A 144,179-nucleotide genomic window follows, 5' to 3' on the forward strand; every position below is an offset into this window, starting at 1 on the left:
AGGCAATTGTCTGAAGGTTTAGATTCATTAAATCATGGCCTGACTCTTACATTTAACCCTGACACGGGGCAGGGTTGGGGTCAACTCGATTTCATTAATTGACAAATTCTGCACATTCCTTGTAATATTTGCATAGGATGTATGAGTGAATTTGAAATATGACCTCAATTTCAGCTTGTTCTCCGAACTGGATGAGCTGAAACAGAACTGACGGACCAGAGCATTAAAAGAAAAGGGTCAAGGCTTGTACTTCAGTAACTCTGGGAACAATGTATATAGGATTAAACTGGTTTCTGACTATTGTCTCTGTGAAAGCAAAGATGATTCAGAAAAAAATACCACTACTCAGAGATGCTAAATAGAGTATGACCCAATGTTAAAAACATACAATAAGACACTCAGTCATGCAATACATAAGGTAGCAAACACACTTTTATGATGGGGCCACCAGTTTTCATCTTTGGTCCAGCTTATAGCCCTCCTGCAGCATATATCCCCCCTTTGTTGTGCCCAGTAAAAACAGCAATCCCTGGGCCACTACTGAGTAGTAGTAAAAAATTACAGATCAGACAGTACAGCCCTCAAACTGCTGGATTTTTTTAAGTTATTAAAATTAAGAATCATTTTTCAGAAACTGTTACAAGCCATTCAGTAAGTACAATTAATTATTCAGTAACTACTATGAGTTATTCAGTAACTGCTATGAGTTATTTCATAACTATTATGAAACTGCTGCAAATTATTTAGTAACGCCTAATAATCATTTGGTTACTACTACATTCAGTAAATATGATGAATTGAAGTGTGGGCCCTCATGTGGACCTTTGCAGTCTCTTCAAGTATTAACCGAACGCATTGTTTATACATATCCACGGTGTAATGCGAGTTATGTATGTTCTCAAATAGTGGTAGATATTCAAATGAAAAGTAGACAGCACAACTATAAATACACAGAACCAGAATTTCTCTCCAAACATGTTAACATGATCTGAAAGCATGGCATTCCACTCATTGTGTGGCACAAGCTCAGCTACCAATAGCTGCCAATTTTCATCTCAGTTTAGTTTAGATGACATGAAAGACCTCCAAAGGCCTTGCGCTTCCCAAATAAGCACAGAAGCATGTCATAACCCTCCACAAGGCCACAGGCCACCAGTAAAACTACTCGCAATGCACATAGAAGGCAGATGATTCCTGTGTTGTCCTAATAAGGCCGCAGACAACTGTTGATGTGTTCTGCATACCAGCATGGAATTCCTCCTGCAGCAGGTAAAGAGTCTTTTATTAGCTCACACCTGTTTTGTGAAAAAGCTGGCCATGGGCAGATGTGCTGTTTGTGTTCTTGGTGTTTAAGTGCTTGTTTGGATCAGGCTCCTCCAGGCCGAGTGCTGATGTTACAGCATCAAGGAGCTGTGTTCCGCCGCGGCGCATTAAACTTCGGTCCAAAAAAAGGCCCCGTCTCTCAATCTCCTCCCCTCTGCAGCTCTGGCCAAACTTGTCGTCCACCATAAATCTTTTTACAACAAGCTCCATAAACCTCTTTTGGTGCCTAAATATTTATAGATGCCTGTGGTTCCCTTGAGAGGCTGGTTTGTGTCAGAGGCTCGGCCTGGCGCTAATTCATCCAGAGCTGCTCCAGGCCCTCTTATCTGACGCTCATGGTGAAGAGCTCCACTGAGGGTGTTGGTGGTCCGCCCTAGCGCAACTTCCAGCCCCTTCGCCAGCACCTCCCTTAGAAAGAGTGAGGGAACACACACGAGGAAGGCCAGTGATAAATACAGAAGTGTGAGTCTGAGCTGTTCCCTGACCCTTCAGGTCGTCCCGCGTCGCTCCACTGACCCAGCAAACACACCCTTCGCTGAGCAAGCGTCGCTGACCAAACAAACAGGCCTCTCCTTGCAAAAAAAAAGGCCACTGCCAAGGAAAGCAGGGTAACCTAGGGATCAGTGTTTTCAGCAACACAACTCGTCCAGGGCCATGGTGAAGACTGCACGATTTCACGCTAGGATTTCACTCGCATTGGGCCAGCTGCTGTCTGAGCTGTAAAAAAGGTGCCCTCCAGGAAGTAGATCTCAAAGCCAGTGCTGAGAAAGATGTATCTTTGTCCTAATACGGTCTAATGACATTTCCACTGTTAACACTGCAACTAATAACTTCTCTGTCTAAATTCATTTGCAGTTTTTAACCTTTAAACGGTTTACAAAGCTCTATTACGTTATTACTGTTATTCTGCTGTAATTTCTAAAAGTAATGTAGTTATTACATAGTTAATTACATAGTTTGTTACATAATGAATTACATTTACCTCTGATTTACATACTGTACTGTAATTTTTCAACAACTTTCTCTCTGCTTGTTTTTTCAATAAGCTCATCATAGCATGTTTTTGTTATTCTCTGAAATATCTGCAAAAGGTTAAGCACTGAAGATCAGGGCTGCCCAAATGTTTGGTCATAGGGGACATGAGTGTTTATGGTGGGCCAAGGGACACAAAGACAGAAATATACATTATATGTACTGTAAACTATGCTGGCAGTTATTACACAGACAAAGCATGTACTTATATTGAATGTAGTCAAGTCTACTGGAAGAAACTACGCTGTAACTACAATGTGGTGACTTTATTACTGAGCATTTACGTTTGTGTTAGGCAAACCCATGCAATTTGGATCACTCAGTGGTTTTAGCAGGAACAATCTTGACTAGATAAGTGGTAAAGTATATCTCCTCCCCGCAGTATTCTGGTGTGTGTGCGTGTGAGAAATGGATAGAGCCTCATTTATACTCTGCACAGCTCTCCATGCACGTTCAGTGGGCCTGATGACTCCTCCAGCCTCCTCCCAGTGCTGTGATTACTGCCGTTTACCCTCTTTAATATGTGTAATTCTCCTTTTCTCTGACTGGTGAGTAAGACGCCTCGGGGGGAGAGGCGCTGCGTGGCAGGCTGCCAAAAGCCCTCCTCTAGAAACAGCTCCCAGTCATTTTCTTCCACACAACCCACATGTCAGCAAGCCACTGTCTGGATATGTTATTATGATAATTGCGCATTTTTTTTATTATTTGCTGGGCGTCGCTGATAACTTGATTACACGACGGCCATTGTTATAGCATTCACACATCCCATCAATGTGACATTTGCTAAAGGTTAAGGCCCTGACAGAGACAAAATGGCTGTGGCTCGGTGCAAAAACAGAGACTAAAGGTCACGATGGGCATAAAATACTGAATAGTTACGCAGTTTACATTGCATAACAATAAACCAGCAGGGGAAGATGTCAAAAAATGACTTCTGACAGCTAGCCAGCATAAACAGAACGGACATCTGAGTTTAATATGGATTGAGTACTTCTCGCTGTCTCATCAAGAGAGAGGTAGAATAAACTCGTAGGCGTTCCCTTCATATGACACACATTTTCCACATTTCGCCCATGATTGGAAGCATGTGGTTCAGAAATGGACTCTGCGGAATGCTGTGAAATGGTCAGACTGACCAAAAAAAAAAAAAAGACTGACCAAGCATTTAGCGGTAGACTTTTCACACCATAAGAATCAACGGCTTGGATAAATTTGGATAAAAAGGGTCGATTGATTCGGGCTAACCAGACACAAAAAGCCCTCCATAATAGGGCTCCACAGTGGCTCATTTACACAGTGTCTTTACCCACTGTGAGCTTCAGACAAAGCAAGAAACTTCTGAACAACACAAGGTCCCCTAACGTGGAGTCAAATTGCTGGACGAGACAGATTTCATCCACGCCTGCAGTAAAGGATTTCATGCAAAGACAGCTGCACGTGTGATAAAAATACCAGAAAAGGCCTCGCGTTAGAGGTGGTGCTTCAACTCCTTCACTTCACAGCCTCTGAGTTTCAGCCGAGGTTTACATTTCAGCCTATACACAGCCCAGAAAGTCCACCAGCAGAGTACGGCAGCACGATGACAGAGCCGCCAAGAATGTTGACCCCGTCGCCGTCGGTAATGTTTCACTGGAGTTCCCTTAATAAGGGAGTGAAATAATTTCCACCAAAGCGGTTGGAGGTGATGACAGCTCAGATGAATGCTTCCTGTAAAACAGCCAGAATAACAACTGCTCCTGCATGCATCATGAAAAAAGAGAAGGAAAGATAAAAGAAAAAAAACACTAGGCGAGTTTGGCAGGAGCTGAGAACTGCCAGGTCCACAAACTCATGCATATTTGGGTCTGTGAACATCTGCCAGCACAAATAATTTACGCCACACACACACCCCTCCACCGCCGCCCCCCTTCCCGCCCCTCTTCTTTCTTGCTAAAGGGCTGCTGCACCCCCCCTCCCCCCCCCCCCCCAACTAGCCTGTTCTAACTTCTGAGGGAAAGGCCTGTCACACATGCACTCCCCAATACAATACACACATAGTTACACATATAGCCATACAAATATGTCCAAATGTACAATTAACCTATGAATAAACATGCCTACATATTTACATCGGTTTAAAGGCACAAAATGCTATACAACTTGGGGAAAATGAAGATAAGACATCAGTAAACATGTCTTGAGGTTTGCTTGTATGTATGTCAAGATGTAAGGTCATACATTATTAAATAGTGGACATATGCAAGTACCTGTAATAGCAACATGTCCATGTGTAACGTACATGTGTAAGTACTTACAGTACTGTGCAAGAGTCACCCTTTCATTTATTTACTTCCCAGTCAAAACAACCATTCACTACAAGTTATTCATTTTCAGCATCATGAAAAAGCAGAAAACATCTGTTTAGCAGAAAATTACACAGAAGTCTCAACATCTAAATATAGTAATAGTTTTTCAGTATTTAACATGTCTACTCTTTGCCTTTAACACAGCTTCCATTCTTTTCGAGGGACTTGTTTTCAGGGGTTTTTTTTATTTTATCTGCAGGGATATTTTGCCACACCTCCAAAGTTGTCTTGATTTAATTTAAGACTCACCAGTTCATAAACATGTCAGAAGTCAGGTTTTAGTGTTTAATGCAAATCTTAATTGGTTTTATTTCATTTTTTCAGTATCAGGATCATTTTGACATTGTAGGTTAGCCCCTTGCTTCTCTCATTTTTATGCAAAGTCTGGATAAAACAAAGACAGACAGACAAACAGAAACACACACACGCACACACACTACACACAGGTGTTGACACATGCTCTTACAGCAGATCTGCTTTTGTTGATGGGCGTTTGTCTGGGAACACCCCCTCTCCTCCTCTGCCCTCCACAGGCCTGCTGTTTCCTGCTCTCTGGGTGTGCGGGGGGTTAGCATATCTGCAATGGGTCATGTACATAGAGCAGTACTAATGGATCCGGAACCGCAGAATGCGCACCGCAGGTTAGGTGGTCCGCAGAGACCCATATTGGAGGCCCATCCATCCCCTAACCCTGCACGCTTCACTAGGAAAAAGGGGAAAGAGATAAAACACACCCTCGCTAAGCAGCAGGAGGCCCATTTCCTGCACAGAGCTTGCTGTTCCAATCCAAAGGTATCCGCTGATTAAACATCTTGTGGGCATATATTATTATTCCAAACGTCTCTCACAGCTAACAGGCGGTGTATAAATCATTAATGCCCTCCACCTAAATACCCGCTGTTGCATTCAGATCACATGCGCAGGGACATCCGTGGGTGCATGCAGGAACATACCAGACAAAGGCTAAGCATCTTAAGCCCAACCACAAAAGAGCACTTTTTAATATAAGGGGACTTCCACTGCTCCTGTCCAGCCAGACAGGGCAGGGCAGAGCAAGGTGAGAGCTGTGGGCTAAAGAGAACGGGACAGGCCCCTACAAGCCCAAGGGCACCTCCACTGCTCCAGCACGGCTGAAGCTACAAGGCCTTATTGGGAACATCTGGACACTCCAATCCCTAGCTTAGCGGTGTGGGGGGATTTTAAAACAATAAATATAGCAGATGTTGCAGGGCAAAAGTAAATATTTGTAAAGACATCAGTGATTTTCCAACAAGCTCCTCTGGTGATCCGCAGGGGAGGGCACATACCGGATTACTGCTCTCCCGCTAACAAACCTGCTGTCCGGGGCTAAACTGTTCAATAAATCACAGCCACCACCACAAACCCTCCAACAACAGCTTGTAAATGCGTATCAGCAGAACTTAGATCGACTGCCGAGGTACAAAAGGTTGACGACGGGAAAAATAAGAGCGTAAAAACGTGTTTAATTTAATACCCTTTTATTAGAAGCGTGCTTGAATGTCCCACAGATGTTTGCCCTGCCTCCCCAGCCACACGCTTATTAATTTGTTCTTATGCTCTCAACATATTCATTAGATCCCAGCTGTAACCTTTAACGGGCTTGCTGCAAATCTGTGGGAGGGAAAGCTCAGCTTGCCTCCACCTAGCACTGAGGCTAACTCACTCTGCACCTAGCAGCTAGCTCTGTTAACTCCAGTTAGATTTGCTCAGTTACATGTAAATGTTTATGTCATTTTGATTTATTTTATTTGGACTCTCAAATAATAATTCTTGTAATGAAATATTATGTCTGTGAGGAAAGGAATGCACTATTTACTCGATATTTTAGCCATGCATATTTTAGCCAGCTAACGTGCTAATTCCTAATTTTTGCGTGCACTTGTTTTGAGCTTCAACACACTTCAGTTCTTGAGCCGATGGATGCTGGATTTATTACAGTCCTGTAAGGACCTCGCTCCTTGAATAGTAGTATGACCTGACTGTGCTTTACTGCTACTCTAACTGTTTTCAGGTGGACTAGCCTACTTTAACTCTACAAGTAATGTTGGAGTAAGAATACCTCCACTTAAGGGTGGTTTAGGCTACTCTACCCTCCTCTGAAGCTAACCCTCAGGATGTAGGGCAACTCTGGGTCACCTCTAGCTGAACCCAAGGGGAGGGGAGACTGCCAGTGTGGAGAGCAACAGCGCTGGGGCCTGTGGTCTCTAGCGAGGGCCTGCTGCTTATACACTTGGCTTCACTCCCCACTGCCGATCAGCCCTTTCACTCAATTTCACAAACTCAATTGCACATGAAGGGCAGTAAGATCAGAGCACAGTCATGCAGCGGGGCTGTTTTTACATTTTTAGCATCAAGCTGTACATCTGAGATGATTATTGCGTGTTTTTGACACTCAGTGGGAGAGTTGGAGTATTTCCATTATATTAAATCAGCTGCAGAGGTAAGCTCTGTTTGCATTCACTGTCGATAGCTTGAAGGTTTCGCTGAATACACGGAATGGTAAGTTTATAGGGAACATACTGTTTGAATTCATGCATCACTCAGAGCAACCGCACAACTCAACGCAGCCTTTGTTCAAAGCAAAACCAAAAGCTCTGCCGATCCCAACAACGCCATCTGTTGAGGTGAAAGATCCAGTAGAGACACAGCGGAGAGCTTTAAACATTTGACAGCAGTCCATGCCTGCACTCTGATGGACACCAGGGGTATTGCAGGCAATTCAAATAACACAATCTTTCCACAAGCAAAGGTTTTAGAGCAGGGGTGCTCCAACTTTTAGTCCTGGGGAGCCAAAGCACCACGCTGTGGTAGGCTGAGGACCAAAAAACACCAAAACGATATACAAATAAAGTTGGTAGGCTTCAACACTGTGTAAAAGGAAAATCAGAATTTTAAACATATGTAGTTTGTTTGTTCACTTATTGGATGAAGATGTGGGGGCATTTGCTTTGCCCTCACGGGACAACTTTGGACCAGGGTCCACACTTTGGGCAGGACTGTTTTTCAGTACATATAGAGAGTAAAAGTAAACAGAAGATTTAATACTGACAGCAGGCACGCCCCCTGTGCATCGATCTGGTCTGTTGTAACATTGTTTTCAGTACAGATTTATTGTCAGCATGTTCTACACTTGAAAATAATCAAGTATTCACATTAACTGCGCAATTAAAGGTTTCTAGAAGATGGGAAAAATATTTTATATCTCATTTAATATTTAATACGTTCCTGTCTCTCATACGTTTCCTCTCAATACAGTAGGCCTATAATGATACGGACCTACCGACCGGCTGAATATTATGTCTTGTGAAAAGGTGAATACTCATCAAATAGTGAGCTGAAATTAAACGACTCAACAGTCCTTGTACCAATGCAGCTCCGCACACAGCTGAGAGTTTTCCTGCACATCAGTTCCTCTACAAAAGCTCTTCAGCACCTGACTGATGAGTAACTACGCAGATGCACAGGTGACGTCTTTAAGCCCAGGTGTGTGTGTGAAGCTACTATGAGTAATCCACAGTGACCACAGCACACAGGGTTCTGCACCACATCTGACCTTATTTAAAGACTATAAAGAATACAGAAGGAATAATAAACACGCACACACACACACACACACACACACACACACACACACACACACACACGCTTTAGGCCTCCACACATGTAAAATCATTCTTGACTACTCACAGGTAGGTAATCGCCTTGCCAAATGATTGTTTTTTTTTCCTTTTTTCTTTAGGAAGTTACTAACCAGCCCATTTGCATTTCAATGCACTGACAAATCTGAAGCACAAAGGTGCAATCAAAGGCACCGGGATCAGAGTGGTGATCAAAGCAGAGAAAATCTGTGGAGGAGCTGAGATAAAAGAGGGCAGAGGACAGACGCTTCTGAAGACGACATTAGAAGGTGTTTTACCTCTGTATTCAGCTTAATGAAGAGAGAGAGAGAGAGAGAGAGACAGGCAAAGAGAGATGGAAAGTGAGAAGGCAGAGAGAGAAAGTGAGACAAGAGAAAGAAGGAAGGAGAGTGAAAGAGAGAGAGATAGAGCAGGGAGGGAGAGGAAGAGAGAGAGTATGAAGGGCAGGACAGAGACAGAAAGAAAGAGAGAATGAAAGAGACAGACAGAGAGATATAGAGGGAGAATGAAAGTCACACAGAAGGAGAGTGAAAGACACACAGAAAGAGAGAGAGAGAGAGAGAACAAAAGAGAGAGAGTGAGAGAGAGAAAGATACAGAGAGTGAGTGAGAAGGCAGAGAAAGCGAGACAAGAGAAAGAAGGAAGGAGAGAGTGAAAGAGAAAAAATGTGTGTGAGAGAAGGAGAAAGTGAGAAGGTAGAGAGAGAGAGAGGGAGGGAGAGAGAGAGCTGAGCAGGTTTTCTACTTCACATATTCACAGCCACCTTTCACAGCCTTTTTCACCTCTCTCACACATCAAAAAGCACAACCCCTCGTTCTGATAAAGAGGTGGGCTTGTTTTATTTTTAGCTTGAGCCTCAGCGGATTCAATTAATACACCCCAACGCCTGGCCCAGCCTCGCTCTCAGTTCCTCTCTAATGTCCCTCGCCCCTCCCCTACTGATCAGCAGTAGGCGGTGATGTGTGTCTGTGCTTTGATTGTGTGTCAGTTGTGCGCCTCCTCGGCACACATCAGCTAACAAGTCTGGCTGCGTGTTAAACTGTGTGTGGGGTGCGTACTGACAAACTCACTCCGAATGTCTCTGCATCATCCCACAACTCCAACAACAGCCAAATCCTCCTTGGACACAAATGCCCCCCGGAGCCAAAATATGCCTCTAAATCATTTGCTGCATTCAGTCCTTCACGTCCATACGAAGCTAACTGGAGGGGACAGAGTGCTGCAGCAACAGAAACTGTTCTCAATCAACACACAGCATGGCTTTCATTAAACCTTCATGTCTTTCAGAACATCTCCATAAACATTACAGGAACACTCAGTGTTTTGTAAGCAAATCTCTGTCTGATGCATCTGGAATACACAGTCAGTTACCGAATACTCCCGTGCTTAGAAAACAACAGAAAACCCGTTGACACAAAATATATTTACAATGGAAGCGAATGACAAATACTCACCTGCATTTCAACACACAGCTGTTTTTTTCCTCATATATATGAGTAAAAGAACATTGGATGACTTTAATCTACATAACCCTGGGTGGTTCCAGTATGTCTGCTAAATAGCTGATTCATCATTCATCAGTTCAAAGCTATATCATAATACAGGCTTGAAAAGATCACTAAAATCAGGACAGACGGATGGACGGACCGACTGACCAACCTATCTATCTATTGGTGTAACGACCAAGGAGGTGGGTAAGTGCACAGGGCCCGTGGTGCAGGGAGGTCCTGTTATCGGGCCCTGCACATAGAGACTGAGACAACTGCACAGGTGCAACTCATAGAAACCTCTATTTTCTTAAAGGGTCCATTACACACTCCACTTACATCAACATTTGTGTAGTTTTGTAGACCAAAAACATATTTCATCCCCACATGACCATTTTCTGCTCAGTTTGGATCCCTCACAAACTGCAACATGATATATTCATTATTTATAACTCTAAAATCTTAAATAGGTAGTCCAATGTAAACATTTGGGTTAACTTCAGATGATAGTGGGTGGTGTGGCATGCCTTGAGGTCATCCATTTGAGACTCAGCCATAACAAGTAAATGAGCAAATTACACTTTTTTTATTTTATTTAAAGTCATTTTCATCAGGGGTGTTGCATCTCTATGCACTGGGGGCCATACGATCTATCTATCTTCCACACTATTTATATGGTACAGATGCAGCAGATCCACATTAGGCTGAAAAAACACTGGAGTATTCCTTTAAGCAGAGGAGGAAGTGTTACTATCCTCGTGAGAGCTAACCATATATGATGTGTGAAGGGCCCTCTGAGCATCCACATCTCATCACTCTCTCACTGACACATCCCTCATCCCTTTAAACTGCCACTGATGCTCCACTGGAAACAGATGAGCAGAGGCCTGTCTGACTGCGCGAATGCCTGACCCCAGCGATTGGAAGGAATTTTCAGTAAGGGTTACCAAATGTGGCCATCTCTCTCAGAAACAAATGAACGCAGATGTAGTTTTCCATTTTACAGGCTGTTTATGTCTGCTGGATTCCTCTCTCCGGAGAAGAGGGAGTTTGTTCTTTCATGTTTTTAATGGATGGGAGAGACCGCAGCCCCTTTTTGTGGCCGGGGCATTTTCCAATACTAACGATTAACAGTCACACACAAACACACACACACACACTCAAGCAGAGAGCTGGTTACTCCTCGGCTGCAGAATTTGGGCTCTGTGCCGACTGTGTAATTACGCTACCGCTAACTTCTGCTCTGGGGAAACATTCACAGCCACATTAAAAGCCCCCCAACACTTCTTCAAGCCCCGTGTGGCCCAGCAGCTGGCACAGCTCTTGAGAAAGCAGTTAAAGGAAGTGTACGAAGCAGGACAATCAGAGAGCGATGCAGGCTCAAACTGTTGGGGCCCCACGGTTAATCTTTCCTGTGAGGGTATGTGTGTGTTGTGTTGTGAGGTCATTTCTGACAAGATGCTTGACTGAGGTTTGGCTTGCGGTCTTGTGTTTCAGCTTGCTGGTCACAACTGTCACACAGCATGTATAAAAGGCCCCTTCACATTAAACAATCTACAAAATACACAACTTCCCACAATGAGCGCAGTGGAAACTGGGATTCGACCGCGATTAGGAGAGCATATCATTACTCTCCAGTGACGCTCTGATCTGACACATAGGAGTGGAATCGGAACCGAGTCTTATTAAAAGGAGGGCATATCAGACAGACGTGACTCATCCTCATTTCATACTGTTTTAAAGTCATTGTTGTTATAAAATCGCAAACAGAACAATAAAACTGCTACTCTGTACCTGCACTGTACACTTTATATACAGATCACTGTTTACATCTCTTTTTTTACCACTAGTACTTCTGCATTTACTGGACTGCAGTTCACCAGCACATTTCTGTCTATATACCTGATACACTTGAATATCTGACTATGCACTGACTGTCTATACGTCCAGTACACCTATAACACCTGCCTACGCACATCTTGTCTATGTTCGACACCTGAACCTACTGACCACGCAAATTCTGTCTGTCTTTTACTGTCTTTTGTCTTTGCGCTGTTTACTATGCATCTTTTTTTATTGCACTGGAAAAGCAGCCTGATAGTGTTTCGTTATACTGTCCTACCCTGTATTGTATAATGACAATAAAGTTGAATTGAATTGAAAAAAAAAAGCACCATCCTTAGACAAATGTTGGCATATAACTAACTGCAGTGGTCAACAATGCTCTTCTTGAAGATCTGCTTACTAGGAGAGTTCAGTTCCAACCTGCCTCTAACAAGCTGCCCACTCCTCTGCCTTTACCTCACACTAATGTATCTGATCCAGCCAATCAAGGACTTCTGATCAAGGTAAAGGAATAATTTAGTGAAAAATCTATTTGACGCAATTTTCCACTCCAGATGTCCATCAGCCAAGACTTGTTGGCACACCAAATGTTGTTTCTTAGCATTGTATTGGAGCTAAAAGGCTAACATTGCTAACAAAAGTCAAGTCACCCAAATCATTTTGTAAATGCATCTCAATGTCTGCCTTCTTTTTTTACAAATGCGTATTTGTTTTGACTTTTCAAACTGAAGATATATGTTTAAAACCTAATTAACAGAAATGATGCCTCCAATCTAGTATCCATATGCCTTCATGACAGGTGTGCGCATACAGAGAAGACGGATTTCAGCAAAACATGTCTAAAATAGCTGTCCGTGATGTGACATGAGAGAAATTTTGTAGATTTTTATAGCTGCTAGTATATAGTGCAGTGCTCTAAACCACATCAACAAGTTTGCATCACCTTAATGAAGACTTGGATGTTTGAGTGGGCTGAGAGAACTTCAGTGCTGTATTTATGGAAAAGATTTGGGTGACTATTGACATCTGTTTGTTAGCAGTCTTAACCTTTATGTTAGATTTTTGGAAACGAGTGATTCAACAAAGGACAGGATAGAATATCTAGGAGGGCAGAAATTGAAAGAACTGGCTTGTTGCAAAAGTGGCATCCTATGACAATGACACGTTTAAAGTCATGGAGCATTTTGATACAGCACATTCTACTGCCAGTGTTTGTCTATGGGCACTGCATGGCTATGTGCTTGATTTTGTACACCTGTTAACAAAGTGTGTAGCTGAAACACATGAACTCAGTAATAAGGAAGTGTGTCCGCATACTTTTGGCCACATAGTGTATCTGCACAAGGTTGAGGTTATGGTGTAACTGAACATCTGCAACTATGACAGGGTGTCACATCAAAAATATATTTCTGCCAAGCTTGTACAGAAAATGTTTGCCAAGATTTGTGATCATTTTCGAAGATAAGTATTTATATTTTCTCACATATGTGAAAAACTTTTATTCCTATAAAGTTTTGTTCAAGCGACTCAGGGCACTGCAATAAAAGACAAAACTTATGAGGTTTATGATGTTACTTTTCTATTACAAAACACAAATACTTTAATAAAGCTTAATAGACTACTCTGCATCACCAAATGCAAGTTCAGAAGTCAGATTCAGTTTCGGGAAGTTGAATCGGTGCATCCCCTTTTCTGCATGGCATAGTAGTCATCACTGCTGAGTTTACAGCATAAGCATTCATGGATATCAATCCCTTCTTAATTCAGTAGCTGATGTCACTTCTCTTCATAACAAAAATCTGGCCAGAAAAACTCATAACATTTGAATGTTTTAATCAAATACCACATGTAAAGAAAAAAACAATAAAAAGGGTCTCGGATCTTGGCCAAAAAATTTTTAAATTATTATTTTGACAATTCAAACACCCAGAGTGCCACAATCCCAGCTGAACAAAGACATCTTGGTGTCAACCGTTTGCAATAAGGCAAGCCCCAGGGACATCCTCACTGCACAGCTTATGCAATAAAAAGGATGTGGAGAAGACTAAAGACAAAGACATCCTGCTGTTAATGTATTACAGCAGAATCAGCTTCGAACTGCTGACAGCCTGATGGGACCACAGCGCACAGCTGGAGTGAACAATGCTGTTTAAACCTCACACGCATCTTGCTTCTTATAAAGCACACTGTACTAGACTACAGATAGGTTTACTGTGGTCTCTACACTCATAAAAATAAAGGTCTCTAAATCTTTCTTGGCTCAGACATGCAGCTCTAGAAACAATCTTTAGTTCATACAGAACATTTAAATTATGTTGAGGCTCTTGGGCACATCTCATTTTTCTTGAAGAAAAGTGGTTCTTCTAAGACATTCTTTTCGGCAGCTTTAGTTATAGGTGTGTACAAGCTGGATGCCTTATGTGTGGCATTTTGATTAAAAGTTGCTCCTTATGAAATACAGAACTGCACCGCAGTTAGACTAACTGTAATATCTATGGGCTGAATGCTGTATGAAACGTGGCAGTGGCTCTGAATCATGAGACAACCACTGGCTGTCAGTGTGGCCCAACGTGCAATGAGCTCTGGCAGAATCCCACATTTAAAGCCCAGTGACTTTCTGCTGATTTAGATTCCTTACTGATGTCTTCTGTTACACACTGTGGCTCAAAGAGTGCTTTCTGAGACGTGAAGTTAAGGGCTGCAGTCATGGTTAATGTGGGCTGTAGATGGACAGGCACGGACAATCCGTGACCAAGGATAAGACTCACAAGTGGTTAACCATCTCCTAACGAGGGGTGGAAAAAAACACAACTGTCTACTCGAATGTCACAAAAGTACCAAGATGGCCCACAGTGGGTTGAGGAGGACTGAATTTAATACGGCTTCCACGATCAGGAACAGCCTCTCCACCAGCACAGCAGAGGAGCTTGTTTTGGAGTTGTCAGACCCGTGTCAAGTGCTTGAGCGGAGATGATGAAAGAGTGGTGCCCACACAGATGATTTTGTTGAGTGTTTTGGTTGTTCCAGAGACAAGAGGAGAAGCAAATGGCTTTTCCAACTGTTGCAGTGCTGGACATGGACTGACCTCTGGTGTAATGTCTCATGTGAAAACAAGTCAGAAACATTACTGCAAACGTACAATGTATGAGTTGTTTCTGCAAATGGATCCAATTCAGGCCTCATTTTTAAAAAGATGGCTCTTTAACGGTTCAGTTTATAACCATAGACACTCAAAGAATCCTCTGCATGATTAAAGGCTTCTTTTCAACATGAAAGGGTTCTTCAGAATGTGCTGTAAATGGTTGTATGCAGAATCTTTTTAAAAGGGTTCTACATAGCACCCAAAAGGGCTCATCTATTGCTATGATGTCAAGCTTGTAAGAATAGAAGAACTCATTTGGGTGCTATAAAGAACCCTTTTTCAATCTACAGCACATTCATAATGCAAAGAACCCTTTAATCATGCAAAGGGCCCTCTGAGTGTTCATGGTTCCATATAGAACCCTTTTCTTTACTAAAGAACCCTTAAAGAATCTTTAGTAAGAGTGTATGCTATGTAGTACTGTCCATTTCTAAAGATAACAGTATGTCATACAGACCCACAAATCACCTAATCAGGTGTGTATAGATAGATAGATAGATAGATAGATAGATAGATAGATAGATAGATAGATAGATAGATAGATAGATATTATTTTTCATGCCACAACAACATGTAGAATTATTGTTTGGGCCCAGACACTCCAAATATTTTGTGAAGTAAAATAAGACAAACTCCAGCTTCCCGGCCTGTTCAACTCTATACACTGTTCTTTTTGCCAACAAGCACAACAGCATAGCCTAATAAAACAATGAAACAACGAAACACATACAAGCCTAAACTTGTATGTCAAGATTGTGGAAAAATGATCAAATAATCACAAAACTACTTCTGTTCTATATTTAGACATAATTTCATTCATCTCTTACTTTCTACATGAACACATTGATGCATTTTATTATTATTTTCATTAATAATTATCTTGTTATTGTCTTGTTTCATTATGATCCATGTAGTCAGTAACCTTAGTAGGTTAGCAGCTGTGGAGAAATGAGTGAAACGGGCTGTACGTAAGCAGGAGCTGTGTCATAACTCACTAAAAACACTGACTTTTCCACGGTGATGGCTCTTATTCACTTTATGACAAACAGAGGAATGAACGCTCTTGTGAGCTGTTGTGCTTACTAGGTTGGTTCTTGTTAGCTTTCTCGCAGAAAGAGACCATAAGTAAGTGATACTTTTTTGATCCCACAAACAGGGAAATTCCACCTCCGCATTTAACCCATCAGTGAAGTGAAACACCACACACACACACACACACACACACACACACACACACACACACACACACACACACACACACTAGGGGGCAGTGAACACACTTGCCTGGAGCGGTGGGCAGCCCTATCCACGGCGCCCGGGGAGCAGTTGGGGGTTAGGTGTCTTGCAGTCTCGGCACTGGGGATTGAACCGGCAACCTTCCGGTCACAGGGCCAGGTCCCTAACCTCCAGCCCACGACTGCCCCCTTAGTCTTATTACAGCTGTCTGGGTGCAACTCATCTGGTGAGGATACTACATCTGTGGCCTTGAGTCAAGATTAGGACTGTAGTTTACATTGAGAGAGGAGAATTTAGGCAAAATACATGAGCTATTCACAGCACATACTTTGTACATAGGCACTGTGTCCCCACCACAGCAAGATTAACCTACTTAGAAAGGAAACATGTTTAGGTTCACTGCGGCTTTAAGCATTAAAAATGAACAGGCCTATATCTTCGTATTAGGCCAATGTCGTTTAACTCTTGTTAGCATTTTGCACGCTGTATGCTTTAAACATAAAATATTTACAGGGCAAATTAGGCTAATGTGAGCTTGTTTCTGTACCAGAGCCATTGCAGCACAGCAGTGAATCGATCCATTTCTGCTTTACTTTTAATCTGGTCTTGAGGGAAAATGCAGTGAGAGCATTTTCTACATTTTTATGTGCATATGTCTGCTCCTGCTGTTAACTGCTAATTAGTGAGCATAATCTTCCCTTACGTCTTAGGTTCATTAGCCCCACAGCTCCAGTGCAAAACTAAACAAGCAAACTTCGGACATCAGACACGTTTTGCCGATTGACTCCTTTTGATTCAAGGGGAAAATAATGTAAATATGATTTTTTCAGCAAACTATTCCTTGAACTTTAACTTAAAAAAACATTACATGTGGGAAACACTAATCACAGTGATTCAACAATTGTACCTGGGAAAAAAACCAACATTTTCCACAACTATTTCAAAGTTAAAGAAGAAGAGCCGGGAACAGTGTATGCATGCTGCCTCTTATGTTTTGGATTCAGTACTTTAACGTGATCTGAGTGGAGAAAGAGGGAGAGTTACAGCGCTGGGAGAAGCCCATGCCCTTCATAATATACAGAGAGAAAGGCGGAGCCACTTACAGCCAGCACTTGTTAGTGGGCCGTTAAGTGCCACGTTGTGATCTTTAAGCACAGCGAATAATACGAGCAAAACCAAAATAAAATCAGCCATGTGGTTCTGGTTACTGCACTGGAAATCTGATTAGAGGCAAATCTCCAGGCACATTGAAAAGGCGTTCACCATAATTACTGAGAACAGCTTAGACAGATCAGACCACAAAGAACTAAACTCGAAACCAATGTTGTGGTTCGCTCTGCTTTTAAATATGAACCAGGACTCACAATAATGGCCAGAGCATGGAAGTGGGTCTCAAGTGAACAAATTGAGGTGAAGGGCTGGAGGAGGGGAATGCGGCTGGCTTGGCTTCAAAGTTAAATGGTGTATTAAGTTTCTTTTTCCTGCAGAAAATCTCTGGCCTTCAGTGAAATAAAACATACTGTCTCACTGCCAAAAGGTTCTTCTAAATAATATCACATGCTTTCACAGACTGTAGCTACAGTGTAGCTGCCCGGGCCAAGAAAATGAATAAAACCACATTGGCCACAATACCTCCATTGAGCCATGGAATGGAAAACACACGCAGGTGTGAGAATAAGCGCAGGGCTTAGCGCTACCCCAGGCCGGTGTAGAAAATAAATCTTATTAACAGAAATAAAAGTGCAGATGAATGATTGCATTGAGGTGAGGGCAAGGCTACAAGCATCATTTCTCTGGTTACACTTTAAATGAACACCACATGGGGAGAGGTTCTGGAGAATGTCTATGAGGGTTAACTGCAAGAGGTCTAGCTCTAAAAAAATACCAGCAATTTTACCCCCTTTTTTTTTGTGGGGCTGGGTGAAGGGGTAGATTTCATCAATTGTACAAACACGGATATTCTTCTTACAGGAGCACCTTACTCTTGGAAAAGAACAAAGTACATATTATTACAAAATGTTCAGCAAGTCAGATAACACTGCCCATTAAGCTCCACTCATCAGGCTGCACTAATCCACGAAGGTGGGCTTCGTAAGAAAAGTGCACACACAACGCCAAGAAATCGCAAAAGCCTGGGTGAATTCTCACCAAATGGTACTTTAGTTTGCAGCACAAACCACAAGAGGGCAGTCCAGCTCCTCCTGTAGCTCCTCCAGCAGCAACATTAGGAAACACATGAAACAGCCCTCTGATTGAGACACCTGAATCAAAGACCACGGCCAGGTCAGAACGATCTCCCGAAGGTCTATAAAGGTGATGGAAATGACGTAAAGTGTTTTTAAATAAAAAAGGTTTGGACGTAGATTAGGTTTACAGTAGGTCATCAGAGCCAACCATACTGTTTTTTTATTGTTTGTTATATTATAAAGGTATAGAGTGATCACTCATTCATCACATCATCACACATATTACAAATTTATGATTAGTTTACACATTCATGTAATTTGACACAAGGCACATAAAAAAAGGATAAAGCACACAAATGTTTCTTAATTAAAAACTAGTGGCCAAATTCAACCGTGGCCTTGACCTGTGAGGCGTGCTGTGTGTTCAATACACGTGACAAGACACATAATCAGCACTCACGTGCATCATATACACACATGCATATGCACGCATGCACGGGCGATGATCAATACACACACTCCTGTCTCATCTGGGCAATCTGAAGCAGTGCCACACGGGCCTCCTCATCCATGTAGCCCTGAAAATAGAGCACGACTGTTCAAACAAAGGTCTGTAACTTCACCTGAAGCTGTTAAGCTGTTGGTCAAAGTTCATATCAAACATTTAATGAGTGGGGAATGTACACCAGGATGACTTTAAATCATACCTGTGCTGCGTTGAGGAGACGTGTGCGATATATAGCCAGAATTTGTCTGTATCGCCTTTCAGAGTCCTAACAGGAGAGACAAAAGGCCTAGTTAATTAAAGTCAGTAAAAATGTATTTAAAATAATATTTCATAATTCATTGCACAAGTTCCTGTGCCTGTCCTTACAAAATCATCTCATCTTGCTGATGAGAAAAATACGTCCCCATTGCTTAGTGTTCTTTGCCCAGCTGTGTTTATATTAAATGCACTAGTTTATATTTAAGCCAAACAGTTAAAATCCTACAGATTGCCAGATTGTCATTTAAAATCTCTTATGGTCTCCATGTATCATAACAAGGTTTCCAGGCTTTTGGAGGAAAAACAACTCCAAAACATCACAGCTCCTCCACCATACTGAACAGTAGTCATGTGTACATGCAGCCTGGTAATCCTGAATAATATGACGAATAGATCAGTCGGAATAGAATACGTCCGCGTAAACACCTCAATCGGAATAGACTAATCCGACCGAGGCCATTCGGAATACAACTTCTATCTGATGGAACGAGGTGGGAAATGCTGTAAATCTTCTTCTTCTTTCAGCTGCTCCCTTTAGGGGTCATCTGCTTCTATCTTGCCCTATCCACTGCCTCCTCTACTTTCACACCAACCATCTCCATGTCCACCTTCACTACATCCATAAACCTTCTCTGAGGTCCACCTCTTCTCCTTCTACCCGGCAGCTCCATCTCCAACATTCTTTGCCCAATATATCCACTATTCCTCCTCAACACATGTCCAAACCATCTCAACCTGGCCTCTCTGGCTTTATCTCCAAACTGCTCCACCTTCACTGTCCCTCTGATCTGCTCATTTCTAATCCTGTCCATCCTTGTCACTCCCAACGGAAATCTCAGCATCCGGGTAATGCTGTAAATAATCTGCTAAATAGAAGAATAATAGCAGTGTAAATGCTGGTGTCTAATTACATTCCCAATCAGAAAGTTCTGCGCATGTGTGTCGCATCATAGTGAAAGTTTATAACATTCAAGATAGCGGGAGCAAAAGCTGGTCTCTGCAGAGGAGACGAAGTTTATACCTTGAACTTTTAAAGACGGCGGTGGAACTGACATCCATCTTATCATCTCAGATCACGGCAGCTTCCTCTCAGCCTTCTTTAATAAGTGTATGTTAATACACTGACGTAATTTTAAAGTAATTTAATTTTAATTAAACTTCAGCATCTTAAAACTCGGGTAAACACAATGCTGCTTGTCTTATTCTGACTGGACTCATGCGATGCTCGTTGTCATGGTACCATCTACATTGTACTCTATGCATGCGTGTAATTTTGGCTCGGATTACTTGTAGTGTGCATGACAATGAAAATTTTCCATCAGATTGAGTAGAGTTCATATAAACACTTCAATCTTAATCTACAATCGGATTCGCAAACATCTTTCCATGTAAACCAAGCCAGTGGGACTGAGGTTCCTTTCTGTACAACCATCTTTCTTTTAAGTTAAGTGATACTTTTTTGATCCCACAACCGGGGAAATTCCACCTCCGCATTTAACCCATCCGTGCACTGAAACACCACATACACACTAGTGAACACACACACACTAGGGGGCAGTGAGCACACTTGCCCGGAGCGGTGGGCAGCCCTATCCACGGCGCCCAGGGAGCAGTTGGGGGTTAGGTGTCTTGCTCAAGGACACCTCAGTCATGGACTGTCGGCCCTGGGGATCGAACCGGCAACCTTCCGGTCACAGGGCCAGCTCCCTAACCTCCAGCCCACGACTGCCCCCAAAATTGAGTTAGTGGCCCGTACGGGGATCGAACCCGCGACCTTGGCGTTATTAGCACCACGCTCTAACCAACTGAGCTAACCGGCCTGGCTTTTTTTCCCATAAATTTCCCATAGCATCTAGCAAACTACAGGCACTTATGTTTGTGATTAGATGAAAGAAAAGACTTCTGGCATGGAATGGAGAGGGCATCTAATTGTTTTGGAGACTCTGGTGACCCCAACATGCAGCCGTCTACTGCAAATCTTCAACTGTGGTCTTTGGAGAAGTTTTTGTCTTTCTAATCACCTTCTTCACTGTGTGTGGAGGTAAAATACACTTGTGTCCTCTTCCAGGCAGATTCACTATAACTCTGGTTATTTACTGCCTTAAAAGTGGACGTGGGTATTTTCATGCATGCAGCTATTCCTTTGTATTCACTGTCTGATTTAAAACATCAACACACTTTCACGCTTGTCTAATTTGTGTCATCTCTAATCTCTCCTGTGTCCATGAAACAAAATTTGGCCTCTGTGTCACCTCATATTTATACCCCAGTGAAACAAGAAGTTAAAGAGTTACTGCTTAGGAGCTCCTTAACACTCACGTGGACTTTTTTATCTGAATTGTCTTTCAGTTTGTTCATAAGAAGGGGTGGTAATACATGTGATGTGTTGCGTTAAGAATAATTAGTTTTTTGATAAGGTTTTGTTTTCTTGGACTACATGTACTTAATGTAAAGGTTTCGTTTCTCTCGTCATTTTAGAGTAAGACTCAGCAAATTTAGCTGTTTTAATTGTCTTTAAAAATACCTGCTTGCACCTGAATATGCAATTGAATGGCTAGAACAATGTGAAACACAATTTCAGAGTATTTGTGAGCCAAGGCAGTGCATAAAACCACATACAAAACATAACAATCATGCATACAAGGAATGAAATTGAGTTGTCCCTCTCTTTGAGTCAGAATGGCCAACACAAATCAGGGCTATATTTCCTCTCAACCTCAAGCTGATGTAAGAAAATATCTGTGCGAAGTCATTTGGGTCGCTGAAGTTTTTGTCAGAGTAATTTCATTTCGATGGCCACTCGAAAAATGTAATTTAGTGCCAGACGTTTGGAGTCAACATGGGCCCCTCTCCACAATACAAGACAATTTCATGCTAGCCTCCAGAACATCATTGAAATGGCAGAGTGCTTGCCGTGAATTGTTAGTGTAAAATCAGCTAAGGTGAGGGTGTCTCTGGACAGCAGGTCAGAGTACGCAGGCAGGTGTGGAAGCCCCGGTGAGGTGGCTCCATCTCTGAAGATTCCCCTAGAGCTCTGCCGGCCCATTTCCAGCACTGTGGAGCAGAACGAAAGATGTCCCTGTGTGCACCAGCACAATACACTACCAACTAATTGCTTGACAGTGGGAATGCAGATTACTGCCAATTTCTCACAGATCTCTTCAAAAAACCCAAAAAAATAGCTCTCAGTCTATTCTATTAGTCGTGAGTGAGAGACGATGCAAGAATATGAAACAAAACCCATGAACGACAATATTACTCATGAATAAAAATAATGGTCTAGGTTCAGTCCAGCAGCTTGTGTTTGAAAAGTCAGACGTTTTTCAATCTCAAGCGGACACTTAATTAGAGAATGGTACAGACAGTTTACAGACGTTTCTGATGAAACTGCTAGCAACATCAGCCAAACTTTCGTACCTCTTTCGCGCCATTTGTACCTCTATGTCCTCAGAGCACAAAGAGGTGCAACATCAGCCCAACTTTTCTCAAGCACAATGTGTACCATATGTGCTCAGAGCACAGCATAGGCTTCTGGTTGTACTGGCAAGGCTTAAAGAGAGAAACTACAATGTTTCCACCTGACTGACCTCTAGCTGCCGCTCCAAGCTGTTAATGTGTGCTTGCAGGGTGGTGCTGTCTGATTGCGCGTGTCCACTGGGGCTACTTGGTGCTGATGAGACCCCCTTAGCTTCCCTCCGGTCCTCTGCCTCTACCACAGACTCTGCATCCTGGCACAGAAAACGCTCAGGGTAAACCACAATCCCTCAATCACATATAATATTCAATATAAACAACCTCCAAATGACAGTATAGGAGTTTTGTTACATTGTAGTTCTATGAAAATATTTAAAATACAAAATGAGTTTTTAACATTACCAGCCACACTCTATATTTTCACGCTCATAATATGAACAATGTCATTTGAAAAGTGAAAACAAAAGGAACATAAATGATTAATGCCTTCCTCAAACCTTGTCTTGACGCTCTAAAGGGTGTGTCGGTGTGCTCCCCACATTAATGGAGGACTCTGTGGTTACTCCAGCTGTTTTCCCCTTCTCTTCTGAAGTTCCACAAACTGGAGTCTCACTCTGAGATGGAGCTTTGCCTGGACTCTGGGCTTCCTCTTGCTGTCTCTGAGCTTTCCCAAGGTTCTGGTACCTATCCCGGCTTTCCTCCATCTCTTTCAGGGTCAGCCTGAGCTGAGCCACTTCTCTCTCCTTCTCCTCCAGCAGAGCAACAGGCACGAACCTGGCATTCAGGGCTTGATGTAGTGTGTCCAGCTCCATCTTCTGCTCCTGAAGCTCCGCAAGGAGGCTCTGGTTCTCCACTTCGGCCTGTTGCTGTCTCAGCAGAGCCTCCTGAGCACGACTCTCTGCTCCCTGGAGTGCAGCACTGAGGGAGCTCCTCATGGAATTGTGCTCTTCCATATTGATGTAGTCCTTCTTGTCCATCTCCTGCTGAAGAGTTTCACTAGTAAGGTCTGTCATGGTGGACTTTGGATATTTAGGCTGCCATTCTGAAGGGGTTTGGGTCACCCTGTCGTGCATTTCGGTTCTCCTGTCGTCTGCAGCAGCCAAACTAGCCTTCAGTGCCTTTGTGTGCTCATCTCTACTGATATAGTTCCTCTTATCCATCGCTTTTTGAAAAATCTCACTAGTGAGGTCTGTCATGGTGGTCTTTGGAAATATGGGCTGCCATTCTAAGGGGGTCTGTATGTCCTTGCAAGCCATCTGAGCTCTTCTAGCCTCCAAAGCTGCCAAGCTAACCTTGAGCGCTTTTGTGTGCTCATCCTTGCTCAGCAGCTCCTCAGTGAGTCTACGGACCTCCTGATGAAGTATCCCATGCCGCTCCCTCTGCTCCTCCACCTCCCTCCGGGTCCGTCCAAGGTCCTCCTGCGCTCGCTCCATCTCTGCTACCGCCACTTCCCTGTGTGCTCGGGCCTCATGCAGCTGCACCCTCAGCTCCTCGACCAGGTTCTCACGAACAGCGACCAGATGGGCCTGCATCTGCCGGACTCTGGCTTCTGAGCCAGCCATCCTGCGCTGCACCTCTCCAAGCGCCTCTTCAAGCTCCCAGGCCCGGCCGTGGGCCTTCTGTAGGGCGTGCTCGCTGCTCCTCCTCAGCTCCTCATACTCTCGTGCCCGCAGACCCAGTGCTGCGTCTAGCCTCAGCACCTCCCCTTCAGCTGCCTCCTGCCTCCGCCTTGCCTCCCACAGTTCCCTCCTCAGAACCTCCACCTCACCAGCCATCAACTCCACTGGCCTGGGTGGTAAACCGACTGAGGCAGGAGCTGCTGAGTGAGGGCCGAGGTGTCTAACCTGAAGCATGTTTGAACAGAGAGGCAGAAATCCTCAACTGATTATTTGTCTTACATTCATAAGAACATTTCAGTTGAATTGAGAGATACACAGCCAGATTGTGAATGAAAATACAGCATCAAATGTTCCTTTTTGTCATGACGATCTGATATTTGAGTTTCAGTATCCTATATTCTCCAAATGTAGCTGATCAGGCATCATGTTTGATGTATTTCAGTACCAAAAAACAGCAAGTATGGGTTATACATATACAAGGAACACAGAGTAGTGAGCAGTGAGAGGAAAGTTAGGTACCTGTGCAGATTCCAGATGACTCTGTGGGTCATCTTTTCCTTGAAGAAATGACATGGTCAAAAATGGCATGGTGAAAACAGCAGAACAACCATTACTTGCTTCTTGAATGCTATTGATTATAATCCCAAGGAGCAGCACTTACCATCTGCAGAGCGGCTGCCATGCTCCCTCTGTAATTCAAAGAACATTCATTACTGACGGCTTTCCGAGCGCAGCTGCACAAATAAAGCACAGCTACTCAACGAAGAGAAAAGAGCTGCCTTGTGGCTGAGTCTTCATCAGTACTACACACCACTTAATAAAGAACTCACAGAGGGCTGCTGTGACGGAACTTTCTCCAGCTTCACAACTCCGGTACTGGACCAGCTGATGACAGAGGGTGGCGCTTTAACTGGAGCCTTTTAAAAGAGTGTCAATGCAATAGTTATAAGCATTTTTAGTTCAAAGCAATTCCACATATAGAAGTGGTGCCAGCTTGAATGCGATAAAATATGATCTATTTGAAGATCTGGGTTTATATTTTGTGCATCATTCATGCATAAAAATGGTAAAATCAGTCAATAGGCATATATCTCAAAGGAAAAATAAATTTCCTAATATTTCCTTTCACATCTTTCACATAAATAGTCTTGAGATAGAACAATAAGGTCAGGGAAATAAATGTGCTTTGCCACACGTACGAGACACCTATGGAATAGTATTACAAGACCTCTGTTCCATTTATGCCCTGCCCAGTTCGGTCAAATCAATAACAAGTCTGAGCAACACAGATTATATGGAAATTCCCTAATGGCTGGTGTTAAGATGCTGAAGGGCAACATTCTACTCACATGTGCTGTCATCTTCCTCATATGAGCTTGAGCTTCAGCATTCATTGACCTCTGGAGATAAAAACACACGGCACATTCATTTTCATTATTGATTTAACACGACAGAGACAGAATACCACTCATTCTAAAGCAGCCAAACATTGTAGCGCAGCACCAGAGTACTTATAAAATGAACCTCTAGGTGGCGGTAAGATTAACAGACGCAAGCAGTTGGCATGTGAAGCAGGCTTGTGTTTAGATTCAGGATGTGAGCACAGAATTATTCAGTTTTGGGAGCTAAATATCCAGTTTGACTTTGTAAGATCATTAAATTCTTTAAAACTGCAAACACAAACCATATTTCACTGAGCGCAGCATAAGTCCATCCTCACCTGCTGCTGCATTCTCTGCGCTGCCTTAGCAGCATCTTGAGCTGTAGACAGAAAGAGACAGTAATGCATTTACCAATCAGCAAATGTTTGGAGCCGATTCTAAAGCAGATCTATTATATTTTCATTTTAATTTTTAATCTTTTATTTGCTATGTGTACACTCCCGCCACCCTGAGGGAGAAGCGGCTTGGAGAATGAATGAATGAATGAATGAATGAATGAATGAATGAATGAATGAATGAATGAATGTGTGCACTCATAGACTGTAGTCCCCCACATGGTTTCTGTGATGATCAATTCAAGAGTCAGCATCATACACAATTAATGTCATCTGTGGCTGCAGCTTTCACCCAGGCTTCTTTTTCATGGTGTGGTTTAAAATAACCAGCAAAGATCGAAAAATACATTGTAATTGTACCTGAGAAGAGATGCATGGATTGGATTCGCTTATAGTGTCATATGAGGTCATATGTAAGCCAGACAAATGAAGAGAAATCCTCACATTTCTCCTTTAATGAAGTCATTCTCAGGCGTGTGCTAACAACTTCTGACAGAACACAACACTTGCCATGCACACACCCAGAGTGTTCTGGAAAAAAAAAACAAACAGCAGAACTCCTCTAATGGTGGCAAACACCAGGTTGGGTCATCTGGGTGGACAGTCTTCATCTTCAAGAATGAATTTTTTTCCAGCATGAAGCGCTCACATACTTTCGCTTAATGAGAGAGCAAAGCTTAAAAGGCCATGGCTGCTACTGAAGCCCTCAGGCTATGCTGCAATGCATCTGTCTTGCCCACAGAGGCTGCTGCACACTGGTTTCTGACAATCTATATGCAGTACCTGACCACCTCTGCTCTAACATGGCTCTCCGACACTTGCAAGTAGTGAGAGAATGTAGTGAGACTTATGCACAGCCTGTGCAGTCAAGTCTTGGGAGAAGCAGTATGGTCAAGGTTAGAATAAAATGCTGTACTTTTCCCTCAAATCTCTCAGAGAGAAACCTTCTTCCCATTCCAAAGCTGCTGCTGGATTCAGAGGAGAAAATTACTCACCTTTGCTGGCCGCCTCCAAGGCTTGTTTTATCATTGTGATCAGGGCTTGGTCATTACTGAGCTGGGCATAGTGGTAAGGATCATAGCCGTAGAGGTCCACAGCAGTAACGTCTGCCTTATTCTTCAGCAAGACCTCCACCACTTCATGACAAGGATGCTCACAAGCCAAGATCAGCGCAGTCCTACAGACATCCATACAGACATTCTGAGAATAGTACACTACAGAGAAAGAGATTCTCCGCAGGCCTGTTGCTCATTTATTCAGGAGCACATCAAACAACGCTGCCCTGACCTTCCTACCCTTATTTCCTAAGAGCCCCATGAGTAATGATTTCATGTAAATAGACACACCACCAATAAAAGGCTGCAATGCAATTAAAATATTTTCTCTGCTGCTTTTCTTTTTCTCGGCAGCAATGCTCTAACAACAACACCAAGTGAATGTTTCAGCAGCTGTGCCTCACTTTGAATGCTTAGATGCACACGTCTCAAGCAGCTATTGCCCTTGACTGTCACTGTTTGTCTGTTGAATAGCAATTAATGGCTGTATATGTATAATAAGATTAATAGACCCTTATTAGTCCCACAACGGGGAAATTTCACCTCCACATTTAACCCATCCGTGACGTGAAACACCACATACACACTAGTGAGCGCACACACTGGGGGGCAGTGAGCACACTTGCCTGGAGCGGTGGGCAGCCCAATCCGCAGCGCCCGGGGAGCAGTTGGGGGTTAGGTGTCTTGCTCAAGGACACCTCAGTCATGTGCTGTCGGCTCTGGGGATCGAACCAGCGACCTTCCAGTCACGAGGCTGGTTCCCTGACCTCCAGCCCACGACTGCCCCCAATATCAGAAGAAGTATATCAGAAGAAATGACTTCCACATAACTGATTTTTGTGTTAATGGTCAAAAATACCTGTTCATGGCTCCCATGATATTAGATATTTAATGTTTTCTATTCATAATATCAGTGCTATTGTTTTTGCAAATATAGGCTCATAATCAAAGCTGGTAACATTCCCAAAAATTTGGGACAGGGTAACTTAAGACTTGGAAAGTTGTGAAAAAAAAAACTTAATCAGTAGTTATGCTTGGGTATACAAGGGGCATCCAGGAAAGGATGGGCCAAACGTGTCAGTGAATAACCCACAAGCATTTATTTGAGGTTTTTTTTACCCTGCACAGTGCATAATATCATCAAAAGATTCAGGAAATCTGCTGAAATATCTGTGTTTAACAGGCAAGGCTGAAAACAAGAACTGAATATCTGTGACCTTCGATCCCTCAGACGGCACTGCATTAACAACACTAAATGGCCAAAAACACTGCTTGCATCTCTTGGCTTGCTCTCATGAGAAATGGCTTGATAAACATGTTCTGTGGTATGAAGAGTCCATCTTTCAGATTGTTTATGAAAATAATGGCAGTTGTGCCCTCCAGGCAAAATAAGATATAACACTGAAAATATAAACACTAAGAAATGATTAACTTAAAAAAAGGAACCTGGTTGCCTTCGAATTTTGTGTTCATTGATCTTCAAACGATACATTAATGGAATGTACAACAGTTTTGTTCTGTCAATTCACTATCAGATGTTCAATTAAATCAAAACGTTAAAGCAACCAGGTTAATTACTTTTTACGTTAAAATATAGAATCAATTTTTACAACGTACACATTTTGCTGCCTTCTAAATGCCTTTTTTCATGGATGTCTGTGCTTATTTCAACATGATAATGGCAAGCCTTGCTACAACGGCATGGCTGTGTAATCAGTGCACGTGCTGTGCACGCAGACTAGCCTACTTGCATTATGAAGTACAAATTATAAAAAAGGCCTAGTACAGTTACACAGCTGAAGATCGGCACGGCAGGAAAACAGCAAAATATTCCGCTTTCAAAAAAATGGATCAATTCATGTCTTCAGTACTCAAATGATTATTAACTGTTATTAAAAGGAAAGGTGATGGTAAAACATCAAATGTCAAGTGTATTTTCAATCTAATAAAGGTAAAACATTAAACTTATCACTGTTTTCTGTTTTTATGACCATTTTTTCAAAAATTATTCCAACTTTTCTGGAATTGAGGTTTGTATGAAAAAAGTATAAATGCTGAGCCAGGTTTCACATAATGGCTCCGGTAGTTTTTGGCCCTTGTTTTAGCAGCACCACATGTCCTTTTACCGCCAGGTCAAAGTACATCTGAATTATTTTAAAATGAAAAATAAGAACAGATAGAAAATGACATACTTATTTTGTTTGTCTCTGAGGGTGGTGGACGCCCCATATAGCAACAATTGCTGACATGCTCGAGAATGAGACGTCTGTGCTGCTAGTAACAGTGGAGACTTGCCATCCTGAGAAGGACAGAAATATTATAAAAACATCAATTTATCAAGACGGTGGTTGGAAAATGGTACTACTGTTTAGCAAACATTCCCTAGTATATCTTTAGTGTTGCTGGAGCTAAGAGCCTCCACACCAATCCAGGCAGCTCCACAGCTTACCACGGAGGCATTGTGCATACTTAAAGAAGACAGGCTGGTTTGAAGATGGGCATGAAAAAACAACGCAAGCTAGTATGGTAGAGTGTGTCCATCAGGAGATTACGACCTGTCCTTCACTGCATCCAGTCCCATTCAGACTTCTGGAAAGCCTCTGGCGCCTGTTATTCCAGTCACAAAGCCTGGCCTTGAGCCCTTAACTAAAGGAGGCTAAGGTGGACTTTATAATATCACAGCTCAGTGGGAGAGCACAAGAGTGGGCTACCGCATAATTATTTGTAATCTAATACATTTTTATGAGACTTACGCCTTTAGCTTGACAGCCAAGCAACATTTGACCAACAGCACAGAGGAAAGTCAGCATGAAGTCCTCTGAGAAGAGATTATTTCAGTCCTGAGCAAGACTCCATGCGCCTGTAGCCTCCTAACTAAAACCCCAATTCCAATGAAGTTGGGACGTTGTGTAAAACATAAATAAAAACAGAATACGATGATTTGCAAATCCTTTTCAACCTATATTTAGTTGAATACTCGACAAAGACGAGATATTTAATGTTCAAACGGATAAACTTTATTGTTTTTTGCAAATATTCACTCATTTTGAATTTGATGCCTGCAACACGTTCCAAAGAAGTTGGGACAGGGGCAACAAAAGACTGGGAAAGCTGAGGAATGCTCAAAATACACCTGTTTGGAACATTCCACAGGTGAACAGGTTAATTGGAAACAGGTGAGTGTCATGATTGGGTATAAAGGGAGCATCCCTGAAAGGCTCAGTCGTTCACTAGCAAGGACGGGCGAGGTTCACCACTTTGTGAACAACTGTGTGAGCAAATAGTCCAGTTCTCAACATGCAATTGCCAGGAATTTAGGGATTTCATCCTCTACAGTCCATAATATCATCAAAAGATTCAGAGAATCTGGAGAAATCTCTGCAAGTAAGCGGCGAGGCAGAAAACCAACGCTGAATGCTCGTGACCTTCGACCCCTCAGGCGGCACTGCATTAAAAACTGACATCATTCTGTAACGGATATTCCCACATGGGCTCAGGAACACTTCGGAAAACCACTGTCAGTGAACTCAGTTCGTCGCTCCGTCTACAAGTGCAGGTTAAAACTCTGCCATGCAAAGCGAAGCCAGATATCAACACCACCCAGAAACGCTGCCGGCTTCTCTGGGCCGAGCTCATCTGAGATGGACTGACGCAGAGTGGAAAAGTGTCCTGTGGTCTGACGCGTCCACATTTCACACTGTTTCTGGAAATCATGGACGTCGTGTCCTCCGGGCCAAAGAGGAAAAGGACTGTCTGGATTGTTATCAGCACAAAGTTCAAAAGCCAGCATCTCTGATGGTGTGGGGGGGTGTTAGTGCCCATGGCAGGGGTAACCTGCACATCTATGAAGGCCCCATTAATGCTGAAAGGTACATACAGGTTTTGGAGCAACATCTGCTGCCATCCAAGCAGCGTCTTTTTCAGGGACGTCCTGCTTATTTCAGCGAGACGATGCCGAGCCACATTCTGCACGTGTTACAACAGCGTGGCTTCGTAGTAAAAGAGTGCGGGTACTAGACTGGCCTGCCTGCAGTCCAGACCGTCTCCCATTGAAAATGTGTGGCGCATTATGAAGCGCAAAATATGGCAACGGAGACCCCCGGACTGCTGAGCAACTGAAGCTGGACATCAAGCAGGAATGGGAAAGAATTCCACCTACAAAGCTTCAACAAACAGTGTCCTCAGTTCCCAAACGCTTATTGAGTGTTAAAAGGAAAGGGGATGTCACACAGTGGTAAACACACCCCTGTCCCAACTGCTTTGGAACGTGTTGCAGGCATCAAATTCAAAATGAGTGAATATTTGCCAAAAACAATAAAGTTTATCTGTTTGAACATTAAATATCTCGTCTTTGTAGTGTATTCAATTGAGTATAGGTTGAAAAGAATTAGCAAATCATCGTATCCTGTTTTTATTTATGTTTTACACAACCCTTCCTTGTGTAGGAATAAGACAGTCTGATCTAGGCGCTTTTTAAAATATAACGTCTGGGTGTAATTCCTTGCTCAGCTGAGTGAAGTTAAAGGGCATTCTGGCCTAAAATGAACATATAATGTATTATTTGTCATTTTATGTAAACCTCTTTAGCACAGCAATGCATCCCTCAGCCTTATCTGCTTGACAGAAACCATAGATTTGTATCCTTTATTTGTTTTTGTCCATCACTGTTGTCCCACTACAGTACCCATTATGCATTATGCCAATACAACGACTGGGATATTTCCTTACAGTGAAAAAACGAATCCATGTAGACGCACCACTCATGTAGAGGCTAACAAATAGAAATGTCATATTCAGATTACGAGCAGTGATATAGTTATAAGCTTCTGCATTTGTCAGCCAGAAAGGAAAAAAATAAAATCAGCCTGCCCTAAAATATCCTTCCCAAAGCGCTTGTAGCTTTTCCAAAGTTCTTCTCTGCCTTCCGGATACATCATGAGATCAGGGATTCACCTAGTCTTAAAAGCAGAACTCACTCTCAAGACTGTTCTGGCACTACTGTAAGAGACGAGTGTCATTCATTTTGGTGGTTATGCCTCCTTTCATAGCAAAGTGCTTGACCACATAAGCACAGACATAAAATCATTACATAAAAAACAATAAGCTCTGTACTTACCGTGTCAAGAGCACTGACAGATGCGCCACTGTCACACAGCATTTTGATTATGGTACTGTGACCTGTATATGCTGGGGAAAAAACAGAAAATAATCACGCTACTGTAACTCCACAGACACTCTGCCATACAGACTGTGTTTTGGTCTTAGAACACACAGCATAACTGCATCTCGTCATGGTCTCTAAACAGTCTCCTATGAGAAAGGAGCAGGCGTCTGAATTTGCTATTAGTGATGTACATTTGTGTGAATTCAGGTGTTAATTCAGGTTTAATGAGTTTGCAGGATCTCTAGAAGTCAATATGTTTTAACATGAGCGCTCAGGCAGAACAGCGAAGGGATGGAGCAGGTATTAATCACTTCTAAACTACCTGTCAGACTTGATTTTCTCACCACTGCACCCGTGAGAGATGAGAATTGGGAGGCACATCCATGAGACCACTGGACATCTGATCTTGCTGGTAATTACTACACTAGATTAAATCCATAAATCACACAAGGGCACATCATTGTGTTGCTCATACATCTGCTATTCATTGATTATTCACCGTTATCATTCAGGCAGCGCCGCAGACGTGCTTGTTTTTTTTTACTCTGATCTGTGTAGCCACCCACACTTTAGCAAATCACTGACAAAGCAGACCACTGTGAACAGGTTAAACAAACGGTTGACTGAAACATCAGGGTAACAGGGTTTCCCCCTTTCCTCATATGTAGTCAATCAGCTGCGATATGCTTGGTTTCTGAGCTTCGGGGCTAATGAAGCCAACAAGGAATGAAATACTGTATAAATATATTGGCTTCAAAGTTCCACTGCAAAACTAAAGAAGTGATCTGCAGACTCCAAACATGTCTTGGCTGATAGACTTTAAACCTTGGTGACCTTACTGTCTGAAGAAATCAACATGCTCTGCCTGTTCACTAAAAGAACAGAGCCACCCGGAAACAAACACATACACTAACTGGCCCCTTCATTAAGTACACCTCCTTGTTTCTACACACACTGTTTATTTGATCACCTCCCCTTTGGCCCCCTTTTACCTTGTTCTTCAATAGTCAGGGGACCACCTCAGAGCAGGTAGTATTTGGGTGGTGGATAATTCTCAGAACCGCACTGTTTGTGTGTGTTAGACTGACATGAGACGCTGGCTGCTTGATGTTTTTAGCTTTAGTTTAGCACACATTTGTAATGGAAGGTACCAACATAACCTGCTCATTTTGTCACAGAATTATAAGAGAGCTCTTTTTTTAGGTGCCAGTTACCTGTAGGACATGGCACGGTAAACACAGCACCCTAGATAGAATACACAATTTGCAATTTATAATAGGTCTGCTTGGGAATGGAGACATGAATAAAGATCAGGTTGGTGTGCAGGCCGTGCTGGAATAATGCAGAGATATCAGAGGTGTTGCTGTTCTTCTTGAGTCCTCCTCACCTGCATCATGCAGAGCTGTTCTCCCCTGTAGATCTGTGCTGTCAACAGGACTTTTACACTACAAAACAGTCAAAGTGTAAAACAGCGTTATTTTCAAAGAACTTGTGACGGAATGATGATAGTAGATAATAAAGATGATAGCAGGTGATAGTAGATGATAAAGCAGTCATTTGGCAAAAATATTTAAAATTACACAATTTTTCCAGTACCCCAAATGTGGTCATGAGATGTTTGGCAAGTAATTACATAAGTAAGCAAAGCTTATATCCCATCAATTAGCACTGTGAAAACTGCAGGCCTTAGGAGGAGTTCTCACAGTTCTTCTCAGGCCGTGGAACAAAACAGATGCACGTTGCTCTTTTTGGTCCTGGAACTTTTTTCTTTCCTTACAAAAATGTCGCATATATTTCGCAAGCGTTTGAAAACCATGTGATCACAAGAAAACACATGTAACCACAGATAAAAGTGTTCATGTGATGTTTCATGCCCTGACACGCACACCTGATCACAGATTTTTCACTTGTAGGTGATTTATATAAAACTGATTCATGTGTGAATCTCGTGCTTTTTTCCTGTAAAGGTTGTCATTACTGCGTATTTCCCTGTGCTGGCAACTGCAGCCTTGTAACTGTCAGCCATGCTAACAAGCTGTCGTTTCTACATATACCGTCAGAACGTTTAACTACTACTGATAACTAGAAAACATAGTGCAGCTTTTCAAAAAATAAGCTAAGATAAAAATAAGCTGCTTTTTGTTTGTCATGATTTGAATCAGTGAAACACTGCAACCTCTAACTTCACCTCTATTACAACGGTCACTGAATGGGCACCTGAGCTGAACTTGTGTGAACCCCCTAAATTAACCTAAATTATTAAAAACATCTTTAAACTGTGTCTAAAACAGACTTGTTTATATGGTTTCTGGTACAGTATTACACTGCTATCTATAGTAATGGACAAATGTATGGGCATGATCCAGGCTTCAATGTGAACTTGGGGGGCAGTCGTGGGCTGGAGGTTAGGGAACCAGCCTCGTGACCGGAAGGTCGCCGGTTCGATCCCCAGAGCTGACAGCACATGACTGAGGTGTCCTTGAGGAAGACACCTAACCCCCAACTGCTCCCCGGGTGCTGCGGATTGGGCTGCCCACCGCTCCGGGCAAGTGTGCTCACTGCCCCCTAGTGTGTGTGTGCTCACTAGAGTGTATGTGGTGTTTCACTTCACGGATGGGTTAAATGTGGAGGTGAAATTTCCCCGTTGTGGGATTAATAAGGGTCGATTAAGAACATATATATATATATCATATGCATATAAGAACATTTCATAACGTGAGTTGTGCTTCATCCTCACCCCTGCGAGTGGATGAATCTGATGACTGTCAGAGGGTTGAAGGAGTATTCAAAGAGAACCCAGTCAAAATTGGATTGTGAATTACCTGCATTTGAGACCTGAATATCAAGTTGGACGCTGCATGTATGACATTAATTCGTGAAGACGAACAACGTATGTGAAATCTGACACAATGCCTCTGACTTCAATTTTTACGCAGCAGTGCACACACGCCAATAATTTACCAATGTTTTTCCCCTCTTGACTCAGTAATTCTACTTCTCTCATTTTTAACTAAATGTAGCCTCAACCAAGACTAGAACTTTCCACCCAGTGAAGAAGCTTTGTTATTATTTCTCAATGTGTACTGTATCCTGAGGCCCTGTTGCTAAGGCACAAAAAAGGCTCTTCTAACCTTGCCTCACCCCAAGTGTTTTATGTAAAGGAACAAAAGGAGTGCGAAGCCGAGAAACGAACAAAGACGATATGAAGAGCATGCCGGAGCAGAGAACAGAGAACAAAACCGTTTGTGTCATTACGTCTTGTTCAACAGGCTTTGGAAAGGGCTGGGACTGTTTTCACAGCAAACACGGTGCATCAATAATTTGTAATTCCAGGGCGGCTGCCTCGCGGGCCTTTTCTTCCTGCGATTGTTAGCAAGCGAAAGTAAAGCCTGCAGTACCTGTAGTAGTCTCTGAACACAAGCAGAATGACCACCTCCTGCAGAAAGATGCAGCGCTGTTTTACCTACAGAGACAGAACAGAGAATGAGAGTGTAATGGCCAAGAATAAAAACACAGTGGGGACATGCAATGAAGCAGGACAACTTGGATTTAACTTCCAAAGGTGATAAAACTGCTCTAAAAATCAGATAACAGGTCTTACCGGAAGCATTTGTTGCATGCAGGTTGACACCATGGCCAAGAAAAATATTGAGACTATTTATTAATCCCTTGCTGGCTGCTAGATGAAACCTGCATTGAAAGAACGAGAATTCTTATGAGTTTATACCCCTCAATTAGTATAAATGACAAAAACAGATTTAATGTAGTGACCTGTGGCTCTTTTTATGTTTCATTTTTATGACCATGGAGCAATTTTATGACTCTGGTGTAATAACTGTTCTGTGTATTGTTTTTACCTGAACGTTTATGGTTTGGTGTATTTATTGTGCGTTCTAACACTTGTTTGTTTCACACTGTGGTGTAGCTGCACTTTATGTAGTGCTGCTGCTGTGTGTGGCACCATGGGGCCTAAAGAACGACGTTTCGTCAAGTCAAGACTACTTGACTTGAATAGAAAATTAGGAAACAAGCAATAATTTGATAGACGACTTCAGGAGACCTAGGAAAACACACTGATCACATACCCTCTCGCAAGTCATCACTGTGCTAACAGGAAGGCAAACAGAAAGCTCTTACACATCTCAGCTACAGCATCATTTTCAGATCATTTCAGCCAGTGTCATCCACACACAGTATCATTTTCATACTCTTTCCAAAAGGTAAACAATGATAAACGATACAAAGGTCTGAAACTAAGGCCATGTATTGTATTTTCACATGCTAAAAAATGAGGCCTGTATTTTTAATAAATGCTGTAACGACGTTTCCCAATCTCAGGCCTGGGTTACTAGCACTGCGTTGTTTACCTTCTCTAACCCACTGAATTTGGCTCTGAAGCAGAGAGGCTTAATACTGAACTGAATCAAGCTCTCTGTGGTAGTCGAGGGGCCATTCGGTCATTCGGTCAATCTGCATGAACAGCTTCTAAAATATGAAATAACTGTTGCTGGTGTTACAAATTTTTTACGAGGTTCTTTTTGATGAAATATTGTCTGCATTAAGAGTATCTTACCTGAAATGTTTGAATAATTCACGACATGATTTTTTATCTCCAAGTCCAATTTACATGTTTGCTGTATTACAATTTTGCCGCTTTAAAATGAAATTATATGGAGGTACGTTAAAACGTATAAAAGCACCTGGATACACATTGTGTGTCGTGAAAATGTCTTCTAGTATCGTCAGCGGGGCCTTTAAATCTTCTTAGCCTAACAACTTCTGGCAACTAAAAAAATGACATGTTTATCATTTTAATTCATTTTATGTCATATAATCATCAACTGTTTCCAACTCAACATATTTTGGTTGGAAACCAATCAATTGGGTTAAAATCTTTAAATGCCCAACAGAAAATGATGAAATCCAGATTTTTGTCTCTATAGTAATAATGTAATAAACACAATCGAGAGCTACACTTAAAAGGCCTTAAGCATCTTTCACACTGGACCTTTTGGAAGTTCTAGATACGTCATTGTGAATACAAGCGATAGCCTAATCATGGTCTCTGAAACACTGAAACTGGAAGACACAAGGTAAAAAAGACATGAAATATCTCTCTTTAATTTAGAATGGCCTAATAATGCACCAGTGCTGGCTTAGCGCTAACATAATACTAGAACTCCCATAGAGAACTCGCAGAAATCAGTATTAACATAGAGGTGTTTTCTCTCATTGTTTTCACTGTGTTTTGACACTTATGGCTTGAAGTGAAGGCCAGATTTTTGCCATATCACCCACCCTTGGTGGATGGTCGTGGCTTTGAAGGATGTACAATGTCAGAGTGAGAAAGAAAAGGAAAAAACAGATGAAAGGCGCCATCAGCTGGATGAAAAAGCAGCCAGCAGAAGCACAAATAGTGTGTCTCCTCGTTGAAAAGGACATGCAGTGGGAAGTAACGTTTTCTGCACACCTGCATCCATCTACCCATCCATTCTAGAGAATTAAGCAAGGGAAGACCAGAAACTAATAGCGTTACTTTTCTCTATTCTCATCTGAAGATCAAACAGCTACCTTCAGCATGTGCGTAAAAAAACCACTCAGCTCTCCTCTCCACCCACTTATCCTTCAACAGCAGATTTCTGTCGTGAGGAACAGGGCCATCGCACTGTGCTGGTGAGGTTTACTCAAAAAGATCAGAAACTGGAGTGCACAGAGATGAATCTTAAATCAAATCAACAGACTGAGAATGCTGATGGAGTTGCTGCTGGATTCTGCGTGTGGTATATATGAGTTTTAATTAATGCAGAAAATCATCACAAGAGAAAAAGGCTTCACAACACACAGACGCATTTTTACACCCCTAACTGACACAGATGGAAATCAACAGGCATTTAAAACTACATTCCTTCATTTGTTTATAATAATTAAATCTGACTACAGAAGGGCAGACCATTGTGAGTCAACCTCAATTATAATTCAACAACAAAATGTTCTCAAAAGACCACAAAGGTGGTTTTGTTTCCAAAGTGGAAGCTCCCCACAGAGTGATCTAGCGTCTAAAATCATTCATTCATTCATTTTCTAAGCCGCTTCTCCCTCAGGGTCGCGGGGGCGTCTAAAATCAGCATGTGTTTATCTTGTCTGTATGGGTGGAGGCGGGCTGAGACTAAGACTAGATCTGTGAAAATAACAGGAAAGTGTTTCTCACAAAATGTCCTGTGGTCACTTGTATAAAACATCTAAAGTGTATTTTGGCTTTTAGGTTTTCTGTTTTACCTTAAGTGAGCTGCATAAAAACATTTAGACAGAAACCACAATTGTAAATAAAATTTAAGTTTCTGTACTTATTCTGATTTTTACACTTTCTAAATGCAAGTCATGTGTAAACATTTGAAAACCCTCAGTCAAATTACACGTTTTTGTTGATTTTCTAAGATAAATCTAAAATCCAAACTTTAATATGGCATTATTCTGCATATTTTAATGCACAATATCTACGTGTTTGCTGGATTTAACATATAAGAATGAAAAATATAAAATGTGCCGAAACATTTGCACAGGCCACATTTTATGTTCGTTTTGTTTCCCAAAATGTTAAATTCAGCAAGCAAACAGTTTTTTTTAAACCTTTAAGATAAATACTCAAGGTTTTGGCCTTTTGATTACAATTCATACATACTAATTTTAAGTGGCAAAGAATTTAGAATTAATGGGTGCAGCTCCACCACCGAACAACAGGCTAAAGGATGGGAATACTCTTTGCTTCAGCCTGAAACATTGTCTGCACCATCTCAGCATTTTCAGCATGCAGAACAAAATTCATCTGAAAGCTCTGCAGCTATGACAGCTCCCCTACTTCATATTCAAAGGATGGATGCTACAGAGGAAGATGCTGCTGTGAACTTCAAAGGTATCAAGGCCCTTACCACAGCGTGGGGAGGGGGGTGAAGCCAAAACAAATCCTATCGCTATAAGCCCACTCAGGCCGTAGCTGGGTTTTTGCACTTTTATTAAAAAGCATATGTTGGTGGTGAGAGATGCATAAGAAATGGAGAGGGAGACCAAGCACTGAACTAGAGAGACGGATGCTGAGAATCCAAACTGCAAATTACAGTGACAAACCTATCCTCGCCCGAGGAGACTGAAATGTAGCCGTCCCACGGAGGACGGTAAATGTGATTCTGAGACTGTATTACCACTTGCCTTCTCCATTTTTACTCTTTACAATGAAGTGAGTGGTAAACATGTCCAGGCAATGTTTAATTCATCAGATTGGATGGAATGCGTCAGATAGACTGAATCACGGAGAGCGGGGTGAGGGAATAAACAGGCTTGTGTGTGCTTGTAGAGGTCACTTGAGGACAGCACTCACGCAGAGCAGCCTTCAGCATCTAGCCTAGTGGGGACGGCTCCCTTCTTGAGCGAGGCTGTAACTCTGTCCGTGTCGCCAATCTCCACCGCTCTCAGTAGGCGCTCATCATACTTGCTCCACTCTGTGCCCTGTGACATCAAATAAACAGTGACAACGGGACAAGAGAACGCACAACAGATACAAGGTCAAAGGCAACAATGAAAAGGTCCAGGTCTGCAGCTACATTTTGTGCTCCATTCTGACCACTACACGTGTCTAGAAGAGTCTACTTTGAGGATATGCGTTCAGATGGGCGATGTTTCTGAGTGGGTTCGTTATTCTTAAGCCTGCTGACTGATGTCCAGTAGACGGCACAGAAAGGACAGCCGTTACTATAAGGGGCAAAACAGCAAATCGCATCTAGAAATGACTGAGATCTGGACATTATGTACCAAAAGACCTTCATAACCTGAACAAAGGCCACTGTAAAACAAGCTCTTTCTATCTGCTTCTGGGACTTTCAATAGTGCGCAAACCAAACATGAGAAAATATGGTACATTGTAGAAAAGAAAACTACAGTATGATACACTGAACTACAGTAAACAGCATTGTTAAAATAGAAAACATACTAATGTGGTGTTTTTTCACATGGAATCTGCTGCAAAAACTAAAAGAAAAGGGTTCCTCACAGGTCTTTATGTAAAGGCAACAGTTGTATATAAAATAATTACAACCCAAGGAAAACAACTATATGTTTAAACGGATCTTTGCTGGTGAAATATTTTTTCTCTATGCTGGAGGCACTGCACCATACGGCTCTATCATCTGCTGAATTGCATGACCTTGTATGTGGGTCCACACTTCCTTACTCACAAAACTAAAGTACTCTGCAGAAGTCCGAGACCACCCTTCACTTATTTACCTTCGAATCCAAAAATCCATTAAGTTATTCGCTTTTCAGCAGAAAAAAATGGTTTACAGAAAACGACTCTATAACTACGTTTACACTTTTTTATTTAGTGTGCGCCCTGCGATGGACTGGAGACCTGTCCAGGGTGTATCCTGCCTTTCGTCCAGTGACAGATGGGATAGGCTCCAGCAACCTCTGCGACCCAGAAGGAGGAGTAGCTTGGAAAATGCATGTGTGTGTGTGTGTGTGTGTGTGTGTGTGTGTGTTTAGTGTGCACACTTTTTTGCCTCTTTTCAGCTTCCATTTTTTTGAGACTTGCTTGGAGGGATATTTTGCACACCTCCAAAGTTCAGTCCAAGTAATCCCAAAAATATTCCCATGTCTGGAAATGAAATAAATGAAGGATGGTTTCTGACTTTTGCACAAAGTGCAAAAGCATAACATACACATTAGTTCCATAGTAATGCCTAAATAATTCATAGTAGTTACTAATTAATAAATCTTAAGTATCTCAAGTTAACAGCCAGGGTGTTGCCAGGCCAGGGGGCTTAAGCCTAAAAAGGCATGCTGGGGACTGTAGCTTAAATAAAAATAAATATTATTTAGCTTCTTCAAAATGAAGGTACATTATTAATTCAAACCATCAACAATGTTTTGCTTTTATTCTTCATTTTTCAACACTGCCATCATGTCTCCAAATTCATGACAAACTGTGATAGCTGGGCATAAACTGGTGCTGCTGCTGCTCTAATCCCCCACCGCCTCCGTGGCGCTACCAGCGATTTAGATTTACTAACATAACAACAGGACACGGAAATCAGGGAAATTGTAGAGAGAATTACCTCTCTGTAATGTCTTATGGCTTTCTCTAGAGGGCGCTCCCAAGCGAGTCCAAAATGAACGGCTTAAGTTTGAGCATTTGAGCAAAATCAGTTTAGAAATGCTTAAACATTTTTAATGTAAAAGAATAAAATCACTGCCTGAACACTGAATAGAACGAAACATTTTAACACTGCTGTTATATTTTTAAGAGTTTTTTAAAGTCTCATAGGAGTTTAAAACAGCTCCTCACACGCACACGTGGTCAGTAAGTGTGAGCAGCCCACGAGCAGAGCAGCTCATCGACCAATCAGCACTTAGTAATAGTAATGCTAGCACTGTATCGTCCGAAACCAGTTTGCTGAACAAAAAAGAAAATATACAGGTATGTTTTCTTTGCTTTTTTAGGGAAACACATCCTTCTACTTTCCAAAAATGAAAGAACGTTCTGGGCATGTGATCAGAAAATATTTTAACTTTTTTTGTTTTTAGCTGTTTAGTTATATCTACTTCCATTCATTGAGGACTCGCTTGCAAACACAGGGGAAAGAACGAGGGACGTAGGAAGTGGCCAGGCTCCTCATAATCCAGCTCTGACGGAAATCCTCTGCTGTTTAGCATTGGGGAAAACTGTAACACCGGCTCAGCCAATCATATGAGACCTCGTAAACTGTAAGCCAATCAGGGCTGCGCTGCTGCTCACTCTGCGAAATAATGTCAATTGGCAACTGCCAATGTTGTGAGTATATATATATATATATACATACTGAACTGAATAGGAATATATATATATATATATATATATTCCTATATATATATTCCTATATATATATTCATTTACACTATATAACTGAATCAGTTAGTAATTACAGAGTGAAGATATCTATAATGTGGATTTGTGCTCTGCAGAGTTTTTCGCTGGTTTCTTGCTAGCTGCTTTACTTTAAGCTCATGTGAGGCAAGGAAAAGGAGATCAGCCGTGAAACACAAGCACTTTAACCATTTTAAGAACTTTTACAGGTTATTTTTTTTTATTTCTATTAAGTATTTCTAAATAACTGTCAGTGGTCTTCTTCTTCGTCTTTCGGCTGCTTTTCGGTGGCCACAGCGGATCATCTGCCTCCATCTACTTTTACACAAACCATCTCCATGTCCACCTTCACTACATCCATAAACCTTCTCTGAGGTCTACCTCTTCTCCTTCTACCCAGCAGCTCCATCTCCAACATTCTTTGCCCAATATCTCCACTATTCCTCCTCAACACATGTCCAAACCATCTCAACCTGGCCTCTCTGGCTTTATCTCCAAACTGCTAAATAACCGTCAGTGGTATTAGCTATAAATAGTTTTTGCCGGCCAGTCAGATGAGAAGACGTGCAGGTTTGATAAAGGACAGTGATCAAGAATAAAGCAAATGAGTGTTTATGCTTTCAGTTTAAATTAATACGGAATTTGTTGAAATGTTTGTTTTTCCACCTTAACACATCCTCATTCGTGGGATTACAATTCAAAAATGGAGAAAACAATTTTTGTGCTGTGAAATGTCACCATGAACGTGTCACCTAGACTACTAATCGTGCAGCTACAGAACAAAACTACACTGTCTGCACAAACTGAGACTGTAGCCGTCTACTCCTGTGTGTTCGATAAACATGTTCAGGACTGGGGTCTTATCTACGGGAGAGGAGCTGGCACTGACTTTAACACCTCTGTTTGTTGTGTGATCTGTGCAGGGGGACAGACAATATTTCATAAGTCATAAGAGATCTGTGCTTGATTCACTATGAAGAAACAGATTTTGTGTGCCAGCTTGACTAATCAGCCTTTTGGACACATTTTCTGTCTATTGCTACTCTAAAAGTTCATTATGAGCAGACATTGTGTGACCCTTAAAGACATTCTCCTGGGGGTCCATGCACGGCTTCTTTGACCTCCCTAGGTTAATGGTATTAAGAATAAGTATAATTATTTTATATTAATAACAATAATAATAATAATAATAATAATAGTGGCACCAGAAAGTGTTCCACTGCTGTTACAAGTCAAGAACCATTACTTTTTCTTTATACTTTTTTCTTTTCGCTGAGAGTGTGGGCGATACTTCAGCTTGTAAAGCTCAGGATAACGCCGTCCAGAGGTGGACGAAGTCCACAAATCATGTACCTGAGTTAAAGTAGAGACACCCAAGGAAAAATATTCCTCCAGTAAAAGTAGAAGTTCCTCCCTTTAGACCTCCACTGGAGTAAAAGTACTAAAAGAGTAATTCTGGCTCTGATGTCCTGTTATCATTTTTATAACCAGACTGGCTTCATGAACTCATTTCAGGTGAAAGTCCTCCAGCGTCTCTCTTGGTAAACCAGTCTTTTAATAGAACGTCATTAATTAGTGACGCTGACGTCTATTAAAATGATCAGAAGCACAAAACACTGAAGGTAAACAGTTTCCATCAGGGAGAACCGAGTGGCTCTGAAATCACTTTTTACACACAAGCAAAGTTTCAGACTGACGTTGAACCGCGTGCTGCACTGGGTCGGTCTGACCAACAGGTCAAAACCAGCTCTAAACAAAGTGACCGCTGGGCCCTGATTGGTGCTCTGGCTTTGCGCTTCTTTCATTTTGACATGTTACGTTTTTATACACACAGAAACCAAAAGGAACGACAGATTTCTCAAAATGTAGGAGGAGAAAGTCGGATATTAGACTCTGAAATGTGGTGGAGTGAAGTCGCCCAGAACGGAGAAACTTCAGTACAGATACACCAAAAATATTAAAGTACAGAAACTAATTACATTTACTCAGTTACTCAGTTACTGTCCACCACTGGTTTACTGTGGTTTTAAATCCGGCCTCAGCCTCTCGGACGAGACTGACGGGACTTTGACAGCCGGTCTGATGGCCGCCTCCCTCTCTGAACACTGCGAACAGCGCAGCTACAGGATTTTCACCTACAGTCGTTCGGTTCCCGGTTTAAATCTGTCTTTAGAGATGAACGCAGTCACACAGACGCAGGAAAAACAAGGCCGAGCGAGTTCAGAGGCGCCCACACCCTCGTTTCCCTCCGGAGCTCGACCGCAGCCCAGCAGCCCAGCAGCCCGAGCGATAGTCTGAACGTCACGGCCAGTGAGCAAGAAGTAAACGATGAGATTTGATCTCGGAGAGGTGGGAATTACTCACACTGGTCGATATTTCGTGTTTCTTCAGACGCTGTTTCAGGCTCTTCATTGTTGCGGAGCAGCGAAAAGCCCCGTCCGGTCCGCCGAGTCCCGCTTGCTCACAGCAAGAACCGAAGAACCGAGTTTCTGTCAAACTTTTCCTGTGAAAGCCAAACCCGCCATTCACTCCGCGAACCCAGCGCTGACGTCTCTCCGCAAACCAGCACCGAGGGAAGCGCGGTCATTTGCGGGGAACCGCAGCCAATTGCGCGCGGTGGGTGAAGCCTCAGCGCGAAGGTCGAGCTGAAGGAAAAACAGCCGATTCACATGATTTACTGAGCGGAGTCTGACCTGCAGACTCGCACACACACACACACACGCACACAATGAGCCGAGTGTTTGTTTCGGATACTTTGCGCCGCACTGCCCGTGTCTCCTATGACGGGGGCATTGCCTGGAGCCACGGTCCATTTAATGCCAGACTACTGCAGTGAGGAACCTACGAGACAAGCTGTGGCTGTTTACTCAAGTACAGTTCATTAGCGCGAGACACTAAAAAGTTTCCATAATTTCTGTGAACTTCAGTTTGACTCCACATGAACGTCATGCGTCACTCACAAGCATCACTCCTTTGGCCTGCACATGGAAGACCACCATCATGAGCTCGTTCATCAGCGGGAGTGTTTCAGGTGAACCACGGGCAGAAAGGGGTCCTGGAACCTCCAGATAAAGTAAATAACTTGAAAACCAATCAAAACCTTAAATCTCACTGTGACTGTTCCAGTAAGTGTAAGTGAGCAGTTTACTATACATACATACATACATACATACATACATACATACATACACAAACACTGTCCTGGATACAAATGTGCCACACTCAAGGTTTCATTTCATTTCGTATTAATATAATGAAACTACAAAGACATGATTCAGTTAAAAAGCCAGTGAAAAATCACAGCCTTGGGACATTGATTTTAAAGGAGTTGGGAAACCTGGGAAGTTTAATCCTGTTCAGTTTAACTCCTTAGGGATAAAAGCAGAGATTAACATTGCACAAGGCCTTTTATGAAGCACTTCCCTGTCCGCCCATACTTGACATGAAGTAGGTGCAGCCACGAAGACGAGGCTAATGTTTCCACAGATGCGCTGCCCTGATTTTCACTACATTCATGTAAGAATTCTTACAGAACACGAGTTTCTCAGAACTGCAAAGAGAACTAGATACTTTCTTCTTGTTTACACGTTAAACCACTCAAAGAGAAAAAGGGCTTCAGAACTCAATTTCTTATATTTAATGTGACATTTTGCTTGCAGTTGCTACTAAAACTCAGACTTGGAGCTAAAAGTATTTTAACTTTTAAGACGGTTCACCGTTATGTAGAACAAGAAAGCGCTCATTAAAAAAAACAGGTAGTGTATAGTTTATTCAAGAAGCAAAGGCCATTGGTTCATATTTGAAAAGGACAATTTATTAACAAACATACAAAACAAAAAAAATAAAATAAAACAAAAACAAAAAAAAGGTGGTTGACGGTTCACCTTTATCAAAGTTTGTTTTATTTGAAGCAAAATATACTCCAACCACATACGGACAGTTATGTGCGCTTTCCAATGGCACGCAGCACCTGTTCAGTACAGTGGACTATCAGCCAAATCTATACAGGGCCATCCTGAAGTTTTTGGGTCTCCCTTAACTGGGAGAAAAAAAGGAAATGAAAAATACTCAGCAATGAAAACCCAGCGACAGAGATCCTCCCCGGCTTTACGGTCACACGGCCTTGCGGTGGTACTCTGGTGGCGCTACCTCATAGTCACTGGCGTTGAATAGAGACGACGAATTCTTTGCCAAGTACCTGCATCAGACACACAACGAGTAAAGCTGCATTCTGTATGGCTTGATCAGAGGTGGTAATAGGAAGCAGATGGTCGAAGCAAAAAGTCCATGCAAATCATAACGCACTCTCCTTATTTCCAACAATTCAATTATGCAATTTTGCAGAATTGCTGGAATTTCCCTTGCAGACAAAGTACCCTGCTAAATGGAAAACAGCTGACCAGTTTGAACATTTGAGTGAGGAGACATTCTCCATCCTTGGAAATGCAATAATATTGGCACGGTGCTGGCGACATGACTATTCATGCATGAGAACAGAAGGTTACCTCAAGTAACTCTTCATCACCTTGACAACTCCAGGATAGAAAGTCACTACCTCAGCTGCTACTGTTAGTTAAGGGAAATTACCCCCCCCCCCTAACTAAAAATCAGACAAACCCAATATTTGAAGAGGCTTTTATAAAACTGAACTACATAGAAACTTCCGGGACCGCTGTGAGGTTTTTGCACTTGCTAAATTTCCTTCGGGATCAATAAAGTCTCTATCCATCAATCCATCTAGAGTCATGATATGTTTATGTAAATAATTCCTAGGAGTGAAACAATACAATATATTGTGTTGTAACATTCAATACAAGCCTCTTCAGATCAGAGCAAACACAGAACGCTGATTAAATTACATGAAGTATAATAAACATTTAAAAAGTCAGACGCCCACAGAGCCAGACCCTCCTTCTGAAAGTGTCGCTGCCTCTGAAAATGTTCTTAAAACTGAGACGGAACAACTAACAGTTAATGATGGTACCTAAAACAGAAATGGGCATCTCTATTCTCTATCCGATCCCACTGTGCTCTAAATATGGCCTTGACCCAATTAAAGCAACTGAATCCACACGTCTCGGATGGTCCTCTAATCCAATATTCAACTCCGTCTCACAGTCTCGCTCATTTCGGTATCTCTGGTTAATCGGATTTTCAGGCAAGGCTCCACTCTGCCAAGCATCACTTTTTGACAGTACTTCCTAAAGATCCAGAAGGTAAAGATCAACCCATACTTACTTCAAGAAATCTTGCAGGTAGCTAAGAAGAAGAGCAAGGCTCTTTTCATCCAGCGGCGTGTACGCCAGCATGGCTCCAATTCTCACTGTGAATACAATCATACAATCATACAACATGAAGCACACAGAGCACATCATTACGTCAGCAGTACAGGCTACACACAAGTGGCATCATTATTCGACCCATTTCTCCATGTCTGATGAAAAGCTCTGAAGTGTGAAAGTCTTGAGACGCGGTTCGTAACTGAAGTCTTTAAAGACTCTCAAAACCCATATAGCTGTGTGCTACTTTGTCATTACAAGAAGCACTTAAGGTCTCAATCTGAAAAGTATAGGGCAAGTGCAGTAATTTATAAAAGACCACTCAAGTCAGGAGCCAAACGGGCTGAGAGCGAGTGGTCCATTTTAAAAGGTGAACAACAGACTCAAGAGCAGGTTCACTCTTACAGACTCAATATGCAGAACATGCTGTGAAGATTAATGTTTCCATGCTAACTTTTCAATTCATGGGTCTCTACAAGAAAGAACTCACTCTTTTCTCACTTTTAAATCCAGATTTAAAAGGTTTTCATGAGGGCAGAATGTGGCAGTCTTGGGCTGGAGGTTAGGGAACCAGCCTCGTGACCGGAAGTTCGCCGGTTCGATCCCCAGAGCCGACAGCACATGACTGAGGTGTACTTGAGCAAGACACCTAACCCCCAACTGCTCCCCGGGCGCTGCGGATCGAGCTGCCCACTGCTCTGGGCAAGTGTGCTCACTGCCCCCTAGTGTGTGTGTGTGTGTGCTCACTAGAGTGTATGTGGTGTTTCACTTCACGGATGGGTTAAATGCGGAGGTGAGATTTTCCCCAATGTGGGAGTAATAAGGGTCTCTTAAATCTATAAACATAAAACTAGGTGAACAAAGTACCATTAATACCACCTCCCTCAGTTTTTAAGTTGCCCTCCAGGCAACCAAATGATTCTGTTTCCAGGACCGTAGCAATTCAAAGTTTGTTGGGTCTCATGTATTGACGGGTGGAGGCTAACGATGTCCATTTTAGTGCTTACGTGCCCTCACCACGACCACAGTGACCATAATCTACACCCTCAAGCTTAATTTATGTATATTTTTCCACAAAGTATGAACACAGTAAGAGCTTGGTTGAACAGTCATACCAAAAAGCCTCAGCAGGTGTGGTGCCCCATAAATCTGAGACATTGAGGTGTCTGGATGGTTTGCCAGGATCTCGGCATACTGTGGTCTCTCAAATTTGTAGAGGAGCTGTGTTCCCAGCATAACGTTGAAGTACTCGCGGATGCCAGCAACCACTTCATTCACAGCGTACTCCCTGTTTAAAAACATACACTGAACACTTCAACACAAAGGAGACTTGCCCAGCGTCACCATTAGAAATCATACAAAAGCTGCTCTAAAACAACATGACAATATACGGACACTGCTCTGACTTGACTATGGTTTCCTTTCATTTTCTGACCTCAGTATTTTTTATATAGAAATGTATGTACTTGTTATCAGAGGTCCCTCTTGATTTCTTGTAGTTTGCATAGTCCTCCAGGACAACATCGACATTCTTTTTGGCAGGCAGGTGGAAAAGCTGCAACATCAAAAAAAAAAAAAAAGCCTCATAAATATAGTCGTCTCAAAATTTAAATAAAAGGAACATTAAAGATGTTTTGACAAGAAAACCCCTCTGACTCAAGTAATCTGCACAAAAAGCAATGCAACTCTAGTGCGAGGTAAATTAGGCTTACATTCAGAGGCAGTTTTAAAAACACAGCTGTTTAAAGGGTCACCTGCTTCTGTCTGGTGATCAGGTCCCAGTCATCTACAAGCCATGGTTTTAACTCCTCAGGAATCTTCACCTTTACTTCCACCCGATTGATAAAGGTCTCTTCCTGCAAAACAAAACATTCCCAATAACGGCTTAACAGAATACAACCTGTTCGGGGAGAGGACCTTGGATGTTTAATTACATTTCAGCTAAAATGGCACAGATCAATTATGCAGTTTAATAATGTAGTACACACAAAATCACCACCAGGTTTGGGTATCCAAATTCACCACATCCATGTACTGACTGAATTCTTTTAATAGTACTGAGCATCAAAAAATTGTGTCCTTCAGAATTGAATACCCAAGCAGACAAACAGCCACGAACCAATATACTTGATAGTTTCTAACTTCCAGCACCTCATACTTATTTCTGATTTAAGCCACATAAACTTTCAGTTTGTATGTTAAAAGAAGAAAGAAATGGGGGAGAACAAAAAAAATTTATTTATTTATATATATATATATATATATATATATATATATATATATATATATATATATATATATATATATATATATATATATATATATATATATACACATCATGCAGAAAATGGTATCCAACACAGGTTCTCTGTACTGATAAAAATAAATAAATAACCAATATCCAGTCTTAAATGCCACTATGTAATTTCTTTACTGTGTTTAAGCATATACAGTATCTCACAAAAGTAAGTACACCCCTCATAGTTCTTCAAAAATATCATTATATCTTTTCATGGGACGACACTATAGAAATGAAACTTGGATATAACTTAAGGTGGTCAGCTTATATAGCAGTATAGATTTACTGTCCTCTGAAAAGAACTCACAGCCATTAACGTCTAAATAGCTGGCAACACTAGTCAGTACACCTCACAGTGAAGGGGTCCAAATTGTGCTCAAAGGGTCAATATTTTGTGTGACCACCATTATTATTTAGCACTGCCTGAACCCTCTTGGGCATGGAATTCACCAGAGCTGCACAGGCTGCTGCTGGAATCCTCTTCCACTCCTCCTTGGTGACATTACAGAGCTGGTGGATGTTAGACACCTTGCGCTCCTCCTCCTTTCGCTTAAGGATGCCCCACAGGTGCTCAGTTGGGTTTAGACCATTTAGATCGTGCTCTGCTTCAGAATGCCACAGTACATGTTGGAATTCTTGTGTCCCTCTGTGATCCGCAGCTCCCAGTGCCAGCAACACTCATGCAGCTCCAGACCATGGTGCTACCACCACCATGCTTGACTGTAGGCAAGAGACAGTTGTCTTGGTGCTCCTCACCAGGGCACCACCACACATGTTGGACACCATCTGAGCCAAACAAGTTTATCTTGGTCTCATTAAACCACAGGACATGGTTCCAGCAATCCATGTTCTTGGACTTCTTGTCTTCAGCAAACTTTCCGCGCTTTTTGTGCATCAGCATCAGAAGATTCTTCCTTCTGGGACGACGGCCATGCAGACTGAGTTGATGCATTGGGTGGCGTACGGTCTGAGCACTGACAGACTGACCTCCCTTTTCTTCAACCTCTGCAGCAATGCTGGCAGCACTCAGTCTATTTTTTGAAGCCAACCTTTGGATATGATGCTGAACATTCGGACTCAAACTCTTTGGTCGACCCTGGTGAGGCCTTTTCCGAGTGGAACTGGTTCTGGAAAACCACTTAATGACCATGGCCAGCATGCTATAGCTCGGTTTCAGGGTGTCAGCAATCTTCTTACAGCCTAGGAAATCTTTGTAGAGAGCAACAATTGTATTTCTCACATCCTCAGAGAGTTTTTTTGCCATGTTGAATATCCAGTGGCCAGCATGACGAATTGTACCCAAAAACCCCAAATTTAACAGCCCTGCTCCCCATTCACACCTGGAACCTTGTAACTAACAAGTCACATGACACCAGGGAGGGACGACGACACAATTGGGCACAATCTGAACAGGTTATATCCAAGTTATTTTCTATAGTGTTGTCCCATGAAAAGATATAATAAAATATTTGCAGAAATGTGAGGGGTGCACTCACTTTTGAGAGATACTGTATGCAAGTGTGTCATCAAAGAAGGAATTAACATACACTCTCAACAGTTGGGTCGACACGTGCCCTCTTCTTGCGTGGGGGATGAGGCATTTCTCCTGTACTGGTCCCCTCCCCAGCCCCTGGTGCTAGTAAAGAACCAGACAAATTCAGACACTCTTATCACAACCAACATTATAATCACTACTATGATTACTTCTACACACACACACACACACACACACACACACACACACACACACAATATGTCCAAAAGTTTGCAGACACTTATCCAATGTTTACACTGAAATCAAAAGGTATAACTAGCAACTTTGCCCCCTCGGCTGCACCAACAACCCTTTACTCTTCTAATAGGCTTTACACTAGATGCTGGAACATTGCTGCGAGGATCTGATTGCATTCCATATTAGGAACAGTCAATAGTACTCCATCATTCCAGAGAACACAGTACCACTGTTGCATAGTATTCTGTTCCACTGTCAGTCTTTTCTACTGGGAATCTGGGCCAATTAAAAGAAGTGTCTGGATAATTCTGGATATATTATCTCATCAACATTCAATTGAACATCAATGTTCAAATACATGTAAATCTATCATTTCAGTGACTCCATAAAAATATTAAAACTTACTCTTTTGTTTGTTCTTTTTTGTTTTCCTGTAAAGGAGATTGAACACACATGAACAAAAACACTGCTGAACACCGCTTATCTTGACTTGTGAGGAAGAAGATCGTCAAATTCACAGAAAATAACTCACACATCAACGTTTTTTTGCTGCACAGCAGCTATTTTCTTGCTTGGTGCGACTCCCCTCATCCTTCCCTCAACATAATGGTCTCTGTTAAGGGGAAAAAAAAAAAAAAAAGAAGTGTGGTTGAAATGGAAAGGCTTTACAGTAATATAGCACTCTTCATTCAAACTGGTCCATACAGTAAATATACAGTTACATGAAAAGAAATTGGTAAATTACAGCCGAACCATTAAAAGAATAAATACATACATACATAAATAAATAAACAAACACACACACAAGACAAATGACACATGTAAGGCTTTCTTCCGTGGCGTGGTTTAGCGGAGAACTTACTGATTTGCCTTCTGAAGCTCTTTCTGTTTCTGCAGATTACTGTCCACATATTTGAGTACACGGCTTTCAGGAACCCATTCGTCCCAGCTGAAAACAGAATGCGTTTTGAAGAACTTTCAAATGAATGGAATAAACCAATAACATAAACAGTGTAATGCAATCATTGTTTTAAATCATGAAAATCTTCTGACAGTGCTGTGGGGGGAAAAAACAATATTAATATTGGTGCAGAACCCACTCACTAACATTAAAACCACAGAGTGAATGAGGGAAAACTTACTTCTTGTTCCATCCACTATAATGAATGAAGTATTTCACCTGCTTGTCCTTGATATTGATTTTTACACACTGTAAAGAGAGATTTCAAATAAGTGAATGTACACATGAACTACGACCTCAAGCTGAAGCCAGAGATCAAACAGACTCAACAGACTGATCATTTTCACTGGCGTGTAGCAGCGTGAAAAGCCTTTCTTGCCCAAGAAGAAACCAGGCTGGCTTTTAGAGAAGGGGTTGTTTGTGTGTTAGTTACAGAAATGAAAATGTCAAGTTATATAATTCAAAACAGTATGGAGCAAAGGTTTTGTATATTTTGTACCTTATTACTGCTACTGTCTATCATCAGCGTGATAAATGATATACTGAGTCAATTACATCCACTTTCATAACAGTAAAACCACCCATTTGTATCTATACCCTGTGCATTTTTTTAGCTCCACTTACCATCTAGGTGCACTTTGCAGTTCCACAATTTCACACTGTAGTCCATCTGTTTCTCTGCTTAATTTCCACCCTGTTCTTCAGTGGCCAGGACCCTAACAGCACCACCACAGAGCAGGTATTATTTGAATGGTCGATCATTCTCAGCGCTGCAGTGACACCGACTTGGTGGTGGTGTGTTACTATACGATGCACTGATACGAGTGGATCAGATGCATGATCCACGCACCCTGTTCTTCAGTGGCCGGGACCACGCATGATCGTTCTCCGTGCTGCAGTGGATCGGACGGAGATTTTAAACACTGCGTCCACTCACGGTCACAGCATCGCTGAGGTGATGCACTGAGGCGCGGAGAACGATCACTCGTCCAAGCAATACTCGCCCTGTGGTGGTCCCGGCCATTGAAGAACAGGGTGAAGCCTGCAGAGAACATGAGAAGGACTACAGCCTGAAATTGCAGAACTACACAGAGCACACATGGGGCAAGCGGAGCTGAGAAGAATGTGCAATGACTGTAGATACAAGGAGGCGTTTTAACGTTGTGCCTTCATAACAATGGGATGAAAATCAGTTACCTTAGCTTCGTATAGCAATGGCCCATGAAAACACAGCACTCGTTCACCTAAAATAAAACACAATTTAAAAAGCCAGCTCAGCATTAGAGAATTCAAGCATCTGTTTTAAAGTGGACCCCCCCCCACCTTCCCCATCCCCATCCCGTTTATCCTGCACGGTAGTTATTTGTTATAAAGCTGATAAAAACACAGTAAAATGAGCGATAATAACCAGTGACACGAAGCTCGTTCATGGGACACATTTCTCAGAGGGACAATAACAACCTCGAGGCAGCCGTGCGGTATTAGAGCCACCGAGGAATTGGGCTAACTAGCCGTCTCGCACGTGAAGCAAACATCAGCAGAGGTGAGAGGGACCCTCGCTCGCCGTGTGTAGGCTTGCATAACCTCTCCAAAGGCTCGCCAGTCAGCCAACTACTCAGAAAGTAATCCAGACTGGAGCAGAGCAGCGGAGTAAACTCAACGCTGGACTAGCTTGCCGAGCGGCTACTGCTAGCGAGGATGCGTCGACGGCCAAACTCGACCGACTGCCTTCATTTCTCGGCGCTTTCCCTCCGACACGCAACGAAAACGGCAGTGCCGTCCCAGCAGTGCCGCACATGTGCTGCTCCCGTCTGCTCGTCTGCCTCAAAGAGCTCGTGGCCGAGGACCACACAACAGCTCCAGCTCCACCGCGCGCCATTGTGAGGTCCTCCAGCCCGAGCAGCCGCGCAGCCGCGCAGCCTGGAGCCATTTTCTGCTCCACGCACTGCGTTTCAGACGCAGCCTTACCTTCTTGAAATTTAGGTTTAGGGTCCTGTTTAGGCGCCATTCACAGATTAAACAATAAAAGTAGCTGGAAAATCAAATCCAGGCATCGCCAGCTCCGAGTTCGCTCAGACACAGTGAAGGCGCCGCGCTACGGCTCTGCGTTGACGCGTTATTTCAGCGCCCTGGACACGTGACCCTCCCCACACATAAACAGCGGCTCTGTCCGCGCAGAGGAGGAGGGAAACGAAACGACTGCAACTTTGACTTGAGAGGAAGCGACTCCAGAAAAGGTTCATTCATCCACTCATAAATAAATAAACAAATAAATAAATAAATAGCCCTGTAAACGGTTTTCACATGTTTACGTTTTGCTGTGAGGTCTTGAACGGGCTATTCAGAGAGTGTGCATTTATTTATGAAAGGCTTTAGTGTTGCGTCAGAAATCACCCACTAGCCGCGTTCACACGCAGCCTAATAATCCGTTAATAATCCGACTGACAGCGCAATCGGAATAGAATGCGTCCAGGTAAACACCTCAGTCGGAATAGACTAATCCGATCGACGCCAATCGGAATACAGTTTCTATCCGATTGAACGAGGCGGGTGAACCTGTAAATAACCCGTTAAATAGAAGAATAATAGCCGTGTGAACGCCTGAATCCGATTACGCTCCAATCGGAAGGGGGAAGGACGTTCTGCGCATGCGCGGCGCGTCATAGCGAATGTTTATAACGGGTCTGCGGGGGAGACGAGGTTTATACTCTGAGCTTTAAAAGACGGCGGCGGGGCGGACGGGCAGCTTGTGCGTCTCAGAGCACGACGTCTTCCTTTATAAGCGCATGTGAAGGGCGTTTCTCTGAGTCTGACGTCAGTTTAAAGCAGTTAAACACACAGACGCGGCTCACGTGATGCTCGCTGTCATGGTAACGTTCTCTCTCAGCGCTGCTCCACGCATGCGCGTCATTCTGCTTCGGGTTACTTGTAGTGGGCATGTAAACAAAGATTTGCGTCAGATTGTTGGGCAGAGTGAGCAAAGCAAGCAAAGTTTATTTATATAGCGCTTTTTACAACAGATGTCACAAAGCAACTTTACACAACTATCAGTATTACAGAAAGGAAAGAAAAGAAAATCCGGGGCCGAGCCTCCATGAGTGGAGCAAAACCTCCCTAAAAGAGGAAGAAACCTTGAGAGGAACCAAGACTCAGAAGGGGAGCCCATCCTCCTACGGTCCACACCGGATAGCAAACATTATTAGTATGAAGTTTTATAGTACAAAGTGGGAAAAAGAGAAGATCTGAGGGTGAGGACTGCACAGCGTTGTAAAGCAAGAAGCTCAGTGGTGGTCAAGCCGGTCCAGAAGGCTGGTGACCTGCGGCAGCCGATCAAGGCAGAAGAGGCAGCAGCATCAGACGCTCAGGATGGGCAGCTGATCAGCTCAGCAGAGAAAGATGCAGTCAGTTCTGTAAAGAGTGGCTGACCACAGATTACAGTATAACAGCAGCAGAGACTCCGGCAGGTCCAGATCTGACAGGGAGACTAATCACCAAAGGCTCGACTATACAAGCACGTTTTTAGCCTAGACTTAAAAACTGAGGCTGAGTCTGATTCCCAAATAACCTCAGTCTGGATCTGTAATCCGATTGTATTCAACCAGACTGGCAGAAATCTTTGCATGTAAACACAGCCAGTGCCACCTTGTATGCAAATGAGTAATATACCAGTGTGTTTAAGAAATGTTTGGCATGTTGGCTTTAGGTTATTTGTTCTTCAGCGTTTATTCACAGGGTTATTGAGCTGAGGACTTGTATTGTGGAGGCGGGACATTTGTGTGTGGTGAGCAGAAAGAGCTGAGAGTGAGACGTGAGCTGAGTAAAGAGTGAACTGTTCGTAAAAAGAAGCCTCTGCGCATGTACGCTGTAGCTGTGGCCGACAGCAGCTGGAGAATAAAATTACTTAAGCGAAAGCTGTGTGTCTTTTTTTTTTTTTTTTTTTTTTTTTTTTTAAACCTGTCATGTCTGGCCATTTTTGCAATCGGAATGGTAATCCGAATGTACTGATGTACCAAACATATTTGTTTTCACAAGAAAAAGCTCTATAGGTTACTAAAGCCTATTCTTGTTAAAGTTTTTATTTTATTTGTTTGGCCAGTCCTGACAGGCAATAAAAAAGAGGACAGGAAAGAAAGAGAAGAAGGGAGGAGAGAGAAAAAAAAAAATAAATAATAATAAATCATAATAATGATAATTAAGTAAATAAATAAATAGAAAAAAATAATAATAATAATAAAAAAAGAGAGAAAAAACAAATAAAATAAGTAAATAAACAGACAACTAAATAAAAATAAATAGATACAGTGCATCCGGAAAGTATTCACAGCGCTTCACTTTTTCCACATTTTGTTTTGTTACAGCCTTATTCCAAATTGAATTAAATTAATCTTTTTCCTCTAAATTCTACACAAAATACCCCATTGTGACCATGTGAAAAACGTTTTCTCGAGAGTTTTGAAAATTTATTAAAATTAAAAAACAAAGAAATCATATTTACATAAGTATTCACAGCCTTTGCTTAATACTTTGTAGAACCACCTTTGGCAGCAACTACAGCCTCAAGTCTTTTTGAATATGATGCCACAAGCTTGGCACACCTATCTTTAGGCAGTTTTGCCCATTCTTCTTTGCAGTACCTCTGAAGCTCCATCAGGTTGGATGGGAGACGTCTGTGCACAGCCATTTTCAGATCTCTCCAGAGATGTTCAATCGGATTCAAGTCTGGGCTCTGGCTGGGCCACTCCAGGACATTCACAGAGTGGTCCTGAAGCCACTGCTTTGAGATCTTGGCTGTGTGCTTCGGATCGTTGTCCTGCTGAAAAATGAACCGTCGCCACAGTCTGAGGTCAAGAGCGCTCTGGAGCAGGTTTTTATCCAGGATGTCTCTGTACATTGCGGCATTCATCTTTCCCTCTATCCTGACTAGTCTGCCAGTTCCTGCTGCTGAGAAACATCCCCATAGCATGATGCTGCCACCACCATGCTTGACTGTAGGGATGGTATTGGCCTCGTGATGAGCAGTGCCTGGTTTCCTCCAAACATGACGCCTGGCATTCACACCAAAGAGTTCAATCTTTGTCTCATCAGACCAGAGAATTTTGTTTCTCATGGTCTGAGAGTCCTTCAGGTGCCTTTTTGCAAATTCCAGACGGGCTGCCTTGTGCCTTTTACTAAGGAGTGGCTTTCGCCTGGCCACTCTGCCATACAGGCCTGATTGGTGGATTGCTGCAGAGATGGTTGTCCTTCTGCAAGGTTCTCCTCTCTCCACGGAGGAACGCTGGAGCTCTGACAGAGTGATCATTGGGTTCTTGGTCACCTCCCTGACCAAGGCCCTTCTCCCCCGATCGCTCAATTTAGACGGCCGGCCAGCTCTAGGAAGAGTCCTGGTGGTTCCGAACTTCTTCCATTTACGAATGATGGAGGCCACTGTGCTCATTGGGACCTTCAACGCAGCAGTAATTTTTCTGTATCCTTCCCCAGATTTGTGCCTCGAGACAATTTTGTCTCGGAGGTCTACAGACAATTCCTTTGACTTCATGCTTGGTGTTTGCGCTCTGACATGCAGTCAACTGTGGGACCTTATATAGACAGGTGTGTGCCTTTCCAAATCATGTCCAATCAACCACAGGTGGACTCCATTTAAGCTGTAGAAACATCTCAAGGATGATCAGTGGAAACAGGATGCACCTGAGCTCAATTTTGAGCTTCATGGCAAAGGCTGTGAATACTTATGTAAATATGATTTCTTTGTTTTTTAATTTTAATACATTTTCAAAACTCTCGAGAAAACTTTTTTCACATGGTCACAATGGGGTATTTTGTGTAGAATTTTGAGGAAAAAGATTAATATAATTAAATTTGGAATAAGGCTGTAACAAAACAAAATGTGGAAAAAGTGAAGCGCTGTGAATACTTTCCGGATGCACTGTAAATAAGTAAGTTAAAAAAAAAAAAAAAAAAAGGGAGGGGAAAAAAACAATTATACAGATATACATACATATACATATTCACATATACATATACATATATACACCCAGACATAATTCTACTATTTGCTGCTACATACATACACATGTTTACATATCTATACATATGCCTCTATACATATACACCCACCCACCACACACAATTCTACTGTTAACTGTTAGCTGTGTGTCTTTTAATAGCAGAGAACCCAACAATACATCCAATAGACGATAATAAAGGGTCTGGACCTTGATGGTAGGCATACCATAGCCAGCCTGGCTTAACTGCTATAGCATTCATGCTGAAAAGCTCCATTAGAATCATTAGGACTAAAATGTGAAGGTTTTGTTTTCTAATGGGATCTAAAGGTGTCTTACAGGAAACTTGTGCTCCCTAATTATGCTAAATCCATCCATCCATCCACTGTCTAAGCCACTTCTCCCTCAGGGTCATCCGGGTGCCGGAGCCCATCCCAGCGGTCATCGGGCGGATGACCGCATACACCCAGGACAGGTCGCCAGTCCATCGCAGGGCAGATAGACAGACACAAACAGTCACTCACACACTCAGGGGCAATGTAACATGTCCAATTGGCCTGACTTCATGTCTTTGGACGGTGGGAGGAAACCGGAGAACCTGGAGGAACCCCACACAGACACGTGGAGAACATGCAAACTCCACACAGAGAGGATGCTAAATCCCATTAGGAAACCATCTGACGTATCCATCTGGTATTATTAAAGATGAGCTGGTTGGACCTTTTCGGGTTGAAGATGGGCTCAAAATCAACTCCCAAGCCTACTGCCAGTTTTTAGAAGACACTTTCTTTAAGTAGTGGTCCAGGAAGAAGCTGCATCTTTCAAAAAGACGATGATTTTTATGCAGGACGATGCTCCATCACATGCATCCAAGGACTCCTCTGCATGGCTCGCCAGTAAAGGCATTAAAGATGAAAACCTCACTTCATTTTTCTTAAACATTCATGTTTGAGGTTTATTAACATTTTGGATTAACCGAGAGCGCTGCAGTTGGTCATTAATAAAAATAAGACTTGCCTAATAATTGTGCACACAATATATATATATATATGGAAGAAAACCTTGTATCTCCAAAATAATAACTTTACAGGAGAAGGAAATAATCTACTTTACTTTTAATGGAAGTCAATGGAACCAGACATGTTTCCAAGCACTTTTAGGTCATTTCTTTTGGTCCATTCATCATTAAATTTACACACAATGTAAAGACCAACAGGCATTTTCTAATTATATTAAAAACTGAAAAATGTCAAAAATGGAGATACAAGGTTTTCTTCTGACAGCAGTGAGATATATATATATATATATATATATATATATATATGTGTGTGTGTGTGTGTGTGTGTGTGTATGTGCGTATATATTAATATTATTTGTATATATTCCAGTATTATTGCTAATAAACCTTTCCTCCCCAGACAAACATCTTTTTAAGTGTATGCTCTTTTTTTTCAGGTGCCTAAACCTGGAAAATTATACTTAATATTTTTATTTGCACAGTAGTGTAGGTACAAATAGTTTATACTACATATTCTGTTGGTTCAGAAAGAAAAATAATGGTGAATGGAGACAGCAAAAGTTACTTGACCAGTTTATTTATTTACTTTTTAGAGTTCCACATGAAAATTTCCATTTCTTCAACAGACATGACCATCGCAGTGCAACAAGACAAAGGTCAGTGCACTTTGCTTGAATAGAGTTCAAATTCTGTCCTGTTACTGTAAAAAGTGAAGGAATCTGTGCTTTTACTTTTTAAAAGATTAACATTAGCATTCAAATGAGCAGAAAAAGACTTTGGTGGTGATTTTGGGCTGTTCCACCTCACAGTGAACGTCCATGAAAACATTCAGATCTTCCAGTAGCTCACTTCAGTGTTGCTTGGCTTAATTTCAAGCAAGTGAATGGTAAAATCATGATTTACCCCATTGATTCATTTAAAACATTATATATTAATTTAACAAAAAAGTCGTTTTAATTCGTTTTAAATTGAATAATTTAATTAAGCCGTCCCACATTTTACGAGCAACCCTGTTAGACAAACCTGCTCCCTCTTGTAAAACAGTGGAACATTCGATTTGTTATGATATATACAGGAATTTGCATCATCTGCAGATTGACCATCAGACAGGTCATCAGCCTATTCTCAACTTATTTTCTGAAAAATAGATTTGGCTGCATGTGTAAACCTCGGTCATTCAACCCTGATAGCAAAATTACTGTTAGAATAAAGAATTCTTTGAAATGTACGTAAAACTATATGGTTTTTTAACAGCAGGCAAAGCGTTTTTTCGTTGGGAGTGACCAGGCTGAACAAGATTAGAAATGAGCAGATCAGAGGGACAGTGAAGGTGGAGCAGTTTGGAGATAAAGCCAGAGAGGCCAGGTTGAGATGGTTTGGACATGTGTTGAGGAGGAATAGTGGATATATTGGGCAAAGAATGTTGGAGATGGAGCTGCCGGGTAGAAGGAGAAGAGGTGGACCTCAGAGAAGGTTTATGGATGTAATGAAGGTGGACATGGAGATGGTTGGTGTGAAAGTAGAGGAGGCAGTGGATAGGGCGAGATGGAGGCAGATGATCCGCTGTGGCGACCCCTAAAGAGGGAGCAGCCGAAAGAAGAAGAAGAACAGCAGGCAAAGCGTACACCCTGTCAAGCTGACCACTCCTGAAATGATTTTAGATGAAAATGAAATGGAAACGTCTTAAAACAAAGATTTGAACGTCTGTTTTTTAAATGAACTTGATCTCAGCTTAATGGTGGATATAATCTCTGTGTTCTACCGCGTTACTCTGTCCCTGAAGGTGAAAGTGGCTCGGATAGTGTTTGATTTGACAGCCTGACGAGGGAAAATAACATTTACAAGCACTTACTTTAATACTTTGCCAGAAAACACCAAAGAAAAAGGTTTATAAACACAGGTTTTGACCTAGACAGCGAAGTAAAAGACAGTCTCTCTCTTATCTGGCTGAGCTTGGTGACATGACGCCTCTCAGGGTTCCTGGCTGAGAGCTCTTCAGCTTCGCCCTGAACTCCCTCCTCATGAGGCAGTAAATGAAGGGGTTCAGGCAGCTGTTGGTGTGAGCTAAGCAGACGCTGGCGGGGAACACGTAAGTGTGGACGGTGTAAAACGCTTCGTCCCAGTAAATCACGTTGAACTTGACTAAAACGCCCCAGAAGGTGATGGCCTGGTTCGGCAGCCAGCACAGAAAGAAGGACAGCACCATGAGAGTGACCGTCTTAGTCACTCGGAGCTTCCTCCTGGACCTGCAGTTGTTCATGCTGCGCGTCTTCACGAACCTCAGGAGCAGCCCGTAAGACACGGACAGGACCAGCATGGGCAGCACGAAAGCGAGCAGGATCTTCTGGAGGTGATAAAAGGCGAGCCAGTACTGTCCGGCGGGGAACTTCAGCAGGCAAAGTTCCTCTCCGGCCACGTTGGTCACCGCTGAAAAGATGGCAGTGGGAGCCGTGGCCACTGTGGCCAGGAACCACAGTAGCGCGCACGCCCACCTGACCGAGCCCACAGACCGGAGCTGGGGGGTCTTGGTGGAGGAGACGATGGAGAAGTAGCGCGTGACGCTCATGGCGGTGAGGAAGAAGACGCTCGCGTACATGTTCATCACCGTCACCGACAGCACAGTCTTACACATGGCGTCTCCGAACGGCCAGCTGAAGTCCAGGGCAGTGTCCACCGCCCAGAAGGGCAAAGTCAGCACAAACTGGCAGTCGGTCAGAGCCAAGTTGAAGATGAAGACGTCAATGCTGGAGCGCCTTCTGCCGCGCTTCGTCCTCATCAGGAAGAACACCAGCAGGTTCCCGGCCAAACCGACGGCGCACACAAAAGAGTAAACGATGGAGATGGTTATCCTAAGGACAGGGCTTCTGTCAGCAGTCACGTCGATGTCCTCGAGGTTTCCAAACCTGCCAAGGTCCGGTGAAGTTCGGTTAAACTGCCCGCTGCTGTTCTGCTCAGCCATCATCTGTCCAGGATGGGAGAGTCGCCAGCAGCCTTGCCTCACCTGTGAGCTCTGCACTGAGGCGCCGAGGAGAACTAGTGCCAACACCAGCGCCTCACCACAGCCCGCCCACCCAAATCCAGGATTGGCCAGACCACTCTGACAGCCACTGCTGCTCTGCTGAAAAAAGCACCATTAGAACCATTAGCATTAGAACTTTGATGATTTTGCTTTCTAAAGAGAATTGGCTTGATGGTTACTATGAGAGAGCACCGTCAGATTCACCTGGATTCAGGTTCAGAACACCTTGTAAACCGTTAGAGTCCTTTACACTGTGGTATATTAGGAAAGCACTAACACTTGGACACCACAAGGAACCGTCAGAGACCTTTAATAGTTTCTATGATTTCTTTCAGCAGGTTGGGTAGATTACTTAATAAGTGTAACCAAGCACTGATTACAAAAACATGGCTAGAAACAATCCATGACTGAGGTGTCCTTGAGCAAGACACCTAACCCCCAACTGCTGGATTGGGCTGCCCACCGCTCCGGGCAAGTGTGCTCACTGCCCCCTAGTGTGTGTGTGCTCGCTAGTGTGTATGTGGTGTTTCACTTCACGGACGGGTTAAATGAGGAGGTGAAATTTCCCCGTTTGTGGGATTAATAAGGTTCTCTTAATCCATAAACATAAAACTAAGTGAACAAAGTACCATTAAGTTATGATATCTACTACTTTATATGTCAAAATACAGAAGTGATATTATTAACAGGATTTACAGTGTCATGTTTTCTGATACATATTCAGCATCAAGAGCAATTGCCTACTACCATCACAGTGCGATCTGCATCTTTCCATAAATATGTGAAGAATATATATTAAAATATCTCTAATGTTAGATGCGACGATAATTAAGCAGGAATAAGATGACACACGTATCCCCTCCCAGGGGCCAGCCTGTTTTAGCTCGCAGTGACAGGTCACTGTGGGAGATTTATGGAAAAGTCGTGTCTGCTTCCTATCACCACAATTCTGGCTTCATTTGAGCTGAAGATTCTCCAGAACGGAGCGTTTCACATCAATCCACTCTAATTGACAGCGTGCAAACAATTCCTCTTTAAAAGTAAAGCTGTTTCCAGACTTCCAAGTCAAATACTTACTGCTCTGTCTTGTCTGTTTGAAATTTAAAGCTCATTTTCCTCTTCATTCTTTCTAACTACATTATTGCGGTACCTTTTATGACTGAGTCATAATGACACACTTGTTATCCAGTATATGGACACATTCAATGTATTAGGAATTAATAGACTGAAATATCCATCCATTTTCCAAGCTGCTTCTCCGTCAGGGTCGCGGGGGGATGCTGGAGCCTATCCCAGCAGTCTTCGGGCGGAAGGCCGGACACACCCTGGACAGGTCGCCAGTCCATCGCAGGGCAGACAGACAGTCACTCACACCCAGGGGCAATTTAGCATGTCCAACTGGCCTGACTGCATGTCTTTGGACTGTGGGAGGAAACTGGAGAACCCGGAGGAAACCCACGCAGACATGGGGAGAACATGCAGACTCCACACAGGCAGGGAATCGAACCCAGGCCCTCATTGCTGTGAGGCGACAGCGCTACCCACCACACCACCGTGAAATAGTCTAATCAAAAACATAATCCTAAAAAAACATAATCTTGTAATGTACTAACACTTTATTATCCAACTCTAATTACAATGAATTCAGATTACATGGCAGTTACTATACTGGACTGTTCTCAGTCTAGCAGTAATACTGATGTTTTACTGGAATAAGCACTGCTTGGTCTGATCCACATGTACCAGCGCAACACACACTAACACACATGCACTAACACACCACCACCATGTCAGTGTAACCTGCAGTGCTGAGAACGTTGAACTAATGGTTGAAACTAGTGGTAAGTGGAACCGACAAAGTACAGTGAGTGTAGACACATGGAGGTGTACTTAATGAAGTGGCCGGTCTGTGTATAAAGAAGTATAGAAAAAAGTTCTCTTATAGTTCTAAATGATAAATAATGTTCATCCATTATTTGCCTACATTAGTAGTTATTAGTTACAGTTTAGCGATTTGTGGAAGTCACATTCAATAAGCTCCAGGCAGGTGAATAATCACTACCATTACTCTGTTCCACAGTGACACCCGCAATGCATGGAGAACGCGAAGGAACCCTTAAATCAGAAGAGACAGATAATCGTTACTGTACACAGGTAGGTAATAGGCTCAAAGAAAGCATGCAGTTCAACATATCATTAACCACAGTTAGGACAATAAATCCTCTAGAATCTGGAAGGTCTGCATCAGAGGCAGAGCTCTTTATTGGGCCACAGACGTAACCTACAGTAAATGAATAATAATAATACAATCTATTAATTTTAGTTTATTTTTAAAGAACTTGAAGATAAATAAAAAAACTGGCACATGTACATCTCTACATTGTTATTTCGAAGTTTTGTTAAAAGCTGTGAGATGTTTTTTTTTATACTGTGAGAAATAGGCGAGTTCGGCTGGACACCACAGCTTGAGGAGTTTAGTTTAGTGCAGAAACACATTCATTCTTCGTTCCTCAGCCTTGCCATCACGTCTCCCCAAGTTCACACTATACTGTGATAGCAGGGCGTCACCTGGACGAGGCGCTGCTGCTGCTCTAATGAGGTATCTCTGCTGTGCTACAAGTGAGTTACGAGCGTAAGGTGAAAGAAGTGGAGGCAGCAGCTCGACCAATCATATCAGAACTCTCAAGTTGTAAGCCAATCATATCAGACCATATCAAACCAGTTATTGGCATCTTTTTGTGTTCTTATATGTTTTTATATTTCTCTTTGGTATTTGGAAACAGTGACGCCAGTACTTGCCCTGGTTTTTACAGTAAGTTAATGACAGTGAAAACGTCTTTTGTTAGTGTTGATCGTAATGCAATTTTATATCCTTCAATTCCTCAGCCTGAAGAAGGAAATAGATGTAGAGGCAGCAGCTCTGTTGAAGGCCAGTCACATAAAACCACTTATCAACACAAACAAAAAATATTTAAATGGACTACTCGGGAATCTGAGTTCAACATGAAAAAGTTATTATATATTAGTAAATAAGTGATACTTTTTTGATCCCACAACCAGGGAAATTCCACATCCGCATTTAACCCACCCGTGAAGTGAAACACCACATACACACTAGTGAACACACACTAGGGGGCAGTGAGCACACTTGCCCAGAGCGGTGGGCAGCCCTATCCACAGCGCCCAGGGAGCAGTTGGGGGTTAGGTGTCTTGCTCAAGGACACCTCAGTCATGGACTGTCGGCCCTGGGGATCAAACTGGCGACCTTCTGGTCACAGGGCCAGATCCCTAACCTCCAGCCCACGACTGCCCCATAATACCTTGTAGTCGTGGGCTGGAGTCCATGACTGAGGTGTCCTTGAGCAAGACGCCTAACCCCCAACTGCTCCCCGGGCGCCGTGGATAGGGCTGCCCACCGCTCCGGACAAGTGTGCTCACTGCCCCCTAGTGTGTGTGTTCACTATAGTGTGTATGTGGTGTTTCACTTCATGGGTGGGTTAAATGCGGAGGTGGAATTTCCCCGTTTGTGGGATTAAAAAAGTATCACTTCTACTAAACACAGGAAGAGAGGGAGTGACATAAGCTAAAGCAGACCGACAGGGCTGAATGAGCAGATCTGGTGGAGGTTAGTAAGTAAGAAGAAAACGAGGGAGAATCGCTTCAGCTTTCATTTAAAATAATACTCAATTTCTTAAGCATAACTGTGAAAATATGTTTGTCATGATGGCCATGAAATTCTGTCACCTAGCTTATTAATCATGCATGCAGGGCAAAATCACACTCTTTCTGATTGCACCTACAGAGACTGAGCAGTTCTGTAATCTGTGTATTTGAATCATATACTGTATGTAGGACCATGACGTTCATCTAAGAGAGACGTTTTCACTGCTTCTTCACGTAGATTTGATTGATCTAGGTCTGTTGCATTTGGAGGGATTTGGTGTCATAGTAGTAGCAGCTCTTTGTTAAGTGTAAACCGCACAGACAGATGTACCGTATGCCAGATTTGACCAATTAGCCATTTTTGATCAATTTTCTTGCCGTATTCAAACATGACTGCAAGGACTGGATCAAAATACACATATGCCTATTTTCTGAAGATGCTTGGCTGGTGTGCAGAAAATCAGTGCAGGGATGACTGGTGCTGTACCTGTAGACTGACCCCAGTTTCTATAGCGTCATTCCTCATCCACACTTAAACATTTATGACAAGTGTGTGGGTTGAGCATCTCTAGATGCGCATTATTTTGATCCCCTTCGGCAGGAAGGTGGTCATGATGTTGCATGCCTGTCATGTTGCACGGCAGTTTGACACCAGCAGAAGTGGCCCAGATTAGAAATCATTCAGCTCGACTTACAGCTGGAATTTGAAACACTGGCTTGCTGGTTTTGTGGCTGATACGGGTAGATATCATGACTTTGGTTTTTCGTCAAGGGAGCACAAGGTTGATGGGTTTGTTCTGACTCACATACTGACTCTTAATCACCCACTTGGTAACCATGTGATATACTCATTATCAGAGCTGGAACGAAGTCCACAAACCATGTACTTGAGTTAAAGTCGAGACACCCAAGGTAAATATTCCTCCAGTAAAAGTAGAAGTTCCTCCCTTTAGACCTCCACTTGAGTAAAAGTACTAAAGTATTTCCCTTCAAATGTACTTAAGTATAAAGTAAAAGTACTAAAAGAGTAATTCTGGCTCTGATGTCCTGTTATCATTTTTATAACCAGACTGGCTTCATGAACTCATTTCAGGTGAAAGTCCTCCAGCGTCTCTCTTGGTAAACCAGTCTTTTAATAGAAGGTCATTAATTAGTGACGCTGACGTCTATTAAAATGATCAGAAGCACAAAACACTGAAGGTAAACAGTTTCCATCAGGGAGAACCGAGTGGCTCTGAAATCACTTTTTACACACAAGCAAAGTTTCAGTTTCAGATTTATTTACAACTTAGTTCCAAGTTTAAGTTGAATAAAAACTGCCTTTAAACTCAGGATCACAGATGAGCTCCTTTACTATGCTGATCTGTAGGCGTCTGTTCATAAACACAAACCAGCCCAAACTCATTTACTATAAAATGAAATGGTGTTTGTAGAAATTCAGAAAAAAGCCGCGTCAGTCTCGACTGCATATGTGTACATATTTCTATATTGTGCTCTATTTACACAAAGTTAGGTTAGTTCATCATTTATGTTGAACAGACTCTCCCAAAGTTTTACGCTGCTGCGCTGACGTTGAACCGCGTGCTGCACTGGGTCGGTATGACCAACAGGTCAAAACCAGCTCTAAACAAAGTGACCGCTGGGCCCTGATTGGTGCTCTGGCTTTGCGCTTCTTTCGTTTTGACATGTTACGTTTTAATACACACAGAAACCAAAAGGAACAACAGATTTCTCAAAATGTAGGAGGAAAAAGTCGGATATTAGACTCTGAAATGTAGTGGAGTGAAAGGAGAAAGTCGCCCAGTAACGGAGAAACTTCAGTACAGATACACGACAAAACTACTTAAGTACAGTAACGAATTACATTTACTCAGGACCTCAGTTACTGTCCACCACTGCTCATTATTAAGGTAGCAGCTCCCTCCAGTGTGTTGACTGCATTTGGAACTGGTCCAGATGATTTAGGACAAATACACCATTGCTTCCATGGAACTCTTTATCAGCACAGACTCTAATCACTGAGTGGCTCTTCCTGCTGGAACTGCTTAACTCCTGAGCTTTTTAATTCCTTCCCTTCCTTTCCGCTCATTCTGGAAACACTCATTCAGGATCTAGGATTGCAGTGGCTCTTTATTTGCAGTCTTTTGATAAACTTCCAGACCATGGGTCCTATGTCTCAGGGCTCACCACGCCAGGTTTCACTCACAGGGAACCTCATGACACTGTTTGAGTGTGGCATCTACATCCATCTGCCGTCATGACTTCAAGGGTGGGGTCAGAAGAACCACAGTTGAGCGACTATGAGCAGGCAGACCATTAGACAACTGTACATGCGGGAATATTGTTTTAACTTTTCTAGTTAAAGTCCAATTGGAAATGATTATAACAATGGAGGTCATTTCATAACTGAAGCTTGCAAAGAGCAATAACGAGAACTGAAATATGTTTGTTTGCTATTTTAAAGAAAGAGCCAATCATAGGATGGTTGTGTTGGTATTTTAGCAGGTCTTGAAATTTCCGGGGCTTTAGAGAAATGCATTTTAAAATGTGCAGTTTACTTTTGATATCATAAATAAGATTTTTACACTCTGCAAATTAAAGTTTTTCTACAGTCTCTTCTAAACCAGCATGTAAGTCTGAAACTCACTGCACCAGCAACCAAGTCAAGAAAAGTGAGACCAAAATATCGATAATAAAAGACAGAAAGGGTTAATAGTTGTATTTGTTTTATTACAGCTAAACCGCTCTCTACATAAACAAGTAACATTCATTAGGTAAACAATGTATTCCAAAGTAAATAATAAATAATTTATTTGATATTTTGTACAAACCAATAGTGGCTTGATATACATTATGATTTCTCTCGTAATGTACCATAAAATAATACAAGAATTTAAGGCAGAGAGAACTCATGCTTGCCAGTCGTACTGGTACGGCTAAAATGGGCCGACTCCCTTGTCTAGTGGTATGATTTTACTTCGAATTTGAAAATGGTGCAAGATGAGTGTTAACTGAGGGGCCATTTAACGTATACTGTAAAAGAAAGAGCTCGCAGTATGTGACTGTGTGCTTGGCCAAAATAAATAAACCCTAGGGCCCCAAGCTGAAGCAAATTCATCGTCATGGCTTAAATTCAGTGTAATCTCATCTTGGAGGTGGTTGAGATCAGTTCATGGTCCCTCAGTGCATGCGTGTGATGATTTCAGTCAGGCTCAGCGTGTATATATGCTCTGTATATGCCTTAGGAAGGGCCAGTGTCTGGACCACAGTGACAGTGAGTAATGGATCTGCAGTCTGTCTAACTATATGAAGGGTCTTTTACCAGGTATACGTCACAATAGAGCCAGAGTATATCCACACTCAGCTGGCATTCACTGTTTAAGTGTTTAATTGCAACAAAAAAAGTCAAATCTGACACAGCATGATAGATTCAGGAGATGGAATTAATGCCTCAACCATCTGGTACAGCACAAAGATCAATATGAGAGAACGAGAGACACGAGGACAAATAAAAAGATACTTGTTACAATGCAATGCAAGTGACAAGAGCTCTTTAAATAATTAATAAGGAAATAAATGTTCAATGACATGACAGTAAAGCATAATTGTCAAACAAATAGTAAAAATATATAGATTAAAATAAATAAATTCGGTTTTATACAAAAGGGGTGGGGGGGGCAGCAAAGATGAGGCAGCTGTGAGCTCACCTGCAAAAACAATTAATAGAACTTAAAAGGATAGTTAAACATTTTGGCAGTCGAGGTTTTCCTTCTACGTGCACAAATTCCACGGCTTTACTGTCTGTTATGCTGTAGGATGTAGGAATCTACAGGAACAGCTACACAACTCCCTTATAACAGCTTCAGTCCTGCCGGTGAAAATTCACGGAGGCGGTGGCAGGCCCGTCACAATTATTACATAATCGTAAGCTTTTACTGTCACATTTTAAGTGTAACATCAGAACGTAAATGACCTTTTCATCTACTTGGCTGTGGCAATAAAATAAAATTAAAAAATGCAAGAATAGACAGAATTTGTAAGTTCTGACTTATCGCTTTAGAGGGCAGCAGTGAGTCATATTTGGTTGAGCTTGAGTTATTATCAACAACTACCTGCCAATTAAGCCATTTTAGGCATGTACTTTAATAGTTGCATACAATTAAATTGTTTTTCAATTATTTATATTGCAGTTAATCGTCACTAATCATCGTAAAGCGTCATGATTCACAGGCCCTTAATATCTCAAATATCAATATTTCTCAAATAATTTACATATATCTGTTGAATATGTAAATGTTGCATCAGAACAGGGATCTCCTGTTTCAGTATTAAGATTCTGTAGATATTCCATCATGATAAACAGCCCATTCGGACTGTATGTAGAATGAGAGGGAGGAGGGAAAATAACAGTACTCCTCTTCATCAGTAAGAAAAAAAATACATCGTCAAAATGTTAAACTATCCCTTTAAAGAAACTCAGAGAGATGATCACCACAGCCCCGAGGACTATGAGAATATGCCAACTGTTAATCCAAACCATTGGAAGAGACATCAGGAGACCTATGCTGAATACAATGCCCGCTTTAACCACTTCCAGGCAGCCAAGACAAGGTTCGGATTTCTTTGTTTATGCATTTGTTTCCATTTCTGACCATGGGGGGTGTTCAAGTTGAATACACCCTGAACACGGTGACCACATAGACAGACAGAAATATATGATCACTGCAAATGAGCGCAGCTCAGGATAATGTGGTAACTGGGACAGTTGAATGGAAGTGGTTCTGATGTCTGAGAAGAAATGAAGGCTAATAATCAGCACAGGCAGCACGTTTAATACGAGAGAGCTTGAGCCAAAAGCAGATCCTCCTTCAACATAAAACTCAGTGCTTGGCTCCTGAAATAAAGCCAATGTGCCCTTAAGGAGGGCTCTAAATACAATCTAATTTCAGTGTCCCTTAAGGTCTGAAGGTGGATAGAATGGAACACCTCCATCATTCTTCTGTTATAAAACAAAATTCCTCAAGTCATTTACTTCATAAACACATCATACCCTACTCAACACTTCCAATTTTGTCTCTAATTTATTTATTTTTGCTCAACTGATGAATGACTCACAACAGATTAGATCATTTCAAAATGAGATTTCTGCATGATTTGCTCAAAACTCATTTTCTTTTAGAAATATTAGAAAGGAGAGCTGGGAGGAAGTAAATGCAAAGCTGGAATTAGAGGTGATTGCCGCTTCCGTTCCGAGCGTGCCTCATGGCTAGATCCTGTAATGGCATAAGGAAATGCTTTTTATACAGCATACAAACTACATAAGTTAAAAGCTTCATAAATTACCTGCACAAGAACGTTTAATTAAATAACATACTGACCCCTCAAAAGACCAAAACAATGTCTGAGGCCAGAGTCTTACGATAAGACGAGGAAAAACTGACCAAGATGAATCTGATTCCGTGATTAGGACTGAAAGTGTTTGTGGTGAAGCAAAATACCAAAAAAGAGTATAAAAGGTACAGAATAAGATAGTCAAGGGACGACACACAGAGCAGTGAAAAAACATCTTCAGTATCCACACAAAAAATCTCAACTGAAGTCACTCGCTGGGCAGGCAGCGTCCTGTTGGTTATGTACAAAAGTAAAACTGAAAATAGATATTTCTTCTCTGTACAGCATTTTTTCTTCTTCTTCTCTTCTTTGTACAAAAGTCTTTGTTCTCCCCCCCCCCAGCTGCTTTCCCTGCCCCATTCATATCTAAATCCTCTTGGAGCACACCAAATTTCTCTCGTCTCCCATGGATGGTGGTAAGGGCTAGTCTTTGGGTGGGGCGCCCTCGTGTGGTCAGTCCAGTGAGATGACATCGGGGATGGAGCCGTATATGACGGAGGCGGCAGCGTCTGAGCGTGAGCGGGACATGCTGCTGTGGGGGTGCGTGTCCCGCAGGCTGCTGGAGGACACCAGGCTGCTGCTGCTACCACTGCTGCTTCCCCCGCTGCCGTTCACTGGTGCCAGCGAACCGCTCACAGGTGTGCCCGCCTGCTCCAGGTACAGCTGCGAAGAGTTGTAGGGCATGAAGCGGTTCAGAAGGAGCTCGTGGTCTTCTGAAGCCGACGCTGAGGCCGACGCTGCGGCTGCAGCTGCCATCACCATGTTGTAATGCTGGAGGTGAAGGAACAGAAAGAGGGGAACTGATCACTAGTGGGAATGATCTGATCGTATATAGTAGAACATATAAGGAACAGCAGAAACGGAGTATGACGCGGATCCTTCACACACCCTACACTTTCCTTTTAATGCTTAGCTTTCCATGCGAAAGCAAGGAAAACGCAGTGTTCATCTATTTCAATTGTTAATCAAGCTAAACAATTTAAATGCCCTCAAAAGGCTCAAAAGCAATTATATTGGTCTTGCTATCTGTTTTCTGTTGGTGTTTTTTTTATTATTATTATTTATGTGTAACAGTCCATGTTCTGAATCAGCTCTGATATGGTGTCTGGCTTTTCTCCACCTGTTGTCACGCTTGTTACGCACAGAATGACTTTCTTCGCAAACATGAATACAGGCTTAAAAGATTATACTGTGACCACATCAGTTATTAAATCAAGAAAGACAACACAGCTATGGCAATGGCAGCCTTCATTACTACTTCACACAGTGAGCTTTAGCCATTTCATTATTTTAACAGAAAGCAATTTATAGTCTATAACAATTTATCAGACCTGTAGAAAACCAAACAGGGTTTTTTTTTTTTTTTAGTTTGGTTAGTGGCTTGTAGTTCAAACTTTTTGGTGTCTATTTATATTCTAATATATGCTGTATAAGTTAGTTAGTAGTCTAGGTTAAGTACAAGTTCTCCTTAATTTACACGCAGTGCTCCCTGCTTACTAAAACGATTAAGAGCTTACCGGATGATTTTCCCCTTGTAGAAATGAAAAGAAATTCAGATCTGTGGAACAAAAATAAAAGAACAGTAAGAGATCACAAAAATACAAAAAAAGATCACACTGCTTTTTTGATTTTTAAATCAAAATAGCAATGTCTGAAATCAGCAAGCAGCTATAGGTCTTGCAGAAAACATAACAGCCTCTGCCTTACAGGCAGTTTAGCACATACCTGACAGGTCGCTGGTTGTGTGGTAATAGTGGCGGTAGTCCTGAATGAGAGGAGGGGGAGGGGGGATGTAGTTTGTTTCCACCGCTGGCATGCTGGGAGCTCGCGTCACTGGGGATGCCTGATGATGAAGATTCAACACCCTGCAAGCAAACAAAATCTTAATGAAAAATAAACAACTGGAGCAGTTTTATGCAAGTTTGAATCTTTTAACTGGAGTGTAAAATCCTTAGTTAACACTAGTTAGTTTTAAATGGGCCTTGTACTACGTTTGGTTGCATCACAAATCCTTAAATCTTAGCTAGTAACAATTAACTAATGCATATGTTGCTTTACCATGACAACCCGTTCAGAACCGCAACCAGGGAAACATAAAAGAAGCTTGCGCTGATTTCGGCATTCCATTAAAAGAAAGTCCAGTGTAGGAGAGAACGATGTGTACAAGTTAAACTGAATAAAACTGAATATCTTCCTTGAACAACAGTCAGTTTAAAAAAAAAAATCAGTTTAGATGTTTCAGTCTCACTAAACTGATCTATAGCTATGTAGATATGAGCTAAAACCAGGGAACTGATTTAGCTTTAAGTACAATTAAAGCACAAAGCATTTAGTGTTTCTATCCTATCTGTTCCACTGATGTCTCTAACACGTCGATCTTATTCATGGGTAGGTGTAAATATTCAGCAACAACTTGGCTCAATATAAAAACTACTTTGTGTGGTGCAACCCATATTGGTTTAGCATAACTGGATAAATCTAATCTAAGGAAACACATTACAGCTAGCACAACGTTAGAAGTAATGTACAGCTTTTGCAACTGGCTCCGGCTCCAAATTGAAGTCATTCTCTTGTAGAAAAAGCGGAAAAATGAAAACTAAAACTGTAAAAATGTTTAAAAAATGTAAAAAAAAAAAAATACTAATAATTTCAGGCTTCTTGAAGACTTTGCCAGTCATCATTGCCAGTGAATCTGCACTGTTATTGACTGACCCTTTGCTGACAGGGGGTGAAGTTGGTGATAGAGATGGACAGGCTCGTTTAGGTGGAGGCTCTTCATCATTATCATCTTCTGAGGAGCTGTCCAGAGTCAGGTCAATCACTTCCACTTTTTTACTGTTACTACTGCTGCTATTGGACGAACTGTTTCTGTGGTCAGACACAACTGCTCGACACGAACCTGAAACCAAGCAAACAAAAAGAAATACTGGACTAGGAATGAGCCAAAGCATGCTATAGACCTATTGACCACCGGAGCTCAGATAAATTGTAATAGGTTTAGGATGCTTGTATGCACTACAACAACAACCCAACACAGCAGCTATCAGAGGGCAGGAAAATGAGCAGTTGTTGTGTTTACCCTCCAGGCCATTAGAGGAGGCAGACACCTCCTGCACCACCTTCTTGGATCTCATAGGAGCCCAGCTGCCATCCTCCTTAAACTGGATCTCATCACAGTCTACACAGCTGTTCAGTATCTCCATAAACAACCTGCACCCAAAAAAGAAACAGGATCTCCACATTGTTCTTCTTCACTTACTAACTCTGTTTGCAGACGTAAAAAGACAATTTGAAGACAAGACATTAACTAAGGCAACAAATGAAGTGAACACCAACTGTGTGTTTCTGTAATATTACACAAAAGCCAAATATTAAGACAGGTAAGGTTGTATTTCATGAAGTAAAGTTTTCTCAGCCAGGAAATTTAAGTCAAAAGCCAAGAATGTCCAATAATTACATGTGACTAGGCTTTGGCTTAGTTTCTACGTGAAAAGTCTTCCTCCAGATGATATGTAGTGACATGTTTAAACCAAGAACACTCAAGGGATCTAAAAAGGCTTGGCATCGGAAAGAGAACTGCTTCCCAGTAACAGGGGTGGGGGTGATGTGGCACTGACCCGTCGATGATGAGGTGCTCGTATGGGGCCTTCTTGTCACAGACTGGACACACCCAGGTGGGTTTCTTCTCGTTCATTTGGATGTAGAGCGTAGCATCGAAGCACTGCAGGTGCGAGCAGGTCAGCGCTCGGCAGGGAATCATCAACCGCATCTTCCCCAGCTGCCAATTACATCAACACAGTCATACACAAGAGAATCACAGTGTGCCAGCATCATCATCATCATTTCCATTTAGCCATGTTTAACACATGGTCTATACTGTAAGAGAGGCTACACAACTAGATAAATATGAGCCATTTAAACACTGTGCTGGACTGTTTCAGCCTGAGGCACTGAGAGGGGCAGAGAGCGTATGAGGAGGAAATGAGGTTATGGTAGCTCAGGAGGCACAGGAAAACTCATGATCTCAGCCAACAGTGAACACAATCCTAAACAGGTGATTAGATTATATTTTGTTATGTGTTCAAAAGCACTTGTATTACATTATATATTATTATTAGGACTGACATGAGCCCACTTGACAGAATCGTGTGTGTGTGTGTATCTTATATATAACTAGACAGACAGACAGACAGACAGACAGACAGACAGACAGACAGACAGACAGACAGACAGACAGACAGACAGACAGACAGACAGACAGACAGACAGACAGACAGACAGACAGACAGACAGACAGACAGACAGACAGACAGAGCAAAAACTGCATACCGGACAGAGCAGGGAGACTCTCAGGCTAGTGGTAGCGATTTCGCTGTCTGGGTCAGCCGCCAACTTCTCTTTAACTGTTAAAATAAAAATCAAGTTAAATAAGTACAGCCAAACAGCAATTAAAGGGCTCCACAAACCCGGCTTCATCAAGGAGGCACTCACTAAAACTCGAGAGGGCTCACATATGTGAGCCTGCACTGAACTGATATCTGCACTGAACACAAACACTGGACTTTTACAGAGAATTTTCTGTTTACGTACGCTGAGGCAGAGCATGAACGAGTGAATAGAGTGCACATCTTATGATATAATGAGAAACAAGACTGTGTGATGCATGCATACCAGATCTGGGGCCTGTCCCCCGAAGCACAATCAACTTACACTGGATTCCTGACTTAAGTTTCAGCTTTTCAAAATCTTAAGCCAGGCACTGACTATGCAATTTCAGAAATATTGTTCTTTCAAATATTATGTTTGAATTGGCCTTTGTGTATGAACAAAGCTTATGATTTATATGTTTACTCTGTATAAAACGCTTAACCTGATACAGTGATGTAGGTGGAACCTTACAGACAGCTGTCTATAGACAATTTCCAAGATATTTCATTCAATACATGCTGCACGCCAGAGTACCATGTGTAAAAAAAAAAAAAAAACGGAGATATCACTATTACCCGAATTCCAGTCAGTGAAATGGAGCAGAGTTAACAGATTTTGTTACCGCAAACGACAACATTTTTGCCTCCGTTTTGTTAGCCTTCATGTGTTGACCTGTGTAGGGCCAGTCAGTGTGACCGTGTGTGTGCTTTGCATGCAACTTTGAGAAACTGGTTTGCGATACTGCTAAAACTGTAAGACAAGCAACCAACACTTCGGAAATATCAGAAATCCATTCACTTCCAAATGACAAATTTGTTTGGCCTGTTAATCGGGCATCACTAATCCCCTCTAATTGCACTGCGTTGGACGGGCAATGAAGTTCAAATTTGGCCAGATCCTTAAGTTTAGTCGTGGAGTCGTAGAGCAAATAAAGCTTAAAATTCACAGTTTACGCCTGGCTTACAAATTCAACTGTGATTCGCTCCTTTTACATAGGTAGTTAACAACTTTCTCTGTTAAGCCAGGTTTAGACACTATGATTAATCCATGTGCAGGTGCATGCGAAAGCATGTTTATGGCAAAAGAAGCCATGTTAAAAGCCAAACTGAGCATTTTATTTTTCAAAGGACAAAAATCAATATATGTAAACATTTTTAAATGGTAAAAACAACACCACCGTGGTCACCATGTTAATGCAAGGTGGAGTAATAAATGTTTTGTGGACAGCTATGTAGTATGATTAGCTTCCTCGTCAAAAGAAAGAACAATATTTTCCATGTGACTGACGGCACGCAAAAAAGTAACCCAAAACAGATGAGAGGGATCCACCACTGTTGGAAGGGTGACTGGCTAGAAAACGCTGTCCTGCGTTTTATCGTAGGTGTGTGCAATATGGCAAAAGTATTATATGACAATACTTTACATATTTGGCCAACAGGTGGCACTGTAAGTGTGTTGCTTTGCTCCAGTGTAAAAGCAGCATGACAGTTTAGGTGTTTGAGATGTTGTGAAAAGGTAATAGACAGGCCACACTGCCCCAAGTTGACAGGTGTCAATTCAAATTTGGAGAGGATCAGACCAACATGAGTGCAGTTATTTGTCTAGTAAGAAGTCTGTCTCTGCACGTTAGGCTTGGTAGGGATTGGGCAAAGCACTGAGGATTTAGTTGCATTTGATGCTTGGCAACAAGCACTAAAAGTGTATTAGGTGTATCAGCCCCTCCCTGCTGTAAAAAAAGCTAGATATTTGGTGATAGTAACTCCAGAATGAGGACACATCAAATTACCACACGCCAATATGATACGTTTGACTGTCTGTATTCAAAAGATAGAAGACTGAACTCACTGAGTGCTCTGGAGTGGTCTGGGTTCCTGATTCCTTTTGACCGAAGTCTCTGTAGCAATACTGAAGAAGACTGCTGTCGGACAAGGTACACAGCCATGGAATAACTCTAAACAAAGGATAAAACACAAGGCTCATTGATATCAGTTCAGCGCAACAAGCCAAGCTACTGAAATTCCTCTGCTGGAAAATGTGCCAGGGAAATGTGCCATTGTCCAGCTCTTATACCAGCGGTGTCTCATTCCTTACCCTTCCGATTTCTGATGTCCAAGATACCACAATAGTGTTGGGGACTGTTGTGGACAACCGAACTAGGGAGGTAATGTTGATGGGTCTGCTTGGTCGCTTTGGCTCCACTCCATTTTTAGTCGGAGGAAGATAGCCCTGAGGACAGCGGATCACCAAAGAAATGAAGTTATACACTGACCAGCTGCTTCATTAACTGACCACCTCCTTATATCTATTCTCATTGGTCGTTTTATCGTCTCCACTCATCATATATGAGCAGCTTGTAGTTCCATAATTACACACTGCAGTTCGTCTATTTCACCTCATACTTTGTTAGCTCCCTTTCACCCTGTCCTACAATGGTCAGGAGCTCCACAGGACCATCACAGAGCAGATATTACTTAGGTAGTGGATCATTCTCAGCACTGCAGTGACACTTACCTGGTGGTGGTGTGTTACTATGTGTTGTGCTGCTGTGAGTGGATCAGAAACGGCAGTAGTGCTGGAATTTGCTGGAACCTCCCTTGTTGGTAAACCTTGTAGATGTAAAGTCAGAAACAGTAGCTCATCTGTTGCTGTACACTTTGTATCGGTCCTCCTCTGGTACTTCATGAGTGGACACAGAATGCTGACCACAGGATGCCACTGGCTGAATATTTTTGATTGGTGGACTATTTTCAGTCCAGCAGTGAACCTGAGGTATGTAGAAACCCTAGCAGCACTGCTGTGTCTGATCCACTCATAGCAGTGCAACACAAAAACACACCACCACCATGCCAGTGTCACGGCAGTGCTGAGAATCCACCTCCCAAATAAAGCGTGCTCTGTGGATGGTCCTGTGGGGGTCCTGACCACTGAAGAACAGGGTAAAAGGGGGCTAACTATATGGTAAATGAATGAGTATAGATACAAGGTGTACTTATTGAAGTGGCCTGTGGTTGTATAAATGCTATATACATGCACACACTGTATGGGACTTCTTCTCAATTAAACTCACAAGTGGCATGTTTTAAACTGACCACTGCTTCAAGAACATATTTTGTATTTATTATATCTAGCAGAGTATGAAATTGACTTAATGGTTTAGATCAATATAAAAGCTTTCTTCTATTTTGGTGAGGAGCCTTTGATTAAACATACAACTTAAAATGTAGTAAAGAGATCTAAATGGAATATAAAGTTTGTTTTTTTCCTTCAGATTCACAATTTTTACAAGTTTAAACTCACGGGGAGGTTACAGGGCTTCCCATTCACTTTCACACAGAGGTTGGGTGGGAAATGGTCTTCCTGAGGACAACTCGTCTCTGATAGGCAAAACCTTAACGAAAAAGAGGCAGGTAGAACCTGTGGGTGACGTGAGACCACCAAAGGAATGTGTGGGAAACATTCTTTCTGGCCCACAGAAACCCAAACAGAAAAGGCACTGGAATGCTAAAAGAACCTAAACATTTAAGAACTGTTATGATGTGCAAATCCTCATGTCCGCATAGACTTTACACAAGTAATGTTTTAAAAAAGAAGGTTTTTCCAAACTCAGATTATTCTTCTACATGAATTATGATACACTTTTCATAACCTTAATTCAGTCTTTCTGACTGTCATCAATAAACGCTGCTATCTGAGGCTCTATTCTGTTGCTCCACTGTGGATGAACAGTTCCTTCTTCATACCTTAGCTGAACTTGTACTGAGAAGTCACATTTGGTCCCAGAGATGTCCCTGTGAAAACAGACAGGGGGGGAGGGGAAAAGAGATGAGAGTGACAAGAAGCATACCAAGCATTCTGAAGGACAGCTTGGGCATGTTTGGGACACCACCTCCAACAGTAACAACTACTACCAAGCAGGTTGAAGCCAACAACGCCAGACTGTCAGCACTTGGTTTAAATGAAGGAGTTTTCTAGTTGATATGATGCAGCTATTTGAAACAGGTTATCCCTGCATATCTGTTCTTTATCAATAACTTTGATCGTGGTAATAAATTATGCTAACCAACGATTCCTCCTTTGCACTTACATGGAGCTGCTGATCTGCTGGACTTGCTGAGGTGTCAATGCAAATGCAAAGCATGTTTCCTGAAACCTCTGATTGTTGTCTGAGGCTGAAAAACAATAGAGCAGGGGACACAGGAAGATAAACCATGAGAACTGAACTGTTGGTTGGCAACCAGAGATAAAAGAGGACAGAGATAAATCTAAGCAGTTGTGGACGTGTAAGAGGGCACTGCATGCTGTAAATGTTGCCAGAATGCTGCACAGTCCATGTGGGGAAGTAATTTTGTCAGGCACAACTTCTTCAAACATCTTGTTTCAAACCATTTAAAACCACAAACAATGAAACAAAACAACATGGACTGTGACTGTAATCAGTAAATGTGGCTACTGGTTTATGCTGGGGAAGCAGAATATTTAAAGCATCATGGATTTAATACAGAACAGAACTTTAATTGACAAATGTTGCTGAACACTGAACACTAATCCCATCAGAACGATCAACAAATGCTTCTAAATCAACAGACTTTTCCCTCTACGATCAGAAGAACAAGCACCGATTTGCTGCTCTTCCTCTCTAGAATACCACTGTGAATGTTTATGCACTCATGTTCATAGTTGAACCTTACAACAGGTCCAAAAATAACCCTGGGTTACGCAATCCAATCTCCTTAAAGTAAGGAAGGGCTTCAGGAGTGAGGGAGAGATAAGAGCTGCTCTAGCTGCTATCGTAACGAAAGGCTCATCACCTCACAGCTTATCACTCAGGATGTGCCATGCAGCCCAGGAAAGACTATCACACCCTAGAGAGAAGAGTGTTCACGCTACTGTTGACCCAAAAGACAGAGATGACGACTTCCAATGAATCTTTTTTCTTTTTTAAATCTAAAACAGGACGAATTTAATGTTCACTCACGAGAGCTTAATATACCTCTTTGCATATTAAGAGCCTTCTCGCTCTATACGGTTACAAATGCCCTAAGAGGTTACACCACTTTTTGAGAGTTCCTTAACAGATGGTTGATAGAAGCAGGACTGACCATCTGCCGAGAAGATATGTGGGCTTTATGAGCAAAAAATGCCTAACTATCTCCGTATTGGTGAAGCTTTTCAGAAACATAGCATGATCAGACACAGTTTCTTACGCAGAGAAAAACTGAAGATCTGACAGCTGAACATTCGTAAGTGATTATAACACAAGTACATTTTGGGTTTTAAAATCTTGCTTTAAATGATCTTTGAGGATTGATGAGGATTTGAGCATGCGATGCTTGCGTTCAGTTCCAGTATTAGAAGGCTTGTGGCGCTTACAGTCACGTCAGGTAGAGGTGGGCGATACGGAAAAACTAATATTACAATTCTTCAAGACGTTTTATGAGGCACAATGTCACAATATATATTTTTCCTTCGGATAAATTGGAAAAGCAGTAGTGCTACATTTGAAAAACACCAAAATCACCAGCCGCCTTTCAGCACGATCGGCCTACAGCCAACCGATCGAGGGTAGGGATGTGTCGTCGCTTGACACTTGTTCGACTACTAAGCCTAGGTATCATCTATGGTTGGTAAAATAAGACCAATTTAACGGTTTGTTAAAGGAAAATAAAAGAATCAGACGAACTAAAAAATGCGAGAAGACTCTCCGGATTTCAGAAGTGTAGGTCATTTATTGTTCTTGAGCGTGGAGAATGCTTCCCAAAGGCTTTCGGACAACTCGCACAGATACAGGGCTTGTACACATAATTTATACCCTCAGTAAAGATGCGGTGGTGTCACCCCACCCCTTTTTGTTATCTCCTAATCTCATTACATCACCATTATGTCCAAATTGATGATTTTCTTCCACCCATTCGTCTAACTTATGGAATCATTATATCCAATTATGGAACCATATGGAACCATTATCTCCAAGTCCGGTCTGTATCATTTTTTTAAAAAGACAGTGTACCAGGCACCCCCTAGCACCCCCTAGCACCCCCTAGCACCCCCTAGCACCCCCTAGCACGACTGCTGGTGTTTTTCCATTTTGGCCGTTCAGCCTTGAGAAGTTCATAAGTTCACTCGCCTCCTAAAAAGTGTTTTTTCTCTTCCGCCCTACTAAGGAAACTTGTTTTAAGGCACTTGTTCCAATATGCTAGGCCATACTGTACTTTATTTATGTTTTATCCTGCACAATACAAGATATTTTAATTTTGGGAATCTTTAATTTACATCAGATGGCTGGATGCCACATTTAAAAGGCATGATCAGCAATTTTGGAGAACAACTTTTATACACACACACACATACATATACACACACACACACACACACACACACATATACATATATACACACACACGCATATATATATATATATATATATATATATATATATATATATATATATATATATATATATGCACATATTTCAGCTCAACAGCAAAAACAAACACACTCCTCTCTTCAGTGTTTGTTTCAGAAGCTCAGAACCTGTTGAAACAGGCAATAGAAAAGGAAGGGTATGTGACTACGTCTGTAGTTCTGCATCTTATTTTTATTTTCAGTCATTGCCAAAGCTGTAGGTCACGAAGCTAGTGCAGTGCAAGCTAAGCCAAGATTAGTGCATGGAAGCTAATGTGCTAACAGAAATGAATCCTCAAAGCTTTGACAACAAACCAAGTTAACTGCAGCTTTATACATTCACACAGCCAGTTTACAGCAACGTAGGAACCAAATCTGTAATAATATTCTCCAGGAAAAAATGATTTTCAAGAGTAAAATAGATATGATTGAGGTTGGCCTTCCTACTCGCCTAGAAACACATACTGTGATGTAATTATTTTAAATAATGACGATAAACAGTCATATTACCTGGCAATAATGTTCAGCCTACAACTCTGCATGCAATGTGACGTAACCTTTGTCACACGATTAATAAGCAACACGCTTTCAAAGCTGAAAATATGCTGTATTCTGTAGGTAGAGGTGAAGACAGTGGCAGCTTTAATCAACTCAAAACCGTAATGCAATTTAAATAACCACATTTTTTGTCATTAGTATTCTGTGAATTCTTTGTAACAAGACACATTTTGCTGGTGTTTTTGCCCAGCTCTGCCAAAAAGAGCACTTTGTGTACGAGAGGACACAGTATATCCTGTTCATTCTTATTACCCCTGTATATTTAGCACCCTGGCTATATATAGCCTCACTGACCTGGTCCAATCTGATAAGCCATATATCACTTGAAGAGCACCTTGATGTAAATGTCACTGAGTGAGGAGAGGGATCTGGGCCAACAGACAGAACACCACTCACCCAGGCTGGTGGGCTTGATCAACTCATCCAGGACGTCATAGAAAGGCAGCCTCTGAAGCTTGACATCTGGGTGAACAGGGTGCAGGGCAGAAGGTAGGTGTGGGAGGCCCAGCTCATGCTTAGGGCCCAGAAGAGAGACAGGTAGCAGAGGCGAAGGAGTGCTGTGGCTGTCGAACCCAAGCGGGGTGAGGCTGGCAGCCAAGCCTCCATGACCTCCGCCAGTCGTGGAGTGGACCCCCGGGAGGGAGAGGTCTGTCGGAGACACCATCTTTGTGGGGAAGCGGCGGCGGTAGAGCTCCTTGATCTTCATCTGCACGGCAGGGCTGCAGCCAGCCTTCAACAAGTGGAGTGCTTTGGTCAAGAGTTCGTGCTTTCTCCCATGCTTGTTACGCCCTGCGTATCCCAGGAGTACTTGTAGCTCCGAGACACGCAGGCTCATCACCATTTGCTGTTTGGCCCATAAAAGAGACAGAAAAAGAAATTATTCTGAGCCGATGCCATTGCTCAAAGAAAAAAATGCATGACAAAACACTAATTCAGACGGAATTATTTATGTGATGTATCATTTAAGATGTCCTAAATCCATAAATGAGCCATTAACAAGAACCGTAAGATTGATATCATTTCACGATCCTCCTGTTTGGGTAAGTGTAAGCAAAATAAATCACAGTAATAGTTAAATGCAATATTTTTTGCTTTATGACTTCTTTTCCACTTAATTCTAAAAATACTAATACTAATACTAATGATGACGATACTCCTTCTCCCCCTCCTACAACTATTGTTACAACAACAACAACACCAACAACAGCATTTCCTTACAATGAAGTGAACGCAAGATCAAACAGACTATGTGCGAGCTGAAACTTAAAGGTGAATTCCACAGATTTTTAAACACTTCACATAATTAAATCAAAGTCATCCAGGGTGTTATGGTGCGATATGGTTCATTGCAGAGAAACTTGCATTTCTTTTCAGCGATGGTGACAGGAACATTTATGTACTATCCAAAAGCACCACTGACCCTACACGTGTTTTCTGAGCTTTTATACACAGCTCAACAGTCACCTTTCAACAAATGTGGTATAATAAAAATGGTAATATGTGGTATAATGAGAAATAATTTTATGCATAGGAATATTAGCCCGCTCCTACGGTTTGTAAGAAATCAATAAATTAACATTTTCTTTAATCTGGTGATTAAAAATGCCACTGCAATAAGTTAAGCTAACTGAACACCGGGCACAGGCCTATGTTGAGGTACGCTCATATTATGCTCCTAGTTATTGCAATATGAACCACTCACATAGGCCTAGGTGCGTAAAGGCACCCAAAAACCTCTAAAACCTTCTCTTTTAGGCATATTCAATTCAATACACATCCACTGTCATCATAATCTGATCACTCAGGTTGTTTATTAATATTAAGTCGTGGGCTGGAGTTCAGGGAACTGGCCCTGTGACCGGAAGGTCGCCGGTTCGATCCCCACGGCCAACAGTTCATGACTGAGGTGTCCTTGAGCAAGACACCTAACCCCCAACTGCTCCCCGGGCGCTGCGGATAGGGCTGCCCACCGCTCCGGGCAAGTGTGCTCACTGCCCCCTAGTGTGTGTGTGGTGCATCACTTCACGGATGGGTTAAATGCGGAAGTGGAATTTCCCCGTTTGTTGGATTAATAAAGTATCACTTAACTTAAACACCACAGCTTTGCAAATGTGCTTAGAATAAATGTTATCCTCAAGACAACACAGACTGACTGAAGCCTTCCATGCTTTTGACTCAGAGAACAAACTTCAGACACACGTCTGAAACAGAGACGGTGTGAAAATGTCCTGAGTCACACTGATAAACATCTAGTAGCTAGAAAGAATATCATGACCTCTCCCCTTCAGAGGCACCAGAAGTACACATGAAAAACATTTTTGAGATGTTTTCTTGTCAGAAGAATCAACTGACTCCCCGTGAAAGAAGACTCCTCCTACACTGCTGATTTCTTGGCCACAGTTCTGATGTAGACTTGTTTAATTATGGCTGCAGTTCCACCATTTTCTTCACGGTGAACTGTCAACAGATGTTCGCACGTGATGTGAAACAGTCAAGAATACATCATATTGCACTTACAGCCAAATTTTGAGATTTAATCAAACATGAATAGACAAATGACTAACGCTCCTGCAAGCCTTGGCTATTTTAAAGCTAAACAGCATGGTACCAGACATTTGGTTCCTATTAAAACTATGGCTCAGTACAGACGAGATATTGGGGGAGGGGGTGATTGAGACGAAGCTTGAACTACTGAGCTTTCATAACAAAAGCAGTGAAGCTCAGCTCCAGAGAAAACAGAGGACTGCAGACCATAGCAGCTCGCATTTCTCCACCTCTATGACCAGAGACTCCTCACCGGTTTATTACCAAGTGCCAACTGCACTGTTCATACAAACACAGACACAAACAGACTTTATTAATCCTGCCCATCACGCCGAAGCACAAACGCACAGCGAGCGAGGGGAGGCAAAATGCAAGACCACCGCCCAAAGAAGAACGCAGCAAGACGGAAGCTTAGCAGTCCACTCGTCTTCACTTGCCTTTAGACATGCTGTGAAAAGTCAAAGAGGTCATCAAAGGAGTTTATCGAAGCCCCAAAGTATCCACATCAACAACAACTTTAGCCAAGTGCTCAATCAGAGTCTAGAGTTTGATAAAAGTGTGTTGAGCAGATATTTTACATGGTGTAGAGAGCGCTTTGTTAGTCTTCAGGAGGTTAAACTAGAGCTGGGCGACACTGCCGAAAATGTTATCAATATAAACAAAACAAGTGTCAGATCATTATTTCTTTCAGGCTTGAAGGCAGATTTTTTCCCTGGATGGTTAATTGTGGTTTTAGACCATCCTTTATGGTCAGAACATGACAAACACTCGCCAACATTTCACGAATCGGTCACGGGACAGTGGGAGAAAGTATCCGATTAGAGGTTTTTACCAGTTGGAAAAGCACGGCTGCAATTTTTGTAACAATCATAATTTAAGAAAGAAAACAGATTATCTTAGGCGTCTGGTGACGCGTGCTCGGCTATCCCGCTACAAATGCTAAACGAATGGCCAACAACAGCGCTTAAGTGTTTGGTTTCTCAACAGCGTCAACTTGGAACAAACAGGGCAGTCGTGGGCTGGAGGTCAGGGAACCAGCCTCGTGACCGGAAGGTCGCCGGTTCGATCCCCAGAGCCGACAGCACATGACTGAGGTGTCCTTGAGCAAGACACCTAACCCCCAACTGCTCCCCGGGCGCCGTGGATAGGGCTGCCCACCGTTCCGGGCAAGTGTGCTCACTGCCCCCTAGTGTGTGTGTGCTCACTAGTGTGTATGTGGTGTTTAACTTCACGGATGGGTTAAATGCGGAGGTGGAATTTCCCCGTTTGTGGGATCACTCCTACCACACCTACGTCAAAGCACACCACAGTATTCAGACATGAGCTAGCAGACGACTGGATTTCTCTATTCGTGAACTGCAATACATCTGACGCCCGCTGTGTAAAAGCATTAACTGCAGTGTGAATCTCTCAAACCTCCTTTTAGTCATGGTTAAACTGAAATCGATGCTTTCGTGTCTTGTTTGATCTACAGTAACATTAGTTCGTCGTGTTGTGCGAGTGACGGAGCGCTGCTTCAAGATAGCCAGCCGCTAAAAACAGCTAGCCTGGGAAGCTACAATGCCTCACAGCTTCTTCAGTTCGCTTTCCTTTACATCAGGGCTCTAACTTGCATGAACCAACTTCATTCTTTCACTTCTGTTGCTTGGGAAGCCCTAAATTAAACTAAAAACAGTGATTACAGGTCAGAACTTTACACAATGCACCCAAGAGTCGGCTGCTTGATGGTAGTAAGGATGCAGCAGAATTTCAGCCACTAAACATTTTACACACAAAAAAAAATGTTAAGAGAAAAACTGCCAAAATATTTGGCCTGGAAAAAACCTTTTAAAAATCTGCTAACAATAAAATGTCAAACCATCAAAAATCTAAAACATAAATCATTTAAATGATCATAAAAACTGGAAACTGTGATTAAAAACACTACTTCTGTTCCAGGCACAGACCAGAAGTGGTCAACACAGTTCAAGTTTAAGAACAAAAAGTGGAAGAAAAACAAAAAGAAATCCATGTGGGACTTTCATGTTTCTGTGAGGGATATTATACAATAAAAGCATCACGTCCAGGATCAAGAGAGGCTATGATACTCGAGAACGTCTGCCCTACAGGTTCGATTTAACTTGAAAACATGACTTCCGATGTGACGGGAAGAATACAGCAAAACAATAAACGGGAAAGGGAAAGTAGTACGTCTGTCATCATGTGTAACAAAACTAAAATATTCACAAACAAGCGCGTCGATTCGTGTCACTGGACTTTGCAGCACTTTCTGTGGTCTACATAGTGACAACACAAGGACCAATATCAATAAATACAGGGATTTTCATTCCTTTATTATTTATTTATTCTTCAAAAACGTAAATAAATCTGATGCCCCACTAGGTTTTAGTTAGCATGACAGAGCAGGACAGTCTGAGCTCATCCAGGCTTTTCAGCACCTGCAATCTGTCTGCAGTCTTACAAAGGAGCACCCAGCTATGATTACTACTGCACTGATGTCTCACTGACCAGCAATGCTCTGCTATCATCAGTCACAGGACAAAAAAAGAAGAGGTCCGGCTGCTTGTTCCATGTTAGGAGGTCAGGAGGATAAGTTATTGCACAGCTGAGCACACTTCATTACCCAGGATAAAGGGCAGGTGCATATAAAGGGATGCATTTCTGCAGGGAATGTGTAGTTTTGACAGGAGTCTATGTCCACACCTGACCCACAACAACAACAACAACAACAACAAAAAACAAAGACTGGAATAAAGGCTTCCAATTCTGGTCCTACAGCGCTGGACACCAGCAAAGTGTGGTGATTTCCCTGTTCAAACACACCCACTGAACCTAGTAAGAAAATTATGAGTTGAATCAGGTGTGTTTGGACAGGGAAATGACCACACTGTGTAGGACTCCAGCTGTCCACGAAGAGAGATGGACATCCCTGTACTAGAAAGCCTGTTGGGAGAACTCCCAAGACCAGAAAATTAAAAAATTTTTTTTTTAAAAACCTGAATGTAGCGGCTGGCCCAAATAACCTGAACACTTCAGTACTTGTTTACAACTCTAGTACTTGGGTTTCTACGAAATACACAGAAGCTTCATTATTTTTACGCTACAAACCGCTGCCAAAAGTAAAATTCATCAGCAAAGGCCTTCGGGTAGAACAGTTTCTTTTCGAAATATTTCGAATAATATTATATTTCATGTGAAGGAGCTTCAAAATATCAGATGATTAGCAGATGATGAGGAAGAAAAAAAGAAACAAAAAAAGCTCATATCACAAACATGTAAGCACACTGATCTTTATCCACGTACCGCCTCTATCTCGGCTCCACCTGAAACCGCTTCGGGCAGAAATATCGGCTCTTTTTCACCTTTTCTTTTCTAATTAATCAGTTTTACACCAGATTTAAAACATTACAGCACAAATAACATCTGTTTAATTTGACACAAACACAAAGAATAGTTTTTAATCACTGTATCGGAGAAGACTCAGCATTACAGTGCAGGAGCTGCTCTCCTTACAGCCACGCCAACGAGAGCATAATATCTCAGCAAAGTTATTATTCTAAATATTTAGAGGTTTAGAATATGCTATAGAAAGTGGGAACGTGGGATTTGGCTGGATATCACACTCAAGTTATGGAAAAAAGCGGCAACGGGTGCAGCCAATGCGACAAATACGGACTAAAAGGAAGCGTATCTGTTCCGTCAAATGACTTAAAACACTTCAAATGTTTTCGCTTTTATGGCCGATTTTAAGAAGGAATATTCAAGAACTCTTTCAGAAATATCAGCTAGTATTTAAAGCCGGTAAAATGCACAAGATTTCATTTAAAACCATAATCCTGTGGAACGACTTCTCTAACCTTCATCAGAATCTTGTAACCAGCCTCGTGACCGGAAGGTCGCCGGTTCGATCCCCAGAGCCGACAGCACATGACTGAGGTGTCCTTGAGCAAGACACCTAACCCCCAACTGCTCCCCAGGAGCTGTGGATTGGGCTGCCCACCGCTCCGGGCAAGTGTGCTCACTGCCCCCTAGTGTGTGTGTGTGCTCACTAGCGTGTATGTGGTGTTTCACTTCTCGGGACTAATGAGGGTCTCTTAATCTTAATTTTAATCTTGCCACTACTTAGGTGCAGGTACACATCTAATATAGACACAGTACAGCTTTCTTTGCAACATAAACAGATGCATGGTTTTAGCCTTGCATACCTAATCAATATCAATCACCTCACCAGTCAATACCAGTAATTTTATGGCTTATATTTGATGGCGTAGGGCCGCTGATCGTCAGTTAGCCTCTACAAACAACTAACAAAATGTACTTTTTATTTTGCACATTCATAACGACCGCATTATATAAGAGTTCCAGTCATTCTCTTGGACTCACACTGTTTGGGTCTTGACAGCAGTTCTAGCAGTCAGCTCATTATTAGAGCCATCACGCTCAACCTTGCACGGAAAACAAGAAGTTCCATTATTTAGTCAGTTCTTCAGTCTTTTGGTTCTGGCATGTAGACTGAACTCAAAACTTGAGCGCACTCGGCACCACTCAACAAGTCCTAATTAGAACTAGAACGAAGAGACCCTGAACGCTGAACGATGCGAAGATGCATTTCCTGAACCACTCAGGTTGTCTCTGTCAAATTCTCGGTTTCCTGTCTCAAAAAATAAAAGTTGAATCGTCTGCTCAAAAAATAAACACACACCTAAAAAAAAAAACAGTCTGAAAACGGATGGATAATTAAGTACAACATTTTTGTCATCACATGATGAGTTTCCACGTCCGACACACTGTTAAAGCAAAGACTCATTCTTTGTAGGCAAACAGCTACAAGTATTAATTTTATTTAAAGTTTAATGATGTGTCCTAATGCAGCACCAACCTAGCCTTGCCTACCCAGCCAGCCAGCTGTCACAAATAAATAATAACATGTTTAGAATTTTGTATTTTCAGTACTTAAAATTTTTAAAACTTAAGTTTTTTATTTTATTACGTCCATGAATGCTGACTCCCTCTCTATATAATCTTTGAATCAGGCACAAACGTCAATGCAGTTCACACCTCCAGTCCAGTCTATAACTTTATTTACCCAGTTTATGAACCGTATGGGCTTACAGCTTCTTAACGGAAGTTAACAAAATCAAAGGTTACTCAAATTTTACGTTCACTCTGACCACTATTTAACATTGTATACACGTGGGAATAAACAAACAGGCAAACAACTGAGCAAGTTCCTATTATTAGCATGTGCCATCTTATCCCCTACTGATACACTGACACATAAAACAGACACCGAACCTTCTAAAACAGAGAGAGTTAAATCAGAGGCAGCATCCACTTAAACAGATGTTATTTATTTGTGGCATCACTGAGTTTACTGTAAAGGTCACATATGAAATGTGCTGATCGTGTCAATTAGTTGTGCGTTTTTGCCAAGCAAGCAATGAAGCACTCACAGCAGCTGCGAAGCAAAGCTGAACTGTATAAACGTTTCAATCAGTGTCTGTGTTTACACAGTCTGTCTGAATACAAGCTGATTACAGATCCAGACGGAGGTGTTTATCATCGAACATCACCAGGTCCAGTCAGAGTGAGATGAGCAGCAGTGAGCAGTGCTTGTGTGTTTAATTGCTTTAAACTGACGTCAGACTCAGAGAAACGCCCTTCACATGCGCTTATAAAGGAAGACGTCGTGCTCTCACGAGCGTAATCGGATTCAGGTGTTCACACAGCTATTATTCTTCTATTTAACAGATTATTTAGAGGTTTACCCACCTCGTTCAATCGGATAGAAACTGTATTCCGAATGGCCTCAATCGGATTAGTCTCTTCCGACTGAAGTGTTTACATGGGCGCATTCTATTCCGATCGAGCTATTAGTTAGATTATTAACGGATCAGGCTGCATGTAAACGTGGCTATTGAATACAACAATAACAATAAAAGGTATATAAATAAAAGGTGTATATATATATATATATATATATATATATATATATATATATATATATATATAGGTGTGTGTGTGTATATATATATATATATATATATATATATATATATATATATATATATATATATATATATATATATATATATATATATATATAAACATAAAAACACCACCTTTAACCCTCTGCTCTTGGTAGATTATCAAATTCTACATTTTCCAATTTTCATGTCTGTGCATCCCTATAAAAAATGCTGAACTTAACGTCCCTCGAACTGGGAATCATAAAATTTACCATGCATGATAATAACCATCACCTGGATGTTTAAGAACACTGAGAATTTTTTTATTTCAGTGAAAGCAATTTTTAAAACTAAAATTATTCTTCTCCACTTCTCCAGTTAAAACATCCATCCCATATTATTCAGTATCAAGCCGATGCTGCAGAAAATTATAGCAACACAAAAAGCTGGAATAGATATCAGGGTGAAAAATTCATCTGATTCAATCCTGTAACAAATCTATCCTGAAATAGCACAACACCATGAGTGAGCTGTGTGTTTCTTAGTGGAGAGTTTGAACAGTTTCTACTTTTACATGCTTGTCTCGAGTGAATCATCTACAGTTTTGTTTCACACGTCGCACATTCAGTTCCCATACTAGCAGCTGAATTAAGAAACCGACCCTTTCGGTTTCATTTTTTGTGGTCATTCTGAGGCGATACACTCTGACACACAGAAACATGCCCACAGAGAGCTGCTGTTTTCAGGAGGAAGCGTCTTCTCTTTAGGGGATGTTATTAGTCACCAGGGAACTTCCTCTCCACAAAAATACCAACAAGCGTTAAAGCTCCCCAAAATACACAATACTGAATCAAATCTACCAAGAGTATTTTTTAAAAGCATAAACGATTGATTTTTACATAGAGAATAATTTTGGGCATAAAACACACACATATAATATATATATATATATATATATATATATATATATATATATATACATATATATATATATACATACGCACAGACCATCGCAGCAACAACATGACAAACACTTCACTGGACTGCAAATAATCTTATTTTTCAGTTTGAAAATCTATTTATTTATTTATTTTTATTTCTAAGAGAAAATAGGGACGAGAGAAACGTAGGAAAATTATCATCAACAAATCCTTTTCTTTACTATACCGCCATACATATCTATCCTGTATGCTCTCAACACACAGTATCACACTTAGTAAGACTTTAAAGTGCAAAGATTAGGAAATAAATAAAAATGTGCATAAATGTCTTCCATCATAATAACTGTCTAAACTTTTATTGAAGGTCATGATGTTTTTTTTTGGGACACGGAACAAGATCTTAATTAAAAATCCCAAAACTAAAAACCTGCCACAGTACAGCTGCGTCTTGGTTCACCATTCGGTGCTTTAGCTGTACAGTGAGCAGCATCACGGTCTTCATTTTCACCTTTTTCTCTGTGGTGTTTGTCACGATAATCGAGAAAGTCACCGTCAACAGCTCAGCAGCCGCCGTTAGCGTGACACTCCTCTTTCCATTGTGCAGTAACAAGAGGCTCATTGCTGATCTAGTGCACTGTGGGAGATTCAGAGTCAGAAAAATGTCCGACATGCTCAATAGTGCCCTAAAAACTCGATCGGATTCATTTCAGTCACAGCCTTTGATTAAGTAAGTGAGGCTTTTTAATCCCACAAACGGGGAAGTTTCACCTCAGCATTTAATCCATCCATGAAGTAAAGCTCCACACACACACTAGTGAGCACACTTGCCCAGAGCGGTGAGCAGCCCTATCCACGGCGCCCGGGGAGCAGTTGGGGGTCAGGTGTCTTGATCAAGGACACCTCAGTCATGTGCCGTCAGCTCTGGGGATCGAACCAGCGACCTTCTAGTCCCTAACCTCCAGCCCACGACTGCCCCCCAAGAAATACACCTGAAACTGAACACTGACAAGGATTCACGGAAAGCTCAAAACATCTCGTCCAGCAGCTGCTGAACGTTGCCGGATTCACAAAGAGTTTTTCTCTGTGGGTATTACTGCATATAGGGTTAGGGTTAGGCCCAGACAGTGACGCTTCTGCACAGAGCAGAGGGACTTACTTCTAGTCCTGGAGGGTCAGTGTCCAGCACAGTTGGCGGTTTTCCTGCTCAAACACACCTGAGTCAACTCATCTGTTAATTGTCAGGTTTACTACGTGTGTTTAAACAGAGAAATTCACCAAACTACCGGACAGCAGCCCTACACGACGGGACTGACTCTCCCGCCACAGTGACCAGCAGCATTTTCCCCACAAAAATCACAACTGCAGTTTATAATTTCAGTACCAGCTCTAGCTCATTGTCATCATTACACACACACACACACACACACACACAGCATCACTACACTACAAGACATTGTCCATCCATCCATCCATCCATTTTCTATTGTACAATAGTATAAAACTCGCAGTAACATATAAATAAGGATGGCAAGAACTGTGAACATCTCGTACTGATCTCCATTGCATTCAGTCTTGACTTTACACAATATGAGAGCACATTCAATTACACGATGTTCAGGATTTTAGGGCGCGTGACGTGTTGGCAGCCAATACATTATTTCCCGATAAACAGGACATCTTTAATATTTATGCTCTGATGATATTGGAACTATAAACGGCCTATTTTTATTTTGCACATACATTTACGCATGCACACTCACTCGCGGTGGGCATTTCTATTCTTTTCAAACTAAAAGCACACCAGATATGAAGACTGGTGGGCGATCGTTTATCGCTGTCGTTATCACATATAGCCCATTATGTAAGATTATCCGGTTCTGAGGATGTTGTGGATGTAGTCAGAACTTAATGACTGAACAACTGCATACTTCATTACAAAGAGAGCATAAAGAGGTCTGTTTAATTGGATTTAGTGCAGGGCAGCTTCTGAAACGACAAACAAAAACAAAAATCACTGCATAACGTTTTTGATATTTATTTATTTTTTTAATCGGGTACTGTTACTGTGTTTTTGTCTATTCTAGCCTCAGAAAAAGTTCAAATATCCTGATTTATATTGTGTATTGCATTTTTACCAAATTGCTCAGCCCAAACTGGAGGATTGATCTCGTTCAGACAGTAATGCCACTGCTATGCCAACAGGAACGGCTGGAAGAGCCCCCAAACTTAAATTTCACTAAATAAAGTGAAAGCGTTACATTAAGTGAAATATTGACATAAAATAGTTTAACCATTTCCATAACGTTCGGTTTAGCTATGCCATCAATATGTAAAACGAATACATCATCATCAAGCTTTTGTGTTTAAACGTGTTATGCTCATTTCGCATCATATGAACTATCCTGTGGACGTAATGTACTGATTATTTTATTGATTAATCTACACCGAAGCTGCAGGTACCACTATTTCTATAACGAGTTAATCAGTCCATCATGACTAATCAAAAAAAGAAACGCGTCATAAAAACACAAGGATTTCCCTTCGTTTGCACAACGCTTTTTCAAATTTTTTCAAATCTAAATCAGACGTGGAAAAAACTGGTTCTTTTAATAAGGGATCTTCCACACTGCTTGTAAATTTTAGTCCGTGTAAAATAAAATACAGAAAAAAAAACAAGACAAATCTTAGTACTTTAAAGGAGGTAGACTGGCTCTACAAAAACTTTCAGATAAAATAATCAAACGTGATATTACCGCGCACACAAGCAGCCATGTGAGACATGCAGAGACCTAAAGCATTCTCACCACTTGTGAAATAGCAATAACCACGTGCATTATGTCAGCGTTTTCAAAAACATCCATCCACGTGAAACCACAGAAGAAAAAAGACAAAGGGAAAAAAAAGGTTTGAAGACTCTCCACCCTGTAGAGCGACCTAAAGCATAATTCATGTGTAGGTTGGAGACCAAAACGCAAAAGAAATAAAAAAAAAACATTTTTAAATTATCATTCATTCATTCATTCATTCGCTAAGCCGCTTGTCCCTCAGGGTTGGTGGTGGGGGGATACACCCTGGACAGGTCGCCAGTCCATCACAGGGCAGTTTTTTAATTATCAGTTTATTTAAATTTTGCGGTGTTGCTAATTTCCCAGCTTCAATCACACAAAGAAAATGTGAACGGGAAGCGCAATTATCATCTAGCCAATGACTCCACAGCACGATTTGTTATCACGAGTCATTTTCAAAGTTATCTATGATGTAAGTAGTTGTTGCAGTTTTAATCTAAACGATTTACTTTCAGAACCAAAAAAAAAAAAAAAAGGCTATACAATTTTCAGGTTTAGACTTCATTAAAACAGCAGTAATGAATAGGAAACTCATCAACGACACTGGTAAATAGATAAAGCCGCGCTGCAGTGCTGAATTTTAATATTAAAGCTGCAGTTACATCAGGTGCAAACATAGAAAATACAGCCTTAATACAGCCTTAATACAGCTTTTAATACAGCCTTAATACAGCTTTTAATACAGCTTTTAATACAGCCTTAATACAGCCTTAATACAGCCTTAATACAGCTTTGCCTAATAGCACAACAGGCAAAATAAACAGGAGCAAATGGGACAACTAAACACGTAAGGCTTTAATTTTTTATTATTAAGTATAAATGATGTTCAGGTTGTTAAAAGTGCGATATATTAAATCTACCAAATGTTACCACAACAAAACTAGCCTAAACGTTTCTGATCAGAAAAACAAAAATATTAATGATCTCAGCTATAAGGTGAGGAATTAATCTAAAAAACAAACCAAAAAAAGGGAATCAACTACGCAAATCAACATATTTACAGTGCTGATGTAGCCAATTACAGTGACTTATCACAGCAGCATTGCTTAAATTTAATTTATTTATTTAATTAAAAAAATATATTATTGCTTTTTGGTATCAGTATTGATCAGAACAAGTTTATTATTATAATATTATTATAATTGTCACTATCAGCACCAGAACTGCCCAGTATGTAAGCCCATTCCTGCCAGGTAGAGGAGAGGGGGAATAACGGCCTGTGGGCTGGAGTGATTTTTTCTGTTTCTGGCAGCCGTATGTCAAAATATTGACACAGTATCTCAAAATATTGACTTACTATATTGAAATAACGACTATGAAACTATTTACAATTACTCGCTTATTTCAATGCAGTATCTGAAAATCTCGAGAAAGTCATTACGAAGTCAATATTTCCAATAAGTAATCAACATTTCGAGATACTACGTCAATACTTTGACAAATTGGGGAGACAAAAGCAAAAAAAAAAAAAAAACCCACACACCTTGGCGGCAACGAGTTTCCATATGCCAGAGATAAACACAGCAAAGGCAACACTCAATCAACGCCTCAAGCCAATCAAACTGCAGTGTTTTAGGTGTATAAATGCTTCATTTCGACTTACTTAGTCATTCAGCGACACCAGTTCCTCTCAGCGCTTTCAAGTTCATTTCAAAATTAGTTATGTTGGCATTTATATTTCTAATTTATATAACTAGCAGCGAGTAAAAGCAGCTCGGCGGCTGACTGAACACATTCAGCATTTACATTTTATGGCATTTGGCTGACCGTCTTATCCAGAGCGACTATCAATTTGATCCTTTTACACAAGTAGGCGAAGGTGGTGTTAGGAGTCTTGCCCAAGGACTCTTATTGGTATAGTGTAGGGTGTTTACCCAGGTGGGGGACTGAACCCCAGTCTACAGTGTAGAAGGTAGAGGTGTTAACCACTACACTAACCAACCACATCAGAATACAGCAGTGAAAACACAGGAAAACCCCCCCTCTGTGAAACTTGGTGCCTTTACCTACTACAGTTTCGGTTGAACCCAGACTGGACATCGGTGGACACAACCGGCGACGAACAGCTCTGTACAGACTCTCGAGCCAGACGGTGACTGAACAGCGTCATATAATACGTGCGCCAGCATGAGCTAACACACACACACACACACACACACACACACACACACACACACACACACACACAACCTGACTAAACATGTGCCCGGCCAGTAAACATGTTCTTGTCGATGATCAAGCACAGCAAGAACCAAGCATTTACGCGCCCCACACCGGGCAACACTGGTCGACTACTTCCATCCATCCATCCGACTTCTAAGCCGCTTCTCCCTCAGGGTCGCCGAGGTTGCTGGAGCCTATCCCAGTGGTCACCGGGCGGAAGGTCGCCAGTCCATCGCAGGGCATGGTCGACTACTTCTCATTCAAAATACAAGACAATGTCAGAGGCGACAGAGCCACAGCAGCTGATTACGCCTCTCCCGGTAACTTAACGTCAGCTCCCGCCTCGCATTAACGCAAAAGCTTCAACCTCATAATTCCGAAGACCTGTTGAGTGAAAATAGATTCGTATTTATTTATTTTTTAAACATCAACTATGTTCTCTACATCCACATATCTGTCTGCCAGCTAACTAAGGTGGCTAACTAACTACACCAGCAACTCGACTAAGGAGCTTCAGCCCTGATTTCTGACCAGACCACTGGTCAGAACGCGCGCCCACAGCGGCTCTGAAGCAGCCCGCCTCAGTAACGTGCGTCTCAGAAACGGGGCCAGCGAGTACCGTCCCTAGATCGGTCCGGCTTTAGTCGGCTTCACGGTTAGCTCACGGGCTAGCTGTACGCCAGCCTGTCAAGCTTTAGGCAGAGCGAAGCGAGCCAGCCGGCCGGCTGGCAGCCTACGCAGCACGGCGGCGGGCAGCTAACCCCGGCTAGCCACAAAAACAGACACCCAGCTAACGACAGATATCGCGCCTTATGCGTGGACTTAAACGGCGAAACCGGGCCCGTCACAAACATACAGCTCGTACCAAACGCACACCACCGTTTCAGCTGAGATTTTGGGTCCAGAAGTTTCGATAAATCTCGTTTAAACGCGACGAGGAAGCTGCGACCCAGCTACGCTACGTTAGCCGCAGCTAGCTCCTCCAGCTGGACTCCACCAAGTCTCAACATCACAACAATAACAACGCTCCTCCACCGCGGAGCGAAGCGCGTAACACAGCCGCCCCGCTTAAGGCACACCGGGGCCGTCGCTCCGTCTGAACGCCGCACACACCGCGCCGCACAAACCAGCCGAGAACGTTTTCAGCTCGATATCAGGAGCGATTTTGTGGCTACGCTTTACCTTCAATTCCGCACTCTCCGCCATCTTGTTAGTGTGGCGCAGGCGTGCTGGACTCTCGGCACGTGAGCCGGACGCAGCTCTCAGCTAACGAATCTCACGCACATTCAAAATTAGCGCCTACATTTTTGATAAAGTCCGCCGGGATAAGGCTCAGACAGGCCTGTTCAGTCACGACACTTAGCCAGACTTGGTCCGCTTACAGTCCATGCCCTGTTTAAAGGGCAACTCCACCAATTTTACAAAATTTACGTTTATAATTCAACTGCAAACGCCGATCGCTGTAGATTCATACTCACAGGTGGACGAGGTACACAAATCATGTACCTGAGTTGAAGTAGAGACGCCCAAGGTAAAATATTTCTCCAGTAAAGGTAGAAGTTCCTCCCTTTAGACGTCCACTTGAGTAAAAGTACCAAAGTATTTGCCTTCAAATGTACTTAAGTATGAAGTAAAAGTACTAACGAACTGTCTACACATCCAATACACCTGGAACGCTTGCCTATGCACATCTTGTCTACGTTCAACACCTGTACCTACTGGCCATGCACGTTTTGTCTGTCTTTTACTGTCTTTTGTCTTTGCACTGTTTACTAAAAGTAGCACGATAGTGTTTCTTTTCACTGTACTACCCTGTATTGTATAATGACAATAAAGTTGAATTGAATTGAATTAAAAGAGTAATTCTGGCTCTGTTCTGCTCTTACTCCAGTAAAAGTAGAAGTTCCTCCCTTTAGACCTCCACTTGTGTAAAAGTACTAAAGTATTTACCCTCAAATGTACTTAAGTATAAAGTAAAAGTACTAAAAGAGAAATTCTGGCTCTGATGTCCTGTTATCATTTTTATAACCAGACTGGCTTCATGAACTCATTTCAGGTGAAAGTCCTCCAGCGTCTCTCTTGGTAAACCAGTCTTTTAATAGAAGGTCATTAATTAGTGACGCTGACGTCTATTAAAATGATCAGAAGCACAAAACACTGAAGGTAAACAGTTTCCATCAGGGAGAACCGAGTGGCTCTGAAATCACTTTTTACACACAAGCAAAGTTTCAGTTTCAGATTTATTTACAACTTAGTTCCAAGTTTAAGTTGAATAAAAACTGGCTTTAAACTCAGGATCACAGATGAGCTCCTTTACTATGTTGATCTGTAGGCGTCTGTTCATAAACATAAACCAGCCCAAACTCATTTACTATAAAATGAAATGGTGTTTGTAGAAATTCAGAAAAAAGCCGCGTCAGTCTCGACTGCATATGTGGACATATTTCTATATTGTGCTCTATTTACACAAAGTTAGGTTAGTTCATCATTTATGTTGAACAGACTCTCCCAAAGTTTTACGCTGCTGCGCTGACGTTGAACCGCGTGCTGCACTGGGTCGGTATGACCAACAGGTCAAAACCAGCTCTAAACAAAGTGACCGCTGGGCCCTGATTGGTGCTCTGGCTTTGCGCTTCTTTCGTTTTGACATGTTACGTTTTTATACACACAGAAACCAAAAGGAACGACAGATTTCTCAAAATGTAGGAGGAAAAAGTCGGATATTAGACTCTGAAATGTAGCGGAGTGAAAGGAGAAAGACGCCCAGAACGGAGAAACTTCAGTACAGATACACCAAAAATACTAAAGTACAGAAACTAATTACATTTACTCAGTTACTCAGTTACTCAGTTACTGTCCACCAGTGTTCATATTTCTATACAGTGGTGGTGATATGTGTAAAAAAAAACAATTTTTTTTTCTTTCATTTGTTCTTGAGAAAGGTCCTAAGGAAAAGTCTTATGTCAGTTTCATTAAATGATCTTTAACTGCAGAATTTTGCACACCTTTGTGCTTTTGAGTGTGTGCAGATTCTGTTCGTACTTAAGAACAAATCCCATATGAGAAAACATTGATGAGAAGATCAATAAATGAGGCCCAGCGTAGCCTTTTTATTCACTATCCAAAACCACCTGTGAACCTACATCCATTTAATTATGCAGAAAAATCGGTGGAGTTTCCCTTTATCGCAACTAAATGAAAGGGAAAAAAACTCAAAAGAATAAAGAAAATGATTTAAACAGTTACTACTAAACAGCTTAACTTAGCCTGTCAGAAACCTGACCTCCTTACCGAATGTCCATTCATCGTGAAGAAGAAACGTAAGTATTTGTGCAAAACTCGTGTTAACAGGGTAACTAACTTACCTATGCAGTCACTTGCCACGTTTATCTGTTCTTCACTTGTGTAGTGTTGCTGGGCGCTGGGCTGCCTGCTAAACTTGTTTTGGTGAGGCATAAAGGGATTGAGGGGAATTGCAGTGACTACTGGCATAAAACATCATAAATGATCATGGCTTCAATGCCTAAGGGATAAATGTAAAACTACTTACATTTGGCCACAGAACACATCAACCCAGATAACACCATGAAGCGAAATATTTAGCTTGATAGCTTGATGTGATTTAGCTTGATGTGGGGCAGTCGTGGGCTGGAGGTCAGGGAACCAGCCCTGTGGCCGGAAGGCTGCCGGTTCGATCCCCTTGGCTGACAGTCTATGACTGAGGTGTCCTTGAGCAAGACACCTAACCCCCAATTGCTCCCCGGGCGCCGTGGATAGGGCTGCCCACCTCTCCGGGCAAGTGTGCTCTTCTGCCCCCTAGTGTGTGTGTGTTCACTAGAGTGTGTGTATGTGGGTGTTTCACTGCACGGATGGGTTAAATGCAGAGGTCTAATTTCACAGTGACAAATGGCTGTGAATTGTATTCTGATATGCCGTATCCGTGTGATTGCTTTGGGAATGTTCTCTTACTGTTCGCCTACTCTTCTAGAATTTTCTCTTTCGTTCCCAGAAGTTCTTTTAGCTTATCAGTTCTTTTTCTGATCATTCCGAATTGTGGGTGTAGTCAGGGAGCTCAGAGTGAGAGACAGGGTCTGTGTCACCGAGGAAGAGTGAAGAGCACGTCACTTCAGAGATGTCAGTTCACGAGGAGGTAAGCAAGACAGGAAAGAACAGTTGTGTTGTTTTATGATTGCCAGTGCAAACGTCTGCACATGCTTTCTGGACTAATGGCGTAACAGTTGCATCATTGCGTAACGTTACGTTAAATGAGCAAGAATATCTGAATATCAGACTTAAGTTAATGAAAGCTCACCTTCTGTTGCTAAGATCTCTTCATAATAATGAATGGCAGCAAGTACATTCAGGAAAAAAAGCAGTTGAGTTACATTACATTGCCTATTCCGTTACGTGTAACATGTTGGGGTCTAGTTGTTTCACTGCACCTGTAGATACAGTCCTGTGAAGAACACTCCATCAAATCTTTCTCGCTTTTGACATATGTGGACATGTTTGTATCTGAACTTGTGTGTAATAGAACAAAAAGGCGATGGACATTTGACTTTTCTGTTAATTATTTATAAAAAAAACAACAAAAAAACAAGATTTTCTGTTTTTAAGGTAGGTGCTCTACTGGCCTCAATAGATGGTACTGCCACTTATGGCAGAAACAACTTTATGTAGGCATTTCCTCTTACTGTGTACCAGTTTCTGATATCTATGTAGAGAAATTTTGCTCATTCCTCCATGCAGAAGCCTGCCAGCGGTGCAGTGTTTGAGGGATTGGGGGGTTTCTTGCCCATACAGCCCTTTTCAAATCCTTATACAACATTTGGCGGCACGGTGGCGTGGTGGGTAGCGCTGTCGCCTCACAGCAAGGAGGGTCTGGGTTCGATTCCCCGGCCGGGCATCCTCTCTGTGTGGAGTTTGCATGTTCTCCCCGTGTCTGCGTGGGTTTCCTCCGGGTTCTCTGGTTTCCTCCCACAGTTCAAAGACATGCAGTCAGGCCAATTGTGTAAAATGATCAAATTGTAAGTCGCTCTGGATAAGAGCGTCAGCCAAATGCCGTAAATGTAAATTTCAGTGGGATTCAGGTCTGTCCTTTGACTAGGCCATTCCATAGTCCTTTTATGGCTTTTATGCCATTCCTTGGTGGATTTACTTCTATGTTTAGGATCATTATCCTGTTAGATCTTCTTCAGCTTCAACTTTCTTATAGACGTTTTCATATTATCCTCAAGCACTACCTGGTATGGAGGAAAATTCATAATCAGTTCTGTGAGCGCCAGTTGGCCCTGAGGCAGCGAAGCAGTGCCAAACAAACACCTAGTGTAGGGTCTTCAGGTGAGGTCAAGCAACTCTGTCTTTGGCTCTTCTGCCACTAGCACACTGTTCCAGAAGTCCTAGTCCTTGCCTAGATATTCACAGAACAAATTATAGAACAAATTTTGGTCTTGCCCCATGTTCTTTTGAGACAGCAAAGACTTCCTCCTATAACAAACATAGAGAGCTCTCTGAGGCCTGTGTTGTAGACGCCTATGTCTCTGTGACGTTCCAAATAAAAAAAAAGCTTCTAAGCTTTCTCATGCACATTTACATCAACAGTGACAAGAGCTGCCTGGAGACCTTGGCCTGGACAAGTTGGCTCTTCCGAACAGTGGAATGTTTGATTTCCAGGATATAAACCTCTTCCCAGACTCATAGGCTTAGCTGCAACTTTCTTTCCGAAAGCTCCAGAGAGCTCTCTAGATCAAGGCATGATGAGACCACACACTCCGATATCAGAGATCTGTTGCAGTAAGACAAGTTCCTCCAAGATATTTCTAAGCGTGTTGTAATCATTAGCACACGATCGGGTGCACCTGATTTCACTTTGACACATTTGAAGGAGTGTTATATATAGGGGTCAACTTACCTTTCCACAAAAACATGCATTACTGTTTATTTCAATGATAGAATACATGACAAAATTTTATATTTAGGTGTCACTTGTTAAATGATATAATCTTTATCTGTCAGCACTGTTTAAGATTTGATATTTATGGTGTATCTATACCTTCCATGGGGTGTACTTACTTCTACACATGATTTTATATTACTCACCATGGGGACAGAAGCTGTTTTATTAACCAAAAGCATCCTGACATCTCATTGATTTTTTTTTTAATTGCCTCAAATGCTGTCTGGTATATTCTTATAACAAAGGATAACCAAATAGCCTTTATGCCACAATTAGCCTTTCTGTGCACAGTAAAATAAAAAAAAAAAAAGGAAATTTCACTGTTTATAGACTTTTTCTTAGGACCTTTCTCAGGAATAAATTTAAGAAAAAACATACCAAGATATTGGTGAATGAGGCTCATTGCTTTTACTAAAGAACCCTTGAAGAACCCCCAAGCACTACTCAAGCTCATCTCAGAGATATTCAGTGGAGCAGCTCAGTGCAGGGGGCTTCATACCCCTCTACTGGACGCTTGACATTGGGCATGGTTACCTTAGGCTTATGTGCAGGTGCTCCATTTATATGTCGCTTTTCTTCTTCTCAAGGTTCAAGAAAGCTTTACAGTTACAGTTTAAAGAACAGAGGACGGGGGACGAAATGTGAAACTGTGTGTTTTGAGATTCATTTTAAGAAGGAGAAGGAAGAGCAGTCAGACGTCCTAAATGATGATATTCCAAAGTCTGGGAGCCACAGCGCTAAACCACCTGGCTACCCTTAATGAGAAATATTGGTGAATCTGATAGTGTGAGATGGGAGCGACGCCGCTCTTTTATCTTGACACCAAGTCAAGTAACTGGGTCGGTGCATTTTTAAAATCACAGCGTGTTTCTTTAACCTCATATGGTTAATTATCTGGGTCAACAGTCTGCCCTTGGTGAGGACAGTTCCAGGTATGGACACTGATGTCTTCATTTGCAGTAATGTTAGACTCATAACAGAATTTCATGGCCATTTCAGCAATCAGTTTCTTACATGCACTTTGGTTTAGATCGAATTTTTTACACTATGCCACAAATGATTGTTATGGTTAGCCATTGTGATTGCAGCTGCTCATGGATAAATATTTTTTTCCTAGCAATTATCGTTCCTTTAAACATTGTGCCATCTAAATTGTTGATGCTCCAGTTATTACTTTGCCTAAGCATCCATCCATCCATCCATCCATCCATCCATCCATTCATCCATCCATAAGCTATATTTATTCACAGGTAGGCCATGCAATTTTTTTTATTATGGATGACCTACTTGGTTATAATGAACTGAGATAACAGCATTGCTCAGACTCCTTTCCTTCAGCTCCACTGTTCTATTTTGTATTCTTTTGACCTTCTCATTAGTGCAAATCCATAACATCCAACAGGATCAAAGATTCATTTCAGAAAGATTTGGCTTGCCTGTTGAATAACAGTGTGCATTGAAGATGATCTTCAGTATGTCTTCTGGAAAAAAACATGTCCATTAGATGGCGCAGTTAGACCAAGTATTGTAACCTGTGTGTGCTTTACAAAGATGCACCGCTCAGCCTCTAGTGGAAGGTTTGGGAAAGGTCTCGTCTTAGTTATTTTATTTCATTTAACTACCCCAGTTATTAGTTAAACCAAACCAGAGAAATGTCCAGGAAAGCCAGGCAGACAAATCGAACCCATTGGTAAATGTTAGAAATAGGTCAGTTCCGGGCAGTACACAGTAACTGTTATGCAGACTGTAGGCAGGAACTGTAATATCTACAGTGTCATATACAGTGGCTGCAGAAAGTATTTGGGCGTTAGTGCCATGCTTAAAAATGCAAAATGTCATTCCAATACTGTCATTGTCTTTTTGTGTTCTTTCAAACAGTGTCTTGTTTGAGCAATGTCTTTGCTGAGTTAATCAGTGGTTAAATTGCTAAGTGTCCGAATACTTTTGGTGTCCATTGTATAGTATCTATGGCCTTCATTGGCTCCAAAACACTCCAGAAATGCTATTTACATGCAGTACTGTGCAAAAGTCAGAGACCATTCATCATTTAATTAATTTTCAGTCGAAATGGCCATTCAGTACAAGTTACTAATTTTTCTACATCAGGGGAAAAAAGGAGAAAACTTATATTTAATAGAAAATCAGACAAAAGCATCAACAATTAAATACATTTCAAATACATTCCAGTATTTAGTGTGTTCACTCTTTGCCTTTCACTCTTTGCCTTTATTATAGCTTCCAGTCTTTTCGGGAGACTTGCTGTCAGCTTTTCAAAGAAATCTGAAGTTCATTTTTCCAGAGTGCCAGAATTCAGTCTTAGAAGTTTTCTGCTTCATTTGATCCAAGTAATCCCAAACATATTCAGTGACTCTGAGGTCTGGGCTCTGGGGTGGCCAGTCCACTTTGCTGAGAACACCAGCACCTTCTTCTTCTTCGTCTTTTTGATTTGTTATTTCCTTCTAGGTTTGGTAATGACTTCTTCACAGCTGCATGTGCTTTCAGACCGGTAGTAGTCAGTTAGCATCTCATAGTGGAACAATGGACAGAAACTCCTGTGGATCCTCCTGTGGATCTCAAGCAAGAATGGAGATGATTTCCTCCTGTGTCTGAGTGATGAAACACTCCTGTGTAGTAGACTGTCAGATCAAAGCTCCTCAAAAATATTTTTTTCTTCAGTGAATACTTTGTACTTAACGGCCGCATCGATTGGGAATCAAATCATGAAGTGTGGGTCTTGGACTTTTCCACAGCACTGCTTTTATCATTGCAAAACATCAGCACCAGCTTACCTCCGAGTAGAAATAACTGGCATTCACCTTCATATGACCACAGTGGCCTTACATAACTAACCATGCCGTACTCATCACACTTATCAGCCCAGTAAAAAATACTATTCTTTAAGGGTTCTTGGGTGAAATGCCAAGCTTGCCACAGTCGAAGAACCCTTTAAAAAAGACTCCCTATAGAACCATTTACAACACTTTCTCCATCAGTCTGAAGAAGCACTTCACCATGCACTGTTTAAGCATGCAAATGGTTCTTTGAGTGTTCATGGTTCTATATAGGACCATTGTCTTTACTAGGCTACCCTTGAGGAACAGTCTTTTTTTAAAGAGTGTACATTAATAAATAGACAAGATTTAAGTAATGAAAGTTACTTACTTCTGATCAGGAATAATGGGAGTCAGTGGTGTGATACTGTGCAGTTAAATCCTCTGGAATTTGAACGTTTTACTTCAGTACATTCATATGATCACAGTGGACTGATATGACCATGCCTACGGGCAGCGTTTCTCATGAGAGCTCTGAAATGTACTAGTGTCTTTTTTTTTTTTTTTCCACGATTTGGGCCACAGAGGATGACATGCTTATTATCATAATCTGAAAAAAGTGTTTGTGCAGTCTAATGAAGGACAATTCACACATAGTAGATTTGCATTCAAATAGAAATTCTAATATCTACGCAGCATTGTTCTCTAACCACACACAGAGTACTTAAAAATGTTTAATTTGTCTAATTGTACCACGGGATGTTGTAAAGAGCACCCCGCTGTAACACACAGTTGCTGCTACATCCTCTCCAGTGGAAAATCCTCACAGTGAATAATAATAACATGTAGATCATTGTTATCAGAAAGGTCACGATAATGTAGCCCTCTCAAATGAGTTCATTTAATACACGTTTCCACCATTCGGGTTGCCTATTTAAAGTGCTTTACATCAATAATTTACACAGTTTACAGATGAGGACAACATTCATGAGCAACATGGAATAAATAAAAAAAAGTACAATACAGTAATAAATTATCGGACCCTCTAACTTAACCAAGTGCCCTAACATTTCACCAACAGAGAGTATCACAGGAAATGAATTATAATACATAATATATGCATTGCACAAAGCCACCTAATACAAGTATATTGGTCATTTCTAAAACAGATGGTCGTATTTTCAGTGGAACATGTCAAGTGTCTTTAATGGTGTTTTTTTAAAATATAAATTATACAGTACATACAATAAGCCTTTTTTTTAAATTTAATAATAATTACAGTTGGAGAGCTAGCATACTACCATACACGCTTGCTTATCCCAGGTCTATACCTGGACGTTGTTTTTACTGGTGTAGCAATGTCCCTGTCCAGAGCAGTCTTGTTATGAATGAGGACCTGAAGGCATCACGGTGGTAGTAGAGGAGGCTTGAAGGTGCAGGTCCCGGAGCAATGGCGAGGGGTCAGCATTTTGCACGAGAAATGGTGGAGTGCGTCGTGAGCTTCTGGGAAAAAAGTGGATGGATCGCTTAAAACAGACAGCTTATAAATAGAAGCGGTCAGTATGTGTGGGTGTGGATTTGCATATGTGAACGAGAGCAAGATAGAGGTAACAAATAAATGCAACTTTGGGACAAAAGGTGATGCAATAATTCTATCAGCATACACACAAGCACACCACGTTCAGCCAACAACTTTGAAGGCCACAGACAGCGTTACAGGGCAGAGTAAGCAAGATGCTCTACACATATCCCATCTGTTCATCTGAGGCCACACTACAGGCTACTGCTACAGTTGTCCCTACTTTGAAGTGCAGCGTTATTCGAGCACCTCCTTAAACAGCCCGCCTAGGCCTTCATTACTGTTTACCTTTGCTAGAATCATTGATTACCTTTTAACTTCTGTTGAATAGCATAACGAGCCTTTCTTTCATGGTCCAACTCGCTGCACAATGTGTCTGAGCAGGAGAGACAAAGGATGACTCAGATGTGAAAGGCCAATTACCCTACCTCATCTGCTCATCTCCTCCAGATCCACTTATCCAGGTCCGTACAAGTCATCTTCTGACATTCATACATGAACCAAAAAAGCCAACAAATATAGCTCATAACCTAAGATTCATGCTCGCTGTGATCGCTGAGGTAGGACACGTCCCTCACTGTAAAACTAGGCACGTTCAAATGATGTACGTACAAACCCTGTCATGGTATTTCGAAGGGAATTTTAATGTTGTTATTTGAGCTCTGAGGATATTCAACAGATAATCACTGCATTTTCTTCACTGTAACCGAACCGAACTCATCATACTTAGCAACCGAGTAAAGCCCTGGATGACCCGTTTGTATTGCTCTTATTTGTAATATGCAGTAATGAAAACACAACCAGTTTTAGTCCATTTGACAATTACATGTCTTTTTAATATGGCTCGATAAATTTGAACATGGCCAATTATAACTGAAATTTTACACTGAGATGCTCTTGAGTGTCCAGTTTGGTTTCAGTGGGTGGGATTGTTTTTTTTTATTATTATTATTTAAAATATCCCTATAATCAGTCCAAGAAGTGCATTCATCCTGAAGAAATGTATGTACACAACATAGATCATTTGATTCGCTGTTGGACAAACAATATTTATTCAAACTGAGCTGCTTATTATATGGTGAATCATTTCTCTGAAAAAAAAAAACTGATAAAGGACGAACAACTCTTTCATCTCGCTGCTTTGAAAGCTGTGTGTTGTAAACTATGGAGGGAAATGAAGAGCTCACCTCGAACAATCTGCAGCTGCTGGACCATCTCCTCTCGGTAGGACAGCTCCCTTTTCATTTGGTCTTGGAAATTATCTAGAAAGCAACCACAAAACAGCGTTGACCAAACATCACTTTCTGATCCGAGAGAAATCGGAATGCATTTTTAAGCGTGCCCGTTGGTCGAGCATGCGCAGTGTGGATCTGGATCAAAGGCTAGGAGAAATGAGCGACTCTTCATTAATAAGTAAGGTTCGCTGACTGACTGTAAACGGTAGAAATGCCGAAACAAACTACCTTTCAGACTCTGAAACTCTCTCTCCAGCTTCTTTCTGAGCTCCATCTGCTCCACTAACTGCTTCTGCAGCTCTTCTGTGGGAAACAAACGGTTACGTGGGTTTATTGTTTGTTATTTATGTGACATAAATGTTACAGGATGAGTGTAACAGCCTGTTTACCCCCTGCACTCTATCACAGCGCTACTCAGAAACTCAGAAGCGTCGGGTAAAACGAATTCTGCTGGAATGTAGAAATATTGTGACATTTGGAAAAAAATAATATATATTAATATTATTAGCGGGCAGCCCGAGAGTTTAGTGAAAACGTGCTGGACCGTGGAGCTTTTTACTGTCCGCTCTGCTTGAATATTCTCGGCATTTTCTTCGCGGATAATTCTCGAAGACACTTTGAGAAGTGCTGAAATCTCTCATTGCAAGCGGACTTTGTCGGCCTCAGGATGCCAGCCGTAACTCCGCTCAGCGCAGCCTGCGTCCCCTCTAAACGCTGATTCCGCTGCACATTCAGCGTTTAAAACAGGAGCAGCCCGGACACTGACCAAGCTCACTGTAGAGCTTTTAAACACATCAAACAATAGCATAGAAATAAAATAATAATCGCTGCTTTTCATCACAGGCAATACAATTATTATTATTATTATTGTTATTATTGTTATTATTATTATTAATAATATTGTGATTTTATTATTACTTATTATTGTTCTTGTTCTAAGCCTGTTACTGTTATTGTCGTTCCTCTTATTCCTCCTGTTCGTGCGTCAGTGTGGTGTCCTACCCTTCGCCATGTGTTCTATGTCTTTCTCCTTCAGCGCTGATCGGCCTGATTCACTGCGCACCGCCTCCATATCTGAACACAGAGAGAACACACCATGCAGTCTCAGATCAGAGGATGCTCGGCGTCTCTCTCTCTCTCTCTCTCTCTCTCTCTCTCTCTGTGTGTGTGTGTGTGTGTGTGTGTGTGTGTCTCGCACTCAGGACTCATTTCTGCATGCAGGCCTGTTTCATCGCGTACCGTCGCTGCTGTCCCTCAGGCCTGTTTCACCCCCGCTGCCCTGCGTCCTCGGCTCCGTCTCCTCTACTGTAGATGACGGCTCCTCCTCATGCGCCTCTTTCACTGACCACACACACAGAGTGAAATGGGTTTGTTCGGATAGCGGACGTGCTGTTGACTCGTGCATTCATTCTAAACTGGCTCAGTTAAATAGACTAATTACATCACGGTGGAATAAAATAGTTCATTCCCTCATTAACCCCCCCCCCACACCCAGCAGGCGCTCTGCGCTCAGAGTGGACATCAGTTCAGTCCTACCTTTGGCCTCACGTAGCTCGCGCTCATACGAGGTCACTGACCCGAAGCACGCGCCGCTCAGCTGCTGCTCGTCCCTGTCGTGCGCGTACACCTGCAAAAGGAAGCGCAATCATGCTCAGTCTCTGCGCCCCTCGCGAGCCTCTCCAGCCTGCCGAGGCGGGCCGTGCGTAATAACGCCTCAGTGCCAAACCCAAATCTGCATCCCCAGCGTTTACAGCCAATTAGAGACCTACAAATACAGAGCGACAGTCACGAACTCTCAGGACAGAAGTGACGCTATTAGGGCCAATTTGTCAAATGCATAAGCAATTACGGTTCTCCTCACATCCCGCAGCTCTCGAAGATCTATTTCATTACCATTACAATGAGCATCAAACTGAGCAAGCGGCAAGCTTGCTTTGGAATAAGCTGTATAAGACATCTGTACTCTCACTCAACCCATGTGGCCTGGGTCATCAAGAGGCAGTGGACGATTTTAGTTTGCAGCTTGGCTAGTGTATTCTTTCCAAATGCGCAAATGAAACACAGTAAACGTGCGCACTGTTAATTTATATCGCTTATATATCATTTTAGTGAGAGTGTTTGTGTCACAGTGTTCTGTGTCTCACAGTGTACTATAAAATGGCTCAATATAAGACTAAAATAAAGGTTCATAACTACCTTTGGTGCTATAAAGAACCATAAATAACAGGGCTTCCCGTATAAAGACACTTGAAACTTTAAACCTTTAAATTTGAGTCATCATGGTTCAGTACATAACCTGCCTTTACTGCCTTGAGGAACACATGCCTTAAAGTTCTTTTAACTGAGGGTCTTTCAACATACAATGAAAGCATACAATATTCCATCTTGTAAAAAAAAAAAAACGAAAAGAAAGAAGGATGAGTGGAGGAACAGACATGTGAAGCTTCCATGCACTTTTCCCCAGTTTTAAAGGCCGCTCACCTGAAATCGTGCTGAGGCTTTACTGCTTTCCAACAGTGCTTTGCTCTGCTTCTCCACCTCACATGAGCGTGCCTCACTTGAGTCAGTCGTATGTGGGTCACTCATAGTGCCTATGTGGCCAGTTTCTTCTACATGACCCTTCGTTCCATCGTTACGTACTGCTGTCAGACCCGGAGGACTGTGCTGGTCATCTACAGAAAGCTGAAGAGACTCCTCATCTTCTTGAACCTTGTTTGACTCCACGTCCACATCTGGGTCATCCACGCTGTCCACGTCCGGAGACACAGACCGGTAGCTGGAGCTTTCGCTCAGGAAATCAGGCGACAGGTAGCCGGCCCTGGCTCCCGGATATGGGCCGCGGTTGCCGTACAGCTTGGCTATAGTCTCCGCATCCTTGACCACAGGCCGGAACGCTGATACGTAGCTCATTCGCCTCTGGGCAGTTCCCATCCCTTCCACTGACCTGCTGTCATCCCCGGACTTGTCCTCCTCACTGCGGCTGGAGCAGCGCTCGCTGTCAGGCAGGGCATCCTTCGGTGTGTTGGCCCTCCGCTCACTTGGCTCGGGTGGGTCCAGCTCACTCTGCCGGACGCACAGGGGGTCAGAAGGTGGCTTGGGCTGCGGGTGGTGGTAAGGCGGCACAGTGGGCCAGAACACAGGAAACGAAGGGTAAGTGCTGTCTTTTGGGCCAGGCCAGAAGACGGTGGTGGGCAGGCCGGCCTTGCCCTGTTCCTCTGCCAGGACAGCACCATTGTCCTTCTTTTGGCACAGGCCGAAGGCAGGGAAGCCGTATGGGTGTGGAAAAAGAGGTGGCGGGATCTTCTGCAGCATCCCAAACCCCTTACTGGGCACAGGGATGACGGGATAACTGCGGACACCAGCGGCCACTGTCACCCCAGCTCTGTCGTCCTCGCCCGGGCAGCGCAGGGATTTGTGGGGCGCCTCTGGCGGGTCCGCGTGCGTCCGGCTACCAGGCGCGTGCGCTTTGAGGGGCGGGGGCGCGGAATCGGACGCGCCCACTGGGAGAGTCCTCTTGCGACTGCCGCCGTTAAACATGGCCTTGACGTCCTCCCATGCGTGCATGATCTCGTCCGGGCAGTTTTTGTCCGTCAGCTTTAGGTGGCGGCGCCACGAGTTGAAGTTGGCCGCGTCGGGCTGCGTGTACTTGGCGTCGGGCGTGCGGTGCGAGTGGAAGATGAACTTGTTGGGCGAGAAGTACATGCTGCAGAAGGAGCACTTGATGCACTTGGCGCGCGAGCTGTTGTAGCGCGCAGGGATGAAGCTGCCGCGGCTGCCCCACGCGCACTCGTGCGACACGTCGAAGGCGAAGTTCTCGGGCAGCTTGGGCGGGTGGTGCTCGCCCAGGAACGACTTGCACAGGCGCTCGGCCTCGCGCTTCGTGATCATGCCGCAGCGGCGCGACGAGATGGGCATGGCGCCCGCGCGCCGCAGGATCTCCAGCTGGACGGGTGTGCACTGAACGCACGTGATGCCCAGCGCCACGCGCCGGTTGTGGATCTCGTTGTAGCTGTAGCTCTTCAGCAGCGTGTTGGAGATCTGCGCCAGGCACAGGCGCTCCTGGCCGTCGATGACCAGCGAGACGATGGGGATCCCGTACAGGGAGGTTTCGCTCACCTGGTTGGGCTTCAGAGACGTGCACGGCTGTAGCTCTTGCTTGGAGGTTGGAGAACAGGAGGAATCGGTGCCCGCGGACAGCTGGCTCGAGATAGATTCCATTCCTGGAAAAATCTGTGGAAAACACATGACATTTACAGACGCGTGGTACAGAAAACAGAACCGACGATAACTGAGACTTATAATTGCCACTTTATTAGCTCGAGTTATTTATTTTTATTTCTAATTCTAATAAAATCTAATTCAATCATTTTAGAGCAGTTAGATGTTTTTATTTCGGCTTGGTCTGACTTTTTTGTTTTGTTTTGTTTTTGTTTTTAATTTTAATGGGTTCTAATACATCCTCTTTGTTATGTTTATATTTAACGCTTTATTTTGTAACATAAAAGCGAAACAAACACTGTGCACAATTAATTGTCACAGTTATAAAATATAATAAAGCCCATAACAAACAACGAAAATGGAATAATAGCGTTTGCACGTAAAAAAAGGCCACAATAACAGCATTAACGTACAATATAACTAATCATGGTCCAAGCACAAATTTTAAAACTATAAAAAAATATAAATATATATATATATATATAAACATATTTCAATAATGAATTTAGGAGTCTACTACAGGTCTTCCGTGAGGCACTCAAGGCTCGTCAGCAGCTCAGGACCGCTCCTCCAGGCTTCATTACTTCATATGAAAAGAAGTGGTGTGGATGGAGATCTTCCGTTCCGAGATCATCTTCCTAATTGCTCTTAATTAGCCCGGTTTGGCCCTTTCAGATGATGTGGGTTCTTTGCGATGTGAATTCTGCGATCTGCTGAAATCCTGAACTTTCAGCGTCTCCTCGGCTTCGCGGAGAACAGCGGGGAACGACAGAGACAACGATAATAACAACGATAATAACAACGACAATAACAACGACAATAACAACGGTAACGGAGCAGTAATCGCAGCTTTCTGCTGGAAGACGAGCCAGTGGGCAGTGTGTGAGCAGAGAGGCTGACGCGCAGGACAGCAGGAGGAAAATACCCTGAGCTCAGGAAAAGAGCTTAAGAGAGCTGTAAGAGCCCGTAAGCCGATTTCAGTGTTATTATCAAGGTTGAGCTTTACGTCTCGGAGATCTTCGGACAAAAATCCGCTGAAGAATAATTAAGACTTTTGTGGAGGGGCCGCTCCTGTCCAGGCCGGTAAAACACCTGCTCGCTGTCGTCTACCGCGGCGCTTTAATCTTCGCTAAAGCCCCGATTAAACGGGCCAACTTCATCTCTCGCGCTCTGAGTGCCGCGTTAAGGTGAACGAGCGGCTGCTCGGCATCAACCCGCTACACCTGCACCAGAGATCTCACCCGACGGTGAATCGCGGTCGATCGAGTTCGAACGCAGGCAGTTGATGGAACTTCTGCTGTGAAGCCCTTACCTGAGAGAGGAGAGAGCAGCAGCAGTGCGGTTCGGCTGAGGAGATCTCGCCCGCCTCCTCCTGTCTGGGCTCTGACTCTTCTAGCCTGTCCTGTTCTTCTCTGGTCAGTCTTCGGTGCTCCCGCGGCGCGTGAAAGCTCCAGCGCGTTCCGGTGTGTCTACAGCGCGCGGCTGAGCATCCTGAGCTGCTCCAGCGCGGCACGAGCTCTGAAGGCGGGCGGAGAGCGACAGCTCCACTAATGGCCGGGCACTCCCACTTAGCGCGAGCACATTTACATTAACCATCCGCCTCCGGGACCAATGAGACACACACACACACGCGCACACACACACACACACACACACACACAGGCCTGCGGACGTTTAAAGTTCACCACGTGATCTTAAAAAAAAAAAAAAGACGTAAGGGTGCTCGCGCGGTGGAGTGTGTGTGTGTGTGTGTGTGTGTGTGTGTGTGTGTGTGTGTGTGGAGTGTTTGATGGAAGTCTGCGCGTTTACTTTGTTTACACGCGTGATACATAAATCAGAACGGTTATAGTTATGTATGTCAATGAGTAGCCGGCGGTACATTTGATCTATATATTTATATTTATGTGCATTTGCCACAACATAAATAATAGTAATTGTTATATATATTATAATATATAATCATATTATATATAATTATTATATATATGCACACGCCTGTTTATATATCATTTTAAATAGAAAGACAATTTTATGGGTTTTTTTTTGTTCTATAATCTTTATATTTTTTGTATGTATGTATGTATATATATAATGTACAGAGAGAGAGAGGAGAAAAATTAAAGTTTTTTTCATATATATTTATGTATATCATAAAATTAATATTGATACATCAATTAATATTGACATACATAAACAATACACGTTTACATTTAAAGGTATTTTAACATTATAAAAGTAGGGATTTATATATATATATACCCACTTTTATAATATACACGCATATATATATATATATATATATATATATATATATATATATATATATATATATATATATATATATATATGTGTGTGTGTGTGTGTGTGTGTGTGTGTGTGTGTGTGTGTGTGTGTGTGTGTGTGTGTGTGTGTATATATATATATATTATGAAACGGGTTAATTTGTGTCATTTTGAGAGAATTTTCCTGGACCTGTTCTGTTCTCATGCACCAGGTCATCAGACCTGGACTTTAATATCCCTGAATATGAAGTGAAGCCCGCAGACTGTGAAAGTGTGTAAGCGTATCTGAGCGTCTGCTCAGTAAAATATGAGCGGTTTCGGTTCTGCAGCGAGGTGAATAATTCATCAGCGTTTATAGTGCGATCAGTGTCCAGTGTCCCTCTACAGCAGTATCAGTGTCCAGCTCCGCTCTGCTGCACTTTGTCATCTGAAGTTCAGAAGAGCTGTCCGTCAGGGAAAGGGCGGCCAGCAGAACCGGCCAAAGCACAACACATGAACCGAATATAACACAGCCTAATCTAACGGGCTGTCCTGAGTGTTGATCGGTGTCCTCCTCCATCGGAGCCGCCGCTGCTCCACTGCTGCAGCCAAAATGTGAATAAACGTCAAATGAGTCCGATTATAAACATCGCCTGGAGCGCTCGCGTGTCTGTGTTCATTCTCCGCTCGCGAACATTGTTATTGTAATGCTGGTAAACGCTGAGGGTCTCCAGAGGCTCTGGCTCGCAGATGCTGCGGCTCTCAGGCTCCAGCTAAACTTTCAGGAGCTCGAGCGCACGCAGGCATTACCAGAGGATCCCCTTCGACGCGTAAGAGGTTTAGCGCACCAGTTGGAGATTATTTAGGGATCGAGAAAGCCCTGCATCTCAAATGAGCTCGATTAGACCGGCCTAAACGCGCGCGAGAAACGACGAGCTATGGAAACTGAAAAGTTTACTCCGTCGCAGGTGGTTTGGGACGCGGCCTGCTGCAGTATTGATGAAGCTGGGAGCTGTAATTCGAGCCAGCGCGATGCTATTGACTTTCACAGACAAGAGACTTTCTTCTGCGCCAGCAATAATTACCATTTTGGACTGTAATTATTCACTTCTAGTGAATTATTCAAGGCCGAGGTGAATGCCGCATTGTTATCCTTTTTTTACGCGCTCGTCAAGGCGAGATTCGTCGAGAAACTGAGACCACTGTTACTGTAACCGAGCCCCTTAGTTCTCCTACAAATGATCGTTTCGTTCTAAAACAAAGACGCATTCTGCGCGAACAAGGCCGGACAGACGTCCAGAAACCCAGATTATTGCTGGCACTGAAACCATAAAAAACAGTCCGATCTAATCTCAACATTAAAGCTGAATTCAGAGCAGTCAAACAGAGAGGAGCCTCTACTGGGCACCACGAGGACAAATAAAACTGCGGTCTGTCGGGCGAACAGCGCCATCAGACTTCGTTAGAATTCCGCAGATTTTAACAGCGAATATAATGAATATACGCGGCTATTTTGTGAGGCTGAGTGAAGCGCTGTCTCTGTTTTCCTTCGCTCGTACGTCACTGTCATATCTGTTGTCGAGCACTTCTTCTTTTTCCATCTGCTTGTGTTTGAGAATTTGTAAGACTGCATTGATCTTTTATCTTTTGCGTCCTGCATTGATAGTTTTGCGCGGGCTGTGAACAACCCAGGCTGAGGAGGCGACACATCCATTACATAGCCTGCTGAGCTTTGACTGAATGTAGACACTAATGAGGCCCGCCGCGGATGATGGACACTCCTGCATAACACTTTTAAGGCGTAGTTCACAAAGTAAATAAGCCTAGAGAAGCAACGAGAGTGGAGAAGAAAAGATCAAAGTATCAAATGAAGTAATGAAGCAAAGATCAAACGGTTTTCTCAGATGAATTAAAACTGGTAACATATATATATATATATATATATATATATATATATATATATATATATATATACGTTTATTACATATATATATATTCGAATATATATATATATATATATATATATATATATATATGCAATAAACGACAATAAACGACTTTATTCGATTCACGGTATGGAGTGTTGATGCGTGTTGGTGGTAAAACATGCGGTTGTGAAGTAACTGGGGGGTTCCAGTGACCCCCCCTGTGCCTCCTAGCATCCTATTCTCTTTTAATTGCTCCCAAGTTTAGACTGTTTACTTTTAATTGGCATCAGTAGTGATCTGGGTGCTGGAATGACGCGTCACAACCTCGCACCCTCAAAACCAGCAGCAGAACGTGTTTTAAAAGCTGTTATTTCTCCACTGCACGACTGAGTTTTTGTTTGTTTGTTTGTTTTGTTTTAAGGAGGGAATCAGCAGCTCGTCCTGTATCACCGCACAGAAATGAATCAAATGAACAAAATAAGCGTTTCCAGTGGAAACAAGTCAGGAGCGTCTGCCGCTCAGCGACATTCGCGCTCGGTGACAATTTCACACCCAGCGCTTCAACTCCACGTAAACCCATTGCTCCGATGAAGGAACAGCATCACGACAAATCAGTTCACTTAACAGATAAACATGGATAACACACCTTAAGCGCCGCCAGATAAGCGCCAGGTGCTTTAGGAATTTATGACGGACGCCAAAAAGCCTCAAACAGGAGGCTTTAAGTGGCGCAACTGGGGAGAATAAGTGTTCCTCTCCACGTGGTGGTGGGACCACAACACCCTGACCCCGGTGAATTTCATTCTAGGGCCACATCAATCGGCTGCTATTGATTCCCAGCAGCTCCGCCTCTCCGAGGCATTTCGATTAGGCGCTTTATTAAGGACAGATTGCTCCAGAAGAATCCGCGTGGCCTGAAAATTAAACGGTGACAATTTAATTACTGGCCATTGATAAAGGCGCCGCGGCAGGATGCGGGAGCCGGACTGTGCGCTGGGCTGTTATCTGTGTCCGCCCTCGTGTTAACTCTGCCCGATTAACGGTGCTCAGGGACGCCGCTCCGCGAAGAGGAGGAGCAACAGCTCGGCTACAAATGAGGCAGCAGAGATACGATCAGCGAATCAGATCGGGTCAATAGGCTGGAACGCGTTTACACGCGCAGCTCATTGGCTGCGGTCATTTACACGGCAGCCAATAGAAAAGGCGGACGCGGCGGCGTCGCGAAGATTATGGTGAACGGCGTGTGTTGGTTTAAAAGACTCTGCTGGACTGGCTCTGGACTTCAGGGTCAGTCACGCGAACACCTGGCCGAGTTCTGGGAGCCTCCCTTTGTGACCGGCAGGTGCGGTAATTCTACATGTCAAGGCAGAAAATTAGATACAGAGGTTTAAAACGAACCTGTCACTCTTGGTTGGCTTGACACGGGGTCGCGGAGCCACGACTCTGCCAGACCCTAATGAAGATCTCACACGGCGGCATTGCTGCTTTAAGGGCGGGGTTAACTGTGTATTTAACGTGTGGGACGTTTCCAGCCAACTTGAACGCATTTCATCAAATGATATTTATTTCATTATTATAAATACCTTATAATAAAGGCACCACGTAGGTACATGACTCGCTCATCAAGGTACAAACAGTGTAAACGTTCCCTCAAAGGTACAACAGCGGTTTTAAGGTCCAGCTGTGCACCTTAAATAAATATTAGACATTTGTATCTTTTTTTTTTTTTTTATAAAATAATGTTTTAATACAGAACCATTTAATACAAAGCTTGGCGATGGGACGGGGTGTGTGGAGCTATGTTCCATGACCAAAGGTACTGAGATGTGTCCTTGAGGGTACCATCACAGTGACGAGAAGGGAACTGCCCCAGTGACAGTGTCGGACCTTTTTTTCTGAGAGTGTAGCACAACATCAGACAAATAGTCGACGCTTCGTGTGGAGAGACTTTGAACGCACTGCACTAAGAGTCCCGGAGAGCGCAGGAACATTAAAGACTGGGGCTGTTTGAACTCAGAAGCGTGCAAAGACGCTTTGGATGCAAACCTGCAGAAGTTCATCAGAAGGACATTTTTCTGTCTGGCACAAATGCCCAAATATCGTTTGGGGCCACAGTGTTTACACACAAAAGAGACAATGTATATTATACATGCTGTAATATATTAAATAGCGTCATGATGTAGGATTTTGTATAGGAGCCATTCTATTGAATTAGTTCAAACTGCTGCCTACAGTAAAAAGAAACTGTTGTCAGATCTTAGATATTTACAATTATATTATTATATATTATATTATTATCTATTTAAGCCCAACCCCCCCCCCCTAACACACACACACACACACACACAAACACACCATCTAAACCGCTTATCCTCCTGGGTGCCCTCATGGGGGCTGCTGGAGCCTATCCCAGGGGTCATTCAGACAATTAATTAATAAGATAAATACATAGCAAATCCTACTTTATTGGTTATTTTCTATCTTTTTTATTTAGCCACACCCTGCATGTTAAAGGAAGAAGTGAGACTGCATCCCTGTCACACCTTAAGCAGGTAGATCTCATTGTTTTGAAGTAAATGTGCCTCAAAATCTGAAAATCGGTGTGTAACATTAAGAACTGTCACCGAAATGTATTTTCTGCAATGAAGTAAACCTTTTTGTGTTTTAATGAAAAATATCATGACACAGCCCAAAGCTGCGTTTGCTAGAGGTGTGTACTGTGCTGGTGATGTGTCTAGCATTTTTAGAGTTATACGCAAAAAAAACACAAAACAAAACAAAACAAAAAAAAAAACATTCTGTAAAGTTTTGTTATTCTGTGTTATTCTGTGTTATTCTGTGTTATTCTGTGTTATTCTGTGTTATTATGTGTTATTCTGTGTTATTATTGTATCAATGAAGACAAAATTTTAAAAGGTTCAGTCATTTATTTTAATAAAATGCACATAATTACGGTGTAGAGTCGCTCAAAGAAAAAAAGATTTTAGTCCAAAGTCCAAATCAGTTAAAAGTACAAAATATCTTTTGAACTTTGTCTTTGAAATAATTCAGACTATATATGAAAAAATAATCATGTTTTTTTTTTACTTTTGCTGTAAGTTTAAGCGAATTAAAGGTCATTTTCATTGTTTCAGTTAGGAATTGGCTATAGACTCTCAGAAATTTCCAAAAGGCACTTTACCTGGTATTTTTAGATTTCAGAGAGGTCCAGAGAATCCCACCACACCGAAACATCAACTTTCAGCTGCACCAGCAGACTCGTCTAATTTTTATACAGAAAAAAAGTGGTTCAGTCATAACAGTCCAGCACTAGCTCTCTCTATCCAGTACCTAGCCTTACCCAAAGGGCTAATTTTGCTGTTAATGAATGAAAACTGGCATGGGTCTCGCGAACCCCTGGCCCAGTACAGGCTTTTAGGCCAGTTCTTGACCGTGCCTGCTGCTTGAATAAGATGGAGAAGAGCTATTCAGACATAAAGTTGGAAGGTCATTACGCGGCTCATGCTTACCTTTGCGAGAAAAGAGGGAAAGAAAAACTCATTTACTGGCCCTACATTAATCACAGGCTGCACATCAAAGTGTGATAATCACCTGAACACTCCATTAAAATAAAACTGCCAGCCCTGGGGAAATCTCACCTTACTCTTTAATTGTTTTGAGGCTTTGATCGGCTTTTTAATCCAAGATTAATTTATGCATTTTTAAATAACTCTACATATGATTAATAAGCTCGAAAATTAAAAGTAGTCTAAAGCAATTATAACAAGTGGTTGGTCATCACCTCATTAGATGGTGTTGGGAAGATGCAGAGTGTGTGTATCAGTGGCAGAGAGAGAGAGAGAGAGTGAGCAGGAGCAGCAAACAGATTTGCATACGCATGCATATTCATGTTTAAGGATGAGGTTAGAAGGGTGTGCTGCAGAGTGTTTATATATACATTCAGGCCAATTTGTAGAAAGTGTAATGGAGCCCTGTAGAATGGCACAGTAGTCTGCTGTATGTAAAGCATGAGTGGTTATAACTGAGAAGGGGGTAAAAAAGGAAACAGAAGAGATTGGCAGAATGAGAGTGGTAGCTAAGAAGGTCAGTGTAATAATGGGGACTTTACAGATTTACATACTAATAGTCTTATTCCCAAGAAAGTAAAAACTCAGACCGCACCGTCTGCTGGCGATGGCCAATTTCAGGGCTGCGGCGCTGGATCTTTCATTTTGGGAATGATGTCTCTTTTTAACTAATGGTGTCATGGAGTGACGAGCTAGATCTTCTCTCTCTGTGGCTCTCAGTCAGCCCTTCAGATGCTGCACTCTCAATCAAGGTCAGAGCGGGGACTAGGGGCTCCAGAACTCCATCTGAGCAGATGGAAGTCTCAAGCAGGGCTCTTTACACACAAAACCCGTGTGTGTGTGTGTGTGTGTGTGTGTGTGTGTGTGCGCGCACTAAGCTGGAAGAAATCAGTGGTAAAGGAGAGGGGGGATATTAGCAGAATCTCTGGAGGGCTGTGCAGAGAGAGTGTGGAAAGTTAAAGCAGCAGATTCTCCAACCTGCTAATGTGTAAACAAGACATCACTTCTCTCCTGGCCTGACGTTTATCTGCCTCCTAAAAGCCTGCCCCTGGGTCCTGCTCTTTCTCAGCCTCCCTCCCTCTCTCTCTCTCTCTCTCACTCCCTCTCTCTCACTCCCTCTCTCTCTCTCTCTCTTCTCTCTCTCTTTCTCTCTCTCTCTCATCTCTCTCTCACTCCCTCTCTCTCTCTCTCTCTCTCTCTCTCTTCTCTCTCTCTTCTCTCTCTCTTTCTCTCTCTCTCTCATCTCTCTCTGCTTCTCCCCCTCTCTCACTCCCTCTCTCTCTCTCACTCCCTCTCTCTCTCTCTCTCTCTCTCTCTCTCTCTCTCTCTCTCTTTCTCTCTTTCTCTCATCTCTCTCTGCTTATCCCCCTCTCTCACTCCCTCTCTCTCTCTCTCACTCCCTCTTTCTCTCTCTCTCTCTCTCTCTCTCTTCTCTCTCTCCCTCTCTCTCTCACACTCCCTCTCTCTCACGCCCTCTCCCTCTCTCTCTCTCTCTCTCCCTCTCTCTCTCTCTCTCTTCTCTCTCTCCCTCTCACACTCCCTCTCTCTCACTCCCTCTCCCTCTCTCTCTCTCTCTCTTTCTCTCTTTCTCTCATCTCTCTCTGCTTATCCCCCTCTCTCACTCCCTCTCTCTCTCTCTCTCACTCCCTCTTTCTCTCTCTCTCTCTCTCTTCTCTCTCTCCCTCTCTCTCTCACACTCCCTCTCTCTCACTCCCTCTCCCTCTCTCTCTCTCTCTCTCTCTCTCCCTCTCTCTCTGGCTGTTTTGAGACAGTAGAGCAGAAATGGAGGTCAGTGTTGTAAAAGGTTGCTGTAGTGTGTGTTTTAATGTCATCAGAGTATGAGCTACGTGTGAAATGAGAGGGGGAGCAGTTGCGGCGCTCGATAGCGGAGGGTACTGGGACCCTTTTGTCACAGACAGGGTCTCATCTGCCACTGCGGGCTCCTGCTCTCAGGAGGGACGCCGTGAACAAAAGTGCTAAAAGGAAGTGTGACAGTGAGGACAGGCGGAAGAAGGAGGAGGCCGGCCGCACACAACCACAGCTGTCAATCATCCCTCAATCACAATCGCACACCTGTAAACTGTCTTCAACCATTTTACCACTAGAACCTCAGTGTTGTACACAGATTGTTATGAACATTTTTCTTTCCACTGATCCACTGCTCAGATTTCAGTTCAGATACAAATCAACAGCAGAAATAACCCCCACATCCAACTTTTGCCCCTTAACATGTGAGCAGAACAGCACAAAATGCCCCCAAATAATGTAATATGATAAATAATATGAAAAAACATTTTAAAAGTCTGTCATTTATTTAGAAATATTATGCATAATTCAAAAATATGCATTTGCACCTCAGTTACAATTTATTTATTTATTTTCCAGTCAAAAAGGCTGTTCATTTGTATGAATTTTTCAGCTGCTTTTTCTGAGGAGGTTTTATATATATATATATATATATATATATATATATATATATATATATATATATATATATATATAATATAAGATAATCCACTTACATAAGAAAGTAAAAGGAAAATAAGTGAAAAAAGAAAAGAAGACATTTCCAAAACTAGAGTTCAAATCATTAAAAGATACAGAGAAAATGGGGCTTGTAACAACTGTGCAAGACCTGGTAGACCACCAGAACTGCCCCTATAAGATAATAAGTACTTAAGGCATTCACCCTTGAGAGAGAAAGAGAGAAGAAAATCAAACTCCACTCTTATTTCAGATCTGAACATTCCAGAGGTGTTTCTGCCCATCTGTGAGAAGACAGCTCAGCTGACAAGAAGCCCTTACTGAGAAAAGGAAACAGACACAAAAGTAGAAAAATGTGCAAATGAAGCAAAGAAGCTGCTGGAGCTTTCAGAACAATGGACTGGCCACCCCAGAGTCCAGGCTGTAACGCCTTTGAATGTGTTTGGGATTACTTGGATTGTGAGAAGGAGAAAATGCAACCAACTTCTAAGACTGAACTTTAGAGGTGTGGAGAAACACCCCTGCAGGTTTCATTGAATAAAAATGGAAGCTGTAATAAAGGAAAGAATGTACAGACAAAATACTGGATCATTTGATACTGTGTTTGTTTAGTGTCTGGGCTTGTGTCATTTTCTGCTAAATATGTGTTTTCTGTTTTTTTTTTCATCCATCCATCCATTTTCTAAGCCGCTTCTCCGTCAGGGTCATGGAGGGTGCTGGAGCCTATCCCAGCAGTCTTCAGGCAGAAGGCAGGATACACCCTGGACAGGTCGCCAGTCCATCGCAGGGCAGACAGACAGACACAGACAGTCACTCACACCCAGGGGTAATTTAGCATGTCCAATCGGCCTGACTGCATGTCTTTGGACTGTGGGAGGAAACCGGAGAACCCGGAGGAAACCCACGCAGACACGGGGAGAACATGCAGACTCCACACAGAGAGGACCCTGGTCACCCGGCCGGCCCTCTTTGCTGTGAGGCGACAGCGCTACCCACCACGCCACCGTGTTGCCCAGTGTTTTTTTTTCACTGAAGCTGAAAAATTTTAAAAACTTCTACTTAATGGCTGTTTTGACTGGAAGTTAAATATATGAAGGCCAGTCTCTTAAAAATGATTATTGCATTCGACTGTTCTGCAAAAATCTGTCAAGTGACCCTTTTTTATATCATTTTTAAAAGCAGGACACAGCCCAAATCCACATGAACGTAGATCTCACACATCTTACAATAGTGATTCCTTTTAGTCATTCAAAAGAGCACAGTGGAGTTCATTTCCTTGAGAGAGAGAGAGAGAGAGAGAGAGAGAGAGAGAGAGAGAGAGAGAGAGAGAAGAGCATTCAGAGAGCTGCTCCATCAGCCCAGCATGTCAGCCAATAGTGCCAATCACAGGACGAGCCTCACCCAGTGATAATGGGAATTATAGTAATGAAATCCAGCGTCTGGGCCCCGGCGCTTTGCCTTGGGCGCTTTCCATACTATAGCGGGGCATTACCATAAAGATGCGAGGTGCTTGTTTTGCAGGGTCTATCGGAGGAGCAGTCCGCTGAGATAATAACTATTAGTAAAGGACAGGGCTTTTGCGGGATTCCAGCTGTGGAGGCTGCATTTCCATACAGATGGATGTGCACCAGAGGGGTGATATGTATGCAGAGAGGGGCACCCGGGTGGGGTGACGCCATCGGCCATCCTGACCGAGAGCACAGGCTGAGGCCTCGTCAGTTTCTCCTCTTCCTCGTCGTGTTGCCCTGCAGGAGGGAAGATTGAAGGCGTGGTGCTGAGAGGAAGAAAGACGGAGAGACAAAACGTTGTCATTTTTGATAAGTTGGGTGTGAAGTTAGGCTGTGTTGTGGCACTCAAAGCAGTAGAGATGCGTGGAGGGATGTGGAGCACGTGCCCTTGTGTGCATATGAGGAAGCATGTTCTGTTTATAATCTGTTGTCCATTTTTTCTTCCTTTTCCAAGTCTAAAACGGATGCACATACATATAAGTGCTTGAACACATATTTGACATTCACAGTCTGGGGCTTTTATGAAGCTGCTGTCCAGGGTGCTGAAACGACTCCGCAGCACTCTCTGAGGTACCAAGTGCAAATAGCTTCAGCTGCGCGCCCGTGTGTGTGAACACTAACCAGACATTTCCATCAGGGCACAACAGAAGTGAGAAAGTGTGCTACATCCCTGTTAGCAACTCTAACCCTGTTTCTGTCTCAGAAAGGCCAAAGCAAAGTCAAACTTTTTCAGCTCTTCACTTTGGTGCAGTCTGGTTGTTTTCTGCATGAGGCCTTCATGGGGAGCAAGATAATGCCCTCAAAGTAAAAACCCCAGTGTTAAATGAATTCCTACAGAGATAAACATCAGTGTAAAATAAGTGAAAATGAATGTGGCAGTTAATTCAGCGTTAGTGACTTTACACGATGCATTCATAAGGACACGTGACACATCCCTATGTCCTTCATGACGGCTGACCTACACTTGCTCCTAGAGGCATCCTTTGACATCTTGTTCTGATGTTTAGTAGACATAACATTTATGTCAGATAACACTTTATGAGGTGAAATGACTTTCTGTGGCCTTTAGGTAAAGTAAGTTTAATTTTTCCATTTATCAGCATTATGGCACTGTGATATACACTAAGCAGGTCAGTTGTTAGAACATGTTATTTCACCCCAAATAAGTGTCATGACCCAAAATAACATTGCCAGACATGCATGTTACAGTCATATGCAAAAGTTTGGTCACCCCAGTCAAATGACGTGTTGTTGATTTTGAAAATTTAAAATAAGTTAACGTCCTTTAAAAAGAACACACTTCTGCACATTTTAAGACACACTTATTGTTTATTTGCGGAAATTAACATAGGTTAACAAATGTGTAAAAGTTTATATTTTATCTTTTTAAATCTAGGCCCCTGGATTAGAAAGTTTTTGGTAATTTTTTTTCTTCTTGGAATCTCTTTTTTCATCTTTATGCACACTGGAACTCCCAAAATTCGTTAAATAGACTGAGCTAAGGAAACTGAAGACATGGCCAACAGGTGCGGCTGTATGCAAAAATGTGAGTGGTCCTGCTCATTAGGTTTCCTTGGTTTCCTAATAAAAAATGACATCTTTTAAATAACCGAGAATATACATGTGCACATTTTAATGCATAATTAATGTTTATTTGCTAAATTTAACCTTTGTCAATAAAACTATTTTAATCATTTTTATTATTTTCATTTTTAAAAATAAGTTGTGTCTTTTTTAGTCCAGGCCCCTTAATTAGTCCAAAGCCATCACATCTATTGTTTATGTTTTAGACGAAGGTTTGAACACTTGAATCTCTTCTTTCATCATTATGCACACTGGAACCCTCAAAGGATGGAGCTGTTCTTAGGTTATAGAAGTGTGTAATAAAACCTTGGGCCTGCTGACAGGTTAACTGAACTTAACTGGTTTTTGAAGTAAACATAAGAACACACATCTGCACATTTAATGCACAATTACTGTTTTGCTGAATTCAACATATTGGAAAAAAATAAAACACAAAATGTGGCTTGTGCAAAAGCAATGGCACATTTCATATTTTACTTTTCTCCCAATACATTAAGCAAATAAATAGAAATTGTGCTGTAAACTTTGCAGTAAAATGTTTTTTTTAGTGTATTACCTATAAAACAGTGGTCACTAAACCTCCACCTGGTGATCTACTTTCCTGCTGAGATTAGTTCCAACTTAAATCTAACATGCTGCTTCTGCTCTTACTTAACACTAATGCATCTGATCCAGCCAATCAAGACCTTCTGAAGAAGTGAAAATATGTAGAGTGACAGATTGTGGTTGGAATTAATTTTCTGCAGGAAGGAAGATCTCCAAGTTCACAATCCTCACTGAATACTGACCTGCTCTCCAGAACTGTATACTTGGAGATATACCTTTGTGTGTGACCCAGATAAGCATGAGATGCAATATCAGCGAGAGGAGAGAGGATGAGACTTTAGGGCTAAGGATGGAACCTGTTTGCATTGTGATGAATTATGCATACAGGGGCTAGACTAATAATAGCTGTGGAGGAGAAGGGCGTTGGTCCTCCAATGAGCAGGCCAAAGGCACGCTTAAGGCAAGCAGTTTGTGTAAATACGGCCAGCAATGTGTAAACAGCAGCTGCAGCACATACACACACACACACACGCACACACACACCAGGTGATGAGCTCACAAAGACTCCATTAACAGGATGTGATTCAGACTAATGACACTGCAAACACTCATTCCTCTGCTGTTGTCCTATCCCCCTGAAGTAGGAACTCCTGTAAGAGTGATTTGGTTTATATTAGCGCTCCCTCAGCAACACATTAGCGCAAGAGGACATTAATATCATCATGCTATACAAACCTCATTAATATTTTCAACTCTATATGAGAATACAACAAAGCAAAGTCGCCAGTTCTGAATGATTCAAAGCGATTTTTCAGTGAGTTTTATATACAAACGAGCAAACATATTTTGGTATATGATGTGTTCCAGTAAATTATTTTTGATTTTCAAAAGCCTCAAAAGACTTTTTAATAGAGTTTTTCAAGTTAGAACCTCATTCTTAGATAGACAAAAAGTACACTCTTAAAAAAAAGTGGTTTTTTAGTAAAGACAGTGGTTCTATTTAGAGCCATGAATACTCAAAGAACCATTTGCATGTTTAAAGTGTTCTTTGCATGGTGAAATAATACTTCAGAGCGATGGAGGATGTTTTGTAAATGGCTATTTATAGCACCAAAATGGGTTCTGCTATTATTACAATGTCAAGTTTGTAATAGTAGAAAAAAAAACAATTTTGGTGCTGTATAGAACCATTAAAAAAAAGGTTCTATATAGATAGAACCTGCAACCTAGTATAACTGGCCTAGAATAGCTGGCTGCAGCCTTGAGGAACGGTTCCTGGAAACAGTTATGTGAACACCTTTACATCAGTATTTATTGCATGAATATAATTTGCGTTTATTCTAATGCTGGTGTTTTTTTCCTAGCAAAAAAGCTGACAGCTCAATAAATGGCTTTTATAAATATATATATTTTTAAGATTCCTACAAACTTTCGGACAGTACTGTATGTCCATTCATGATGTTTGAGGCAACAACATATTGAAGTGGCCATTCAAGTAATTTTGTATTGTAATTACGTTTTAAGGTTTAATTGTCTTAATGACATTAAGTGACAGAAACAAAAACATTTAGGATTTTTAAAATATTTATGTAGTCGCAACAATTTACGTTAATTATAGTATAATAAGTTAATAATAAGTTTAATATTTGTTTAACTGACCATAAACATTCAAGTTCTACAAACGTCTGATTTTCATTCTATCTTTTCTTACATAGAAAAAATAAAAATATAAAAATATTAAGGAACCCAGAGAGCCAGTGAGTAAGAAAGAATATATAATATATTCATATATACATATATAAAGAAAAGAGCATATACTTTTATACCAACACAGGTATCATTCATGCTGAATTTATAAGGGCTGTTTCTGCCCAGACTGCTTTTTGGATGTGGGTTAATGCAGTTAATCAGAACAGAGCTTGTTTACATGCCTGTTTATTTCTAAGAGATAGAGAAAGTTTGGGAAATGACCAGGTAAAAATAATGATGATGTTTTTGGCACATAAAACTACAAAGTCTGACTTCAGGAAAGAAAATGCAAAACCATATAAGAAAAAAGGATTATGGCCCTTTAAAGATCAGACACGTAATGTAAAGGTTCTGTACCGTTCAAAGATTCTTTTCCCCTCTAAAAGTTTACATCCAAACCAAGAACCATTTAGGAACCTTTATAAGTGTAGCGTTCCAAACCAATATATCCACCAAGCTTGTCTGCTGTAATGACTCTTAGGGGCTGGCTTGATTTGGATGTAGTGAGTGCTGCAGCAGTAGCTTATACCTGTTCCTTTAATCCAGGTGAGTGAGTCGTATGACAGAACGTGCCCTAAAACACAGTTCGATATGTTGTAGTGAAATAAGGAAAGAAGTCGCCCGTGACAGCGATTGCATTCATGTTGCATAGCAAAACAGCCTGGGAGCTGCTCACAAAACAACAACAGCGATAACAACAACAACAACAACAACAATGTGCAAGCAATTGAGGAAAAAAAAAAAAAACACAAGGGCAAAAAGTGCAAGCGATCAAGCCTCGCATACAATCTAATTGAAGCTCAGAGAAACAGCCTTTGGCTGCTTTGCCTCCATCCTCGCTACCTGCCGTAATGCACTGGGCCATTTAAATTAACTCAGGAGTGACTTCTTGTAATCGGACTGCGTTTTTTTTTTTTTTTGGAGGGGGGGGTCTGTGGCCATTCAGATGAGCAATGTATCATTACCCAGAGTTCTGCCCCCCTCCCCTAACTGCAGCACCGCGGGCTATGCAGCCTAGCGTGAGCCTCCATCTACTGAGCCAGGCAATCTGGCCAGCAGACATGCATGTATTCATAATGGCAGCAGCTTCTGATGTCAAAAAGTGTGTGTGTGTGTGTGTGTGTGTGAGAGAGAGAGAGAGAGAGAGAGAGAGAGAGAGAGAGAGAGAGAGAGAGAGAGCTAGAGAGAGAGAGCTAGAGAGAGAGAAAGCTCTGCTGGAGGACACTCAGGCTCATCTTTCCCAAATACTACAGACACAACATCACACCACAGCCACACTGACTGGTAAATATACATGTAATCATTATGGCCCAATTAAAGGTGGATCAGAGAAGAGACTGATCAGTAATTACAGAGGAGAAAATTAAGTAAGCTTCTTGCTTTAGAACTGCATTTTCTATTTGGAGCATATGATCTCTGGACCCTATGCATACCATCAGTTACCGAAAACAGTGATTTTTATTAGTTTCCTTTGTGTTCTGTAACAAAACAGAAAAGTAATTCACTCAAAATACTCTTCCAGATGAATTCAACCCCCTTTACAACCATGTGCAAAAGTTTGAACACTCCTTTTTTGAGCAGCATTAAATGATCACATAATCTCAACAGGGAACAAACTTAAATATGACATTTTCTGCTCATTTTAGTGCACAATATAGCAGATTTATTTGCTGAGTTTGTGCCACATTTCCAATATGTTAAATTCAGCCAATAAACAGTAAATACGCTTGTGTAAGTGCTCAGTAGATGTGTATATATAACAAGTATACTTGTTTTCACTTAGAAAATCAACAACACAATTTGACTACAGTGCCCATACAACTGTAATTCAATAGTTAAGATAAGATAAGAAGCAAACAAAGTCATTTAAATGCCCTATTTATAGAACCTCTTCAATTCTGAAATGTTTCATAGTGGTGGTGATAGGAACCAGACATCTGGAGTGTTTAATTCCATTAAAAGCTACTTTACGGAAAATTATTACATGAAATGGTTCTAAAAGTGCTGCATGGTGCCTGAGACATTATTTTATAATAGATACAAAATGTAAGTAAAAATAGTCTTGAAAATCACTTGCAGTTCACATTTACAACAATTTTACGTATTTATGCTGTTTATGTAGGTTCGTTGGTTGATTCAGTTAATAAATAGACAGTAGATGTCTAGTGGGTTTTCTGTTATTTTCTAAGTACAGAGAAATGTGTCAAAATTGTTGTTTGTGTTCAAAAATATGATACAGATGTGGCAGATTAACATTGAAAAAAGCTGGAGTATTCATTTACATTTACGGCATTTGGTTGACGCTCTTATCCAGAGCGACTTACAATTTGATCATTTTACACAGGAAGGCCAAGGTGGTGTTAGGAGTCTTGCCCAAGGACTCTTATTGGTGTAGTGTAGGGTGGTTACCCAGGTGGGGATTGAACCCCAGTCTACAGCGTAGAAGGCAGAGGTGTTACCCACTACACTATCCCAACCTGAAGTATTCCTCCATAGGACCATCCATTGGTTCTTTATGGAGCTAAAAGTGCTTCGTTCCATAGAACACTTTATTTTTAAGCATATAACTGACCTTCACAACAATACGATTGGTAGTTTTCTTTAAATCATGCATTAAACGTGCAGTAAAAAAATATAAATATTCCTCACTCTTTCTTTCTTTGCTGTTCAACATAGCCACATCTTGTTCTTTCCCTTTCTTTTGCTCACTCTCACTCCCTCTATCTCAGGGCGAGAGAGTACAGACTGATCAGGATTACTGCAGGAAGGTGTTCGGTGGGATTTGGCGGCTTTTCCGTTCTCGGTGGAGCCGAGAGTTTTAATTCAGTCCAGGCCCCTATTAGGGCTTCTGGTCAGCTGAATATAGATGCTGAAATAGGTGTTCTCTAGCCAGGGGGAGAGGAAAGACGTAGAAATGGAGGGGGGAGGTGGGCAGGTGCTGGAGTTTGAGTGATGCCTCTGTCACGTGAGTAATGAAAAGGTTACCAGGTCAAGCCATTACAACTGCAGTCGCTTAATTATTAATTACACACCTCCAGAAGGGAAAGGCAACTTCAGTTGTGGCCGTCTCTGTTACTGCACCTTCCCCCAACCACATGTGCGCGCACCTACACCCAACACAGTGGATTATGAAATAAACTGTGTTGTGCTGTTTTAGGAAAACTATGGGAAAAAAGCATTTTAGGGTTTCAGTAGAAGCGTGTACTCACCACAACATGTATAGCAGATTGAATCAGCAAGGCTTAGTAATTACACGTGGAGACACAGAACCACACTTGGCTCACACACTTACTGACTGTAAGCAATTAAAATATTATTCATTACCTTTTAAATACAACAGTGGCTCTGAAATCCCATTAAATTTGGGATAATTGAGTGTGTTTAATTATCAGCTGTGGCAGGCAGTTAGTTTTGGGAGAAAGTAAGAGCGAGAGAGAGAGAGAGAGAGAGAGAGAGAGAGAGAGTGGTGACCTAGTTAGTGTCAGAAGCGTTGTGTTTTAAAAATGACCTTGCTCTTGAAGCTGGGCTCAGAATAACTCTTCTCTCAGACACCCAGGGCACTTGATAATAATGATCAAATGCCTCCCTCTCCTCATCTTACTGCCTGACTCAAGACACAGGCCTCAAACCACAGAAACAGTACCTTTTATGGTGTAACCATGGGGTAACAGAACTTATACTCCACAGGTTAACCTACCCATACTGCCCACAAATGGGTTTGTGCGAACTGTTGTGAGGTTGGACAAGCACCAAGTCCCCGAATTCAAAGAAAGCATAGTGATTTACACGTCTGTAACTTGTAGTTCACTTTTATTGAACATAATCATCAAGCATGTTGTTTTTAAATTCTGCAAGTATTGTAGTCATGCTCTTACATTTGTTTTGATTGGAAACATCCATCCACCCATCCATTTTCTAAGCCGCTTCTCCGTCAGGGTCGCGGGGTTGATTGGAAACAAAAGGGTTAAAATCCAGAAACATCTAATGGAAAAACTGTCCAATCAGGATTCTTTTCTCTGCAGTATCTATATAGATACAGCCAAGTGAGCTCTCCCATTCAGTAGTCCTTCAGGAACACATCTGAAGGCCTAATGCGTTAGATTAACCACTAACATAATCAGTTAGGAACTGACAGCGAAAACAGCCAATCACAATTTGATTTCCAATGAGTCGAACCAATTTTGTGTGAAAAAATAAATCACTAGATATGTCAATGATTACGAATATAAGCAGTAGCCTGACCAGTGGCTGCTCTTTGCTAGGACTCTTTACTGGAAGAGTAACCAAAGTAAAACATAAGTAAATGTAAACATGTAAAAATGTAAAACATGTAAAAACATGTAAAAAATGTAAAAATAAGTAAACACACTGTGATAGGATAAGACCTTTAGGGTACAGTATGCAGAGCTGCGCCATGCACCCCACCCCCTCTGTCAAAGGGACTGTAAATGTTGCTTTTTTGTTGTTAATGCTGTTTGTGTGTTTATATTGTGCTGGGCAGGAGGTTACTTGGTGGGGGCAGTCGTGGGCTGGAGGTTAGGGAACTGGCCCTGTGACCGGAAGGTTGAGCAGGACACCTAACCCCCAATTGCTCCCTGGGTGCCATGGATAGGGCTGCCCACCGTTCTGGGCAAGTGTGCTCACTGCCCCCTAGTGTGTATATGTGGTGTTTCACTTCACAGATGGGTTAAATGCGGAGGTGGGATTTCCCCAGTTGTGGGATCAAAAAAGTATCTCTTAACTTTTCATTCTAGTGTAGAGTGAAGAGCTATTGCTAGTAGTGTCCTTGCTATGTTATGTGCCTTTTCTGCCGGTGGTAATAAAGAGCACTTATAGCAAAAATCATGGCCTCTTCTGTATCTTCTTCCTCGCCAAGATGCTACACTACTACTAGAATAGTAGAAATTAGAATTAGCACAGAGGGATTTTTTACTCAGTTAGGACCTCTGTGGCCCACATCGAAGGCTTATCCCTAATAGTCATGGTTCACCACAGGAGCTTAGAGTCACTGTATAACGACAGTTTGAAATGCTACACCACTGATGTAGTCAGGTTGGAAACAGTAATGATAATGCCACCATGCTGACATTTGATTCAAGCTATAAACGCAGTCTATACGAACAGAATAGCCGTTCACATAAACAAAATAAGTGACATTTGAAATGAATAACGCACTTAAAATGTCTCGATTTTTATTAAAAAAAAAAAAAAAGTTGTGTTCAATAATAAGAAGCTTGAATGGCATTGCTAGCAGCATTCTCTTAGGCTCGCCCAACCTCTCAGTTGCAATAAAAGAAAGTACTTGTAGGTATAGTACGGATAGGTCAACTGACATCAAGCAAGCCACGTGCCTAAGTCATAGTCTCGTCTTAAGCCGTGTTGAGTTGTTAACCTGGCACAAATGAGATTCTAAAAGCAGCCTATCCAGCACTTACAGTTGCACTGGCAACTCAAATAGACCTTATCTATTTAGGGTTAATGTGTTAATCTGTCTGCCGAATAGGGGCTTGGTATAAGCCTGCGGTGGCACAGTGGACCTAGCCCAGCCGTGGCCATCCATGGCCATCCGTGCTGTCCTGTCTGGCATGTCTGGCCCAGGCTGCGAGCGAGCAAGCTCTATGGCTGGGGGCAGTCTGGTATTACATAGCAAGCTGGAGCGGCAGCAGCCTGCGCCTCCACCGTGCTTCATTAGGAAACAAAATATAAGCTTTCCACTCCATTACCAATGACTTTAGGAGCTACAGCACATAAGACGGCGACTCACCTCATCAACAATGCATTGCAATAACTGCACAGACTTGAACAGGCTACAAGGAGAGTGAGAGAGGTGGAGGGAGAGAGGAGAGGAGGAGAGAAAACAGCATTAGCCTACATACGTCTTTACAGTGGAGTGGTGAAGGGGGGAAAAATCATTAATGCAATAAAATGTGCCCAGATTAATCAAACGCATCAAACTCTTATGAAAATATCACAGGGGTAGAAATGTTCTATTACGTCTAATGGTGTCTAATCTAATACAGGCAGTTAAGGGCTTGGGTATTTCTTCATTGTGAAATGCAATTTGGGAAGTTTAAAGGGAACCGCTGAAGCGTGGGCCTCACACTGCCGTCAGGAACATAGGGAGCAATGATATGTTCTTTTTCTACAAACCCCCCCCCCCTTTTTTTTTTCTACGCCTTCCCTTCCAACTCATAAAAGCTTACCATTAAAGATCCCTGGATGGAGGGAGTTGGAAAAGCAGAATAAAGGGGGAAGAGAGGAGATGCAATATGTAATTAGCATGTCATAATCAAAACGCCTCATTCGGACACATTATGATCACTGGGAGGAAATTACAGCATGGCTGGTGGCAATCTGTGGGCATGTGTTAACACAATTTCCATAATGAAAGTACACAAATGTTAATAGCCCGCGCCTTGATTTGGAAGGGGAATACAGAGGAGGACTGTGCTCTTTCACTAGCACAACTGCAGGGTTGAAGGAGCACGTGTACGCTCAGGCCATTTGCAAATGTTGTTTTTCTGATTTCACACTCAAAACTGTGACTATTTTCTTTTACAGAGGAAATAACTACTTCTCTCACATCACTTCTTCTCCAGAGAGAGACCCCCACCCGCCCCATACACCCCCCCCCCCCCTCCGCTATAATCTCGTTTTCAATTAAAATCCCATCTAATTTCAAAGTTGAGTGTAAAACCATATATAGCAATGAACATATTTGGGTGTCTGCCAAAGTGTAGGTTTTATATTTCGCTTTAAAGAATGATTTAGGCTCATCCATTTACTTCAGAGTGGCAGTGATCGATGGGGGTTCCTCTCATTATCAGCACAATGCGAAATTATAAAGTCCATGACAACAGCACATTTTCCTCCAATTTAAAAGCTCTTCAGAATTCACAAACAAACAATAATTTGCATATTCTGAGATTTTATGGAGCTGCTTGGCAATGGGACACACACACTGAGCACCAAGACGCTTTTTTCCGTTGAGCATAAAAATGTAAAACTGAAAAGTGACAAATAAGTCCGTTTGTTGCACCGTAAGAAATGCCATGTCTGTCATTCTGTAGAAACTAGATATTTTGAACCTCACTGACCGCTAAGTAGCACTAGATATAATCTAAGAACCTTAAACTCTAAAACTTGGACCAGTGGCTGTCACTGTGAGTGGAGTGGAGAATTCCATAGCAATGACAAGTATCTGAGCTCAAGTTCCCCAAACTTTCTTAACTTGAGTGTCCTGTGTTTAGTAGTCTGTTTCTCCCTGCCCAGATTGAGACCTCAGTCACCCTCTCCCTCCCTCCAAACCTTCACTACATTATCTGCTCATTTTGCAAGGCCTTTCTGACAAAGCCACAAAGCAGTTATTGATTTGTCCTCTCAATTAAATAAGGCTTCGCTTTCTCCTCTGTCTGTTAATACCTAGAGACCCCCCACCTGACACAATATCCATTCTGCTGCTAGCAGAATGAATTATCAGTCGACATGGATAATGAATTTATCCTGCATTGCAAAAATAACTATAATTGCCAAACGCACGCAGGAGGAAATTGGAAAATGATATTAATGCGTGTTTGCTAGGTGAATTATCCATTTGTCCCAGTCAATACAAACTGTCATTAAAAGGGGCAATAAAATCCCCCCCACATACGTTGTTCCATACTTATTTATCTCACGGGGAATTCAAACTTACATTTAGCACATTTTCCCAATCTGATTACTTATCACATTACAATACTCTTGGATGTTAAAATTCAAATGGGATGCTTCCCAATGGGTTTTAATTTGCATATTTATCATCTAAGGTTTCTCAATAGGTTTGTGAAGTAATCAGAAGAGTGTGTTTTCCTCCAATCGCAGCATTTCCGCATCAGTCGTAGCCTATCCGTCGAACTCAACAAAGTCTGCAGCATGTAAAAAGAGTTATGAATATGCATAAAAACACATATATAAAAGATGCAGTGATTATGTAAATGGGGTGAGAAATGGGAAATAAATGCTTATGTTAGATTGAATCTTGATCTGCACATTAACCTGCTGATGGAACTCAACAGTGTTTTGGAAATTTGTCAACTTTTTGTCAAAAATAACAGACTGTGGCACTTCAGAAATAGAAGCCGGTGGGTCAGCATGTGAGCGGCGACTGCAGGGAGAGCGGACTTTAGTGGCAGAGCCCTGGGTGCTGTGTGAGGCTTCTAGCACTGGTCTCCATGGAGATAAGGCTGGAAAGAGGGGAGGCCTCTCTCTCTTTCTCTCTTTCTCTCTGCACTCCTCCTCATTGTTATCAAAATGACAATCCTGTGGGTGAAATGAAATCCGGGCAATACAGGCTCCGCCGGCACAGAGGTTAGCGCTCCTCTCGTCTGCACGGGAATTATGGGCCGGCCAGCTGCCCGCGGCATCCAGCTTTAGAGTGACCCCGCACACGGCCTCTCCCAGCGGCAGACAAATTTTTAGTTCGGCCACTTTCCAAGGCCCCTTTCAGAAAAACCCCAGCCTCTGGCAATCACACACACACACACACACACACACACACACACACACACACACACACACACACACACATACATGCATAGCAGAATCCAGGCAGTGCTCACTATGCCCTCATGGATATTCCTTAAATGGGCAGATAACCAGATAACCTGACCATTTAGTCTTTCTGAGCTGCTAAAATAGAGACTCTGGAATGGGTTTCTCAGTTGTGTAAAACATTCAGATTCTCAGTGTTCACTGTGATGTTAAGTGGCTTTACACTGTGTGCACAATTATTAGGCAAGTCTTATTTTTATTAATGACCAACTGCAGCGCTCTCGGTTAATCCAAAATGTTAATAAACCTCAAACATGAATGTTTAAGAAAAATAAAGTGAGGTTTTGTTTTTCTTAGGAGAATCTATATCTATATGTGCACGTTTATTGGGAAACTATAATGGTGCAGAATTATTACGCAGCTAAATGAAAAACATTTTCCCATCTCACTTTATTTTCATCTGTTCGAGTGAGAATTATAAACAAACAACTCAAAGCTTAGTGACCAGTATAGCCACCCTTCTTTTCAATAACAGTGATCAGCCGTCCATTCATGGAGTCGGTCAGTTTCTTGATCTGTTGACGATCAACTTTTTGTGCAGCAGCAGCCGCAGCCTCCCAGACTCTGTTCAGAGAGGGGTCCTGTTTTCCTTCACTGTAAATCTCCCGTTTAAGAACTGCCCACAGGTTCTCAGTTGGGTTCAGGTCAGGTGAGGAAGGGGGCCACGTCATAAGTTCTTCATCTTTAATGCCTTTACTGGTGAGCCATGCAGAGGAGTCCTTGGATGCATGTGATGGAGCATCGTCCTGCATGAAAATCATCGTCTTTTTGAAAGATGCAGATTCTTCCTGGACCACTGCTTAAAGAAAGTGTCTTCTAAAAACTAGCAGCAGGCTTGGGAGTTGATTTTGAGCCCATCTTCAACCCGAAAAGGTCCAACCAGCTCATCTTTAATAATACCAGCCCATACCAGTACCCCACCTTGCTGGCGTCTGACTCGAAGTGGAGCTCTGTTACTGATCCAGCCACGGGCCCGTCCATCTGGTCCATCGAGTCACTCTCATTTAATCAGTCCATTAAACCTTTAAAAAATCTGTCTTCAGATTCTTCTTGGACCAGTCTAGACACTTCAGCTCATGTGTCTTGTTCAGTGGTGGTCGGGTTTCAGACTTCCTTACCTTGGCCACGTCTCTGAGCGCTGAACATCTTGTACTTCTTGATACTCCAGCTAGGCTGCAGTTCTGGAATATGACAGAACTGGAAGATAACGGGTTCCTGGTAGCTTCACGCTTGATTCTTCTCAAATCCTTGGCAGTTAATTTACGTCTTTTTCTCTCAGCACGTTTCTTGCGACCCTGTTGACTATTTGCAACAAAACGTTTGATGGTTCTGTGACCACGCCCCAATATCTTAGCAGTTTCAAGAGTTCTGCATCCCTCTGAGAGACTTTTGGTCATTTTTAACTTTTAAGAGTAGGTTCAATCTCTTTTTTGGCCCATTTTGCCTAAAGAAAAAAAGCTGCCTAATAATTATGCACACCTTGATATCGGGTGTTGACCTCCTTAGGCCACACCCTCCCTCATTACACAGATACACATCACCTGCTATGCCTAAATCCATTAAGCATTCAAGTTTATCCAGCTTGGAGTTAGAAAATATGCCTAAGAATGATAATATGGTCAAAATACTCACTTGCCTAATAATTGTGCACACAGTGTACTATCACAGTAATCCTGAACAATCTGCACAATTTTGCATATGTACACAGTAACAGTAGAGTTATATAAAAATAGAAAAAATAAATATTGTTTTTATGTCAAAATGCATTGCAGCTGTATTGTAACTTATCAAAACAACTTTGAGTCCTACTAAACAATGGCCAGTAGTACACTAGAAAACTTTCACCAAACCTTTTATTTCACTTAAAAAAGTTAGTACACTAACACAAATACACACATGCACAGGTCATGTTCAAAACAAAATATCATGAACATTCTGAAAGACGCTGCTGTAGAAAACTCGAACTGAATTAAACTGTCATAAATGTCTGTGTGACTGCAGATACAATCAAATGTGAAAAAAAATCCATTAAGCCTCGTTAAACATCAGCTGAGCAAATTTATGCACCTCAAGCTTGAAAGACTTTAAACTATCATCCAAAAGACGGGATATGAAATAACATACAAACCTAAATAAAATACTAAATAAAAATCCACGCAAAGGAAAGAGACACTAATGTTCGTCACACTCATTTTTTACTTGCCTTACTTAAGTTTTCAAGTAATTACTGGGATCATTTTAATGTTTCAGTCTCTAAAGCTGGTCATTATTTCCGGTTGTTATAACTTTTCTGATGGACACGAAAACATGATAACTTTAGTTTGGGAAGAAATAATAAATTGTCTTTACATTGTCTCAAGACTACTTTTCAGCACTATAACACACACATACACACACATATGCACAGTACTATGCAAAAGTATTTAATATTACTATCAGCATTTCAAAGAAATCTAAGAAGTCTTAGAAGTTGGTTGTATTTTCTGAGTATCATGATCCAAGTAATCTCAAACATATTCAGTGATGTTAAGGTCAGTCCATTGCTTCAGAATACCAGCAGCTTCTTTGTTTTATTTATTTATTTATTTATTTTTAAAACACATCCTTCAGATTCGTAGTGTTGTCTTCTCACAGTGGAAGGACGGACAGAAACACCTGTGGATTTGATTCTATATGAAAGAAGAGTTTATCTTGATTTTTCTCCTCTCTCTCAAAGCTGAAGTACTTTAAGTACTACTTATCTGATGATGACAGGTTGCATGGTTGCTAGGAGACCAATTTTCTTCATATATTTTAATACTTTTTTTTTACTCTATCTTGGAAACTCCTGTTTTTTCACGTATTTTCCCTTGACTTTTTCTCCTTATGTAAGCGGAATGTCTTATATCTGATCCTCCCTTGAAATAGCTCCTGAAAAAAATAAGAATTTGTTCTTAATGGCTATTTTGACTGGAAAATAATTAAATGAATGGACTCTAGTGCTCAGTTTGTCCTCATGGACACTCATTAACTGGGCAGTTAAGCTGCTAACCCAAGCAATTGAAATAAAAGTTTCTCAGTTGTGTAAAATAGCCATTCTGATTCTCAGTGTTTACTGCTGTGGTGCCACAATGATACTCAACACTTTGCATAGACCATTGTGCATATATACACAGTAATAGAGTTATACACTTTAAACTCAAAAGAGAAGAAAGGATTTAAAGCCTCAGAAGGAACGTTTTGTAACCCATGACAGCACAGTTCATCCATATGGATAACACTTTAAAAAGTCTCACTTTTATCAAGCCTCATGACTGCTCCTCCCACACACACAGTCCATAAGCTTTGCAGTGTATTGCTGTGGCTTGAGACAAGGCATTAGTGACTGAAAGCTAATAATACAAAGTTTGGGGAATATAAAAGCAGACAGCAAAATAAAACATATCTCGGCTTCAACAGCCAGACTAGCTTCTCCTCAGCTTTTCTTCTCTCAAAGATTTACATACAGTTTATGCAAAAGGTATCTTTGTCTTTCTAAACAGATCTTCATATTTGTGCATGGCATACACCATCAAAACAATATTGGTATATGCATACAGCAAAAGCATGACGGATAACTCGTCTCATATATATTCATAAAGTCATATCACACCACGTCGAACACTTAAAAAAAAAATACAGTGGCAAAGAAAGAAAGAAAAGAAGAAAAAGGCGACGAGTGAGAGGGGGAACAATCAATCAGAAGGCAATTCGCTGGCGGCTGCATATGCATCAGATCATGTCTTATGTCTTCAAGGATTTTCAGAGCGAATCGTAAAACAAAACTCCATTACCTCCTGCCAGAACATGCAAATGAATCCCACCATGGGGTGAGAGGGAATTAAAGAGCCTTCTCTAATCAATGACAAGCCAGGATGAAACCCTCCCATCCATTCCCTCCTCTCCAGCAACAAAGGAATACTACCCACCTCTTCCTTATGTAGCCACCGTTCTGCCACAGGGCAATGCATACACACATATAAGCACACGCACTGCTTCTGAGCATGCTGTGGTTACACTAGCCTGACCTGCCAGGATGGAGAAGATGGGCAGCCGAGGCCCCTGACTGTGACAACATGCCTCTCATTGCCCTCCCTACCTCCTCTCTCTCTCTCTCTCTCTCTCTCTCTCTCTTCTTCTCTCACTCCCTCTCTCATTAAAAGCCATGTTGCTGAATTGCAGGTCTCAGGTGGGTGTTTATGAATTAGTGTCGTTTGTGTGTTCGGATTCGATTGCAGGAAAGGTAGGGTGCCACACATGCACACGCACACAGATGCACAGGGCTGTGTAAATGACAGCCTGGGCCTGAGGATGTGTGCTGGCTGCCTGCTCGAGCTCCAGCCTCTCTCTTCTCTGCTCCTCTCCTCCGCTCCTCGCTCCACCCGCCTCCCACCGCCAGCCTGCTACAGCCCGCAGGTAAGGAGTCTGCGGCGCCATATGGAGCGGGGAAAATTAACAACGAGGAGAAAATCTCCACAGCAGCAGGAGGCCTCTCTACCCTCTCTTTCTCGCGCGCTTTCTCTCTCTACATCTTTGAATTTTGTTTGGGGGAGAGAAAGAGGGGGAGAATGGGGGGAGGGGGTGATAAAATTAATGGGGTTCAACACTTTAACACAACACCGCCGGCAATATTTGCACAGAATGGCAAAAAAAGGGAAAAAAAGGAGGAGATTTCCCCTTACTGTTCGGTCAGATTGTGGTATTATAAATCAGACCCTGGCTTAAGTATTTTATGCCCCTGTTTTATAAATGTACATTAACCCCATTTGCCTCTCCCTCCCTCTGGAAGCTAGTCCTGCACGAGGCTGGATCATGCTGAGGGAGATTCCATTGTCCCCGGTGTGTCCTCACGTTTGATGGCATCATGGAGCAGGGGTCCCCCACGGAGCCTCTCCCGGCCTGGGTCATTGATTACAAAGAGCCTCCTGGTTTTTGTCTGACAGATGTGAATCTGTGCTATTTAATTTGGAGCGTTCCCCTCAAAGGGATACCATTAGCCCCACCAATAGAAGCGCAAATAGGATTCCATTAACAACTAGTGTTTCACAGTGGAGCTGGGAAATGTACCGGAGAACGTCATGCCACGTTTCCGGGGATAGAGACAGAGAAAGACCTTTCGCATAGGAAATGCATCAAGTGTGATCGTGCAATAGAAACACGTCCCCCTGACTGACCACTGACGGTGTCGCTCTCTGACACTTGCCCTCAGCCAGTGGCTTGGCAGTATGTAGCTGCGAGCATGCCCGTGTCAAGCGTGTCCTTGTTTGGCATCCTAGGAGGGTGGGGTTAGTAGTTAAAATGTTAATAAGTGCAATACAGTTTTAATTTAACAGCCCTCTGCATTTCTAATCAGACCAGTGGCTGTGACTAAATGAGAAAAAGAGAATTCAATGCCTGGGCCTCCTCCTCCTTTCTCTCTTTCTAACTTAAACGGCAATATACACATCTGCCTTTTTGTATCTGCCTTCCTTCAGTATGGTGTCATGTTTAACCTCTTTAAATCACAGGTTTATTGCATATTAAGGTTTATTATTCAGTAACTACATGGACTACAATGCAAATTAGCTGAGATATTCTTGGGTTATACTGTAGAAGTGTGTAGTAAGTTTGGACCTGCTGGTGGGTCCTGGCCATTTAAGGGGTTAATAATCCCACTATGGTGTATTCAACACTTATTTGTCTTTGCTTTTTTCCCTAAAGACATCTGTGCATCGGCTTTTGTCATTGACCTTCAATGGAGTGGAATCTATACAATGAGGTGCATTTACACAGTTTGCAGCAAAAAACTGTGGTCACCTGAGGTGGCTGATGAAGAGATGTAAAGGGCTCGGTACAGGAGAAGAGTGATAGGCTAAAGAGACCTGGACACAGAGAGTCTCTTCAGTACATGCTTATCTCTGGCAAAGCTCATCGCTGTGCAGTCACGCAATAAAACTGTGCATAAATTACTTTATGTAATCATACAATGTAGATTAGCATGATAATGGCGGTGTTAATAGATGCCGGGAAGCAGGGAGTGACAGCATTCTGAAACGAGACATGCCAGGGGCAGTGGGCTCACACACACACACACACACACACACACACACACACACACACACACTTCAACTGGGAATAGTCAGCCACATAGGCCTCAGCTCCATCACCACAACGATGAGTGACAGGACAGGGAGCAACTGCTCCTCATTTGCCTTCCAGCTACAACAGTACTTTACCACATCCAGAAGACATAGGCCTCAGGAGAGGAGGTGATGATGTGAGCTAGTGTGCAAGCATTGTTTATGCATTCAGACAAGTGAGGAGGTGTGTTTCACATTCATTCAATCATTTTATTGCAGTTAAATAATACTTTTAATACTTTCACATTTTTACCTTTTTCTGGTTTTATTCTGAATGTTCTGAAGTCCTCTTAGAAGTCCTGAAACGCTGAAGTGGTAACATAACATACTAATATCATTCCTAATACATGACATGTCAAGCATGAAGACTATGCTATTTACTCCGAAGCCAGGGCTGCGATTCAAGAATGTTCAAGGCCAATTGACTGAGATACCAGTAGGATTGCTATAGAAGAGGTATGAGACAGATTTGTTCATTTCAGGGTATATGATAAATGTATATGCATATATTCAACACATTATTTCAATGACAAAGGTCACTCTAACCATCAAAAGCAGCGGTAAGCTAGCTAATGCATGGAATGCTAATTATGTGCAATGCAAGTTAGCTACCACTCATGGGAGTGAAGCATTTCGATGTGTGGTCACACTACCTTGCCCAACTTGATTCCAATAGATAAAACAAGTTCTCATTTACACTTTTCTCTGAAAATTAACTGAGACCTGAGACTTTCAGACGGTTCTTGGTCACAGATTTTGGCGAACATTCCAGTTCAAATGTCTTTCACACCTGTCGAAAGGAATCAACAGACCACAAATGCATCCAGTCACGTCTAAAAAAATAAACTTTA

General features: G+C 42.1%; 6 protein-coding genes and 1 non-coding gene across 14 annotated transcripts in view; all 7 read right to left on the reverse strand.

Moving 5' to 3' along the window:
- Positions 1-18,433: 18,433 nt before the first annotated feature.
- Positions 18,434-44,839, reverse strand: uacaa (uveal autoantigen with coiled-coil domains and ankyrin repeats a). 3 transcript variants are annotated; one of them, XM_017691857.2, is made up of 17 exons: positions 44,367-44,839; positions 39,483-39,610; positions 35,712-35,800; positions 35,509-35,573; positions 33,498-33,555; positions 32,063-32,133; positions 29,139-29,245; positions 26,887-27,068; positions 25,835-25,875; positions 25,464-25,514; positions 24,945-25,031; positions 24,776-24,803; positions 24,634-24,665; positions 22,993-24,339; positions 22,609-22,749; positions 18,963-19,028; positions 18,434-18,833 (listed from the first exon to the last, which is right to left on the reverse strand). In XM_017691857.2, the coding sequence occupies exons 1-17, from the start codon at positions 44,412-44,414 to the stop codon at positions 18,762-18,764; spliced, it is 2,613 nt and encodes an 870-aa protein (XP_017547346.2). In that variant the 5' UTR covers positions 44,415-44,839; the 3' UTR covers positions 18,434-18,761. The 3 variants fall into 3 exon arrangements, with proteins under 3 accessions (XP_017547346.2, XP_017547337.2, XP_037395907.1); XM_017691848.2 differs by having other exon boundaries at positions 24,634-24,671; positions 44,367-44,838; XM_037540010.1 differs by lacking the exon at positions 35,712-35,800 and having other exon boundaries at positions 24,634-24,671; positions 44,367-44,838.
- On the reverse strand, positions 20,768-20,841 carry trnai-aau. The gene has a single exon. It is a non-coding gene; the product is annotated as a tRNA-Ile (tRNA).
- Positions 44,840-45,756: 917 nt separating the features above from the next.
- morf4l1 (mortality factor 4 like 1) lies at positions 45,757-54,445 on the reverse strand. Its single transcript, XM_017691872.2, has 12 exons — positions 54,242-54,445; positions 53,471-53,517; positions 52,455-52,522; positions 52,175-52,261; positions 51,845-51,925; positions 51,718-51,743; positions 51,128-51,216; positions 49,036-49,137; positions 48,748-48,836; positions 48,397-48,569; positions 47,241-47,325; positions 45,757-46,200 (listed from the first exon to the last, which is right to left on the reverse strand). Exons 1-12 carry the CDS (start codon positions 54,279-54,281, stop codon positions 46,116-46,118), a joined length of 972 nt encoding a protein of 323 aa, XP_017547361.1. The 5' UTR covers positions 54,282-54,445; the 3' UTR covers positions 45,757-46,115.
- Positions 54,446-60,829: 6,384 nt separating this feature from the next.
- rxfp3.3a3 (relaxin family peptide receptor 3.3a3) lies at positions 60,830-62,328 on the reverse strand. The gene has a single exon (XM_017710570.2). It carries the CDS (start codon positions 62,253-62,255, stop codon positions 61,233-61,235), a length of 1,023 nt encoding a protein of 340 aa, XP_017566059.1. The 5' UTR covers positions 62,256-62,328; the 3' UTR covers positions 60,830-61,232.
- Positions 62,329-69,340: 7,012 nt separating this feature from the next.
- On the reverse strand, positions 69,341-98,497 carry pias1b (protein inhibitor of activated STAT, 1b). 2 transcript variants are annotated; one of them, XM_017691830.2, is made up of 14 exons: positions 98,400-98,497; positions 83,151-83,598; positions 79,879-79,963; positions 79,535-79,582; positions 79,092-79,182; positions 77,886-78,020; positions 77,640-77,745; positions 75,696-75,769; positions 74,984-75,144; positions 74,446-74,576; positions 74,079-74,265; positions 73,092-73,231; positions 72,884-72,924; positions 69,341-72,137 (listed from the first exon to the last, which is right to left on the reverse strand). In XM_017691830.2, exons 1-14 carry the CDS (start codon positions 98,421-98,423, stop codon positions 71,820-71,822), a joined length of 1,989 nt encoding a protein of 662 aa, XP_017547319.2. In that variant the 5' UTR covers positions 98,424-98,497; the 3' UTR covers positions 69,341-71,819. The 2 variants fall into 2 exon arrangements, with proteins under 2 accessions (XP_017547319.2, XP_017547327.2); XM_017691838.2 differs by lacking the exon at positions 98,400-98,497 and adding an exon at positions 97,061-98,302.
- Positions 98,498-106,496: 7,999 nt separating this feature from the next.
- On the reverse strand, positions 106,497-114,555 carry skor1b (SKI family transcriptional corepressor 1b). 4 transcript variants are annotated; one of them, XM_017696674.2, is made up of 9 exons: positions 114,289-114,555; positions 111,240-112,988; positions 110,295-110,385; positions 109,998-110,099; positions 109,761-109,832; positions 108,987-109,061; positions 108,711-108,785; positions 107,834-107,899; positions 106,497-107,444 (listed from the first exon to the last, which is right to left on the reverse strand). In XM_017696674.2, the coding sequence occupies exons 2-9, from the start codon at positions 112,974-112,976 to the stop codon at positions 107,350-107,352; spliced, it is 2,313 nt and encodes a 770-aa protein (XP_017552163.1). In that variant the 5' UTR covers positions 112,977-112,988; positions 114,289-114,555; the 3' UTR covers positions 106,497-107,349. The 4 variants fall into 4 exon arrangements, with proteins under 4 accessions (XP_017552163.1, XP_017552076.1, XP_017552316.1 ...); XM_017696587.2 differs by having other exon boundaries at positions 106,497-107,447; XM_017696827.2 differs by lacking the exon at positions 107,834-107,899.
- A 10,373-nt stretch (positions 114,556-124,928) lies between these two features.
- iqch (IQ motif containing H) overlaps positions 124,929-144,179 on the reverse strand; it is an 81,722-nt gene continuing 62,471 nt past the window's right edge. For both annotated transcript variants that reach the window (XM_017691764.2, XM_017691756.2), the window contains exons 22-23: positions 134,367-134,409; positions 124,929-124,989 (exon numbers count right to left, since the gene is read on the reverse strand). In XM_017691764.2, the coding sequence (XP_017547253.2) occupies positions 134,371-134,409 (39 nt within the window). In that variant the 3' untranslated portion in view covers positions 124,929-124,989; positions 134,367-134,370. The remainder of the gene's footprint in view (positions 124,990-134,366; positions 134,410-144,179) is intronic.

This window comes from Pygocentrus nattereri, chromosome 7 (assembly GCF_015220715.1).
Source record: "Pygocentrus nattereri isolate fPygNat1 chromosome 7, fPygNat1.pri, whole genome shotgun sequence".
Lineage (NCBI taxonomy): Eukaryota > Metazoa > Chordata > Actinopteri > Characiformes > Serrasalmidae > Pygocentrus > Pygocentrus nattereri.

Bases quoted from the DNA above. Each gene is read 5' to 3' on its own strand.
- uacaa (XM_017691848.2), bottom strand. From the start codon at position 44,414: ATGAAGAGCCTGAAACAGCGTCTGAAGAAACACGAAATATCGACCAGT. The intron at 32,134-33,497 runs GTGAGGAGGACT...TTTTTTCCCCAG, and splicing joins AACAGCTCTGCATGATGCAG to CATATACAGGTCACAGTACC. The intron at 27,069-29,138 runs GTATGTCATTTT...GGATGTCTGTAG, and splicing joins CTCAGAGACAAACAAAATAA to GACTGCGCTGATCTTGGCTT.
- morf4l1 (XM_017691872.2), bottom strand. From the start codon at position 54,281: ATGGCGCCTAAACAGGACCCTAAACCTAAATTTCAAGAAG. The intron at 52,262-52,454 runs GTAAGTTTTCCC...TTCTGTTTTCAG, and splicing joins TATAGTGGATGGAACAAGAA to CTGGGACGAATGGGTTCCTG. The intron at 46,201-47,240 runs GTAAGTATGGGT...TGTCTGATGCAG, and splicing joins TACCTGCAAGATTTCTTGAA to GTACTTGGCAAAGAATTCGT.
- rxfp3.3a3 (XM_017710570.2), bottom strand. From the start codon at position 62,255: ATGATGGCTGAGCAGAACAGCAGCGGGCAGTTTAACCGAACTTCACCG.
- pias1b (XM_017691830.2), bottom strand. From the start codon at position 98,423: ATGGCGGAGAGTGCGGAATTGAAG. The intron at 83,599-98,399 runs GTAAAGCGTAGC...TGGGCCAAACAG, and splicing joins CGGAGAGTGCGGAATTGAAG to CAAATGGTGATGAGCCTGCG. The intron at 77,746-77,885 runs GTAAGGAATGAG...TCCTTTGTTTAG, and splicing joins GGACATCAGAAATCGGAAGG to AGTTATTCCATGGCTGTGTA.
- skor1b (XM_017696587.2), bottom strand. From the start codon at position 112,976: ATGGAATCTATCTCGAGCCAGCTGTCCGCGGGCACCGATTCCTCCTGT. The intron at 109,062-109,760 runs GTAGGACACCAC...TGTTTCCCACAG, and splicing joins CATAGAACACATGGCGAAGG to AAGAGCTGCAGAAGCAGTTA. The intron at 107,448-107,833 runs GTAATCAATGAT...CTTTTTTCCCAG, and splicing joins TATTCAACAGAAGTTAAAAG to AAGCTCACGACGCACTCCAC.